Consider the following 144,179-nt stretch of genomic DNA (forward strand, 5'->3'; position numbering starts at 1 on the left):
TGCTCGGCACATTTTCTACTTTTTTTTTTTACGATTTTTTTTCATTTATTTGACAAAGAGATCACAAGTAGGCAGAGAGAGGGAAGCAGGCTCCCTGCTGAGCAGAGAGCCTGATGCAGGGCTGGATCCCAGGACCCTGAGATCATGACCTGAGCCAAAGGCAGAGGCTTAACCCACTGAGTCACCCAGGCGCCCCCATTTTCTACTTTTTAATACGTGAAATTAATACAGATACTTGGGAGAGGTTGTGCAAGACTATTGTGTTTGCAAGAAAGGCACCAAAGCGAATTCAATGACGCATACACACACTTCCCTCACATCTTCAACAAGGAAAGGTATTCTAACACTACAGAACTGAGTAAGACTACTAGCTTCAGTGGCAGCTGTTAAGTCCTAGAAGCACAAAACTACACCAGAATGGGCAAATACGACCAAGTAAAATTCAATTGTTAAAGCCGCAACCATGACAAGGCAGCCATGTCTGCCTTCCAAGGCTGTGTCCACTGGCCACCGCTGACTGGATTGGGAGGGGGCACTGGACCCAAGGACAGTCATTTGTTAGCCTGATTAATGGTTATGCCCTCTGATGGCCTATCGGGAATACTGGAAGTTCCCTTTCCCAGTCCGCTCTCTGGGTGAGCTGGAACTTTTGACGGACGTGGAGAGCCCCTTAGCAGGAGTAGCAGATGTAGCTGAGTCCCTGAAGGGGCTATAGTTTTTTCTGCCCAGCTTCCTTTCTTCTGGAAACAGCTCGTACAACCTTCTGGCTGTAGCAACCCAAGCCAGGTCAGAGGCCTTCCTCAGCTTCTTCTAATTGGATTCCCTTTCTTCTCTGGAAAAGAGATTCTATGAATCCTGGTGCCACCAGCCTATGCCCACAGGGGTCTGACAGGTAACTTCCGTGAGGAGCTGCCAGATATAGGGGGGAAAAATGGGGCTGGGGAGGGCCTGTGACCAAGGAGAAGGCTTGTCTGCCCAAGGCAACCATATCAGAGAATTGACGTCTATCATGACCAGTAAAATAAACAGGGTCTGATGTGGCCTTCATGCTAGGTTTGCCCCCTGAGATCGTATCAACTTACAAGCTTGAGCTGCATTCACTTACCCAGAGATAACTTTCTTCAAGAAAAGGGATCGTGGCCAGAGGCATTTTATACAGAGGGTGTTGTAGGATCAATGTTTGTGTCCCCCTCAGATTCATGTGTTGAAATCCTAACCCCCAAGGTGATAGTATTTGGAGGTGGGGACCTTAGGGAGGTGATTAAGTTATAAGGGTGGACCCTCACGAATGGGATTAGTACCATGAAACCAGGGCGTCTTGGTGGCTCAATCGGTCAGATCTTGATCTGTGTTGTGAGTTCAAGCCTGTGTTAGACTCCGTGCTATGTGTGGAGCCTACTTAAAAAAAAGGAAGGAAGGAAGGAAGGGAAGGAGGAAAGAAAGGGAGAAAGGAAAGGAAGGAAGAAACAAACAAACCCAGGAGAGCTCCCTCACGCCTTCCACTGTGTGCAATCACAGTGAAAAGGCATTATCAGTGAACCAGGAAGCGGGTCCTCATCAGACACCAAACCTACCAGCATCTTGAGCTTGGACTTGCTAGTGTCCAGGACCATGAGAAATAAATTTCTGCTGCTTATAAGCCGCTCAGTTTATGATACTTCATTATAGCAGCCAAAGACAGAGGGGTTACTCTGTGCTTAACGACTGACTTTTTAAGTTGTATCAAAGATGGAAACCCTAGAGGAAAAGATTGAAATATTTGATTGAATAGCGAAAGCAAAAATAAGTTAAAAAGTAAATTATAAGGCAAATGATAAATTGTAACATGTACTTACAGTAGACCTTTTTGATGCTGCCAACTATAGCTGAGTGTTAATGCTATGCGCCATTTTTCTTTCTTTTTCAGCTGTGTATCTGATCCAGGTTGGCAGATCTGGACAGCTTTCTCTGTGAGGTGACAGCCTATCCGTTAACCCGTGGGTCTTGTGTTCTATTCCATCAGAGCAACTGATCCTACAAATTAGTCTGGTCTTAAGACTGAGGGTGGAGAGAGAGTAAAGTATTTGATTTTTGAAATTTTATTGTCATTTCTATATGTTATCCCCACCCGGACTCTCAGATAATGTTTATGGAAGAGAACTTTGAAAATGTAAATTTGTTTGATATGATCTGCTCTTCTTGGATTACAACAACAAAATGCCACTGGCCAATGGGGAATGATGACTTCATTGCCACTGCGTCCCTGGGTCCAAGTCATATAGGATTGGAAAGACAATTATACCTCTTTGCAAAAACAAATGATTCTCTGCAAGTATGTAGTTTAAATGAGCTCAGTTTGGAGAAGGCTCTCAAGTTCTCTGCTCTTCTTGGTGGTATCCTTAACCTAGGAGAATAACGAAAACACCCGGGTCTTAAACTGGCAACATCATTTTCTAGCTGTGGTCTCTTTTGTTTCCCAGGAAAGCCCCTATCTTAGAGATTTACCTCATAGAACTAAACATCCTAATTATTAGTACCAAGTAATACAAACCCATTCTTTTACTTTGGAATGTGCTAGATCTTGTAACATCATCTATAATATCACAGAAATCGAACAGCTTTGGTAAATGAACTATGAATTGAACAACAGGAACACTGTTTTAAGGAAACGTGGGTGCAGAATATATATTCACAGGGGAATTCTCGATGATGGGGATTACCTACTGTGGTGTTCTTGAAAAAAGATTATTTAAGAGACATAAAGCAAGAAAACTGGAGGGCAAGCAGAGGAAATCATCACTTCTTGGTGATAGGTAAGGTAGGGCTAATTCATGTCATGGAGCCCTTCAGATGATCACCTTGGGTTGTGGGGTCCTTAGTGCCAGCAACCAGGAAGATGGGGGGAGAGGGGAGCAAATCCCAAAGATTAAAAAAAAAAAAACCTCTTTGTTCTGGTCATGTTGTTGTATAGTAAGTCACCCCAAAATGTAATGGCGTAACACAATTCGTTATTATCTCTTGCAATGCTGTGGAATGGCCTGGTTGTCGAGCTGGGGGAAATACAGCATCACTATTTGTGTGACCTTGCCCCATGACAGCTTGGGCTTCCTTACAGCATGGTGATCTCAGGGCAGCCTGATTTATTTTTTTTCTCTATGGTGGCCAGTTTCTGCCAGAGCAAGTGATCTAGAAAGTCAGGATGGAAGTTGCCAGTCCTGTTGAAGGTTAGCCCCAAATTGGCGTAGCATACTTCTGCCATTCTGTTTTGACCACTGGCTGGTCACAGGCCCACCCAGATTTAAGAGGAGGGGAGATTAATCACACCTCAATGGGAAGAGTGGCAGAGAATTTGCCGCCATCTTTAATCCACCCCCATCACTAAGGTGATCTTGAAAGGTGAAGGAAGAACCCAGTTAAAGCCAAAGAAACTAAGTAGCAAAAGGATGGTTTTTCCTTTTTACTGTGTATCTTTGTTGCTTCAGTAATCGGAGAAGAATATGAGGAATTTGGAGATGTTTCAGAGAGGAGAGGACCCTACAGAGATGACTGAAAAGTTGGGAAGTGAGACCTGTAGAAAGGAATGAAAAGAAGTAGGATCAATTTGGCCTGAAGCAGGGAAAACAGAGGAGTAGCTGAATAATACAGGATGAAATAATAATATTCTGAAAATACAGGATGGATATTATGTAAAAGATGCCTGACCATTGAAAGGTGAGCTAAAGGGACCAGGCCGGAAACACTGAAGAATTTCCCACCAAGTAATGGGCATCTCTGGCACCGTTTTCTGAAGCTGTTTGAAAGAGAACCCATTTTATAACTCTGCAGAGGACTTAGGATTTGTTTTACTGAAAATAGAAATGTTAGACCCGATCATCTCCTTTTTCGGTAACAGAATCATTTTTTTGAATGAAACTTTATATAAAACAGATGAAGGGTGGGGTTGTTTGTGGTGAAGTGAGAGCCTGCCAAAGCCACACTTGGTCTTCTCCCGTCCCTTATCTCCCCAGGTGGCCCCCAGAGTCACTGAATGAGACACAGGAACCTGACTAAAGATAGTTTGAAAATAATTAAAACCGATAAAGAGTTCCCTAACTGTTCCATAAAAGCTGTGGGTTCCTGGGAATTTTTTTCAAGTCGAGGCGAGGCCCTGAGGGCTTTGTGAAATTGCTGAAATCTTTTCCTGGTTCAAATTTGTGAGATGTTACTCCTGAACTCAGGTTCCATTCTTTCCCGTGTTGTCAAATGGCACTTTTATGTTCACCTTTTAGTAGCACGTGTGTGACAAAGTGTACCAAAGTATAAGGAAAGTGATGGCTGACATTTTTTCACCTTTTGATAAGTTAACAGTTTGACTTCATGAATGGTTTTATTTCACTAACAGTCGATGACACTCAGAGTTTACTTTATTTTTATTTATTTATTTTTTATTTTTATTTTTTAAGATTTTATTTATTTATTTGACAGAGAGAGAGAGAAAGAGAGCACACACAAGCAGTGGGGGGAGGCAGGCAGAGGGAGAGGGAGAAGCAGGCTCTCCGCTGAGCAGGGAGCCTGATGTGGGACTCTTACATAAAATCTTTGCAAAAAAAGAGAAAAACTTAGCACAACCACCAAGGTTGTCATCTCACTATTACTCTCCAGATAGCTTCATGAATAATCCATGTGCTTTGGAACTCTTCCTACATAAAAGGATAAAATATATTCTAGCACCATTTTAAATACATGCACATATTGTTATAACTTTTGATACTTGATAAAGTCCACATTAAAAATGTAAATACATACCAATTTCACAGTTGATACAACTTCTAGTTTCCAGGTAAACTGAGCACCTGCTATTTTTATTCCTCTAACACCAAGGCCATATGTTTGTTGGTAGAATATATATTGGAAAAAAAAATACACAACTTCATTGAAAACCAGGCATAGTCAGATATTTAAAACTCCACAACCATGTTTTTGATAAGAAATATAAAGCAAGATGGCACAGAAAAGTTGAAATACGGGGATGGAAAAACACTTACTAAGCAAATGCTAACAAAAAGAGTCTATAGTATTCTTAATATCAGACAAAACAGAATTCAAGGGGAAAAGGACAATATCAGGCAAAAAAGAATTCAAGGATTAAAGAGCATAGTCCGTATTGACAAAAGTAACAAATCACTAAAAACTAGTGGCGTCGTGAGTTTTTGTGCACCTGAGAATGTAGCTAGGACAAACAGACACATATTGTAGCATTGTCTATGGTTACAAACATAAACTAAAACAAATCTAGAATTCTAAATTCAAATTCTAAAGAATTTGAAAATTCTAAAGAAATCTAGAAACCCATCAACTGGTGATTGGCGAATATTAACAATTTGAAATATTCTGTAACAGTTACAAAGAAAGGAGGTCAAACTATAGACTAACATAGTCCACTCTTTAAAATATACCATTGACTAAAAAAATCAACTTGCAGAAGATGTGTACAATATATAATTATTGATGTTAACAAACATAAACTAAAACAAATCTAGAATTCTAAATTCAAATTCTAGAGAATTTGAAAATTCTAAAGAAATCTAGAAGCCCATCAACTGGTGATTGGCGAATATTAACACTTTGAAATGTTCTGTAACAGTTACAAAGAAAGGAGGTCAAACTATAGACTAACATAGTTCACTCTTTAAAATATACCATTGACTAAAAAAATCAACTTGCAGACAGGTGTGTACAATATATAATCATTTATGTTAACACATGTATACACTACTATGTATTTTCTTTGGATACAGAAGTCTTTATATAAATAAATTTTAAAAATTAGGAGACAACACGTGCCAAAAGGATGATTGTGGTTACCTCTGGGGAGCTGGGGAGAAGGTGGGTTGGAGTCCAATGGTGCAGAATTAGAAAGGACTTTAAACTTTATCTGAAATGCTTGCATGTTTTAATAAGGAAAGTCAATTTTATTACTCATGTTATTAAATTTTAAAAAAAAAAGGATTCCATGATTTTGAAAAGTTCTGAAAGGCCTGTACTAGTTGATGGGTCAAGTTGGATGGATATAAATAAGGAAACATAATCTGAACAATAAGGCTTGAACAGTAAGGGAGTTTATTATTCCGTATAACAGTATGCTAGCAGAGTAGAGGGTTGATTAGTTACAAAATTCAACCATGTGGCTGAAGACCCAGGTTTTTTCCATTTCTTTGCTTCGGTGAATTTTGAAGAAATTTACTTGAAATTCTCTTTGCATTCCTGGAGTTAGTTGATTCCTCAGGCGCATAGCGAGATGGTTCCAGCAGTTTCAAGCAAAAAATATCCAGAACAAAATAATAGTAATAAAAGAAGAGTAAATATGGTGCTTACTATGTGCCAGCATTTTACATACATTATCTCATTTTTTTCTTCTCAAAACTGCTTTTGCAGATGAGAAAACAGAGGTACTGAAAAGCTCTGTAATTTGTTGACTATTACATAATTAGTAAGTGGTAGATTCAAACCCAGTTAGTGTGGTCTAAGAATATATGAACTTGATCTCAGGGCTGTACGCTGTATCTGCTTTTCCTTATGACTTTTTTTCCTTTCTTTTCTTCTCTTGTCCTTCTCTCTGAGGAGTAAGGAAACTTCTTCCAGAAGCTTCCCAGCAGACAGCTCTTCACATCTCATTGGCATATGCCCATTCCCGAACTGATTACATTACCCCTTGCCCAGACCACCCCCGGAGTTGAGAGTAGAGTCAGCTTTCCCCGGGGACATTACTGCGTGGGAAAGTGTAGACACATGAACCAAATTTGGGTTCTCTTTCAAAGGAAAATGGGTGGAAGGAAATTGATGCTGAGAAGATAACCAACAGTGTCCAGTAGAGGTAACTTTTATTGGTCTTTGCAGCTCAATGATTCATTCATTTGAACGCCTGCTGTGTTTGGCACCCAAGTGCTAACAATCCAGGAACCATATATGGTTCAAATCTTGAGGAGAAGAGTCGGGGCTGGAGAAACAAATCTGAGCATCATCAACACAGAGATTATAGGTGCTTTATATCATGGGATTGGAGAGAATTCCCACAGAAGAAAGGACAGAAGTTTGAGGGAAGATGGACTACAATAAGATTTAATGTTTCCATCTTCCATGTGATTAGATAAAAAGTTCCCTTGTGATATTTTAAAAATTATAACTGTAACTGGTATGTTTAACTGTTATTAATAAAATAGCTACACATTCACGCATTCAGTTTGTTTGTTTTGTTTATTAGTTTGTTAATTCATTTATCCTGAACACCATGGAGAATCTTGTTCTTCATAGTCTACAGTGTTGAAGAGTCCAATAACCAAAGCTTTGCAACAATCACTTAAAATTGTCCCCAACTAAACCCAATAGATGAAGTAATCTTGTCCCTGTGATGGTAACAGAAATGTGCCCTAGTATATATACATCGCCTATTGACTTTGCTTTTCGTGGATCTTGAACTCAGCAATCAGAAGAGATGACTCTTGTGAATGTTAGTGGGGCTGACCTAATAAGCCCCAGAGCTCAGTGCCTTAATCCATGGAGGTTTATTTCTTGTGTATGTGGTCATCTAACTTGGGTTGACAGGGATTGTTCCCTTTCATCCAGCAGCTCTGTCATACCCTTGAGCCTGAAAGACCCCATAGGGTCCTCAGCAATTGTCTAGCAGGTGAGGGAAGAGGCAAAGAGCATGGGGGATTGCGTAGGATGGGCCAAGACTTGGGGGGTGAACATCACTTTGGGCTCTCATTCCGCTGACCAGAGCTCAGTCACGTGGTCTCTGCTAACTGTAAGGTAGTTGGGGAAATGTCGTCTAGCTATGTGTTCAGGAATAAGAGGGTGGGTTTAGTGGGCAGCTGGCTAGTCTCCAACATACAATGGATGGCGTGAAACATTTCCACCATGTTAAAATTTAATGTCTTTATTTGGTATGTTTACCGTTTCTCTCTGATATTTTGTTTCCGTTTGGAAGAGATCTTTCTTACACTACCTTTGTCCTCACTGATGACAGCTTGGGCAGTAAATAGTAGTATTTCATGTTTCAAGTCCTTCAGAATCCTCCCACATTTGCTTTTGTTATTTCCAGTTATTCCATTCTCTCTTCAAAGTCCTCTGCCTTCCATTTTGCAGACTTGCTTTGCAGTCAGAATGCATTTGATGTCTCCTCTGAGGCTTCAGGAGAAATTTTTCTGTTTCTCAGACTTTTGACATATGGATCAGCTATTTTAGGCATCTCAAAACCTAAACTCTGCAGTAAATGAACACACCTTCAAAAATACACTGAAGTATTTGATTAATTAAAGCAAGTCTCAGAAAGGCACACACCTCTTAGAAACTCTCCCATGTACTACTATATTAAATTCAATGCCGGTAACTTGTATTTAACACGATGAGTAATAGAACTTACAAGCTTAATTCTAGAAAGGCCAAGTAAATAAATGCCCAGAAACACAATAATTCCCGAGAAACAATCATGTCCCCATCAACTATCATTGTTAACGTTTGAGAATTAACCAGCACGGTTTTCATGGGAACCCAGACTGATTAGGTAGAAACCACACCCAGCAGAACCTCAGAAGAAACATCCTTGACCTTTTAGATATATTGATATTATTATTTTTTTCCTTGATGTCATTGCCATCAAGATCAACAAAGGGCTTAGGGACACATTAAGCTGCAGCTGTTGCAATTAATTGTGCCCTTGGAGCCTCAAGGCAAGGCCCAGCGGCGGTGGCTAGCCTAGTCCTAGGGAGGGTGTAGTTCTAATAGGGACTCCTTGGCAGAGTGCTCTGTAGGTCCCTCCCTGGAAACAGTCAATGGCTGGCTTAGGTGGGGAAGGGGCCAGTCCTGGCCTGAGGCAGGGCTGGGGCTGGGCCTGGGTGGTGACAATCTCCTTGGCTTGGCCATCCAACCCGCACTCAATTACTCCGGCTGGGTGACTCAACTTTAAGCTGACTGGGAACTACAAACAGGGCACCTGACAACTAGCTGCCGTTTTATGAGAGTGGGGCTTGAGGTCATCAATTTGCATTTTCCAGAACGTGTTCTACTGGCTCCCTACCGGAGTGACGGCTGCAGCTCTACCATGGCAAACCAATGCTAAAACATTTGATTTTCCTGCAAATGGTGAGCCTTAGTCTGCTCAAAGTTTGACCAACATTTTGCTTCTCACATCATGCCACGCAAATTTGTGCAATATCTTAGTATTTTAAAAAAAAAAAAAAAAAGTAAGCACCTGGGTAGCTCAGATGGTTAAGCCTCTGCTTTCGGTTCAGGTCATGATCCCAGGATCCTGGAATTGAGTCCCACATTGGGATCCTTGCTCAGTGGGGAACCTACTTCTCCCTCTCCCTCTGCTGTTCCCCCTGCTTGTGCGCTCTCTCTCTCTCTCTCTCTCTCTGTGTGTCAAATAAATAAAATCTTAAAATAAAAAGTTTAAAAAACTTGTTTTATGGCTTTGCTCTAAAACCAGAATTAGACTCTTAATTGCTGTATGAAAAGAATTCTAGGCAGAATTAAATTAAATTTGGCTATTTGATTATCTGCTGAATCTAAGTACATCTTCCTTATATTGTTCTCACCTCAGTGGGATAATTAATTAGTTATTCCACTAGGTGTTTGTGGAAAAACAAGGTTTGGGTGATCTCATGCCAAGCAAATGCCCAAAACGAAAAAGAAGAGTTCATCATTTTATAACCTGTCTCTCGGTAAGTGTAAACCTTGGTTTAAGGGAGCCAAGGACCTGGGGCAAAGCAGGCTATCAGGGGAATCAGATGGAGATGTCAGCAAACACTTTAACGATGTGTGCCAAGCCCTGGGGGAGAGGAGAGCGGGAGGGGAGCACCCTTCCGTGCAGGGAGGTTGGTCTTAAAAGGGTTTTTGGTGCCTTTTATTTTTTTTTCCCTAGGTGGAGTCTGTCTGCCCTGCCTCTTGATTATACGACACATTCAGCTCCATTAAACAGGTCACTGGCAAAAATGAGCAAAACTAGAAGTTCTCTTGGTGGAAGAGAAATAGGAAAATTTGGGTTGTTCCGTGGAACTTCAGCCACTCCCCATGTTCTCCATGCCAGCTGAGAAAGCATCTTTAAGCAAAACACAAGTCAAAAATGGCCACAGCCTCACACACCGGGCTCGAAAGCTCCACCATCTATATGGTCCGGCCCTGTAGGACAACGTGCAGGGAAGGAGACGCACAGAAAGGTCAGGTGACCAGCTGGGATGCGGAGTGGCTAAGGTTGGCCGCTCAGGGAAATTCTGAGTCTTTCCTTCTGGGGTCTGTGGGGTGGGGTTGGGGGGTGGCATTGTGAATCAGGATTTGGCCAGGCAGGCTCTGACTCACTTATCTTCTACAGATAGTGCTCTGGGTGCCTGGGGACAGGGAAGCCACATCACCAAAATTTCCAGCTGTCAGCATCAGGGTGTTTCCTGGTTGTTTTCCTTTTCACCACTTAAATGTTCACTTGGGTGTTTTCAAGCGGGGAACCTTTGAAACCTCTCCTGGTTCAGTGTCCTCAAGGGAGTAGTTAGCAGTTGAGGTTCTATAACAAACCGGCTGCATTTATGTCTAAAAACTTTTACAGGGCCTTTTAAAATGTTCTCACCGAATCACTCAAGATTGTATCAGCATGAAGCATGTCATCCACACCAATATCCTCAGAGCCTCCTCATGAATAATGTGACTAACAAGCGTCCTGTGTGGCCGCCTGGCACTCTGGGAGCTTCATCAGCCTGACTCCTCAGGTAACTTCCTGGCAAACATCCTTCAAGATGGCCTCCGCCTTGCCTGGGGACAGCAAGTCCTACTATGAGGGAGAATCAAAGGACTTTAAATTTTATTTCGCCTGTTTTTTTGTGTGTGTTTGGTTGTAAAGGACAGAGGTAGATTTATCCTTTGACAGAAGACCTTGAGAGGGGATTAAATCAGTCTTCCCAGCTAGCTTATCCTTCTCTCTCCCCCCAGACACAGGGGAGGACACAGCAGTTGGGGGGCAGGGACGGGGGGTTGTGGAGTTGGAGAGTCACCATAACTGCCACCATGTTCTCTAACCTCTGGGCTCACTCTGACCTCCTAGCCATACTTGTCCAAGAGAAGGCAAATCCCCATCCCTGTAAAAATGTCTCCAAAGAGACTTTACAAAACAAATGTGGATAGACACTCCCCGGCTCTGTAGAACAGAAGGAAAATTTAAACTATAAAGACGGACATATTTACAGGGGCCGGGTCCCATATGCTAACACAAAGATGTCTAGACAGAACTCAGCTCACCCGCCCCTTCACAGAGCTTTCTCCCAATCCCATCTCTTCCCATACCCTTTGTCTATGAAACTCTGCCCACTTTAATGTAAGATCCAAAGTTCAGCCTCCTAGTTCTGCAAATTTACAGTAAAAGCAGCAACAGCAAATATTTAAACCAGCAGAAACAATATGAGGTAATAAGAGGACGGTCACTCCTCACACAGATCCTTCCCTGGAACAGAGAAGTCAAAGTCACCAGCTCTTGCTTTATAATCTGACACAGCTTTGCTGCTCTGCGGTATCAGTAGGCTAATGTATAACGTTGAGTATTTAAAGTCGATGTTCACCAAGCACTTGCCACACTCGGGGCACTCTGCTGGGCACTCTGTATTCATCTAATGGCTTGAGTTTTACATCTCTCTGGTGTTGTGGCAAAGAGCAGGTGATTAGTTGTGACATTTTGTAGATGAGCAGAGACCCTGGGAGGTTGGAGAATCTGTCCAGTCACCATGGTTGATCCATTGTAGGGTTAGGTTTCTTTTTTTTTAAGCTTTTATTTGTTTATTTTTAAAGGATTTTATTTTATTTTTTTTAAGATTTTATTTATTTATTTGACAGGGAGACACAGAGCAAGAGCGGGAACACAGGTGAGGGGAGCAGGAGGGGGAGAAGCAGGCTCCCAGCTAAGCAGAGAGCCTGATGCAGGGCTTGATCCCAGGACCCTGGGATCATGACCTGAGCCGAAGGCATAGGCTTAACCAACTGAGCCACCCAGGGGCCCCAAGATTTTATTTCTTTATTTGACACACACAGAGAGAGCACAAGCAGAAGGAGTGGCAGCCAGAGGGAGAGGGAGAAGCAGGCTCCCTGTGGAGCAGGGGGAGCCCAAGGTGGAACTCCATCCCAGGACCCCAGGACAATGACCTGAGTCAAAGGCAGTTGCTGGCAAACTGGGCAGGGAGGGTTGCAGAAGGTCTGATGAGACATGTGTGAAGGTGGACACCATACACTCTCAGGGTGGAGACCTCTAGGTGATCCAGAAGACCAGGGCAGCACTTGTGTAGTAGGGTCAAGGCCATACATGAAGATCTGTGGTCCAATCGCTAGTAGTAACATTTAACACCAATGAAGCAGTTAGTGTGTACTAAGTGCCGCTAAGCACTTACGCATTAACTAATCCAGTAGTTCTCAAACTTGAGCATATATCAGAATCATGGCTATTAGAATGTGGATTGCTGGCCCCACTCCTAGAGTTTCAGATTCAGGAGCGATCCCTCGCTCTCCTTTTCTTCCTAAAGCCTCTCCTTCGTCCTATGTCCTGTTTGGGTCCCTGTCTCCCCAGAACTTCTCTGCTCATGCTAACTATGTTATCTCCCCTCTGTACTCTTCTGAGTGTATTGTTTAGGGCACTTACTAGATCTGGGTTTGAATCCCACAGATTGATTTACTGGCTTCGTGAGTGTGGACAAATCATTTTACACTTCTGTGCCTTCATTTTTTTTCAAATGTAAAATGAGAACTGTAATACATTATTTACTTCATAGAGCTGTTGTGAGGATTAAATAAATAAATATATAGTGTAAGAAATGTTATAAACATATATACATACATATACAGTATATATTATGCATATAATTTTAGAAATCATAGTTTACTTATTTAGTTGTGATAAATGATTGCCTTTCTTTTGGTTAAAGTTATTACTGTAATTTAAAACAAAAATTGATGTGTCTTTATCATTAGGTCTCATGGTGGTAGGATCTGATGACACTCATTGGGAAGCCTTCAGGATAAGTGATAGCAGGAAACTAGAGAAGTGGATGGAGCTGTAGGAAGGCCTTGGCTGTGGGTTGAAGGAACATCATTTGTAGGAGGACATCAATCATCTCTGCTCATTAGAGGCTTCTCTCAGTAAAGACAGGGAAGGAAGGGAGTAGATCTTAGAGCGGAGACTTTGAAAATGAAGAGATTCAAAAGTCCTTTAGCAGACAAAGGAGATGATTTATTGAAATCAGATTCTCCAATATAGATGGCAACCAAAGCAAGACCTAGGTGGCCCCTTGAACGGCCAAACCAAGAGACCAACTTAGAATAATATGGGAAGAAGACACCTCCTCTGAGTTATGATTTCTGGCTAGGAACGTTGCTTCTGGCAAATCTGGTTGGCCATAGAAAACGAGTCAGGGGCGCCTGGGTGGCTCAGTGGGTTAAAACCTCTGCCTGGATCCTGGGATCCAGCCCCACATCAGGCTCTCTGCTTCACAGGGAGCGTGCTTCCTCCTCTCTCTCTGCCTGCCTCTCTGCCTACTTCTGATCTCTGTCAAATAAATAAATAAAAATCTTAAAAAAAATAAAATAAAGAAAGAAAGAAAAACCAAGTCAGGGCATAAAGTCAATGTCTAGGGCTAGTTAAGAGCCGTAGGGTCCAGAGGTCTGATGGCGTCATGGAGGCTACCGCTCGATCACTGAAGGCTCGCCTATAGGCCAGGAGGGAAGACTCTCGGGGAGCAAGATAGGGCAGTATCTTTTGCATCCCAAGGATCAAGCTAGGAAGGGGGTTTGCAAATGAGACTAGTTACATAATTTTCATGCCCCCGGGCAAAATGCAAGGGCACCCATGAAACCATCCTTGGTTGCAAGAGAGAGAATTTATCTATAGTTCAGAGCCAGGGAAGAGTCTGGGGTGAGCAAGGGGACCATGAAGCAGGTTCTGATAAAGATTAGGGCTCTCACCAGAGTGGGAAGAGCTGTCAACCCAAACCCACTTTGGAGTAAAACTGAGTTTTTTTTTTTTTTTTGTCTCCAGCCCCAGTAGGTGGGAAAAAAGCAACAAAGTTTGAGAGTTTACCTTGTACTCAGTTCAGGTACCTATAGTTTAGCAAATATGCTCAATTTTAATCTTCTGGGAAACTATTTTTATGTTTCCTTTCTTAGTTTCATGAGTAAAAATTTCTCAAGAAGATTGCTAATCCTGATTTGGCTGGACAAAGAGGACAGGGAGGTTTTCCACATGGGGCTGGCAGACAGGGCGTCAGTGTCTCTCTGGAGGCCAAGTGCAGGGGAAGGCTGGTACTGACTCCACCCTTGGGTGGGGGGTGGTCAGCATGGATGGACGCGTGGGCGGGGGGAGCCCCAGAGGCCGTGGATACTCTCAGCTACAGATGCTGCTACTTCTGCTGGACTGCTTGCTCCCACTGGCCCCTCTTTATACACCAGAGATGACGATCCTGGAACGAGAGGCATTTTCAATCTTCCAAAGCAGACTACACAAGGATGGGCGTTTTCCTTCCCAGGGTCATTTTGAGGACTGTGCACCCATTCTGCTGGTCCTGAAGCCCAGCGTGCAAGAGGAGAAAGAGTTTGGACATTTAAAGGAGTCTGTTCTGGAATAGCATTGTGGCTTTGCCATGGTTACAATTTTCTCCTTCCTTCCTGCTTGATGCTGGTCTGTGCTAAGTGCTGGGGATACAGTGGGAAACAAGGCAGAGGTACAGTCCCTTCTCTGTTGGCACCCACAGTGGACAGAGCACCGACCAATTATTACCCGTGCCGGTGGGAGGAAATAGCAAGAGAAATCAACCTGGATGAGGGGTCACTGACAAGGCAGGCACTTCTTCCTTGTCCTCCGTTCTAAACTGCAACAGTTGGAGGTCATGTGCGTCCAGCCTCTGGCACCATGCTTGGTCCATGGTGACACCATGACAACTCCAATCAGCTTTGGGATTCTTTGTGGGAAACAGACACAGAATCAGTTTCAAGCTCCACGGAGGGTCCTGCTTTCTTATCTTACCTCCCCTTCACCTGTAGTCATGATCTTTTCACATCGGTGAACCCTGCTGCCTCTCCCGAGACGGAGCTCCCAGGAAGGCGGAGCAGGTGTTACCTTTCTGACTCTCCAGAGCACCTACAACAAAGCCTCGCACACATTTACGGCTCAACAAATGTTGTTCAGTTAAAACGAGGTGAATAGGGGTGCCTGGGTGGCTCAGTGGGTTAAAGCCTCTGCCTATCGAGCCCCATATCGGGCCCTCTGCCTGGCAGGGAGCCTACTTCCTCCCCTCTCTCTGCCTGCCTCTCTGCCTACTTGTGATTCTGTCTGTCAAATAAATAAATAAAATTTTTAAAAAAATGAGTTGAATAATGAAAATGAAAAAGAGTCCCGGAACAAAAAAACCCTAAGCAATCCAAAGAACGAGAAAGCGTGATGGGAAGAAATTAGAAGCTCTTCTGCTATTCTGATAATATCTTCGTGACTTCTTGGGAGACCAAAACCCCACATAACGTTATACTCCTTGTCTGTCTTTTCCTCTGATAGAAGGCAGAGAGGATTAATGGCAGAAAGAGTATTTAGTTGGGGTTTTACTCCAAGGGCTCCTTCTTAATTAAGTAGTGAGGCATTAATTAAAAATCTAATTAATCATAATAAGCGGTTGCTGCTGTGCTCGGCAGTCACTTCAGACACAAAGCGACTGGAGCTCTGAGCTGCATGTCAGCGAAAGATCCTCCAGCCTCCAAGCAGGCGCTGAAGCCCTGAGCAGGGAATCCTCCTGGCTGGTCAGTTTAGGATTTCCTCTCCCAGCCTGATCTACAGAGATGGATTTACCATGGAGCTGGTGACCCTTAAGGTTTGGACCCCTCCCTTCATGGCAATCACAAGATGAAGGCCAGGCTGAGACATGGAGGGCAGGGGTGGGGGGGGCTCGTGAGGGCACTCCAGAGAGTTCGCCATTCATGGGGTCAGGGAGTGGTGGTTGGATCAGAACTAGCTCTGTTGCCAGAAACCAGGTGCCTATCTGTAGTTCTCACCTACACACCCACAGGGGCCAGGTGCAGCCACTTCCCTGTCTGCACCTGCAAGGTCTAGCAGCTGGCTGGGCCCCGAGACTGGTCCCACCCCGGCTGGAAGGATGTGAGCAGCTTCCTGCCTAGGGCACGCATTTGGCTCCAAATCACATCCTCCTCTCTACTTTTCCCTTCCCCTGGCCTGTCCAGCACGGCTTGTTCTTTGACCCCTCATTGCTCCCAATCCTTGGTCGTAGAGTTCCTCAACCCAACCTGAGCCCTAACGTTTCGGTCTTCTAGCCCCAGCCCCTTGCACTCTGCCTACGATCCTTCCATCCGGCCGTCTCACCCACACCAGGCAAAGAAGGCCAGCCCCCAGGGTAAGGGCTGGGGATACCCAAGGGAAAAAAAAATGGGGAAGAGCTGTGACTGAGGTGATGTTGGAAAGAGAAATCCAAAAAGCCAAAGAGGAGAAGGGCCTGCAAGGAGTATGCATTTTGTCCCTCTTGGACCCTGAGCCAAGAATAAGCAAGAGTCAGAAATTCTCTCTAATAATGTTCTAGAGCACAGAGCCTTTCCACCCAGATCACGTATGTTTCTGCGGAGAGCGTTGCACCTTAACAGAAGTCAAGTCCGCACTCTTCCTCCGGCAGGAGGGAAAGGTGCTAAATCTGGGCAAGGGTTAACCATTTCAGGAGATTATATCAAGCTTGGGTTTAACTTTTAAACTAGATGCTAGAGGGCATGTCTTAACTGTCATGCTGGATTGTGAATTTCGAGTTTGGGTGTGGAAGCTCTGCCTCCTTTCTTTATAATCTACCCAGGTGCGCAGAGGACTTCAAAGCTGGTTCTAGAAGGAGGCTGTGGTGAATTAGCTCTGGGGAAAAAAAGAAAGAGAGCAAAGAAAGAGAGAAGTCAACGAAATCCTCCTCAATCAATTATCTTCACATTAATGTTAAGATTCCAAAATCTTTGTCGTGTGAGGCTGCTCAACATTGAGGACTTTTCCCATTCCAGGGGATGATTGCGGATCTGAGAAGCCCTGTCCTTTTCTGCAAGTGATTCTAATAGGAAGTTTACCCAGGGCAAGTTTGGACATTACACTAAGTGACTGAGTGGGACCTGTAGGACCTTGGTCTGTCCCCCAGCCTAGTACACTATACGTTCTCAGACCTTGCTCCTTGCTATTGTACTAACCATCTACTATGATTTCCTAATGGAGAATATAAAATGTGGTCACTTTAACATTTGCTTCTCTCCTATAAAGCAATTAAATTAATGAGCATAGTGCCCTTTGTTTAAATGAGACAATGCCACTGCCTAATTGACTAATATTCAAAAGAGTATATACTTGGAGTTGTATTTTTTAACAGTGATAGTGGGGCTCGATTTCATTACCATATGGAGAAAGAAATTCCTCCTTTTAAATGTCAATATTCGAGTCCTACTAACAGTCAAAGGGGATTTATGCATTTAGCCTAAAGTATATTTCACCTCTTGGCATTTTCAATGACTTGTGGCCGATGAATCATGAAAAATGAAATCTTAAATCCCCAAGAAACCACCAGAAATCAAAGTTGGCATTTAGCATATTTCACGGTAATTATTCCCACCCCACTCCAAAATGAAAATGTTTGTTTTCCCCAATTTGTTTGCCTTTTTCATTTATTGACATTTTGGGAATTTCCAGATTCAATTGCCTGTTCTCCGGAGGGTAGAATAACTGAAATCGGAATTTGGAAAGTCCTGTGTATTTAGTCAGAGAACAGGAAAGATCCTCAGAGAACAGGAAAGATCAGACATTTTCTCATTTCATAGAGGCTCCTCATATTTTTTTTTTCTAGGAAAGATGATTTCTACTAGATTGTTTCATAACTACAATACATAAGACTACTACTGATTCTTGCGACTTATTTCCAATCTCTTTTAGTCTGCGGGGACTTTTAGTCTTGCCTAGTTTCTCATAGAGAAACTCATAGAGGAGATTCTTGGTTTCCCTTTGGTGTTCATTCTCCCCTCGTCCACTTAGAGCGTGTTAGCAAAGTACGGTGTTCTACCCTGTTCCCCTCACCCCCAAAGCAGAATTTGTATGTCCCAGTTTCCCTTGCAGATTGTTGTGACCACGTGACAGAGTTCTCACTGACAGAATGGAATGGAAGTGCTGAGCACAACTCCTGTTCGCTTCCGTAGAAGAACTTGGCTCACCCTCTGCTTCCTCTCCTTCTCTCTATGCTCTCAGTTGTATGGGGCATTGGTGAACCCGCGGTGGCTATTCAAGGGAGGGAAACATCCTATGAGACAGGAGGAGCATTACAATGAAAAAAATCCCTCAGCGTCTGGACAAGCCACACTCTTGCCCTGGACCACTTGCCCATCTCTAGACTGTTACCTGAGAGAAAAGTAGATTCCTTTCTTATTTGAACCGTCTTATCGTGAAGTCTTTTTTTGTTACAGCAGCATCACGGATACTTGGCCCTGAGTAACACATTTCCTTAGCAAAAGAGAGGACGCTTCAAGCACACTCCCCTCTAGTTAGGTCCTACATACGGTGGAATTTTGCTTTCTGTAAATCATGTGTTAAGAGACATAAAGACAAAGCAGAGGTTTTCAGATGAGAACAACAAGAGGGGTGAGGGGTTCCAAGTGGAAGAAACTGGAAAAGTGTTCTCAGAGTACGAGTGCTGTTTCCAAATGTCTGAAGATCTGGTATGTGGAAGAATGATTCACCTCATTCTGTGTGGTTTTCGTGGATGGAAGTAGGACCCAAGGTGAAAACAGATTTTGCTTAAGACAAGGAATTTTTCTGGGGGCACCTGGGCGGCTCAGTGGATTAAGTCTCTGCCTTCGGCTCAGGTCATGATCTCAGGGTCCTGGGATCGAGCCCCGCATTGGGCTCTATGCTCAGCAGGGAGCCTGCTTCCCCCTCTCCCTCTGCCTGCCTCTCTGCCTACTTGTGATCTCTGTCAAATAAATAAATAAAATATATATAAAAAAAAAGACAAGGAATATTTCTGGCTGTCAGCTCTGCATAGAAATGGAAAGGGCTACTCTGAGAATGTTGAGTTTCTTGCCCGTGGACAAGAGCCTAGATAACCATTTGACTGGATCTCATAATGACTATATGCCATGTGTATATTACATAAATTGTCTCCAATTCTTAGAACGACAATAAAAAGTACATATATATTTTTTAAATATTTATTTATTTATTTGACAGACAGAGATCACAAGTAGGCAGAGAGGCAGACAGAGAGAGAGGAGGAAGCAGGCTCCCTGCTGGGCAGAGAGCCCGATGTGGGGCTCGATCCCAGGACCCTGGGATCATGACCTGAGCTGAAAGCAGAGGCCTTAACCCACTGAGCCACCCAGGTGCCCCAAAAGTACATATTTTTTAATCTCCATTTGACAGAAAGAGAATCCAAGTCTCAACCACGTTAAACCTTGCCAAAGGCCACAGAGCTAGTTAGTAGCAGAATGCCTGTTCTTTCTACCAGCCACCCTTAAAGCTGATTTACAAAATGGCTTAAAAATTTCTTTTCAGATCAGAAATTCCACTGTCTTTCCTGAATCTTTGGTGGAAGTCCAAAGTATCAGAGCCAGAGACATCTCCAAAATGTTGGTGTGCCTTATCTTCTAAACTTTAACTCAGTGGCAAACTTACTTTGAGCCTTCCTTTCTATGTCAGAAATTGCCAGCAAATCACCAAACCATTTTCCTTTTTTACTTGGCATGCAACGAGAATACAACTTCCAGCTTCTGTTGCAGTGAAATGTGAGCAAAAATGATGTGGACCATTCCTAGATCTGGCCAGTAGAAACCTCCCATATACTTTCTTGGGCTGCTCCTGAATATTGGCCCATGGAGTGGCCTTGACAGTTGAGCATTGAAGATGGCAGAACTTTTCAACCTTGATCCCCAAACTCTATGTTGAGCCTAGCCTGGTAACCCAAAACTGCTCAGCACAATGTAAGCGAGGGAGGTATAACCTTTTACTGTGTTTGAGCCTCTTGATATTTTAGTATCTATGCTAACAGCATTGAGCCTGCTTCATCTAACACTTCTTATCCTTAGCCACTAAATAGCAAAGATTGTCTCACCCCCTCAGAGGACTCTGTACAGGGTCCATGTTTACTGACAACTCTACAGAGGACTCTGTACAGGGTCACCTTGTTTACTGTTTACTGACAACTCTACTGGGCTGCTTACTTTGTAAGCCTGCAGTATTCAACCCTTCTGGGTTAACAAAGCAGAACTTTATTGCAGTTCAACCTAAAATAATAGAAGACAACTGATTCTGTCCCCTCTCACACCTTTGACACCCATACAACTTTTCCCAAATGATAAAGAGGGATCACGGGGACGCCTGGGTGGCTCAGTTGGTTGGACGACTGCCTTCGGCTCAGGGCGTGATCCTGGAGTCCCGGGATCGAGTCCCACATCAGGCTCCCAGCTCCATGGGGAGTCTGCTTCGCTCTCTGACCTTCTCCTCGCTCATGCTCTCTCTCACTGTCTCTCTCTCTCAAATAAATAAATAAAATCTTTAAAAAAAAAAAAAGAGGGATCAGCTTCTCTTTACAACAACGTCAGAGATTTTCAAATACATAGAGATCTGCCAAAATTTGCCAAACGGGTGATGAATGGTACAGTCCTCCACTGGTTGGTGCTGTTAGAGTTTTCAGTATCTTTTTTTTCCCTCCCTTTCTTTTCTTTTTTTCTCTTTTACTTACAGAAGAAAAACTACATTACCCAATTATTTAAAAATTGGAAGATTTAGGGGCACCTGGGTGGCTCAGTCAGTTAAGTGTCTGCCTTCGGCTCAGATCTTGGTCCCAGAGTCCTGGGATCGAGCCCCGCATCAAGCTCCTTGCTCAGTGGGGAGCCTGCTTCACCTTCTCCCTCTGCCTACCACTCCCCCTGCTTGTGTTCACTCTGTCTCTCTCTGCCAAATAAATAAATGGACTCTTCAATTTGAAAAAATTTGGAATATTTAGCCACACTCGCACTGCAATCAGCTGGTATTGAGGGGATCGTCTTGAGACCAGTCATACCTTCCCCAGCCCTCCCTCCATCTAACACTCCTTTTATCTCAACACTGACATGTCAGATGCCATGTATCTTTGTGAATCACATCTTTAAATATCTGGCCCTACAGGCCATTTGTACTTCTCTCTCCATGTTAACACTGAAGTAGAGTGAATGATTAACAAAGAACTACCACTCTGAGAACTGCTTCTAAAGGAGATAGAACTCCTTTGGAAGACAGTGAACCCTTCGTGTGCCTTGGCAGGAAGGGTCAGGAAAAGTCTCTCCATTATTATTGGTACAGAGCCTCCTTGTGGGAGCAGAGACCTAGGATATCAAAATTACTCTTTTTGGTCCCCAACTTGCTTTCAGCAACACAAAGTGTGAGATATAAAGCAAAGCTTTGGGAGAGAGAATAGAATTTTGTAGTTCCACTTTTAACTGAAAGCCCAAAAAGTGAGTATTGATTGGTTTGACTCCATCTAGATAGTTAAGCAATTTTCTTCTACTGCTCACCCCCCCAATCCCCAAACTATAGCACTGAGCTACAGTTGTCACCATTAGCCTCTTGGATGTTGGGCAGGTTCAGGTAACACACCCACAAGATGAGAGAAGCCAGGAGCTGGAGAAGAACCCAGACAGAAGACCTTCACCTTTCCACTCAGAGGTGGTCTTCTGGGAGAGGATGAACATATGCGCAGCTGTTCCGGGGTTCCGATTCAGTCATGGAACAACACTCCTACAGGTGTAGTGTTTGTTTTCAAAGTTCTGGAATATGCCAAAGGTTAGATGTGTGCATAAGTTTCATATGCAATGGTTTCCTTTTTTAAAAGTCTGAAAAACAGTTAGTACAAAGTGGATCACTGACCTCCCAGAGAATTTTCTATGATTATGGTACACATGGGGGAGGGAGGTGGATGAGACAGGGCATTCAAGGCAAGTACCTGAAGCTGGTTTTGCCCAACCTGTTGTATGGGTAGTACTGAAATAAGCACAGCTATTTGAAGTGGTACATAAATGTACATTTTAAAAATGTTAATAATGTGACACTGACTTTAACATGAATTAGGATAAAAGTAACACAACGATGTTTCAGATCTGTGATTACATCAATATAAGTACGAAGGGTGAATAAAGAAAAATGTAGGCTATTTAAAGAGAAATATCAGGTTTAAATAAGAATATAGGGACTTCCACTTCCAGTCAAAATAGAATAACAGGGGTCAGATTTATTTTCCCACCTGTAACAACTGGAAACAAAAACAAGCACACGATGCGATACTACTCAAGAGAGTGGACATCAGGCTTTGATAGTGGTTGAACAAAGTAGATGAGCCCTATAACTCCCTGACCTCTTATTACCTGGAGAAAGTTTCCAGGTCATGGCACAGGAATGGGGGACCCAATCAAGGCTGGGGAGTAGTTTTCTTGACTCATAGAGATGACCCTGAGAGTGTAGAGGAGTCAGCTATCTGTGAGCAAAAATAAACGACTCTCTAAGCCCGACTGCATATTAGATACAAAAATTAACCCAAAATGTATCACAGACCTAGGGGCACCAGGGTATCCGAGTCAGTTAGGTGTCTGCCTTCAGTTCAGGTCATAATCCCAGGGTCCGGGGATCGAGGCCTACGTCGGGCTCCCTGCTCAGCTGGGCATCTGCTCTCTTCCCTGCTCGAGCCCTCTATGTCAAATAAATAAATAAAATCTTTTTTTAAAAAAAGGATCATCGACTTAAATGTAAAATACAGAACCACAAATTGTCTGGGGAAAAAAATAGGAGAAAGTCCTTATGATGTTGGGTTAAGCAAACTTCTTCTTTTCTTTTTTTTTAAAGATTTTTATTTATTCATTTGACAGACAGAGATCACAAGTAGGCAGAGAGGCAGGCAGAGAGAGAGGAAGGGAAGCAGGCTCCCTGCTGAGCAGAGAGCCCGATACGGGGCTCAATCCCAGGACCCTGGGATCATGACCTGAGCAGAAGGCAGAGGCTTTAACCCTCTGAGCCACCCAGCCGCCCCTAAGCAAACTTCTTTAGATGAAACACAAAAGGGGCGTCTGAGTGGCTCTGTCATTGAGCATCTGCCTTCGGCTCAGGTCATGATCCCAGAGTCCTGGGATAGAGCCCCACATTGGGCTCCCTGCTGGGTGGGGAGCCTGCTTCTCCCTCTCCCACTCCCCCTGTTTGTGCTCCCTCTCTCCCTGTATCTCTCTCCGTCAAATAAATAAATAAAATCTTTAAAAAAAAAAGATGAAACACAAAAAGCATAATCCATAGAAGAAAAACAATAAATTGAGCTTTATCAAAATGAAGACCTTCTACTGTTAGAAAAATACTATTAAGAGAATGAAAAGACAAGTCATGAAGTAGGAGAAAATATCTGAAGATCTCCAATCCAGTAAGGGATTTGCATTCAGAATGCATAAAGTATTCTCAAAATCTCAATAAGAAAACCCACAAGCCAATTAAAACTGGACAAAAGGTTTGAACAGACATTTCATCAAAAAAAGATATATAGATGATAGATAACCTCATGAAAAGATGTGAATATTGTTAGTCATTAAACAAATGCAAATTGGAGCCATCATGAGATACTACTGCTTGCCTATTTAAATGGCTAAAATTAAAAAGATGGAGGGGCACCCGGGTGGCTCAGTCAGTTAAACATCGGACTCTTGGTTTTGGCTCAGGTCATGATGGCAGTGTTGTGAGATCCAGCCCCGAGCTGGGCTCCATGCTGGGTGTGGAACCTGCTTAAGATTCTGTCTCCCTCTCCCCTACCCCTCCCCAACCCCACCCACACATACATGCGCCTTCTCTCTCTTTCTCTCTACTGGTGAGAAGGAATTATGGCATAACCAAGTCCAAAAACCATCTGGTAGTTTCTTAAAAAGTTAAATAAATACCTATCCTGTGATTCAACCATTTCACTGCTACATAAACAAAAAAGAAATGAGAGCATATGTCTATACAAACACTTGTACGAAGACATTCATAGTAGCTTTATGTATAACAGCCAAATATTGAAAAGAACTCCTATGTCCATCAACAGGGGAATAGACAAACCAAGTGGATATATCCACACAATGGCAAATGTCTCAGTCACAAAAAGAAGCACATTACTGATACACACAACAACGTGGATGGATTTTGAAACATTTATTTGAGTTAAATGAAGACAGACAAGAAGTGTATACATATGGAATGATTCCATCTGCATAAAGTTCTAGAAAGTGCTAACTAAGCCATCGTGATCGAAAGCACAGCAGGGGTTGCCTATGGGAAGAGGTCAGGGAGGAAAGGGAGGAGAGATTACAACATCATACAAAGAAGCTTTCTGGAAGGGATTAACATACTCAACTGTGTACCTCTGCTGTGGCGATGGTTGTGTCACATCAAAACTTGTCAAATTGTACCCTTTAAACATATGCACTTTACTATATGTCAATTAAACCTCAATGAAACTGTTAAGAAAATACAAATATAGTAAGACTGATGGATCAAAGACCTGTACTCCTGAAACTAATAATACATCGTATGTTAATTAAAAAAATATGAATATAGCTACTATAACAAAAAATTAAAGGCCGAATGACTAAACCTTGGCAATAAAGCTCGAATTTATCCCATTTTTCTCATCCCCACTCCTCCTCTCTTCCTCTCCCGGACTTTCCCCTCTTTCTTTTTCTTCTTCCCACGTGAGAATAGGTGATGAAAATTTGGGACCACCACATACAAGAGACCCTGGCCTCAAACTAAGAAAGGACTTTCTGATAATTTCTGCCCTTGAGAAGTGCCATCAAATAGGTTGTTTGCTAAAACAGGGAGCTCTCCATCTCCGGGGTCCTCCAGCACAGACAGAATGAACACTGAACAGGGAAACAGTAGCATCAGATGGAAGGTGAGGACAAATCAGTGGCTTTCAAGCTTTCTTCCCTTTTTCTTAAATCATAAAACTCTTTCTACAAATGCATGGGATCTTAGGTGGAAGTCAAATATTTAGAGAAGACAAAAGAGGCGTTTCTTTGAAAAAAGCTAGGGGCACAGAATCCTGCCAACTTGGTGTCATCTCTTAGCCATGGCGGTGGCCCTTCCCCATCTCCTTGGGGAAGTCACTTCTCTGTGTTCCAACTCTGAAGTTCTAGAAGCATTTAGTTGCAATGGGAGTAGATGAGGTTGGGGTGTTTTTGTTGTTGTTGTTTTTTGTTTGTTTTTTTCTCCCTCAAACCATCCCATTTAGAGCAGGAGTTTGAGGTGAAGGTCTGACCCACACGTCTTACTCATCTGAGAAAAAAGTGGGCCCTATTTGCAATAGAAGAGGCAGTTCTTTTCTTTGCAAACAAATCCAGTAATTATAACATTGATTGTCTTTTTCCCAGAGGGACTATAATACAGCTACTATTTATCCAGATGTACCAGCTCTTTGCTTTCTGAGAAAGAAAGGGTTTCAAATAATGGTTATTTAATAACAGTTTGGTCAGTTCTGTTTCTTTTCAGACCATGCATTTTTTTTTCTCCCTTTAACCCTGAAGATGCCAGCTGTATTTGACCACCCTTCAGCCAAGGAGAGAAAGGATGCTCTGTTTTTGTATTAGTCAGAAGGATGAAAGTAATTGTTGTAAGCAGTTACTGAGTGCACAAGGGTTCATTTTTATGTGTCAGCTTGCCCAAGTAGCCAGACATTTTGTCAAATGTTGTTCTGGATGTTTCCATGAGTATGTTTTTTGAATGAGGTTTACATTTAGATTGGTGTACTTTGAAGAAAGCAGATTGCTCTCTTTGACACGGTTGGGCCTTGTCCAATCAGCGGAGGGTTAAGTAGACCAAAAGGCAGATCCCACCAGCAAGGTGGGGGGGGGCGGTTCCCCCAGCTGACAGCCTGCAGAATCATGTACATCGTCAGCTCTATATTACACAGCTTTTGCCCTCAATTTGCAATTCTCCTGAGTTCTAGCTTGTCAGCCTCCCTGTTAGATTTTGAACTTACCAAACCTCCACAATCAAGTGAGCCAATTCCTTAAAACAAATCTCTTTCTGTATAACACACATCCTATCGGTTCTGTTTCTCTGGAGGACCCTGACTAAAACACAGTGCCGGAAGTATTTTAAATCTATTAATTCATCTGATTTTCAAAGCCGTCCTATGAAATTTGAACACAATACTTTAAGAGCAGTTACCCTTTCACAGGTAAGGGAATGAGGCCTAGTGAGATCAAGTGACTTGCCCAAGGTCTCCCAGCTGGTGGGTGGCAGAGCAATGGCTGTAACCTTAAGTTTGCGGCCTGAGCCTGTTTGCTTTCCCACACCAGCCAGCTCTTAGCAGACTTTGGCCTCAGGGATACGGAGCAGGCCTCAGCTTCCAGAACCTGACCTTGACCCACAGCATTTTTCCTGTCAGGGGGCTCCTGGGAGGCTGCCTGGCATCTTCCCTGGGACTTGACGCATCTGACCCTCTCTGGTAAACGCAGGCATGATTCCTCACTGGCTAATCCTCAGGCTTTCTCACCTACAAGATTGTAAATCACTTCATCAGCTTGTCACAAGGACCAGATGCAAGTGTCAAAGCATCCATCCCTCTGCCCGTACCCACAGGCACTCATGCCCTCCCAGGGACTGAAGTGACACCGGTTCACTAGACCCTGGTCTTGGGCACTCCTGGCTCCTTAGAGAGCAAGTCCTCCCCTGTGCTGTTTGCACTAGAGGTTGAGGGTTGCCACAGCAGAATTCCACAGGCTGGGAGGCTGCGGGGCCACAAATGTATTTCTCACGGCTCTGGAGGCTGGAAACCCAAGACCAAGAAGATAGCAAGGTTGGTTTCTGGGAAAACCTCTCTTTGACTCTCTGACGGCCACTTCCTCCCCATGTCTTCATACGGTCTTTCTTCAGTGTGTCTTCAAATTTTGTCTCCTTATAAAGACACTGGTCAGATTGGATTAGGGCCCACCCTGATGACCTCGTTTTGATTTAGTCATTTCTTTCAAAGGCCTTGTCTCCAGAAGTAGTCACCTCCTGAGAACTGGAGGTTAGAGCTTCAACATATGGATGTTGGGAGGGCACAATTCAGCCTGTAATACCATTTTCCTCACCAGAGGCCAAGGACCTGTGGCCCCAGGACCATTTTTCTTACCTCCCACTACTAAGATCATGCACTAGATTTTTTTCTGCCTGGGTGTTCCCTCAAACTTTCTCCTAGTTCGGTGCTCTCTCTTCACGATGATGCTAGGAGACCAACTAAGCGGATCAGAAATTAAACGCCAATAGCTCACTCAAGTTCTATAAACTTATCTTTGTCCAATGATTCTGGAAAGGCAACTAGAACAAGCATCACACACAGAGAAATTGCTTCATACTTTTATTTATTTATTTATTTTTGAGGATTTTATTTGTTTATTTGTGAGAGAGGGAGAGAGAGAACAAGTAGGGGGAGTGGCAGACAGAGGTAGAAGCAGGCTCCCTGCTGAGCAAGGAGCCCAATGTCGGACTCTATCCCAGAACCCTGGGATCATGACCTGAGCCAAAGGCAGAGGCTTAACCACTGAGCCACCCAGACATCCCTGCTTCATACTTTGAATCTGTAAACTACACCTCCCAGCCCTTCCACCACCACCACCACACACACACACACACACACACACACACACACTGCGCTCACCTTTTCACACCCAGCAGGAGCAGAAAGGCATTTTGAGGTATAATTCAAATAACAATTATATGTCTATGTCTATGTATGTACATATGGATATATGATACATACAGGAACTCTTGACTCCAGTGACTGTGGCATTCTTTAAATTGGCTCCTGCTGACAGGGACAGGGCTACAGGGCTACATGTGTTCACACCATGGGTCTTATAATTCTGTCCCTGTTTATTATGACTTAGGGTTTTTCTTTCCTCCTAACATTGTAAAACTCCAAGAGAGAGAGTCTCTGCTTGGGTTGGTCACCATCCAGTATGGTCTACTCCTACTGGTAATAAGGCCAGAGTATCTTCATAGATCAGCCTTTCTGATGTCAAGCCTACTTTTGGTCGCCTTTGGCTTAGGCACCAATACTGGGTCAAATCTTGGACACATAGGGAAGTAGAGTCTTATGGTATAAACAGAGTCACTTGCTTAGAAAGAACCTAAATGACCAGTTCCTAGGAAGAGGGTGTGAAAAGGTAGGTGCTGGTCTCTGTGGGTCTCTCTGGGGCTCTCAGGGGCCCACGGTGAGGATTCACATCCTGTCGGCAGAGTAGCCACCATCTTGGCAAAGTTCACTTCCTTTTGCTGATAGTCTGCTCCAAAATACAATCCATTTTAGTGAACAAATGGATTTCTCAAGTCTCAAAATTAAATTTTACAGAACTGGATGAAACACAGACCTCTTTTTATGTTATTTGAAATCATTTAATTAAGACATAAAACCAAATTACAAAAGAGTAAGGCATGTGCAAAGACTATAGTTTTATGTTCTGGAAGAAAGAGAAATAGCTATAGGGAAAAGAAAGTCAGTCTGGGAAGTTGTCCTCACCCTCTTTTTTTCCTTTTTTATCTTTTAAACAACATTTTAGGTAGAGCGTGATCTTCTATGCTTGAACTTAAATGAAGAGTATAGGGAACAGGAAATCAATGGGAATCATATCTTAATGAAAGCTCATCTAAAACAGTCCAAGAATCCATAAGAGATTCATTCCGATTGGGTTTCTGGAAGTCGGACGAAGGACCCGAGATCGTAACCCAGTGATTGATTCCTGCCATCAGCAGCACATTCATTGCTCTCCTCCCTGGAAGGCTTAGACAAACTTTGCCTCATTCAACAAGCTCTCAATCATACTCATGGAGTCAAGACTTCAAATGGGGCATGATTATAGCTTTAATAGCTATTCCAGGTAGAACTGATTCGCATGATGCGGGATCTTGGCAGCAGTTTAATTACTTTAGGGTAATGATGTGAATCTCAGGGGCCAATTTTGGCACTGCTGGTTATTATGTATAACAATTAATATGATTAAGTGTGTTGCTTTAGAAACTCTTTTATTCCCCCTCTCTGCTAATATTTGGAGCTTGTTTTCAGAAACCGTTGTACGGACAAGGTTTTCTTCCCCTCATTTTTCTCTTAGGGCAGGATATATTCTTGAGAGCACGGTATCTTTATTTACTGATTAAAAAATAAAAAGCATTTTCTGGAAAATTTTTGCAGAGATAAAGCAAAGGAGGGACTTCTTTGTTTTCTTCATTGTCCTTCTCTTGTCTCCTTCTTTCCTTGCTTATTTATTGCCTGTTTGGTCTCTTCTCCCACTTGATATAATTTTATGGTTCTTCCAAATGAATTCAAGTTTCCGAGCACCGATACGAAGACCTTAGCCAAGAGTAACAACTCCCGTTTGCTGATTGCTTACTGGGTGCCTGCAATCACTGCACGCACTTCCCTTGTCTTGTTTCATCTCATCACAAAGACTGCGTGACTCCCATTATACAGGCAAAAATATGAAAGCTTGGGGCCTCTGTGTGCCTCTGTCTGTTAAGTGTCTGCCTTCAGCATGGGTCATGATCCCAGAGCTCTGGGATCGAGTCCCGCATCAGTCGAGCCCCTTGCTCAGTGGGGAGCCTCCTTCTCCCTCTGTCTGCCACTCCCTCTGCTTGTGCTCTCTCTTTCTGGCAAATAAATAAATAAAATCTTAAAAAAAAAAGTATGAAAGCTTATATAGATTAGGCATCTCACCCATGATGGTATAGCTAGTAAGTGTTGGCATAGGGATTGAAATCTAGGGGCTCTATGACCCCTAGTATGAGCTTTCCCATACCAATTTTTACCAAAATCTTGTAATTGTGAAAACAGCTTGTCTCTCTCAAAATAACAGTCATTCCCATGACTGCTATCCTGCAACATACATTCGTTGGGGGGTTATTATATTTCAGGAGCATGTCGGAGACTCGGGGCGTGAGACACAGCCTCTGTCCTTGAGCAGTTATAGCCTTCTGGAGGTAATTACAGCAGCGTGAGATAATTGTTATGGTGGGAAATCACAGAAAATGTCTTTTAAAATAATGTCACTGTGGCCAGTCAGAAGGATATAATGCATCTCTGAAAAATCCCAGTTAATTTCAGCCAGAATTACTTCCTGCAAAAGTATGAAGAAAAGCCAAAAAGAGTATTACATAGATGATACTCTCGTCAAATGTTAGCCATCGCTGATTATCTCCTGTGGTCAAATGCAAAGGCGATGGGTTCTAGAATTACATTGCCCTGGCTTCAAGATTTTGCTTGTTTTCTTATTAATTGTATATCCTTAGCAATTTATGCAAACTCTCTGAACTTCTGTTTCCTCACCTGTAAAAAAAGGTGAGAACAAATCTTACCTCCTCTGGTTGTTTAGACTAGGGGTCAGCAAACTTTTCCTTAAAGACATAGAGAATAACTATTTTGGTTTTTGCTGGTCAGGCAATCTCTGTCACAAGCGCTCAGCTCTGCCATTTTGGTACAAAAGCAGCCAGAGATCATATGTAATTGAACAAGTGTGCCTCTGTCCTTCTAATAACACTTTATTTATAAAAACAGATGGGCTGGATTTGGAGCATATGCCATAGCTTGCCAACCCCTGATTTAAAGGAGAAAAGGGGGAAAGGGGGAAAAGCAAATTCAACATATGAATGTTTCCAGTATACCATAGGTGCTCAAAATCGTTCCTTTTCCTTGCTTCTTGCCATTCATTCCACTAGGCAGCACAAAGATGCATTCAGTCACTGTGTCTCTCTTTTGAGAACCTCACAGTCCAGTTAGGGTGATTAGACATGGGAAATACAGACAGCAATATAATTTTGCAAGTACCAGTTGTGAGGGGAACAGAGCAAATTGGAAGTTATAGGGGTTGAGTGAGGGGAAGAGCAGAAGAAAGAACTTCCAGGTAGGGAATCCAAAGAAGGAGGGATGCCCTAAGTGTTTTCAGAGGAAGCTGAGTGGACATTAAGTTTAGGTGGAGAAGTGGGGGCTGAATGTCAGGTTCAGGGGTTTATAGCTTTTCTTGTGGGTCTTTACCAATGGGCCATTGAGGGTGTTTGAAGAGAACACAGGAAGCTCTCAACAGATATTTGCTGAAGGAATCAGTTCCTTTGAAGTGATTTGTGTGATGAGTGGGCACAGAATGGCTGCCGAATGATCAGGTGGTGAGGACTCCATCCTGGGTAACAGCAGTTAGAACCGACCAAAAAGAACAAATCAAAATACACTGAGAAGGAGGAGAGGGCATGAGCTGGTGACTGACTGGGACTGGTCAGAGTTGTCACTGAGGTAGAAGTCTGGTGGCCCACAGAGCAGTGTTGCCAGAGACAGAATAAAGGATGTCAGGGAGGCTGCTTTTTGCAGGAAACATCACAAATTTAGAGTCCCTGAAGAACATCCCAGTGGAAATGTTTAGTACAATAAGATGGGCTCAAGAAAGAGGTTGACTCTAGAAGTAGAGATTCAAACTTGTGATTCAGACTCATGAGAATGGATGACATATTGATTCTAGATGATGCCTGAAGATCAAAATAAATACCTAGTGTCGGGACAAAGTCAGGTACCAAGCCTCTCCTCAGAAATCCAGAAGCACCTCTCTGTTTCATCCTGAATGTAATGGCAATGGAAGCTCTGAGAGACTGGTAAGATCTCACAGCACTTTTTTTTTTTTTTAATATAAAAACAAAGATCAGGAAAAGAATTAGATAAACCTTACAATTCTGATGTCAATAAACTTCTCCCAGGGCTCCTGGGTGGCTCAGTTAGTTAATCGACGGCCTTTGGCTCAGGCCATGATCCTGGAGTCCGGGGATCAAGTCCCACATCAGGCTCCCAGCTCCGTGGGTAGTCTGCTTCTCCCTCTGACTTTCTCCCCTCTCATGCTCTCTCTCCTCTCTCTCTCTCAAATAAATAAATAAATAAAATCTTTAAAAAAGGAAAGAAACTTCTCTCATACAATCCTGAGAAAAAGACACAGAGTGTGAGCTCCTGCACTATGTAAATTCTGATACGTAGACCTAATGCAGAGTAATCCCACTGAATTCAGTCAGTGGGAGTAGAAGAAGTGGAATTGTGTCAGCAATGATAATGACAAAACAACCCTGGGATGGGGTACCTGGGTGGCTCACTTGGTTAAGCATGTACCTTTGGCTCAGGTCATGATCTCAAGGTCCTGAGATTGAGTTCCAGGTCAGGGTCCCTGCTCAGTGGGGAGTCTGCTTCTCCCTCTCCTGCTGCCCCTCCCCACTGTTTGTTCTCTCTCTCTCTCAAATAAATAAGCAAAATCTTTAAAAAACCCAAATACCCTAAAACATTCCCAGCATCTTTTCAAATGTGTGTATTCAATCATGACTTAGCAAAACTACTTTCAGATATAGAGCCTAAATTGTTGCTCTGCTAAATAAATACAATTTTCTGCCAAATCTTATGCCAAATACTCAGATCTCAAGTTATCTGTTCCTTCCTCTCACCTGACAACTTTTCTTGCTACTACTGTGAGGAAGGGAATTCCCTTTGAGTGGCCAGAACAAGAAAAATGGGTCTTTCTAGAGTAGAGTTGTCTTATATTTTCCTTACGTAACATCAGAAAAGTGTTACTCAGAGATATTACATCTGGCCTCGTTAGACACCAACTCCCTATTAAATCGGTGACTTGTGGAGAGAGGTGTTACCATCTGAAACAGTTCTCGAAGGGGTTTTATTCTCCACTTTCCTTTTACTTATTCCTTGAGCCCAGCGAAACACATCGCACTTATGTCATTGCAGGGTCAAACAGAACAGCCTTTTTCAGAAATACAGAGCAGTGAAGGAATCATAGGATTTTACAGTCAAGCTCCAGACCTTGCCAAGACCTTGCCAACTTCTCACTGTTCAAAGAGAGAAAACTCAGACCTGGGAGGGCTGAATGACTGACTAAAAATGAGTCAGCGACTAAGCAGCAGACACAAGCTTGAACTCCAGAGGCCTCCTTTCCAGGCCACTACCTCAAGTGCATCTTTGTCAGAGATTCGTTTTGGCCATGGGTGGATTCTCATTTCCTTGTGGGAATCTGTGAAAGAAAATTGAAGCAATGATCACACTAAAAATGGAGGCTGATACTGCAGAGGCCCCTGCCGTGCTCTGTCCTCCACAACACTTCCTAAGGGTAGGGACAGCGTCAGAAAAGTCCTGTTAACAAGACCTGGTCCTTTCTGGGAAAAGCAGAAATCCTTAGAGGAGCAGGCATAATCCCTTTGACTGAGAACACCAAAGGGCCCAGAGAGCCAGCCCTGAAACCTTGATGTTTAAAGCAGTTGTCCACAGACATAATGCTTTTCGTTTGATCAAAGAGCCGGGCCACACAATCCCCAAGAACAGGAAGGCTGACAAGGAGGGGGGAAGGGCCCTTTGTCCTGGAGGCCTGGAGGCCTGGAATCCGGATGCCTTGGTGGGCTGGGCTTCTGGCCTTTCAGGGAAGGCTGAACGGAGGCCTGTCCCCTGGATCCCTCCCCCTGCCCTCCGAGGGTCCCCACACCAAGACACTGGCTAGATCCCCCCCTCGTCCACTCCCCACCCTCCGTCTCTGTCCATTTTCTTCAGCATGGCCATAAAAACAATTTCCTCAGCCCCACGGGCTTTGCTGGAACTTTCCTTGTGGGAGTCCGCCATCTGAAAAGGTAAGCGTCCCCATTTAACTCTTTGAGACTTTCTCCCAGTGTGTGGTTTCCTAAACAAATATTCCATGTATCCTTCAGGTCACATTCTTGACCTTGTTGTTTCAGGTGCCTGATGATTCTGGGCTGATGACAGCCCGGCGAGCACGCTGGTCACCCCCCATCCCCTCTGCTCCCTTTTCCTCCGGTCCCCTGGCAGCTTTCCCTGGCCCCGTTTTGTCCCAGCCTCTTCCCTATTAATTGCTTTCCCCTGCAGTCTTTCTCTGTCAAAGTGCTTGCTCCCGAAGGCTTACACTTCAGATGCCTGCCCCCGTGCCCTCGGCTCGTTCATTATTTAATTTTTCTTTCAGTCCCCTGCCTGTCAGGCAATGTCTGTACACTGGGGTTGTTTTCATTTTTGAAAGTCTCCAAACACAGATTGCAGCCTTGGAGATAAGCTTAAAAAAAAATTATAACACTCTTCGGCCCGTGTGCTCCTGTGCACACCCACACACACAAACAAGTGGAAAAAAAAAATGTGCTTTGGACCCACCCACATTCTTAGAAGCACAGAATTTTCGTGAGGAAAGGGTTTCATGCACTGCCCTTTGGTCCTGACAGCAACACGACCGGCTGCTGATGCCCGCTCTCCTGCTTAGTGAGTAGCTGGGAAGGGTGTTTCTCTTCCTCTAGTCAGTCAAACAGGTATATACAGAAAGTATCTTCTAGAGGTTTTCAGCCTTATACTAAGCTGGCTGAAGGCACTTTAGAGATCCAGTCTGGCTGAGGGGACAGCATTCCTGTAGAATGAGGAGATAGTAGTTGATGGAAGCCTTGTCATGGAAGCGTTCAGAATAGTCAGGGAGAGGAAAACAGATTGGACCTCTGGAGATGAGTGACATTTGGATTCAGGAAAGTTCTTTCTTGGACTATTTTTTCTTTACCCCTAAACTTTAGATATGTTCAACATTGCCATGAGCCAAGCTGTCTTCCCACAAGACTCCTATGTCAACGTCCTAACCCCCAGGATCTCAAAATGTGACTGTATTTGGAGGTAGGGTCTTTAAAGAGGTAATAAAGTTAAAAATGAGGTCGTTCATGTTGGCCTCAATCCACTATGACTGGTTTCCTTACTAGAAGAGGAAATTAAGGCACCTGGATGGCTCAGGACATTGAGCATCCGACCTTTGGTTTCAGCTCAGGTCATAATCTTGTTGTCATGAGATCAATCCCTGGGGCCGGCTTTGCACTCAGCAGGGAGTCTGCTTGAGGTTCTCTCTCCCTCTGCCGCTCCTTCCACTCATGTGCTCTCTCTTGTTCTCTCTCAAATAAATAAATAAAATCTTTAAAGAGAAGAGGAAGAGGAAATTTTGACAGAGCCATGTACGGAGGGAAGATCTTTTATTGAGGGAGAAGGCCATCAGCAAGCCAAGGAGAGAGGCTCAACCATGCCATGCCAGCACCTTGACCTAAGACTTCTGGCCTCTAGGATGGTGAGAAAATACATTTCCATTGTTTAAGTCACCCAGCCTGCCATACTTTGCTATGGCAGCCTGAGCAACCAATACAAACGTTGATGTTTCAAGATGGCATTAGTTCGAGGTGGACAATGAACTCAATCAGGAAGTAAGTTCTGGGCAGGAAGGGGCTCTTCTGTCCAATGTGGGCTTGCAGGTGCTGGTTTCTCGTTTGCTGATAAGCAGTAGATATCCAGCATGTGTTTACTGGGCACCTACTTCACATAGGAACTGTGCTAAGCCCATGAACAGACACTCAGAATCCAAAGACTAGATGACATTAGTGACTTCAACTGGGAGTGGATGGGTGTTGAGGAGGGCTCCCCAAGGCGGTCTCCTCCCTAGGACCCAAAACCTAGGTTCTGATAAGACTTCTCTTCTTTCTCGTTGCTTACTATACTGATTCCAAAGTATTAGGGGGAACCATATGAAATTGCCTTTTTATGTGGGTCAGAAAAGTTAAACTAAATGCATGTGTTATCCTGAACTGCATCCTAAAACAGAACAACATTGTGAAAAAACTGATGGAAGCTAAAGGAAGTGGTTCATTTGATAAGAATGTACCAATATTGATTATTTAGTTTGCCAAATGCATCATGGTTACATAGCATGTTAACAGTAAGGGGAACTGAGTGAAAAATATACAGAAATGCTTCATACAGTCTTTGCGATGTTTCTATAAGACTTAAAATTATTCCTGGGGCACCTGGGTGGCTCAGTCGGCTAAGCGTTCAGTTCTTGATTTCAGCTCAGGTCATGATCTCAGTGTCGTGAGACTGAGCCCGGCCTTGGGCTCTGCACTGAGCATGGAACCTTCTTAAGAGTCTCTCTCTCCCTCTGCTACTCCCTTCCTATTCTCTCTCTCAAGGCAAAACAAAATAAAAAACCTAAAATTACTCCAAAATAGTTTTTTTTCAAAAATATTTGAATATTGGCAATTGTATGTCGTTTAAACTAATACATAAAGCCCAGGGGCCTTGGATATAAAGACTGCTAATTCGACCTTTTCATTTTATAGTTGTAGGATTTGTGCTTGAAATTTAAGTGTGTTTTAGCTATAAACTGTAGATTTTTTTAAAAAATGATTGAATAGCTATTTGTACCTCAGTAGCTCACACCCTGGAAGCCTGGCCAGTCTAAGTAAGAGTGAGAAGTAACTGAGTAAACATTCAAAGAGGGCCGATGGCCATTACTGGGGGATAGTCTTGACCCAAGATGTGTGGATGGAGCTTCTCTTCTCTTTTGAATGGATGAGGATAAACCTAATTTCTTGAGGACTGTAGGCTGTTGCAATGGATTGACTACCTCAACCCTTTTTGACAGCCAGTGGGCACCCAACATGGCCTCATTCCAGGAGAAACAGTCACTTTCAACTCCCTTCTTCAGCTAGAGATTCTTCCTTTCTTCCCTACTGGGTCATGAGAAGACAGAAGGATTGCGCTACCTCAGTCTGGGGGGGAGTCCAGATTCTCATTTTAAAGAAAAAGAACCCGCTTCCAGTTCTACCTCTGAAACTAGAAAATTAATCCTTTTAAGACCAATACCATATGAGAGACTTGTTTTGTTTGGCTGACAAGCATTTGGCATTTTAAAAAATTATTTGTCAGACTTTAAAACTGGAAAGCTTCACAAAAATATCTGTGTATTTGGCTTCTCTTGAATGATTTAGAAGTTCTAGCAACAGAGACCTATGTTGCTGTGTGGAGGAGACTGGTTGGAGCTGAGTAGCCAGTAGGCTCTCTCAAGGGGCCCTCTCTTCTCCATTTCCCATAGTCCCACACAGCCTTCTTACACAGCCCCCCATATGCTTTTTTATTATTTTTTTTTATTTTTTTCTACCCATTTATGCTACCTGCTAGACCATTTCAAGCATCTGAATTTGCAACCCCTGGTGTAGATCAGTCTTTGTCATACTACAGGTCATGGTCCTTTTGTGAGTCATGAAATCAGTGATAACCTACACTGAAGGTGTAGGTTATCACTGATAATCAGGATAACCTACACTGAAGAAAGGAAAATGGTGGGGGGGGATAGGAAAAGTGAAGGAAATAGAAACTACCAGAATATATCATCTGTAGCAAAGGTGCGTACTAGTTTGTAAAAGTTTTGGGTCAATTGTGTTGGTGAGTGCTTGCACTAGGTTACGATGTAAAATATTTTTCTTCTCATGAGTTGTGATAAAAAATGTGTGAAAGCCAAGACTAGTGAAAATTGAAATAATCCAACCTTTTAGTTCAACATTTAGTTTGCCATATTTTGTTTCATGTTTTTGTTTTGTTTTCCTGCAGATAACCTGAGAGGTGGGAGGGGTATTTGTCGTATAAACACAATCACAGAATTCATACAAACATAATAACATGGATCCCTGGGAATACCAGTAGAAGATCTGTAATAAAAGAAGAGACCATCTAATTGAAATGAAAGAAGAGATAGTTCTCCCTGGCCTTTCTAAGACCTATGTTTCACCAGCTTGCACAGTTGTATGGTTTTAAGTTAGATCATATGAAATAATAATGGGATTATTTATATAATATAATTAGAACAACTAATAATCCAGATAAGCACTGTTCAATATAACCTTCTCTGATGAGAGAAAAATTCTGTATCTGCTCTGTTCAATATGGTAAGCACTAGCCACATGTGCCTCTTTCATATTTGTAATGTAGCCAGCATGACTGATGGTCTGGATTTTTTCATTTTCACTTTAATTAATTTAAACTTAAAAATGAAACTTATTAATTAATAATACATTTAAATTTAATTAATTTAAACATATGGATGGTGACTGCCATATTAGACAGCAGAGCTCTAGACTCTAGAACCAGTATCTTGGGAGAAGGCAGGCTCTGTTTCTTTCCTGTTTCTGCGCTCGAGTACCCATCAGTCTGGTGGAATCATTTTCAAGCACTGCACACCAAAGAGGGAGGAGGGCTCCTAGTCTGCTAGATGCACTTTATGTTCTCTAGTCCAGCTTATTGCTACAGACAAAGGATCCAACTTCCAAATATGGACTCTCAAAATTCTTATTCTCCCTGATTCTTTTATCAAATTAAAAATTACTTGGGGGCACCTGGGCGGCTCAATGGGTTAAGCCTCTGCCTTCAGCTCAGGTCATGATCTCAGGGTCCTGGGATCGAGCACTGCATTGGGCTCTCTGCTCAGCAGGGAGCCTGCTTCCCCTTCTCTCTCTGCCTACTTGTGATCTCTCTCTCTCTGTCAAATAAATAAAATCTTTAAAAAATATTGCTTAAGGTAGATTATGTGATTTTGAAGTATATGAATTAAACTGTAATAGCTGTTAACAATTGCAAATGTCATAATAAATGTAATAAAAATAGTAACACAACTAGAAGTCACATTGCAAGCGCTTACTATGTACTTGGTGCTGTGATACACACTTTGTACACCTTATGCTGCCTATTCATGCTCATCCTATGAGAGAGGAGGTATTATCCTATATGATGAAACTGATGTTTGGGGATGGTTAAGTAACTGGCAAGATCGCCCAGGCAGCGAGTGAATGAGCTGGAATGTGAATCCGGTTCTGTCTGGCTACAAACCCCTTCCTATAACCTCTACGATGTCCTAGAGGGTGCTAATTGGTGGTTTTTTCCATCAGCTCATTATGTCCTTGATAAAAACTTGGCCAAGATGAATTATTAATGGCAATACTAGGACTATGGCCTCATTCTTAGGATTCTGAGACAGGTCCTCTCTACAGCAACTCCCTTATCATAGACACCGCTTTGGCCACTTTTCAGGAATGTGCCCACGGTCTTCACTAAAGCATAGGCATTGTTTACTTTGGGGTTCCTTTCCTCCCTAACAGTAAAAGTTGTATCTTGTTCTCTTGGTATAAAGACAATGCTATTAATATTCTCTAGTAAACTATTTTCTTCTACCTAAACATTCTTTTTTCTCCCCACCCCTTTCTGGTTTTAAGAGAAATTGGAACATTATCCTAAGCCCCGTGCTAGGTTGGATAATGGCCCCCAAAGATGTCCAGATCCTAATCTCCAGAACCTTGACTATGTCCCTTTATATGGCCACATGAACCTTGCAGAAATGATTACACAAAGAACCTTGACATAGGAAAAGTGTCTTGGACTATTTGAGTGAGCCCAGTAGAATCCCAAGGGTCCTCACCAGAAAATCAGGGAAGGAGATGTGATGGCAGAAGCAGAATGCAGTGCAGAACGAACTATCCTCAAGTGGTTTTGAATAGCAGAAGGTCACGACTAAGGAACGCAGGCAGCACGGTGTGGAGTGCCCGGCACCCTCTGTGTGCGATGAAGGAAGGAGAGAAATCAGGAGAGCTCTTTCCACAGTTCCGAGGAATCATGGGATTAAAAGTGGTTATAAAGAAGATTGCAAGCCCAACTACTGAGTGATCCCTTCTCCTCCTAAATGGTCATCAATGTCTACCCATTTTTCCCCTAGAGTGCTCAGTGCCAAGGAAATTGTTGACCAGAATCGTTTGCTTTTGCCAGGGGTTGTGGTTTTGATGGTGCAGAATCTGCACCTGGAAGAGGATAGTAGCTCTGGGGGAGGGGTCTGAAGAAGAGAAACAGGGACTGGGAGGGGAGAGGAATGGAAAAGGGAAAAGTCATGGAAAGACCTAGAGATGCCAAGAAAAAGGGACTCAAAAAAAGGGAGACTGTAAAAATGAAACAAAGATGTTCATAAACACTGGCAACGACAGATGTTGGCGAGGAGGCAGCAAAAGGGGAACCCTCTTACACTCTTGGTGGGAAAGCAAGCTGGTACAGCCACTCTGGAAACAGTATGGAGTTTCCTCAAAAAGTTAAAAATAGAGCTACCCTACAACCCCACAATCACACTACTGGTATTGATCCAAAGGATACAAAAATACACATGGAAGGCACCTGCACCCCAATGTTTATAGCAGCGATGTCCACAATAACCAAACTATGGAAAGAGCCCAGATGTCCATTGACAGATGAATGGATAAAGGAGTTATGGTGTACATGTACACACACGCACACACACACACGAATATTACTCAGCCATCAAAAAGCATGAAATCTCTCCATTTATAATGACATGGATGGAGCTAGAGAGTATAATGTTAACTAAAATAAGCCAGTCAGAGAAATACAAATAGCATGATTTCACTCACGTGTGGAATTTTTTTTTAAGATTTATTTATTTATTTATTTATTTGACAGAGAGAGATCACAAGTAGGCAGAGAGGCAGGCATGGGGAGGGGGGAAGCAGGCTCCTCACTGAGCAGAGAGCCCAATGCGGGGCTTGATCCCAGGACCCTGAGATCATGACCTGAGCTGAAGGCAGAGGCTTAACCCACTGAGCCACCCAGGCACCACTCACTCATATGTGGAATTTAAGAAACAAAACAGACGAACATAGAAGAAGGGAAGGTAACATAAAAAAAAGGTGATAAGAGAGAGGGAGGGAAACCATAAGAGACTCTTGACTACAGAGAACTGAAGGTTGTTGGAGGAGAGGTTGGGGAGTGATGGGCTAGATGGGTGATAGGCATTAAGGAGGGCACTAGTGAGGAACACTGAGTGTTGTAGATAAGTCATGAATCATTAAATGCTATACCTGAAATGAATACTACACTATCTGTTAACTAACTTGAATTTAAATAAGATCTTGGAAGAAAAATAATAATAAAGATGAGAAATTTGAAAGAAAAAGAAAAAAAGTGTTCACAGAAAAGAAGGAAGGAAAAGGGAGGGAAAGAGGGAAGGGAAGGGAAGGGAGAAGGGAAGGGAGGGGAAGGGATGGGAAAGGAAGGGATGGGATTTGGGATTTGAAAGGACCCAGAAGGAAAGATAAGGAAAAAAGAGATAAAAAGCAAAACCAGACATGGGCCTGAGAGTAACCTTCCTTTGTTTCCCAACTGATGCTGAGGGCCAGAGGCCGTCTGCGGCCATCAATCTAAGCCCCATGCTGCGGCCATGGTCAGTGGGATTTGCACACGGGAGACAATGGCAGAATGCAGCCTAAGAAATGAAAAGGCTCCCATATGGTCAGAGGCTGCATTTTCTCTGCTCTCCTTACACAAAGCTGCTATTGACATCAGACTGGCTCCCTATGACCTGTGCTGTTCACTGCCCAAGCTCAGAGACGCCCATTGCTATCTTAGGCCATTTTTGCCATTGTCTGAACCAGTTACCTTTAAGGGAGCAGGCTCAAATTATATACATAATGTCCATGTATTCTGTGGGGCGGATCATCGTTCAGCGTAATGCCTACAACCACTTGGTTCCAGGGGCCTTTTCATCTCCTAGTGTGACTTCATAAAGCACCTGTTAAGAAAAGGGAGATTCTTCTAAAAAATGATATTCAATATGCATGTATATGTGGAGTATTGATATACTGACTATAGAAGCATTCTGCAGATACACAAACGCGCGCCCACGCCTGTACATGTGTACGCAACCACGTCATGCTTCCATTTCAATTTCTAGGAAACGGAGAACAAAGCACGATGAAGTGTTTTCCAGTGATCCAGAGTCTCTCTTTGGTTTCTATTTTTACCTTTCAAAAGAGCATGTCTCACAAGGGGATGGCATTCCTTAGCCCTGAGACCACACTCCAATGGGCCTTTCTTGTGGTTTCTCATTTTACCCATTTCAGTTGACTTTTGCCCATATAATCATTCATTTTTATGAGATTTACCCAGAGAATTTTTTTAAACAAATGTTGCCCACGCAGTTTTTAATTGTTCTCCTCAAATTGTGCCGGGTATATTGACACTCCCCAGAGTTTGGGGTTTTAAACTTACTAGTTCTTCCTTCCTCGCCTGCCCCTGGGAGGTCTCGCAGCCACGTCTGGCCTTTCGGAATCACTGACAGCTCTGTTTTCTGTTTTTCACACAGTCCTCTTCTCTGTCCTGGCTGAGGGACTGAGATCTTAGTGCTTGTTTTTCTTCTTCTTTCTTCTTCTTCTTCTTCCTCTTCCTCTTCTTCTTCTTCTTCTTCTTCTTCTTTCAAAATGGCTCCCACGTTTTCACATAGGATGGTATTTCAGCGTTGTAACCTTGGGTATCAAACCTGCACACCGCAGAGCAAACAGGACAGCAGCCCCACGACTTCTTCCACCTTATTTTCAAAATTTGTGTTTCCGTTTCTCCCGCCCCGAAGGGCTGATATGTTTTAGTCTTCTTTTCAACAAGGTGGTTAACGGCGCCTTATCGTACTTACCATACCCAAGGGATTAGTGCTCAGTGCTTCCCAAATAGGGAGTAATTCAACCCAAAGGACAACCTAAGGAAAATGGTGGGATTCTTTGTATTTTGTGGTTGAGGAAATGGTGGGCCAGAGAGGCAAGTCACTTGCGCCAAGTCACACCTCTGGTAAAAGGAGGGTCGAGATTCAAATCCAGACCATCGGGCCTGTCTTCAAGCTGCCAACCCCTGCACCAGATGAAAAGAGAGCATGGAGTTCTAGCTTTCAGACCTCTCCAACGAGCTGGTTCAGTGTTTCCAGGGCTAACAGCAATTTTGTCTCTGTTTACAGTCAACTCAAGTGCTTTTTAAAATTTTTTAAGTAATTTCTAAAAAGCATTACAACTCCTAGAAAATGCAGAGTCCTATGATCCTGCTCAGATTGGGGGTTTTTTTTTGTTTTTTTTTTTTACATCTTTCCCTCTTTTAGGCCAAGTCAGGTGGGCTGAGCTCCTCGCGCTAGAAAGTCTGATGGGACGTGGGCTTCTTCTCACCATTCATTCACTGCCTTCACCCTCCCTCTGGCAACTTTTCGTGAGTTTTTCCATCAACATGAGAAGCCTGATTTATGTTTTGAGAGCCACACCCTTTTCAACAACATGCATGCAGATGCCATACATAAATGAAAGGTGACCTTTACCCATGAAAAGAATTTTGATGAATCGCAGGAAATAATATACTGTGCAGGGAAAAGAGTCCTCTGGTCTTTTTTTGTTGTTGTCCAATATAAATCACTTCCCAGGAAGAACAATCTGAGTCTAACGAGGTTTATTAACTGTAGCCTACAAAGACCCCCAAGGATGAGAGAATAATTCCACTGGTGCTGGTCTGTGATTGACTCCTACTGGGGGCGGGGTGTGCACGCTGGGGAGACAGGAGGAGGCGGAAGGTTCTTGGAAGGAATAACTAAAGGTATTTAGATTAGCCAATGACTATTTCTCAGGTATAGAGCATGAACCATGTTTTCAAACTATGGGCTGGGACATCTTAGCGGGCTCTGAGATCAATCTGAAAGACATAAAAAATAAAAAGGTGAAGGAGAAGAGAAAACATCAGAGTGAAGATGCAGACACAGAGTGAAGACAGTGTGAAACCTCCCTAACCCTTATGTAAACACAGAATATGTATCCTAAGTCGCAGTGTAAAATGTTCTCTCTTACTACGTATTCCATTCAAAAAAAGTTTGTAAAACACTGATCTATAGAATAAAACCAGCCACAGGCATCTTCTGTACCTTCTGAGAGCTTAAACTGCAAGCCAAAAATGACAGCTCTTAAGGTTCTAAAAATATTAGGGGAATTCATACCAATGATTCTACAGGGTGTCTTTTTTTTTTTTTTTAGATTTTTAAAATTTATTTATTTACTTGACAGAGAGAAATCACAAGTAGATGGAGAGGCAGGCAGAGAGAGAGAGAGAGAGAGAGGGAAGCAGGCTCCCTGTTGAGCAGAGAGCCCAATGTGGGACTCGATCCCAGGACCCTGAGATCATGACCTGAGCTGAAGGCAGCGGCTTAACCCACTGAGCCACCCAGGCGCCCCTCTACAGGGTGTCTTAAGAAGGATCAATTGAAACAGGAATGAGTGACTCTGTTCTTGTTAGTGAGAATGCTTTTCTTTTCTTTTCTTTTCACTTCATTTCTTTTCTTTTCTTTTTTAAGATTTTATTTATCAGAGAGACACATAGAACGCAAGTAGGGGGAGTGGTGGGCTGAGGGAGGAGCAGACCCCCAGCTCAGCAGGCAGCCCAACGGAGGACCCTGGGATCATGACCCGCGCGGAAGACAGATGCTTCACAGACTGAGCCAGCCAGGAGTCCCAGGGAGAGTGCATTTCTGAGGTAAGGTCAAGAATTCTGAAGGATGGGATGCCTGGGTGGCTCAGTTGGTTAAGCAGCTGCCTTCGGCTCAGGTCATGATCCCAGCGTCCTGGGATCGAGTCCCACATCGGGCTCCTTGCTTGGCAGGGAGCCTGCTTCTCCCTCTGCCTCTGCCTGCCACTCTGTCTGCCTGTGCTCACTCTCGCTCCTCTCTCTCTTACAAATAAATAAATAAAATCTTAAAAAAAAAAATTAAAAAAAAAAAAAAGAATTCTGAAGGAGATGTGAAGCTATTTGGTTGTTCCAACATCACAGTCTGGGAGAAGAAGACTCATGAGGCCATGGGCTGATGAAAGTAACTCGTGAAAGGGTCTTCCTGAGGGAACAGATACACAGGAGAGAGCAGGGTGAGGAGAAGGAACTAAATGTGGCAAAGTAGATGCCTGTTGGCCAAAAGTGAACCATGGACATGTTTGTTTTGACTGGTCTGGCTTTTACAAAATTAAGACATTCCCATAAAAGATGGGATTTTCAGTTTCTCTAGAAAAATCAGAAGATCTGGCTCCTCTGAGTCTGTACTCATGCATGGCAATAATTGGCGGGATTCAGCAAGAACCGGCTCCCCCTGGGAATACCTACGAACACATTTGGCTCTTTAAATTAAAGTTAAATTGAGGGTTCAGTCCCTCAGTTACAGTGGCCACATTTCAAAGTTTCAATAGCTACATGTAGCCAGTGTCTACCATATTGGATGGTACAGGTAAAGACCATTTTCATCATCAGAAAGTTCCATTGGATGGCATTGCTTTCATACCCTCTGTCTCACTAGTCACTGTTCTCTCACCCAGGGCCAGCCCCAACCCCTTTTGTTACCTGTCTCACCCTTTGGGCATTTCTCTTTGCAACTCCCATAATGCAGTGCCTGTGTAAGGTTGACTGCGAAGCTCTGTGAATTAATCTTGGGAATCGAAACCTATTCAATTAACCACAGACTCACTGAAGTATCTTGAATTGAGTGTGTGCATGTGTGTGTTCTTTGCAAAGTAAAGAGTGACATGAGAATTACGGAGACCATATATGTGTAAATGGTGTCTTACAAAGTTATCAGACTAGAAGAAAAATGGGTTTCGGTTAGAGTCCTTCACTGCAGGGGAAAACCAGAAGAAAAGACATTTCATTTCCTGTTCTCAACAACTACAGATATCCACTGGGGCGAATGGGACAGAATCGAAAGAACCAAATCGGATGAGAGAAATGAACGGTAAAGCAAAGGATAACTTTCCAGATAAAAGTTAATATCCTGTTAGGTTACATCACTTCTGCCTCTGCCCATATATCACAGAACATGCAGAAGAACTAACCGCGATTCGGTTCATTTGATCAATGTGGGAAGCCATTTGAAGCAAATCAGATTTGAGAGAATCATTTGCCTTGAATTGTCTGACTCTTCTAAATTAATCAGATAAGCATAAATACCATCCATGCAGGCTCATTCATTAATATTCATCTTTGAGCTCAGTAAAACATCCCATGTGTGCGTGCGTGAGTCCGTGCACGCACACACCCCCTTTAATTTCCAGGAGCATTTTACGGTTCCTATGAACCTAAGAGGGAAGCAGAGTGCTCTTAGAGTTATTACATGTTAACAAACTTGGGATCCATATTGTATTTTAGTAAATTTTAAGGGTTGTCCTATCTTGGTTAACTTGCCTTGCCATTAACTCTCTTGCCGTAGAAATTCGTGGAAAATACGAGAGGATCCCGACAGATTTCTTTTGGCAGCAGGAAAATTCTGTTTTTCAACCTGAATTTGTTCATTGTTGTCACTACCTCTATGTTTTCAGGTTCACATATGAAAATAATTATTCCTCACTTCAGGAAGTCTGTTTTCAAAAAGTGAGACTGGCTTCAAAGGATCCAGCCCCTTTAGCAGGGTCAGCCTAGCCGAGGAGACAGCTGGATAGGAGCCCTGGCCTGAGGACAATCTGAACTTTCCTGGGCTATTACCTCTTGGGCTGGAGTCCTAGTAATAGGGGCTGGATTCCCCCTCCCCACCAACAGAAGACCTCTACCTGTCCCTAAGAGTTGAGAATAGGCTCACAAATGGGGAAGCAAAGTCCCTGGGGACAGCTCTCTCCCTCTTTCCCAGGGTCAAGGCCAAATGCTTGGACCCCAAGGCCGTTCCAGGAGCAGGAGAAATGGTCCAGCCCAGGGTCATGGCAGCTGCCCTCTGGTCCTTGATATATGATGTTAGGCAAGTCATTGACCATCTATGAGGGGCTTTTTACTCATGTGTATAAAGGATTTCAAATGGATCAGCTTCCCTTTTGGTAGTTATCAAAACCCCAAGTCCTCCTTCTTGGATCTACATCAGTCACTGCAAAATTGACCTCATCCTGAAGCATCAGTGGAACCGAGATCAATGTTATGCTTGCTGAAGAAAAGAGAAAACATTCATGTTTGTATGCTTATTAGGAGCTAGGCCTACTAAAGAGCCCCACAGCTGTGATTCTCAAATTGTGGAGTCAGTTGGCCAGTGAGGGAGGGAGAGGGACAAGCAGACTCCCCAATGAGCTTGGAGCCCGACATGGGGCTTGATCTCATGACCCTGAGATGATGACCTGAGCTGAAACCAAGAGTTGGGCACTCCACGGACTGAGCCACCAGTGCCCCAAGACTTATCTGTTATATGCTCTATCCAGAAACTTAAGGAAATGCTTGTAGGTGCTCAGTAAATGTTTCTTGAATAAATGAATGAATTAATGAAGAAAGAAAGAAAGAAAGAAAGAAAGAAAGAAAGAAAGAAAGGAAGGAAGGAAAGGAAACCTAATAACTTCCTTTGGCTATTCCTGTAGGCCCCATTCTAGGCAGAAAGTCTAGCTTATTCCAGTCCCCTCACCTCTACCCAGCTCTCCCAGCCAGAAGGGATGCCCAGACTGGGTCAGAGTGATGGGTTTGATTGGTTATTTTCTGGAAACACTTGCCAATTGGCAAAAATAAAATTATTAATGGCTGGCAAGGGTCTTAAGAAATGACACCGTACAGGCGCCTACGTGGCTCAGTCTAGGTTAGGCATCTGTCTTTGGCTCGGATTACGATCCCAGAGTCTGGGATCCAAGCCCCTATTGGGCTCCTTGCTCAGTGGGGAGCCTGCTTCTCCCTTGCCTGCCACTCTCCCTGCTTGTGTGCTCTCTCTCTCTCTCTCTGTCAAATAAATAAATAAAACCTTAAAAGAAAAAAAAAAAAAAAAAGAAATGACACTGTAGCCCTATATAGATGGAGATGATTTTATCTTGAAATTCATTTTTTGATCAATAAATCATATTAATGGGCCTCATTTTTGAGCATTTACTCAAAATGTATGTAAGTACATTTTATCTTAAGTATTAAAGTACAGACACTTTATACTGTTTTCCTCCCTTCCTCCTTCCTTCCCTTCCTCACCCACATTCTTCCTCCCTGCCTTCCTTTTTTTTTAAAGATAACATTAAAAGTTAAATGTCATTTGCAGACTATTTTAACTTGGAACTGTCTTGACCTACTGAAAGTAGCCATGAAATTATTGGTTCAACTTTTGCATTGATAGAAGTTTTGACAAGAGCTTCTGTTGAACACAATTCTGGATGTATTGATTTATTACCAGGTGATGGGCTCAGTGTCTTAGGTAGACTTCTGAATGTGTCCCAGAGCTGTTCCAGAAAGTTCTATCTTAGTTATTTGTGCTGCTGTAACTGAATACCACAGACTGAGTGACTTATAAACAATAAACATTTATTTCCCATGGCTCTGGAGGCTGGAAATCCAAGCTCAAGGACTTGGCCAATTCAGTATCCAGTGAGGGTTCACAGAAAGCTGCCTTTTTGTTGTGACCTCACCTGACAGAAGGGGCTGGAGAGCTCTCTGGGATTATTTCATAAGGGCACTAATCCCATTCTCAAGGGCTCTACTCACAGGAGCTCATCCCCTCCAAAAGGACCCCGCCTTCGAACACCATTGTATGGAAGATTCGGTTTCAACTTGTGAATTTTGGAAAGGCACAACCTTCAGTCTATAGCAAGTCCCTTCTCAATAAGGTAACTTTTCAGTTTCCTCAGAAAGTCCAATTTTCAGGTTGGGTATCTGATCCTCCTGTTCAAATATTTCTTTGGGAACTCAGAGGGAACTCAGAATGTGCCAGAGAAACAGCAGGAGAAGCAGACCGCCCAGCTCTGCTGTCCCTGCACTCCTCACCCCCAGCCCCACCCCCAAGCACAGTTCCTTCATGGCCGTGGCACCTCAAGGACACGGAATCCTTTGGTGAGTTCTCTGTTTTAGAGGCTTACGATGAGAGCAAGGGACCACCTGACTTTCATTAGCAGCCAGGAAGGAAGATAAAAAAGGAAATAAATATTAATAATGTCTCTTTTGCCAAACATTCACATCCAGTTCACACGAATACAAATCAAACCATGTAAAATATCATAGCACATCATGTCTGAGGAAAACATGTGCGAGAATAGACCTGATTTCCATAATTCTAACATACTTTGGTTTCCATCAGATGAAATACAGCTATGAAATTGAAAGTGCCACTTTATGTGTAAAAGTTCTAATACTGGCCTGAAGTTTTGAAAAGAGGGAAGAAGTATGGTGGAAATAAAATTCTCTTGAAATTTATTAGTAAGTTGGAAGATACAGTGAGACAAGCAATCAAAATCTGGCGTGACTGCTGAGAGAAAAAAGGCCTTTAAAGAAGGTACCATATCCCCAGCCCCTAGAACAGTGCCGACCACACAGGAGGGCCTGAATACATACTTACTGAATTTTTTTGTTTTTTAAGCCCAAATTGGGGGTGAAGGCAGGAGGGAACAGGCAGAGCAGTCTGAGAACCAGATTTCATGAAAACCAAGAAGGAAGGTCACTCAGATTGCTGAAGAGGATATAACTGCTGACCTCCAAGGTAAGGTGGCTATCACAGTTCCCTAGGGCTGTCATCACCAAGTCTCACAGACTGGGTGACTTAAAGAAACAGCAGTGTCTCACCTCATAGTCATGGAGATGAGAAGTCCAGAATCAAGATGGCAGCAGCGACTTGCTCCCTCAGAAACCTATAGTGGAATCCTTCCATGCTTCTTTCTAGCTTCTGGTGGTTTTGCTGGCAATCCCTGGCATCCCTCCATTTGCATCTCAGTAACTCCCACCTCTGCCTCTGTTGTCACACAGGGCTTTCCCTGTGTGTCTCTGTGTCTTCACGTGGCTAACTTATTCACAAGAGCCAAAGGGCAAAGCAACCCAAACATCTGTGTCCATCGATGGGTGAACCTCACAATAAAACGTGGGAAGAACACACAACATCATGTTATCCCGCGTTAAAAAGGGAGAACATTCTGAAACACTTCATGATACCAGTGAACTTTGAAGACATCTTGCTGAGGAAAATAAGTCATTCGCAAAAGCTCAAAGACAGGCATGATTCCACCTGCACAAGGTCTCCATAGCCGTCAGACTCACGGAGACTGAAAGCAGAATGGTGGGTGCCAGGGGCTGGCGGCAGAAGGAATGGAGGGTCAGTGTTCAAGGGGTGCAGTGCTTCAGGTGGGGAAGACGAGAATGTTCTCAAGATGGCTGGTGGTGATGGGGGCCCCACAGCGTGAAATATACTTACAGCACTGAACCTTACCCCAGGGATCACTGAGGGCAAAGAAGAGATTAGAAGAGACCCATGAAAGTGCTCTTGAGAGTAAGGAAAGGCACAGCCAAACGGGAGGGCTGCATGGAAGCACATGATCTCAACTGGGAGATAAAGCGGTCTCAGAGGCCTTTCTCACCCACTGACTCTCTGACTCGAGGGGTTTCCACACCAGGTCATTACTGCCAGAAAAGGGAAGAGTCTTCGGAGAGTATGCATTTTGTACCATATTATGCACGTATGTGGGTCCTAAACTCTCTCTCACTGGAAGTTGAATCACATGACTTCTAAGGTCCCTTGGATTCTGAGAGATGCTCTCAGTTTAGGTAATTTTTCCCAGGGAATAGATACTGGGCAAAAACTGGGTCAGTCGTGGTGACTGGAAAGATCCTAGGACTTACATCAAAGTCCTGGTTTGGGTCGGGACAGTGGTTTTCTCTGCCTTTAATAACCTCAAGTTTCTCTTCTGTAAAAGTGGGTTAATAATTCTCAACTTCCTGGTGATTACAGGGATGCAATGAAATATTATATATATAAAAGCAACACTTAACAGCTCAAGATGCAATTTATTAGAGCTTATTCAAGACTATTCATAATGCGCCTTAAAAAGTCAGAATATCTAGTAATAATTAGTAAGAACACTAACTTTACTGAGTGTAAGGGTAAAAAATATATACATAATCTATATTATATATATGTATATGTGTTATATATATTATGTAGTATGTTATATATACTATAATATGTATATATTATAATTATATATGTATATATTTATAATTATATATTTATGTATTTATATATAAATGTACAAATGCATATAAATATGAAATATATATGATTTATATAAATTATATTTTATATAATTATATAGTATATATGACCATAATATATAATAGTATATATAATATATAATATATGTATTATATGTATATTACATATGTATATTATATTATATATGTGGATATGTATTATATATATGGATATGGATATGGATATAGATATGGATATATACGCATACATATGGTATATAGGAATATAGGGAATGCTTAACTCTCCACGCAGAACCCAAATCTCACATTAGTGGTTTAGACAGTGTCACAATTTTCTGGCTTTATCCTTCTTGTATGCCATAGATCTACAATAGCTTTTTACACTCTATGGCCCAATAACTTGTTCCTGTTTTGCAAGAATAGCACAAAGAACTTTTTTCCAGAACCATTGGAGAGTGAACTGCCAACATAATGTCCCATCACCTTTGATATTTCAATGCAATTTTCCTCTGCAAAAAGGACGTGCTCCTACATAATCATAAGACAACCATAAATATCAACCTTGACATATCACTACTGTCTGATCTTCAGACCCACTCTGGTTTCACCAATTATCTCCATAATGTCTTTTATAGCAGAAGATCCAGGCCGTGATCACATGTAACATTGCATTGTCATGTCTCTGTGGTCATCTTCAATTTAAAACAAGTCCTTAGTCTCCTTCACTTTCACGACCTTAATATAATGGCTCATGCGCCAACCCCTGGCTGGTCACTCGTTTTTGGAAATAAAATTTTATCAGAACATAATCACATACATTGTCTATGGCTGCTTTTTGTATTATAACAGCAGAGTTGAGTAGTTGTGACAGAGACCATATGGCCTGCAAAATGAAAAATATTTATTACCAGACTCGTTTACAAAAAATCTTTGTCAAACTCTGTGCTCAACTGGAAGGCAAGGAAAAGAAATGAAAGGAATACATATTGAAAAAGAAAGGATTGGTTTTAATGTGTTTTCTTGTTTACATAGAAAGTCCTAAGGAATCTATAAAGCAACTACTAGAATTAATAAGATAATTTAGAAAAGTTGTAGAATATAAGACCAATATTATAAAATCAGTTTTGTTTCTATATATTAGCAACAGACAATAGGAAATGATACTTTAAAAATATCATTAAAGTAGTATCAGAAAACATAAAATACTGGGGGGTGCCTGAGTGACTCAGTTGGTTAGATGTCTGACTTCAGCTCAGGTCACGATCTCAGGGTCCTGGGATGGGGCCCCTTGTTGGGCTCCACACTGAGCAAGGAGTCTGCTTCTCCCTCTCCTTCTCCCTGCTCCCCCACTCATGCTCACTCTCTCTCTCTCATATAAGTAAATAAAGTCTTTATAATATATATATAAAATACTTAGAGGGCACCTGGGTGGCTCAGTCAGTTAGGCATCTGACTCTTGACTTTGGCTCAGGTCATGATCTCAGGGTCATGAGATCAAGCCTTGCATTGGGCTCCATGCTCATAGGATAGAAGATTCTCTCTCTCCTTCTTCCTCTGCCCTTACCCCTCCATCAAATGAATAAATAAATAAATAATCTCTTAAAAAATATTGCTGAGAGAAATTAAAGAAGATAAAATAAATAGAAAGAAATTTCCTATTGATGTTCACATATTGGAAGACTCAAAATTGATAAAATGTTAACACTTCCCAAATTGATTTTACACTTACTGCCACCCTAGTGAATATTCTAGAAAGATCCTTTTTAGAAATCATCAAGCTTATTTTAAAATTCATATGAAAGTGTGCAGGGTCTAAAGTAGCAAAGCTATCTTGAAAAAGAAAACCTAAAGTGAGATGACTTACACCACATGATTTCAAGATTGTAACTACCCTACAAGATGGCCCCCAATGATCCCCACTTCCTGGTATTTGTTCCTTGTGTAGTCCCTTCCCACAGGCTCTCAGGGTTGGTCTTTGTGGCCAAAAGAATATAAGAAAAGTGATGAAATTTAGATTAAAAAAACAATAAAAATAAAACATAAATATAAAAATAGAACAAAACATAAAAATAAAACAAAAAAAATAAAAATAAAACAATAAAATAAATTTATAAAAAATGTTGTAAAAACTCTCTCTCTCTCTCATTCTCTCTCTTTGGTCACTTGTTCTGAGGAAAGTGTGTCATTTTGTCATGAACAATCCTATGAAGAATCCTGTATAGTGAAGAACTGAAACCCATGGCCAATAGTCAGCAAGAAGGAGAGGCCTCTCGTTAACAGTCAATAGCTGCATTAGTGACCTTGCAGGCAAACCGTCTAGCTCTACCTAATGTTAGCCTTCCGTCGACTTTGAGCCTGGCCAGTAGCTTGACTACAAGCTTATGACAGGCCCTCAGGCAGAACTACCAGCTTAGCTGCTCTCAGATCCCCCATTCTCAGAAACCGTCTGAAATAAGAAGGTTTGTTGTTTTATGCTGCCTATTTGGGGGATATTTTGTTGTGCAGAAATATCTAATGAATACGGGCCCCTGGGTGGCTCAGTTGATTAAGCGTCCAACTCTTGATATCGGCTCAGGCCATGATCTCAGGATCATAAGATCAAGCCTCCTGTTGGGCCCCATGCTGGGCATAGAGCCTGCTTAAGATTCTCTCACTCCTTCTCCCTCTGCCCCTCTCTACTCCCCCATAAAAAAGCAAAATAGCTAATGAATAGAAAAACTTACATTTAGCTCATAGTACTCAAGACACTGTGGGGCTGATGCAAAGATGAACAAAGCAATCAATGAACAGAACAGAATCCAGAAATAGATTCATGCCTGTAGTCAACTGATATTTGATAAATGCACCCATATAATTCAAAGAAGATAGTCTTTCCAGAAAATGATAGAAGATCCCTTGCCATACCAACCTCCAAAAGTAATTTAAGATAAAACAGAGATAATGTCTTGTGATAGGCAAAGATTTCTTAGGATGATGAATGAAAGGATAAGGAGTATGTGGTGTATGTATCACAATGAAATATTATTCGGCTGTGAGACAGATGGACATTCTGTCATTTGAGACAACACGAATGGATCTTGAGGGCATTGCTGAAATTACTGAAATAAGACAAAGACATGAACCGTATGATCTTATTTACATGTGGGATTTTTAAAAGTCGAATTTATAGAAACAGAATAGAATGATGATTACTAGGCGCTGGGGCGTCTAGAAAAATAAAGAGCTGTTGGTCAAAGGGTACAAACTTCTAGCTATAAGATGAACAACTTCTGGGGCTCCAATGCATGGCATGGCAATCACAGGTAACGATACTGGGTTATATAGTTGAAAATTGCCAAGAGAGTAGATCTTAAATGTTCTCACCACACACAGACACACACAAAGGTAATTATGTGAGGTGAGGGAGGTGTTAATCCTGCAGTGGTAATTATTTTGAAATATACAAGTGTATCAAATCACCATAGTCTATGTTATAAACTCACCCATATTATGTAAAGTAAAGCTGGAAAAAAATTACATTTCAGTAAAGTTGGAAAAAAACTCTACATATATCCACCAAAAAATTTGCACAAGAAAAACAATAACTTCATCATAATGGAAAAAACCTGGTAACAAGCCAAAAGGCCCCACCCAAATGTCATGGATTACAATAAATTCGTACAAAGGAATACTGCTCGCCAATAAAAACAAACCCACTACTGAGATATCCGACAAAATGCATGAATCTGAAAAACTTTAGTTTCATCAGAGAAGCTAGACACAAAAGAGCTCCTACAGTAGAATTCCATTTATATGAATGAAGATCGGCAGGCCAACCAACTAAGCTACAGCGATGGAAATCCGAACAGCAATTGCCTCTAGATGAGGGGTTACTGATGGAAAGGGACTGCAGAAAAATTCCCAGGGGGGATAAAAATGTTCTATATATTCATAAGGGTGCTTACATTTGTCAAAAACTCATTTAACTGTACACTTAGAACCTGAGCATTTTATTGCATGTAAATAACCATATAAAAAATAAATGTGATGCTTTCGACAGAGCCTGCACCTTCTGGGTCCTGGCGATTTACAGTGTACCAAATATGGCAGTTGGTTTACACAGGTCCTGAGAGAGACCTAGAAATCTGGGAGTGGGTATGGAAGAGACTCCCAGAGTTTGGAAGGAGACTGTGGCCAAGGGAGGTCCTCACAGGTAAAAGAAACACAAATGAAAGAAGAAGTTGAGTATTCACTTGGCTTTGGGTCTTACCTTACCCTGGACCATTTCCCCTTTCCCACGTGTCTTCTCTTCAAGGGCATTGATGTGTTTTATAAGCCTTTGCCTTTTCCAAAGCTCCGAGCATTATTTTTTGCAGCCAGAGTTTGGTAACTATCATAGAAAGAGAGAGAGAGAGAGCCCTGTGATTTAGAATATTTTCCAGCAGATTTCGCATGACTTTCCTGGAACGGCTGCAGACGACATGAGAACCAAGACTGTTCTCGGTTTCCCGGAGTCTAGCACCGTGTCTGGCACATGGCAGAATCAATTCACTGACGTGTACCCTAGAGAGAAAAATAAATAGCCTCCTCTCAAAGCCTTGGTGTCCGTCCCCATCTCCCCCAATCTCCCAGCTGTGGAAATCTTTAAATACGCTTTTTGTTGTTTTACAGCCGTTTGCATTTAAATTGGGCGTGTCACTATCACATTTTATTAGCTATTCCTCATACCAGCCCTGTGAGGTTAGCGCTGTTATCTGTGCTTTCCAGGCGAGGGCACGGAGAGGTGAAAGAAGCAATTTGCCCGCTCGGATCGCACAGCGAGCCTGGGGAAGAAGAGGGATTTGTGCGCCCAGGCTCCGCCTTCCAGCCTGCTTGGGGTTTCCGCACAGCCCTTTGGCTTTGAACCTGATAATGAAATGTGGATTTTCAGTACTGCACTTTGAAAATCATGTTAAAGGCATTAATTCCTAAAGAAAGAGTTAGGATTGTAATTCTTCGGCCTGATTATTTTTCCGGAGGAGGTTTTTTTTTTTTTTTTTTTTTTTTTAGATACTTGACCGGGCTGCCTAAACCCAAGGTCTTAGAAATGACTCACTCTACCCAGAGATCCTCAGCATTATTTCCGGCTCAAGTCCTGCAGGGCTCAGATGTCCCTCTCCCTCCTGTGGAGCCCACCCATAGCGCATAACCTTTAAACAATAGTTTAATTGGAGTAAGATAATTTGATGAGGTTGGAAGGGGATTTAGGGCTTATCTAGCTAAGAAAAAATGAATGGAGTCCATGAACTTCCTTAAATGTAAAATATATATAAAGTTGTGCCTCTGGATGGATATGGCTTTTTAAAATTTTTTTCTTTCCTGAGAAGGTCAAGCTCTCACATAGTTCTCCTTAAAAGTGGGTATGTCCCTGGGAGCCTGATGGCTCAGTGGGTTAAGATCTCTGCCTTCAGCTCAGGTCAGGATCCCAGGGTTCTGGGATCGAGCCCCGCATCAGGCTCTCTGCTCAGTGGGGAGCCTGCTTCCTCCTCTCTCTCTGCCTGCCTCTCTGCCTACTTGTGATCTCTCTGTCAAATAAATAAATAAAGTCTTTTTTTAAAAAAAAGTGGGTATGTCCCTCACAGATTGGGAAATGGAACTCAGCGTGTTTTAGGAACTCACCTTACAGGACACACAGCCAGGCGACAACGGTGCTGCAGAATTTTAGTCCTCCATTAAGACAGAAGGACTATTATCTCAGGTTCCCAGAACATACCTTTAATTTGAGGAATTACATCCCCAGGCTCTTTAACGCATAGACTCTGTTCTAAAGAATTGGCTTTCCCAAAATGGTATCCCTCATCCAGATAAAACTTTTTGCTCGTCTGGCTTTTCCTTGGTCTGCATAGACTGGCCCCCCTGGAGGACACGGAGCTGAGGGAGCTCCCATTGCTCTGTCCTTTTCCCTTGATGGCAGGAGGGGACGTCCGCGTTCCCAAGTTCTCAGTTTTAACTCTGCCAGTGTGATTAACAAAATTCTTGTACCACCTCCTAACTCCCTGCTTGATACTGGGTGATTCAATTAAGACAAGTGGTTTTCAACCTTGGCTGAACGTTAGCTGCTCCCGGGGCGGGGGTGGGGGGGGGGAGCCTTTAAAAATCCCCATGCCCTTGTCCAGGCCACACCCCAGACCAATTAAATCTGAATCTCTGGAGGAAGGGCTCAGGCAAGAATTTTTTTAAAGCTCCTTGAGTGGTTGCTATGTACAGCCAGAGTTGAAAAACACTAATAGAATCAAGAGGAGGGGAAAAATATCACATCCATTAGACACTTATTATGTACAGGGTGTTTTATGTATGTTGGCCCCTTTATTCCTCCCAGGCTCAGATGGTTGTACAACTTTCCTAAAAATTACACAGCTGGAAAGTGGCGAAGTCCAGGCTCCATCCCAGGCACAGATGGTTTCCTGAAAGCTATTTGTACATCCTAGATTTGGTGATGAGTAAATGAGGGGATGTCCATTCAGCACCTGGCACATAGTATGTGGACCTGAATGTCTATCTCCATATCTCAGCCTCCTCGTCAATCTAGAATGTTCCTCCTGATGCATACCATGCCCTGACACCAAGACTTTAGGTCTGGGCACTTGGGGTGAACCCTTGCGGCTCTGCATTTACATGCCCTCTTTATGCACAAATGTTATGTCGTAATTTCATTGTATAGGGATGTTAGGTTGTAGGGAATGGAAACTGGTGGAATATATAACTGAAATAGGTTCTGCCTATTCCATGCATTTTGTGAGGCTTTTGGTTTTATATATGTTTGTGTTCTGTAGCCATGACTTCTCTCTCTTGTCACTACAGAATGGGATGGTTTCCTATTTAACTGATGCGAGATTGGTCCTGCCATGATGTGGAAACCCGATGTCACCAGGTCATCTCTCCCTCCAGCCCTATTTTCATCAGACTAGAGCAGTGGGCTGGGACCCAGTCATTCTAAAGTTTTCCCCTTTCTGCTAGTCTGTTTGAGAGGCTCACAAATCATTTAAATTTTTCTGAATTGATGACATTCAGTCAAATAGGGTAATGGGTGGGTATAGAGGCTTCAAGACAGGGTTCCTCCTTAGGGGAGGACCAGTGTTGGCATCTTCCAAGGAGGGGAGGTAATGGCCATGCCCAGAATACCTCTGTGTGTGGACAGGTACTGAACAGCTCATGTCGATAGCGGCCACTGTTGCCAGGCATCGTCCCAGGGGCTCCGTGGGAGTGAAATGGTCAGCCTTCGAACCCAGGTATTTGGAATCCAGAGTCTGGTTTCTAACTCCATGCTATACTTGGAGCTACCAGGGGGAAAGGGGAGACAGGGACACTCACGCAGGGAGTGCAGATGAGGGAGTTCAGTCTGTGTCATTCTCAGAAGAGGAGAGAAAGAGACATCTGACGGGCCATATACATTCCCTGTTCTTCCTTGTCTCCCTAATTCTTCCAAATCACTATGCACCAACCCCCTCCTGAGACAGAAGAAACCCCATCACTCAGAGACCCCTGGTTGTAGGGAGGAGAGGGGATGGATGGAATAGCTATCTCTTCTTCTCATTTTATTCTCTTATTCATCAAGCCGGCATTGAGTGTTTTCTGTGTTTCTGACACGGGTTTTCAGCCTTTTGTATGTTTTAATGGAGAGAGGTCAAGTCCCTTGCCAAGGTCCACTGCTCTAAAGAAGTGGGGAGGGGCACCTGGGTGGCTCAGTGGGTTAAGCCTCTGCCTTCAGCTCAGGTCATGATCTCAGGGTCCTGGGATGGAGCCCCGCTTCAGGGTCTTTGCTCAGCAGGGAGCCTGCTTCCCGCGCCCCCTTCCCCGCCTCCCGCCTGCCTCTCTGCCTATTGTAATCTCTCTCTGTCAAATAAATAAATAAAATATTGAAAAAAATTTAAAATAAAAAATAAAGGAGCAGGGACTGGATGTAAACCCAAACCCTATACAACTGATGACATGCAGTGCCAGTCTCTCACTTCTGGAACTTTCCACTCATTTTAAGGAATTTTTGACAGAAATCCCTGGTAGAGCATAATAATTCAAGTAAACCCAAATTAAGTTCTCATCAGGGAAAGGAAGACTGGGGGGTTATGGAACTGGAGGGCTGCTTCCTGACAAGACCCACTATGCATTCATTTGCTGCCGCTCCTGCTGGTCTGGGTCCTTGTCTGAATATTGCTCTAATAATAAGTTTGGTCTTTGTCTTCATGATGGAACCACTAGGCACTATGGTGAAGAGGCGCTAATATATCATTAGTTAAACACTGTCAGCTTTTCTTTTGCATTTCCATAGAGAGCTAAGGGACTTCCAAGTCAGGAGCAATGGGAGGGCATGAGGGTTCTGTTCAAACACAGACCGACAGGGGCTCTGTCTCTAGAAACAGCAACTCTGAGGAATTCCTGTTCATTGACACTGACCTGGCGAAGGAAGAGACAGCATGAAGATGGGCCAGGCCTGGATGTTGTGCTCATCACCTCTGCTCACATTCCATTAGCTGGAACTCAGTCATAGCCTCTCACCTTAGTGCAAAGGAGTTTGGGAAACATACCCAGCTGCGTACTCAAGAACAAACTGTTTTTCTCTTTTCCTTTTCTTTCTTCCACTTTGGTTTTTTTGTTTATTTTGTTTTGTTTTGTTTCATTTTTGTAGCTTCTCCTTGTTATTTTACGGCCAGTGGTTGGAGGACTGGGTTGCCAACGGAAAAAAAAAGTACAAAGACGAATCTTTTGGAGTGATCCATGTCCAGTGCCAATTCTAAGTGTGAAAACAAAAATAACTCATTTTTACTGACTATTTGCTGGGTACCAAACTGTACTACATGGTTGCCTTGAATCCCATAGCAGCCTCTCGCATGGGTTTTAAAGTGTATTAATAGCTAGTTGCGGAATGATGGAGCTCTGCTCTTCTAATGGTAATCAAGAACAAGAGGGTCCCTGTAAGGCCATTCTCCACCCTTTTTCTCCTTATTGTGTGTCCCAAAGCTTGTTTCCCATGGATGACCCATCCAGGATTCCTTACCTTCTGGCTTCCGGTTTGATTTGGCCAATGGGAGTCATCAGCCAAGGATCAGAGTTGGGTGTATAATTGTGTCCTATCTTTTCTTTGGCCATGGCCATGTTCCTCTGTGGATGGTCACAGCTTTGGCCAGGCAGCCACTCCCCTGAGGCTATTGATACCCTCAGGTTCCCATAAGAGGTCTCTCTTTCTGCCCCTCCAGGCTTGGAGTGACCAGGGTTTCCTGCCAATGATAGACTCTTGGTGCATTATTAACTCTTGACTGGTCCCTTGGACCTCCCCCACACTCCCATAGATAATTCCTTCTGTGAATTCTTTTCAGTTATCCCTTGGAGAGTGCCATCTCTTTCCTAGTGATTCCTGGCCGATTCAACTAGGACTTAAGAACTTACACAGTTCCCCATCCAACCTCCTTTCTTTAAAAAACTCTATTTATTATAAGGACCACTTTGGAGTCTGGAAGACCTAGGTATGAAGCCCAGTTTGATCACTTACTAGTTGTGTGATCTTGAGCAAGTTACGTAACCTCTCTGAGCTGTTGTTTATCTATTCATAAAACAAAAGATAACGCATTTGTGGGGATTAAAAGAAATAACAAAGGTAAATGACCTAGCTCCATGTTTGACACATAATAAATAATTAATAGAACTAGAAATGGCAAATGATGTCATGGGAATATGTCAAAGTCAGTAATTAAATGAGTAACCTATATATTGCCCATTAAACTGACATTTTTAAAAAGATGATCACTCTCACTGTGGACAATGATGTTGCCGGGGAAGGTACACACTTCAAATGAAAGTATAAAATTTGGTAAAACCTTTCAGAAAGGCATTTTATCTTAGGATAAAGCCTACAAAATGTGCATTTTCTCTGATCCAGCAACTCATAGCAATTTTCGGAATTTATCCTAAGGAAATAATCCGAAGGAATGAATCAGACCAAGACGCACCTACAGACACCTTCACACTATCGTTGTTTATAATGCTTGAAAATTGGCAATCACAAATGTTCAGCGATAGGGAATCAGTTAAACAAACTTTAGAACGTTGACACAGTGACAAGTAGATTACCATGATTAGTGTAGGAAGATGGCCCTAGCACACTGGTAAATAAAAGATTCCATTACAAGAATGCTTATAGAGTGTGATTCCATATTTTTGTGAATCTTTAAAAAGAGGAAACATTGAAGAGATATATATTGAGATAATATTTTAGCTATTTCCGGACAACAGGGTTATTGGTCATTTCCCCCTCCTTTTAATTTTTCTTTTCTGTATTTTCTCACTTTTCTACCATGAACATGGCACAGAACATCAAGCAGAGAGGATTGCCTTGGCCGCAAGTGTCAGGAATCTGAACAGAGGGGCTCAGCAGCTCAAGGAGGGCTTGTCTGAAATTGGGATGGCTTTTCCTTTGTGGACTTTAAGTGGCCACTGTCCCTCCAGTCATCCAAGAAGAAAGAGGGCCTGGAAGCCCCAGAGCCTGTCTTAGGAAAACAAGAGATCTCCCAGGAACTCCATAACGGACCTTGGCTGCAATGGTAGGATTTACATCCTATGATCTAGCTGGAAAACGGAAGGGAGAAAGGGCTGGAAAATAAGGTTGAATCATCCCCTTTACAATGTCTGCCACAAACTCATTTTGCTTTCGTAATTAAAAAAAAAAATTAAAAGTGGTTGAAATTTTAAAACAAGTTACAGTTGACCCTCGAACTACATGGGTTTGAATTGCATGAGTCCACTTATACATGAATATTTTTGGAGAGATATGATACAGCACAGTAAATGAATTTTCTCTTATGATTTTTCTTTCTCTGGCTTATACATCAAGCATACAAATCTGTGTTAGTCAACTATTTATATTCTCAATAAGGCTTCCAATCAACAGTTAGTAGTTAAGTTTTGGGGGAGTCAAGTTATATTTGATTTTTCATTCTGTGGAGGGTGGGCGCCCCAACCCCCGATTATTGAAGGATCAACAGGATTTCTTTCTTTCTTTTTTTTTTTTTGATGACTTTAATGGGTCCGGCCTTCTGCCGCCTTCCCATGCAGTCAGGCTGCGACAGCCAGCAAATTCATGTTCACAAACCCCAGGGACCAGGAAGAGCACCAACACCCGAGGCTATGCTTGGAGGCAGTGGGAGGGGAGCAGCAGGCCAAGCGCCTGCACCCGGGAAACCTACCTGTTGCTTTTTCAGCTCCCCTCATCTAGGTCTCTCTAGGTCTCCCTAGGTCTCCGTGGAGCTTACTCATGGAGACTTTTGCAACTTCAATACTTCTGGTCCTGCCGTTCTTTTCTAGAGTGTGCAGAAATGGCCCCTTATCCCATTCGCCTTGCCTTGGTCTCAGCAGGGCTTTCCCAGGCAAGAGCCTGCCCCTGATCGGCACACTGAGGGAATGGACCAGGTTACCTGCCCTTGGATCCTGGCGGTGCCGCTTACCTGTTAGGTGATCTTGAATCAGTTACTTCAGCTGTCTCTGTTTCTGCTTCTTTAAATGTAAAATGGAAATGGTAATAGTATACACTTCATAGGGCTGTTATGAAAGATGAGTCAGTATTTGTCAAGGGCTTGGAATGTGCCTATCGTACAGTAAGTGCTCTGTGGGTATTTAAAAATAAATAAATACGAGAAAGGCAGAAACAGCCATGGCTGTCTGGGCCGTATTGTTTTGAGCTCACATCTTACTTGACATATATCTGAGACATCTAGGGGCACCTGGGTGGCACAGTTGGTTAAGTGTCGCCTTTGGCTCAGGCTGTGATCCCAGCATCCTGGGATTGAGTCCTGCGTTGGGCTCTTTGCTCAGTGGGGAGCCTGCTTCTCCTTCTCCCTCTGCCACCCCCCCCCCCCCGCTCATGCTCTCCCACTCACTCACTCTCTCAAAAAAATAAAATAAATAAAATAAAATCTTAAAAAAAAAAACATCTGAGACATCTAAAAACTACAAAGAAGGGCCGAATATTTTTTTTGTTCTATGCCGGCTGCCCCCATGTGGTCTCAGTGCTAGGAAAGAAGGAGAGCCCATGGGAAGCTGAGAGCTAGGAATCGCCTTCTTGGTGGGAGGAGGGTCCCAAGCACTTCATGCATCCTAGCAGCTCTTTTAAACGCATGCCACCCTCCTCTTACAGATGGGGAAACTGAGGCTAGGAGGGCTGAAGTGACTTGGCCACAGTCCCAGTTCTGCGAGTGGTAGATCTGGGATTCGACCCAGAGTGTGTATAGCACCAAAGTTAGCCTGTTGCATCCTAGGAATGGTGTTGACAAGGGGAATGTCCCTGTACATGATTCTAAAAGGCTAACACTTCCGTCCATCCCTGCCTTAAAGAGACTGAAACAGTTTTTATTGACAAGGGCCTATAACAAATACACCTGCAAAATGCTTTATCTCCCAATATTCAGTTTGGCAAGTTTGAATCTTCACATATTGTGTTTTCTTACAATAGGTAGGCCACCGCTTTTGTTCAAAAAAATAAATTCCAGGCCTGAAACGCAGCTAAAATTCTTTTTGGAGGCTGGGGTGGAAAGAGGATGTTGGTTTTTGTTTTGGGGTTTTTTTTTCCCCTTTTTTTGGTGTGTATCTTTTTTTTTTTTTTTTTTTTGTAAGGCTGGAATACAGGATCTAAATACAGGATGTGTCTTTCTGAAATAGCTGGAGCCCAGTAGCCCTTCCTAGCAGTAAATGACCGTTGTGTTGCCAAGTCCAGGCATATTATCTTGAAGATCAAAGCCGTGCTCAGGCCAGCTGAAATCATCAATAATTAACATCATGAGTATCTCTCGGGTCCAAGTTCCTCTGCGAGCAGCCCCGAATTCCTCTCTGCTCTCTGATCTGTCGATGCCACCTTTGCAAAGGCCAGTTCCAAACAGATAATACCCAGAAGTCACTCAGTGGTTTTCTTCTGGACTGCAATGAAGTCCGAGTAGAACGTAAATGTTCAGACACTTCCCTGTTCTTTCCCTTTAAGAAAAAAAAAAATCACTAAGCCCCACCCAACCCCACCCTTTGCTTCTAAAGTTCTGGAGTCAGTGGTGCAGGAGATAGAGCCAAGATAAAGAGAATTAAAAACAAAAAGGCCTTTTTTTTTTTTTTCTTTCCTCTTTTTTTCTTTTTCTTTTTTTTTTTCTTTTTTAGAAACTTCAGTTCCCAGCTCTTCTACTGGCCTCACCCTGCCCCACCCCACCCCACCCAGGGGGCTCTCCCTGGCCCTGGGCCAATTCAGTGCTGGTGGAGGTCTATCTGGGGTCAGCCCTGGCCACGCTCAGAAGGGAATTAACCCTTTCAGAAAAAGGCGTGTGCTAACCTCCCTACCGCAGGTGCTAATCTTGTACCCTTCTTTTAGACGTTGGGCTTCAGAATGGTTGTCATTCTTCGGCCCGGGGCTCAGAGGGTACAAACAGCCCAGAAACAGCCACAGGAAGTTCTGAAGTGAGTGTCTGGCAGGTAGGGCCACTGGCCAGAGGGGCAGGAGAGGGGAAGACAGGGAGAGAGATTAGGTGAAACATTAGCTTCGGCCTTTTGGCCTCGGTCCAGTGTCTTACAATTATTTCTTTATGTGCTTTCCGTCCTGGGCTTATTTGGCATGGGACAGGCATCCATTAGAAGATTTCACAATGATTTGCCATGTTACAGTTCTAAACAGATGTGAACTCGTCACCAGAGGAAATTTATGTTTTACCATCTTTCCCCCCCACCTCTCCCTGGGGGGGCTGCAGGGAAAAGCACTCCAAGCGAATTAATCAAAATGACTAGGTAATGCTCTAAAAATAATAAGCGTTGTTGTAGTCTGGATCCCTTTCAAGTTTGAGCTCATTCTGTGAGCTTCAAGATCCATACATCAAATCACATGTATGTATATTTTATTCCAGTGAAATGGGTTTTCGCATAGGGACAGATAAGTTATGAAGACACGTAAACACAATTATTCTCTTAACACTAGGCTGCATTTCAACTAAGTTCATTCAGCAACTTGGTCAAAGAAGGGGAAAGGAGGGGTGCCTTAATGATTCCCTAGCTTGCTGGCCTAAGCGGACTATGCACATTAGGGCAGGCTGTGGCTTTGGGCTCTGAAATCAAGGCTGGATGGAACTTGAGGAGTGGAGTTCAAATTAGAACAAGAAAGGAAAATATATGTTGTGTCTCTCTGGGTTCCTCTCACATACCAACAGAAGATATATTGTTGCTAGACAAGGCAGAAGGACTGGAAGTCTTTGAAAAACTGCTTTAAAAGTTGGTGGATAATGATGAAAAACCGAAAAAAGCTAGCAATGAGGATCGTATTTTTAAAATACTTTCCCAGAGATCAGCTCTTTGAAAAGAAACTTGGAGCTGGGTTCTGGGTTCTCAAGGCCTTCTTCCAAGGTTAGAATGAGATTAGATAAACCTCAGGGTGAGGTAGCAAAGGGAAATCCCAGAAAAAAGGAAAGTGTTGATGGTCAGGGTGGATTCTTTTCTTATTTTAACTGATACAGTTCTCTGATTTTGGTTGTTCTCTTCCCCCAGTATGTGTCCCAAATATCCAAGAGCGAGGTGTTCTTTAGAGATCTGGAACCAAACCCTCCTCGGTCTTTGATGATAGTTTATCCACATCAGGCCAATGTAATTGTGGGGAAAACAGGAGCATGGACTGCCCTGGGTTTACTGCCTAGGTACCCCCTTTGTCTCCAAATCTGAGCCCTGCTGTCATTAGCCTCAATTACAAGGATATTTCCAACCTATGAAATCTCACCCAGCCTCAGAACGCTTCTTAGCTAATTCCCATGTCTTCATTCTCTCAGAAGGGTTGATCCCACTGTTCCTAATCCCAGCCCGCTTTCACCAGCCTCCATTAATCACGGCTGGCAGGAGAGACTAGAGGGTCATGGGTAATTGAATTCCAGCCAACCTTCAAACCTAATTTAAGTCAACCCTTTGACCTCTTTCCTAACCAAATCTGCGGCTATGGCTAGTAAATAAATACTGTTTTTAAATCAGAAGAAGCCATTTTGAAATGCCTACTACAAGGTAGCTGTGTGAGAGATGCCTACATTATTTCATTTCATTCATTCCTATCGGAACCCAGACACAAGGAATGAGCAGATAGTGGAGAGGAGCGGAAAGGTCACCTTGGGGTCAATCCAGTGGGGGGGGCGGGGGGGGGGGGGACGTGTGCTCTGCAGACACCCTGACTTCCTATCTCAGAAAGAAGATAAATCTTGGGCGCTGACGGGAAGTCTGAAGCCCCTTGCGCACAGAAACATGGAATGAGAAGCACTTCCCTTCTCTCAAAGAGAAGCCACGTAGGACCCTCAGAGCTTCAGTCCAAAGACTTTCATTCAAGTCCTTCCTGTGCCATATTTGACCTGCAGTATCAGGTATGCTGTTTAACTCTCTGGACCTCTGGGTTCTTATCTGAGATGAGGAGCAGGATGTGTGCATGGTGTGGGGAGGAAGGGAGGGGAAAAAAAAAATCGAGTGAGGACACTAACCTGGCAAGGCTATCTGGAGAATTTGGGGATTAAGTGATAGGTCTCGCAGGGACACGCCCTATGAACAGTAAGGCTCCTCCCACTTAGGGCGCTGCTGTTAATTAACCTCACGCCCTCTCCATGAAAACCACCAGCCGTCATGGGACATGTAAAACACAGGGCTTCAGATCAAAGGCTTAGGCAGACGGTACACGCTCTTATTTTAAATAGTGGAAGTTTAGGTAGACTTTATCACGACATTTGCTTCATTTCTTTTCTCTGGTAAATCTCTGGGTCACCATCACGTCTGCTAAGCGTTGGTAGGATCTGGATTTTGTTGCCAGAATGTTCTCCCAGCGTTTCAAAGTCTCCAAGCCCACCAGGCGCTGCCGCACCTGTCGAGATAATGGAACAGTTAAAAACCAGCTCGCCAGGGACTCGGAGTGTTTTCCTGTCAGCAACCTTTGAATCCACAATACAGCTAGCACGACATGCGACAGACAATATTCTTGGCGGCGATCCTTTTTTAGGAACGAGGAGTCAAGAGTGTGCCGAGGTTTGTTGAGGGAAAGAGGAAACAAACAAAGAAGCAAACAAACAAACCAACAATGTGCTTGAAAAATTCACTTTCTCTCTTTTAAGACCAAGATGATAGGAGGTCCCAAAGATTTCACAAGCACCAGGAGACTCTGAATAGCCAGGAGAGGTCGGGGGTTTAAGTGGAAATGTTAATGGAATTATGCGCTGATGCTGGATAACTGTCTGCCGTGGAGAGATAATTACCAGGGCAAAGAGGTGGTATCGGTAAAGATAAATAAACACTCTAGGAGAGACCTCAATGTTTATTTTCCATGCTGCAACATAATCTCCTCCACCATCAATTTCATCAGCATCACTGCTAACCCCGGGCTGAGCAATTTCACTTGAAAGAAAGAAATTAAATAACCTGAATGTACATGCAACTGTAAACAAAGTTGCAGGAGATGTGGGTTGGAAAGCTTCTGCCCCTGGAGTCAGTGGCGACCAGATTCTCTTTAACCTCATCCTTCTCCCTGGGGGTGTGATCAAAAGGACAGCGAGATCTGTCTGGTGCTTACCGTGGGCCTTAACTCTGGGTGAAGCATGTTATACATGAGGTTTAATTTCATCTGCACGCGCAATCCATGAGTGAAGTGCTAGTAGAGGAAATGGAGGTGTCGGAGAAGTTAAGTAACTTGTCCAAGGTCTCACCCCTAGTGAGCAGTGGAGAGGGTTTTGAGCCTGGCAGACCAGCTCCAGCCGTTCCCAGAAAATCCCCGGAACGTGCATTATCCCCCAACTCCCAACTCGAATCTGGACTTCTTGACTTTCCAGATGAGTTCAGGCAGTTTTATGACCTCTCCAGCAGCCCCTGGTATCTTTTTTGCAAAGGCTGCCAAATCTCCTGTCCTCTGGCCAGTTCAGCATTTGTTTTGAGAAGGTGCTTGCTTGCATTCAACCCCAGGAGGTCAAGCTTGAGCTTTGTAACTACAAATCCCCAAAGGCCTCGGTGTTGGCCAAGTTCCCTGCCTTCTTCCTCCAATCCGGAAGCAACCATTGCCCCTCCCTCTGGGTTCTTTCCCTTGAAACTCATTATTATGGAAATAAGATACAGAAGACCTGAAAGGGTATTTCAGTGCACAAGGGCCTCGCCTCCACCAAATTCCACAACTGTTCATATGTTGCCATCTTTGATTCACTAATCAACCTTTCTCGCTACTTTTCTTTCTAAACCATCGGAAAGTTAAGTTTCATGACCCTTCAGCCCTGGACGCTTCATTCAGCGTGCAGCTCTTAAAAACATGGAGCATTCCTGAATGACCACATCACCATGGTCAGACCTGAGAAAATGAACCATAATCTCTTACGGTCATCTAGGATCTAGTCCAATGATCCATTTCTTAACATCTTAAAATAGATTTTTTTTTTTAAAAATCAAGTTTCATGCACTGTATTGGTAGTGGTAAGTCTTTAGGCACTTGTAATCTACAACAGCTCCCCTCCCCAATTTTTCTCCCCCTCTACTACATTTAGTTTTTGAAGAATCTCTCTAATTTCTGCATAGTTGCCAATGCTTCCTAGTCTTAGTGGTCTTCATGGGTCTCTACCTTCAGTTCTTAGCCGGCTGTTAGTAAGATGGGAACTCTAGGATTTCCCCATGGGAGGGCTTGAGATCTAGGGTAATCTGGTTATAGGTGGGGGTTGGGGGTGATGGTGAGAGGACTTTTTGGGAACAGAAACACTTAGAAAAGAACCAACTTAAATTATTGATTTATACTGGAGCGCTCGGGTGACGAGTGGGGCACTGGGGTGGTTAAGCAGCGGACTCTCGATTTTGGCTCAGGTCATGATCTCAGGGTACTGGGATCGAGCCCCATGTTGGGCTCCGTGCTTAGTGGGGAGTGTGCTTGAGGTTCTCTCTCTCTCCCTCAACCCCAGCCCCCCCCACCGACTCACACATGCTCTCTCTCTCTCCCTCTCTCTAAGAAATAAATAAACCTTTTTTAAAAAAACTGTTCATTGGGGCGCCTGGGTGGCTCAGTGGGTTAAGCCGCTGCCTTCGGCTCAGGTCATGATCTCAGGGTCCTGGGATCGAGTCCCGCATCGGGCTCTCTGCTCAGCAGGGAGCCTGCTTCCCTCTCTCTCTCTCTGCCTGCCTCTCCGTCTACTTGTGATTTCTCTCTGTCAAATAAATAAATAAAATTTTAAAAAAAGAGGTCTTTACCTATTAAAAAAAAAAAAAAAAAAACCTGTTCATTTATTTGACATGGCAGCTCCCCTCACATAGCGGCAGTCCATACTACAGGTGAGGGGACAAATGGTAATGGTGACCGGTACCAACTCTGAGCACACTGTCTAGCGTCACACCTCGGTTTTGCTCCCTACAAGCGGCTTGACTTTGAAAACGTTACTTCACCTCCCCGTTACCCAGTTTTATTATTTATAGAGTGATGGTGGTAATAATAACAGAATCCAATTCACAGAGTTGTGCAGCAAAGAATCGATAAGCACAAAGCAGTAAGAATCCAGCCCAGAATAGAACATGATCCAGAAATGGTAGCTACTGTCCTCCTTGGTATTCTTCCCCACCTTCTCTCAACACCCTTCTCCAGGCACTTCCTGGAACGGGAACATCCACGCCATTCTGGCTGCCTGAGAATTTCGCCCCTGGCCTTCTACTCTATGTGCAATTTATTCCGATTGACCTGGGCAGCTGGGTCTGGTTTGCCTTCAACCTCATCCTCTTTCCTCCCTCTCGCTAATCTCCTACTGGGTTTATTTTCCCTGGTCACATTATTTTGAAAATATCCTTTTGATCCCTTTTTTCCTCTGCTATTTTGTGTGTCTGGAATAACTTCCTTTTTGCTCTAAGGCATAGCCCATCTTTTGAATGAAGATGCAATTCCATCTGTTGTTTCTATTCCAGGGACACTTTTTTGCTTAAGTGAACATCAGAGCTTCTTGGGTCTCAGTCATTCATTCATTCTTCCGTTCAGCCAGTCATTCAAAGCACTGGGCCCTGGCTAGACACGGAGGATATAGCAGTCAACTAGACAGGGTCCTGGCATGGAAAAGCAACCAGCCAATTACTCAATGGGAGTCTCATCTACAGTTAAAGATGGGTTGAACTAAATAGTTCTAGAACATCCCTATACCCTGACCACGAACGAGAATTCTGGGAGAATGATTGAAAGAATGCTAATGGATCCCTCTCTCCAATGGATCCTGGCATTCCTACCAAGAGAATATAGTTAGAATAGCTCTAGTTGCTTCCTGTTTTTCTTCAAGTCCTTGAAACATTTCTAGAATCATTTAAAGCTGTGGCTGTGCCTGCCTATTTCTGCAAAAGTGCATGTATTTTGTTAGAATAACTGTCATGGCACACATTCCTCACCTGGAGAATGGGGAGAGTAGTAACACCCACCTTATGCGACTGGGGGTAAACATTGTATGAGGTAATATTAGTAAAATAGTTATAATGCAGCATGAATTTCTGTGTTCAGTGAGTAAATAAAAACACTGTTGAGAAATCCTGGAGTCAAAAGAGAGAAGGACTCAGAGCAGTAACCCTTGAAGCAGGTAAGTAAGGAAAGGTAGAAAGGACTAGGCCTGACTCAAGCAGCAGGTAAGGCAGGGAACTGTGGGAGAAATTGTGGAGGGTCCCCAGAGTGGCTCAGTTGGTTAGGCATCCAACTCTTGATTTCAGCTCAGGTCACGATTTCAGGGTCGTGGGATTGAGCCCTGCATGGGACTCTGCACTAGGCATGGAGCCTACTGAAGATTCTCCCTCCCTGTTCTTCTGCTCTTCCCCCACCCCCAGCCCCCCACCCCCGCCCGTAGCATGCTGGATATGGGCTGATAATGTCCACAGTTACCGTCTTTGTTCTTTTATCTTTATGCCCTAATCCTTCTGTGTATTGTCTGGTCCTCTCTAAGGCTCCCATGCCCTCTTCATTAATGGAGAGAACTTCTCAGGACCTAATTCAGCAACTGGTACCTGGTAGGCACTCAGCAACTATACATTCCTGGACTCTTTTACTCTACCCTTCTCTTTTGATGGAATCCTAACCCTTCTCTCCCATACTCTCTGCCTCCCTGTTCACTTTTAAAGTGCATGTAAGAAGAATCTAGAAGAAGACAATAAAAGCAAGAGCTAAAATCCATTTAATACAGCATAATTTTATTTTCTATTTAATGAAAACTACATAATGTGTACTTTTTTGTAAATTATTACAATGCTACAGATGACAACAATAATCTAATAAGAATTTGTGGGATAAGTAATTGTATTCCACAGTCTTCTACTCAATGAACATTCAAACTCTTACAAAGCAATCTCTACCACCAACACTCAGCACAGAATTAGTTTTGGGTGATGAAGTTTGGCTCTGTTGTACAGCAACTGATATTGACCCTCACATTACTATAGTAAAATATTTCTTTTTCAGGTAGTATTTTTGAAGTATGAGTCAGTTGAGTGAGTTTGGGCAGATACTGGCTGACAGCTGGATACCCATGCATGTGGCATATTCTTTAAGGGATGGATGCAGACCTAGCCTGTAAAGACCATGTTCTCAATGTCTAGCAGCAAGGTCTTGGTCTCTGGACCAATCAACAAGACCCAGCCCATGGAGACATCAACAGTTAGAAACAAGCAGCATCACTTAAGAAACAAAATATAAACCAAAAAGCCGCAGTATAATTCTTTTTAAATTGCATATATTATGTGAGAACATTCTAGAAATATTAGAAAATATAGACAGGAAATTAATAAAGAAAAAAGTATGCATGAGTTCACTGCCCAGATCTGATCACTGTTAACATATTGATGTATATCTAGTTTCATTTTCAATGTGTATTTCAATGGATGGATGTACACAAATACATCCACACACAAATGGGAACATATTACAAATTCTCTTGTATATTCTTTTGAAATTTTGCTTACCTATTGAACAAAAATTATATACCCATGAAAAAATTTTAAATGGCTACATGGTATTCCATTAACTAACCTACTACCTATTTTATCAGTTAGGTTGTTTTCAGTTTTTCACTATTACAAATAATGCTGTAATAAACATCCTTATACATACATCTTTGAACATTTGTCTGATTTGAGATAACTTTCTAAAAAAGAAATTTCTAGATCAAGCAGCATGTATATATTTAGAGCTTAGATACATGTTCAACCATAGCCTCAAAAAGTTTTAATCAATTTATAGTCAACCAGCAGTCAGATTGGATTTTTTTTATTTAGTTAGTTTATTTTTAAGTAATCCCTATGCCCAATGTGGGGCTCAAATTCACAACCCTGAGACCAAGAGTCACATGCTCTACCAACTGAGCCAGCCAGGTGCCCCCCCCGATTGGACTTTTGAACAAAGTTTTCAGGCCAAGCTCAAGTCTAAGAAGAAGTTTGAGAATCACTTGCTGCTAAAAATCACAAGATGGCTTGATATATATGCAAAGTTGAAAATACTCCTGTTCCAACAAGGATCTTTGATGCTGTGACCTAGGTCAATTCTACCATAAAGGAAAAGAGTATCCTTGTATACTATAATATAATATATATTATATAATATATATTATGTGGACATAATATATATTGATGAAAAAAGCCAAGACTTGGTGGTTTTCAAACTCAAGAGACAAACACAGGATGAGTCTACCCAGCCAGAAAAATAAGTTATCAAAGGTAAGCATATTCACTTTTTTTCTTGTGGGAGTGTATTCGTTTTTTATTGTTGTCTAACAAATTACCACAGACTTAGTGAATTCCAACACCACCTACTTGCTATCTCAAGGTCTATGTAAGTCATGAATCTGGGCACAGCTTAACTGGGTTTTCTTAAAATGCCGAGATCAAGATGTCGGCCGAGGCTGGTTTCTTATTTGGAGGCTCAACTAAGGAAAGGTGCTCCCATGCTCACACCACTTGTTGGCATATTTTTCTTGTAGCTGTCAGACTCACGGAACTTGATTCTTCAAAGCTAGCAAGAAGGGCAAGACTCTGGAGTGTATCCGCTAGCAAGACAGGTCTTTCATAATGTGATGTAATTGTGGGAATGATACTCCTCTAACTTTGCCGTAGAACGTACTGCCATGATTAGAGTGGCATCCCACCACTTTTGTCATATTCTATTGGTGAGAGGCAAGTCGCAGATCCTTACCACCTCCTTGAAGACCTTGAAGTTCCTCCTTGCAGGGAAGATTACATAAGGGCCTGAACAGCAAGAGCCAGGATCGTGTGGACCACCTTAGAGTCTGTTCGTGATAGTGAACAACTTTGAAATCTCTCTCCTTGCACTGTTTTTCACTTGAATAATCAAGGGAGCCAGGGACTTGGGAAAATGTAAAATATGAAACTCATTCACCTAAAAATATTCCTCTCATTTCAGCTGGAGGTGAGTAACGCGGCGTGGTGCAAACAATGGTTGGCCTGAGATAAATGTGGCATCTTCAGAGGTGTACTCTGGAACATGTGTTTTACGTTTTCCTGGGAATTCGGTTCTACTTCCCTATGACTAAGTTATTTTCCTTCAATTTTGTCTTGTGGAATGAAGTGGCTTATTCCCAAACCCATGTCATGATGACCACAGTTGAGACATTTTCCATGTGAAATTCTGCTAGCTATTCTTACGTCTCTAATTACGATGTCTCCCCCACGACCTAGCCATGAGTCTCACGACACTTAAAAAAATGTTTTAAATACAAAAGGAGGGAGGCTGTTCAACACATTCTTTGAAATAGTAATATGAATTATGTTATTAAACATGAACGTGAAAGTAATTCCCTATATATGTCCATATTTTTATCTTCCTTTTTAAATTCCGAAGAGAGTTTAGGTTCTACATTTCATACCTTCTTTTTAGTCAAATGAATTATTGCCTTACTTGAAAAGCAGCCATAATACAACATTTTCTGGGGACAACATTGAGCATTTAATGTATCTTCTTATCACTACTCAAAATTAACATTCGTGAGTGCATCAAAACCTGGGACGGGAGAGAAGGAAGGGAAGAAGATTCTTCTTGAAGTCCTTCATTCTTAGGCCCTTGTCTTCCTGAGACTGGTTTCCTTGCTAGGTCTACCTTTAGGTAGGCCTGATGGTTTATGGGTAAGAACAATAAATGGCTGGAGAGGAGTGGGAGCTTCGGTCACTCAATGCATACCGGACAGATTTTCATGAGGCTTCATTAATCAAACTCTTCCTTCAAAGGGATCAAAGTGAAATACTGTGTGCTCAGCGAGGATGGTGATAATGCGCGAAGCCAATTCAATATGTAGAGCTCCGAGCCTGTCCCCCTCTTCGCTGCTTAGCTTCTTGCCCCGCCCCATCCTCCAAGGAAGGGAAAAACGTTGCAGTCTGATCTGCCAAAGGAAAGCTGATTTAAGAAAGTAGAACTACATTCCCAGGAGACTGAGGGCGGAAGAATGGCTCCATGGCTCCGGAACTGTGTTTGGGAAACTGATCTCTTCAGTGATTGGCAAGATGAGAAAGGAACTAAGGAGGGACACAGAGTGCCCTTGGATAAAGGCGCTTGGGAATCTAGGAATTGGGTGGGGGGAAGCTAGAGAATAGGGCAGGGCAGGAGGTTTTAGTAACAGTTGCTCTAGACCTTATATAGGACCCCCATGAATATTAGAAGGAATTGTTCATGAAGACTAGTGTTGCTGTTTAGGCTGGGCTACGTATGACATCCTTCTGATCCCTGCCCACCCCCACCCCAGGTCCGAAGCATGTGTTATGATGCGTAAGCGGGTATTACTGTGATCCATCCATCCTAGCCTATATTTCCTGGGGCTGCCGTAACAAAGTAGCACAACTGGGTGGCTTGAAACAGCAGAAATGTCTTCTCTCAGAGTTTCAGGGGAAAGTCCAACAGCAAAATGTCAGCAGGGCCATGTTCGCCCTGAAACCCAGAAGAGAATGCTTCCTTGCCTGTTTCTAGCTTCTGGTGGGTCCCAGAAATCCTTGGCATTCCTTGGCTTCCAGACATGTCATTCCACTCTCCACTTCCATCATCACATGTGTTCTTTGTGTGTTTGGTGTTCTGTGTGCCATCTCCTCTTATTATAAAAACACCAGTCATATTAGTTTAGGGAGTACTAACCCAGTATGACGTCATATTACCTAATTACATCTGTAAAGACCCTGTTGCCCAATCACCACCCATTCTGAGGTTCTGGGTGAATGTGAGTTTCGGAGGGCCACTATTCAACTCAGGACAAAACAGAATACAGAGAAATACACACCCATACAATTGAAACTATTAGCCAATTAAATTTGGTCTTTGTGCTCTATTAGGTTAGACTTAGAAATAAAGCCAATGAAATTCTGCTTGGGAAAGGAATCGATCTGGAAACTCAACTTCTCTAGTCCTTTCTTAGGCAGGAGACCTCACTTCAAGCAACATGCTGCACCTTCCTGCTGACCATGATCTCAAATCACCCCCTTCCTACACATCCTGCACACACACACACACACAACACACACACACACACCCATGCGTGCTCGCACACACCCCAGGGTACAGTGACATCAGAGCACTACCCCAGTAGATGACTCCTCATTTCCTTAGCTGAGGAGATCTTACAAGGACATTCTCTCACGGCTGGAAGATGTCTTGGGCCAAAGTTTGCCCAAGCAGGGGTTGTGTGGTTCAGCACAGGGAGAGTCCGATCTCAGATACTCACTCCAGGCTCAGATGTGCAGAGAGTACATAACTTCTTCACTTTCTATGACTGACCCCATTGTCCTTAAGTGTCCCCTGATCCTCACACCACTGACTAATGAGGGGTGTGGGTAGAACCAAATTTTAGTCCAATCTGCTAGACTTGGGCCATTCCAGGAAGCAATCTCTTTTGAGTGAGTCAGTTTTTCCAATTTACATCACTCTTAATGTTTCTCTTCAAGATGGTATCTGGGCATGTGGGAAGCTCAAGACTGGGCCACTGATGGAGAGGGAGGCCCCAGGAGTTGGGCGACTTCATAGCTACAAGCTAGCTGGGGTCTGCAGGAGTGTTTGGTCTAGGAGTCCAGACTGTTTGGAAGAAGTTCACTGCTGACATGTGCAGCTGGGGCCCTTGTAGTCTTGCTCTCCTGGCTTGGTCAGGGCTCCAGGTCCTCGCTGCTGACTCAGCCCCACTTCAGCCCTCCCTGGCACCTCCTCTCAGCTCCAGTTTGGTGGAGGGACCCACCCATGTCCCAGCAGGGCCACCATCCCCTCTGGAGGCAGGGCACAGGTACTGGAGACCCCTCAGGAAGACACAGCCTTCTGTCTCCACTTGTCCCATTCTGAGCAATTCCTCATGTCTTTAATTATTCTTAGTGGGGCTACCTGGGTGGTTCAGTCAGTTAAGCATCTGCCTTCAGCTCAGGTCATGATCCCAGGGTCCTGGGATGGAGCCCCGCATTGGCCTCCCTGCCCAGCAGGGAGTCTGCTTCTCCCTCTGCCTCCCCCCTCCACTTGTGCTCATGCAGTCTCTCGTTCTCTCTCAGATAAATAAATACAATATTTAAAAAATTAACTATTCTTAATTATATCATCTGCTCAGGACCTGGGCAGGAGCCTGGGGATGACATAAAGGAGGTACAGTCATCCCCTCGTCCACGGTTTTGCTTTTTGAGGTTTTGGTTACCCCCCCTTCCACCACGGTCTGGGAGCAGATGCTCCTCCTTCTGAGGGGGCACTGTCAGGAGGTCAACAGTAGCCTAATGCTGCACCCTTAACCAACCCCCTCATCTCTCAGGTAGGCATTTTATCCCACATTGCCACAGGAAGGAGGGTGAGTACAGTATACAAGAGGTATTTAGAGAAAGAAGCCCCATTCACATGACTCTAATTGCAACATATTGTTAGAACTGTTCTATTTTATTTTTAAGTACTGCTGTCAGTCTCTTACTGGGCCTAATTTATAAATCAAACTGGATCATAGGTATGCATGGTTAGGAAAAAACATGCAGTGTATTTAGGGCGCAGTAATCTCAACAGTTTCTGGCATCTGCTGGGAGTCTTGGGAAGTACTATATAACTTTAAATAAAATTAAGAAACAGTATAAATATGAAATTAATTAGTTTGTCTTATAATCCTACATATTTTATACATTAGTCTGCGAAGGAGTCCATGGGCTTACCCAGAGTACTTAAGGGGTTCGGGACACAGAAAATTTAAGGTATGGCACTGGACTGACCAGTATGGTGGTCACCTGCCGCGTGTGGCTGTGGAAGTTAATTTTAAGTTAGTTAAAATTAAATGAAACCAAATACTCAGATCCTTAGTAGCATTGCCTCTGCCCTGGCTAGCTCAAGTCTCTGAACCACAGGGAAGGACAGACAATGGTGATGGAGGAAAGGCTTAAATAGAAACAGGAAAACAAAAAGAATCAACCCAATCCCAATGTTCCTGTTTGAAAATATTGTCCACGATACTGGAGGTGGGGTGATGGCAAGTGTGGCAGAGCTGAGACAAACTCAGACTGAAGCAGACAGCTCTACACCAGGGCTATCCAGCAGAACTTTCTGCCGCGATGGCCATATTCTATACTGTCCGCTATGGTAGTCACTATTGGCATGTGGCTACTGACTACCTGAAATGTGGCTAATGCTACAAAGGTTCTGAGTATTTAATTTAATTTAATTTTAACTAACTTAAAATTAACTTCCATAGCCACACATGGCGGGTGGCCACCATATTGGACAGTCCAGCACCACACCTGAAACTTTCTGTGTCCCGAACCCCTTTAGGACTCTGGGGAAGCCCATGGACTCCTTCTCAGACTAATGTATAAAATATCTAGGATTATAAGAAAAAACCAATTAATTTCATATTTATACTGTTTCAGTGTTATTTAAATATATAAAATTATGTCATTATTTAAAAATTTGGTGATGTAATCTCTATGTATTTCTTTATTAATGCGTTAATACCCATCTAGCAGTGAGTATAATCATAATTTCAAAGTATTCATGAGCATAAATATTATTTGAGATATCTAATACAATGTAATGTGATACTATGATTTGTATGTGTGATAAGGTCACCCGTGCTGCTAATACATACTCTGACTTCGGTTCCCTTGGGATTTAGTGGAAATAACCATGTAAACTTCTTCCCACCCAAGTTCACCAATTCCCTAAATTCTCTTCAGAGATCTGTCAGGGAGACATGGACCCAAGCCTAAAATCCCTGCTGGATACTTCCGTAAACAAGACAAGTTGGTAAATAAGGTTAATGCAGTCAAAAAATATTTCCGGAATGCCTAGTATATGCCAGGCACTGTTCTAGACACTCAAGTTGCAGCTGGGAATGAGACAAAGTTGGAGTTTTCAAAAGGTTTCAATTTCAGTGGAGGAGACAGGCAATGAACTGATAACCAGAAAATATAGCAGAAGATCTGACAAGGTGACTCGGAAGGATGGTGGTTATTTTAGATTATTAGCAAAGTCTCTCGAGAAAGTGACATTTGAGCTGCGGCTTGAAGGAAAGGGTGCAGCCAGGCAAAATCTGGAGACAGCGTCTTCTGAGCTTCGGAATAATAAATATAAAGGTCCCAGAGCCAAAAAGGGTTGGTATGACAGGAAGAGTATAATCAGCAAGAGAGAGCCCCACGGAAATGAGATCAGAGAGGTGGGAGGTGGAGAGTCCAAGTCAGGGCTGGAATTGGTGACCTATTGTCATATATGGCAGGGAATTTAGATTTTATTCTAAGTCCACTTAGCATAAAAGGTGGGTTAGATGACCCTCTCAGTAAAGAATAGATTAATGGGGAAATGGAAGCAGAAGCTTTAATGAGATGGAAGAGTGGTAGGGAGGAGGGTTTGAGGCAGGACCAAGACTTCTGTTTTACTTTTATGAATGCCTTTTAGGGATTGAAGTACATAAGTATGGATACATGTACCAGAAGCTCCGTAAAGAAGTCAAGATTTGTGCTATCAATGTTGGATTCATGAGAATGAGAAACCATGAGAAAGAAGGCACGTAAGCCACGGGATTGAGGTCAACCAACAACAGGGTTTGTACAGAAAAGAAAGGGCCTAGGGAAATTGAGTCCTTAGGATACGTGGGGTTTTAAAAAATTATTATTATGTATTGTGTACCCTTTTTTGGCCTCTACTTTCAGGTTAGTTTATACTTCCCAAGGCAATAAAGTCCCTCTGACCAAGACAGCTCAGCTGCTGATCTGGCAATTTGGCTAGAGGTTAAAATGATGACCTCACCAAGGCTTCCGATAAAATACAAGTCCCCTGTTTTAAGGACCCCTGAGTGCCTGTTTCTATAACCTCACAAGGGCGCTTGCCATTCACTTTTGGAGTCGAGCAGCTGGGATCTCCTTCCTACATTGGAAGAAGTCCAGCTTTCTGGGTCCTCTCTTCCCCTATTGATTTCCCAGTGCCAACTGGTGATGCCAATCAGATACGCCCATAGAGAGGCCAGGGGCAGAGGCCAAACCCAATCCATTCTGGAGAAGGTCATTGTAGCCACATTCACACCAGAGTTAGGAAGCATGGAGGTCCTAACGGTGGTGACCAGTGCCCTGGTGGTGTCCGTGGTGCAAATGGGAGTGTCCTCACACAGCAGGGAGCAGGAGCGTTTCCACTGGAGCTGTCTATGGAGTCATGGAACATTCTTTCTTAGAACACATTCTCCATGCCTGGCTTGCTGGCTCTTCCTGGAGACTCTGGGAGCTACCTCATACTCTTTAATACATTCCTTTTTTGCTAAGCCAGTGTTGATGTTTGGGTTTCCTGGGAAACCGAGGGATTTATGTGCAGGAGGTTTTTGGGTGGAGTGGCCTCAGAGTCAACATCTGTAAAGGGTGAGGGCTGCAGGACAGAGCCGTGGAAGGACAGGACGAGTGCTGGTGTCACGGTAGACCCCTCATCTGATCCTGAGAGAGCTCTCAAGCTGGGGAGTCCTTCAGGGTTTGGCCTGAATTGAGACAAAAGGGCAGGAATTTTTTTTTAACCCCTTCTCTCCCATTGCCAGGTCCTGAGACACAGGCTGCCCCAGGGAGGGGAATGTCCTTTGGCAAGGTGACTCTCAGACGGACAGCCATTCCTGGCTAGCGATCCTGCAGAAACAATTCAGTGTCCCTTACTCCCAGTCTCCACAACCAATGTTAACAGTTCGCAAATCTTTTCTTGCTCTGAAGTCTCCTAATCATCTGCTTATTTTCTCCACAGTTCGAATGAGAAAATGAGGCCCAGAAATATCAAAGGCAGAAGAGAAATGGAGACTGTTTTCCTACAATGGGACAGTGCAAAAGCAAACAGTAGCAAAAGTAGACAGAGGTGGCCAATCTCCACGGCCCCTGGCAGGTCACCAGGGGCAGAGACAAAGGTGGCGGAAGCCCCAGCCGTTTCCTGACTTCCACCTTGTAGCTACAGTGGTTGGTCTTGAGACCAAAAGGTCCCCTGATTTCTACTCCTCCATCCCTTCCAAAAATTTTGTAAGCACTTAATTTCCAATTAAGTATGCAGCCAGTCTCTTTCTGCTTGAAGTGCTTCAACTGGTTTTCTTCTTTCTTTGCAGAACCTGATACAGCACCCCAAGAGGGAGGCCAGGCTCACTGACTCTGCCCTCCTCACCCATACATATGACGCAACTGGAGAAAAATGTTCTCTACCTGGAGAGAAACACAGAGAGCAGCATAGAATGAACCACATTGCTAAGTGGGAGGTGACGGCTCTCACCAGGGAAACCAGGGATACCGGGGGCCCATTGGAAGTTGCTTCTTGGAGCAGATGGGCTTTGAGCCTTGTCTTGCTGTGTGGATTGTAATATTTAACCTTTACCACCAGGATGCCAGGTGCCAGGCTGGAACTTTCCAACACCAAGGGGAAGGGAGGCCTGCAATCCCTCCTGGTGTGCAGGACGCTTCCTGGGGCACCATGTCGACAAACGCTTTTCTAATGGCACAGATGTGCGGCCGCTCGTGACCATTGGCCATTAGCCAAGTGGCAGCTCTAATCGAAGGCCCCAAAAGCCGAGGGAATGACAACAACCAAAAAAGAGCGCTTTATGGGCTCCAAGATTCCCATCCCCCCGCAAGGAACAGAGAGGAGCAGCGGACTCCTTAGGATCATTAAGAGTCATGCAGATTTGTCAAGTCTTCGACCCTACAAATGCAAGCGTGGAAGAGATATTCAAGGACAGCCCGCCCATAAGTGCAGAGCCTGGGGCACAGAAGATGCTATGAAACCGTAATGTAAGGGGGGGATTAAGATAACGTGCAGGTACCTTCAATTTTTAACAAGAATCACTAAAATATCCAGTTTCCACTTCATAAGGCTATTTCCATGTTTTGGGCAACAGCTGGTCCCACTTTACTGCTGTGGATACAGTGAGTTCTAGTAAATGCTGTGTAATAGATGTATTCATACGCTCCGTCCTTTTAACAATCCTCTTAATTAGGGTGCTGTCCTTTTAAGCAAAGCATTTACATGGTGCCTTTATTGCGTTCGAATATAGTGTTAGCTTCAATAGACAATATAACTTTATGAGTTTTCTTTTTTTTAATTGCTTTACAATGAAGGGGATTTATTTTATCATCAGCAAGGAGTTATTCCCGTGGGTATTTAAGAGTCATTGCTATGGAGGCTTATAAATCTCTCTTGGGAAGGAAAGATCCTAAAGAATGTAGGAGAGGGTGGTGGGTTGACCACTTACTCACATCTGGGAACCTCGAAGTTTTTATCTATAAAATGGGATCCATATCTCTCTTGCCTACATTATGAAATGATTGTGAACACCAAATAAAATATTATACATGAAAGGGTTTTATAACGCACCCAGAGTTAGGAGCGTTTTCAAGCACTACTATCCTTATGTTGGAAGCCCTTGACCTCACACTACATGGGGAGAAGGGGCTAGTGCTTGATGTAGAGGCATTAAGGGACACTTAGACTCTCTGGATACATGGGTCCTGGAGAGCAGGGAGAGCCTGGATTGTTTGGAAAAGATGATGGAGGATAAGCAGAGCTTAGAGCCCAAGAGCACCCACAGACGATCTGACACGTCAGTCTGTGCTTCCTCTCCTGTATGCCATGCTGTTTTCCAGCGCCCACATAGCCAGCGTCCCCCCAGATAGTCTTCCTCGCGTCTGAGTTCAAACAAACAACTCTTCATTTAAGCAAATGAATGTTCTGGAAAAATCCTCTCCGTACCCTAGAGCACGAGGATTCCATTTACTGGGATCAGACGTCCTAATCTGCCTTTCAACGTAGATAAAATGGAACCGGACTGACATTAGGTTTTCACTATTTCTGCCCCAAGAGATACATCTTCCACAGGGTAGTTTTCAAATATGAAAGACACAAGATTATGAAGTAGGCTCTACCATCTTTCAAATCCTTCTACGTTGCCGGTACTCCAGCGTCCACCTGCATCATTTTCTTGACCATTATGCAGTACAGAACCACAGGAATGTAAGCCACCTTTCAAATCGCAGAGTGAAACCCATTGTGTTGTCCAGGATACATTCAATGAGAAAATTTAATTCTTCCAAGCCCGGCTGTTTCATCGACATCTTTTGAACATGTCAAGGTTTCCATGTATCCTCAAGCATATAGACATGGAGGCAGGGGCAATAGAGGAAAAAGATCACTGGGCGTGGTGTCAGAAAAGATAAGTTTGAATCAGATCCTAGCATTTAATAGCTGGGCAAGTTTGAACAAGTTACTCTATCCCTCTGGGCCTCAGTTTGCCAAGTTCATAAAATCAACTCCACAGGGCAAGGATCAAATGAGATAATGTGGATGAAAGAGCTTTGAGAAAAATTGTATGTTGGCTGGTTATATGTCATGATCATGGACAAATATTCTCATTTATGGGCATCTCATTGACACTGGAAAATCTCAAGCATATTCTCACCTCAGACACTGATTTGTACATCTCTCAGCTGCACGTCAAGGTTGGGAGCAATTCTTTCCTTCTTGGCTTCCCTCTTCTTCTCTCTAGTTTTAATATTTTATTTAATTGTGGCCATGCCCTTCTTGACTGACATCTCAACTCACAATCAAAGCACAAGAGGCTTTGATCGCCAATTTCAAGTCCATCTAACTACTATCCAGAGATACAGGATTTTATACCTTCTGAATGATCCTGAGAATCTAAGTCACAGGAGGAGGAAAGGGAAATGTGGAACATTCTTAGAGCTCTAAGGTGAAAGGAAGGTGTCAGGGCTATAGCAAAATGTAAAGGCCAGATGATTTTCCATGTCCCAGTCTTACTGATTCTGGGGGTCTATTTGCCTATGTAAGTCTAAAATTGAATACCAAGCTATTTTGTTTAATCTGGTGGAGAGTGAAGGAAATGTTCATCTTTGGATAAATCTGGAAAGGTAAGTAGGAAACTATGTGAAAACATATTTGCCATCAGTTGAAACCTACCACTGGATAAGTATCCCTTGGGGTTTATAGGGAACCAATAATTAACACCAATTTTTCTTGCCCTTATTCTGAATCAACTAAGGAATAAAATAAGAGGTTAGGGCAGGTAGAGAACCAAAACATCACCTTTATTACTGACAATGTGAACATTAAGAATGTTCACTAAAGAATGTTTACTAAAAGAATGTTCACTAAAGAATTCTTCTAAAGAAGAATGTTCACTAAAAACCATACACAAGTGACCTTCCTAATACTTTCTAATATTTAAGAGCATGCCTTATATCTACAAACAAACGGGCTTCCTCCCCTGCAGGCTTGCTGCAGTCTGAGAGCAGCGGAGACTTGGGCTCTCAGCAAGTGGGCTCCCTCCCAAGAGAAAGAGAAAAGGAAGGAGAGGGGTGCTTGGGTGGCTCAGTTGGTTGGGCGACTGCCTTCGGCTCAGGTCATGATCCTGGAGTCCTGGGATCAAGTCCCACATCGGACTCCCTGCTCAGTGGGGAGTCTGCTTCTCCTGCTGATCTCTCTCCTCTCATGCTTGCTTGCTCTCTCTCTCAAATAAATAAATAAAATCATTTAAAAAAAAAAAAAAAGAAAGAAAAGGATGGAGTTGGGGAATGAATTTCCAGTACCTCCTTTCAAACTCAGCCTGACGAAGAGCAAGGAATGGGGAGCAGAGAAAACCCAAGAATGTTATGCCAGTGGCACTTCCCCCCGTATGGACAGAAATACCAACTCTCGTGGGGCGCCTGGGTGGCTCAGTGGGTTAAGCCACTGCCTTCGGCTCAGGTCATGATCTCAGGGTCCTGGGATCGAGTCCCGCATCGGGCTCTCTGCTCAGCAGGGAGCCTGCTTCCCCCTCTCTCTCTGCCTGCCTCTCCATCTACTTGTGATTTCTCTCTGTCAAATAAATAAATAAAATCTTTAAAAAAAAAAAAAAAAAGAAATACCAACTCTCGAAAAGAAGCATTCCTCTATAACGGAGCCACCACTCTTTCAGCCTGAAAGTAAATTTCTCTGAGAAGAGTTAACTCTGAAATCCACAGTATCACGTAATTGTGCTTCTTAAAGATGATGACGCGGCTGAAACATCCATATTTTAAGAATACTTATATGTTGCAAAATATTTGGCTGCCACATGTCTCATCTGCCTTCTTACAGTGCATTCTCCTCTAGGCTATCTACCCTGCTAATTATAAAATCATCCATCAACCCAAGTCTAGTAAGGCAATAGTTGAAGAGCAGTTGGAAATGGAGGGATTGAACAATGGCTGGTTTCCAGATCACAGAGTCAACGCTATGAAACACTTTGCAAGATGGCATATATATAATTTTTTTCCCCCTCCCTCTGCCTGGATTACTTCTTAGTGTTCCTGATTCTGCTGGCAGGAGTCCTGTCAAATTCAGGAAAACCATATGAAACCCATCCCGGGTGTTGCCAAAATAAATCGTTCATCGTATCAGATGTAGCACCAAAAAGTGTTCCATCATAGTCAATTTTCTGTTTTGTAACTGTTCCCCCTGGCTTCATTCAGGACCTGCCAAGAGGAAAGGAAGCCCATATCATACAGGCCACATCTTGCTATCTGCCGAAGAGAGGACAGTAGGGAGTGCTCATGGGGTGAGAGATGTTGATTACAGCCTGATTTCAAATATCCCTCTGGAAATGTAAGGAGTTTGCGATCTTCTGCTATATCCGTTAAAGCTTGAGAGTATGAGAATCTCAGGAAAGTTCAATTTTCACAGAATGGGGATAATCAATAGGATTTGTGCATGCATGTTTTAAACATGGCTTCCTAACATGCAAATTTGTATAAAGTAATTAAAATTGCTTCCCCCATCTGATTTAGTTTAATAGAACCAGGCCATCTAGACCTTTGTTATCTGGGCTGCTGTTCATTTCTCAGTTACAGGAGAAAGAAGGAAATGATAACCAGGAGAGTGAGATCCAGATTTTTTTTTTTTTTTTTTAACAGAGCAAAAATAGAATAGTTCAGCAACAACCAGAATCTGTCCTAGGGTAGATCACACTGACACATGTAGCCTAATCATGGTAGATCCTTAGAAAACAGAGTGAATTCCCTGGAACTCAATCTGCACCCACTCCACATTTATAGGATTCCACAGGTGTTAGCATTAATGTGCTAGAGGTCTATGCAGTTCTCGAACACTAATTATTGGCACAGAACCTTTATACAATGCTCCTGGAGCAACACGGGGTTAGGGATGCAGACTCCCCACACAGTCAAAAATGCATGTATAATTTTGACTCCCCCAAAACTTAATTAGTTATAGCCTGTTGACTGGAAGCTTTACCGATAACATAAACAGTTGATTAACACGTATTTAGTATGTTATATGTATTCTAGCCCATGTTTTTACAATGAAGACCTTTTTTTTTTTTTTAAAGATTTCATTTATTTATTTGACACAGAGAGATCACAAGTAGGCAGAGAGGCGGCAGAGAGAGAGGAAGGGAAGCAGGCTCCCTGCTGAGCAGAGAGCCCGATGCGGGACTCGATCCCAGGACCCTGAGATCATGACCTGAGCCGAAGGCAGCGGCTCAACCCACTGAGCCACCCAGGCGCCCTGAAGACCTTTTTTCTTTAAGATTTTATTTGTTTATGTGACAGAGAGAGAGAGAGATCGCACAGCAAGGGGAGCAGCAGGCAGAGGGAGAGGGAGAAGCAGACTCCCGGCTGAGCAGGAAGCCCAACGCCAGGGCAGGATCACAGGACCCTGGGATTTTAACCTGAACTGAAAGCAGAGGCTTAACCAACTGAGCCACCCAGATGCCCCTACAATACAGTAAGATCTAAGCTTATTGGAAGACCCCAAATTTGGAGATCGGACACCTGGAGATGGTTAACTGTTGCATGAGTAGAAATGTACTTAGGAAAATGCACCCCAGCAAAGCACTGTGGTCCCTACTTTGCCAAACTTTCGACACGATCCTTCCAAATCTGACATTTCAGTCCACCAGCTGGGGTTCTAACACCCGCTTTCCAGTGTATGTGTGGGGTGGGGGACGTTGACATGTTTTGTAGAGAAGTTAAAATAGGAAAGCCACCTAAGATGTGGGCTACTTCTTATTATCACTATGTGACCAATAGCTCTCAACAATCTGAGAGATACAATTTCTTTCCTCAAAAAAGTATTTTACTGGTCTAAATTCTAGACCAGCATGGCTGCCACCGTCAGGTTTAATTGTAGATAGGAAGCCTCGATTAGCACGTTTTGTTATTTATCCTTTAATAAACACTATACATAGAAATGAATTTGTAGAACTCACAGTGATGCAGTTACCTACACTGTGTCTTTTGAAATTAAGTTCCAGGGGCACCCGGGAGGCTCAGTCAGTTGAGCATCTACCTTTGGTTCAGGTCATGATGTCAGGGTCCCAGGATCGAGCCCTGCATCAGGCTCTCTGCTCAGTGGGGACTCTCTTCTCCCTCTCCCCCGGCCCCTCCCACTGTCCCTCTCCTCTGCTCATGGGCTCTCTCTCTCTTTCTTTCTATCTCAAATTGATTAAATCTTTAAAAAAAGTAAGTTTCTAGTGGTTCTGAGTTCCTGTAAGTCAATTCAGATATAGGTCTTTCTTCAGTCTTTATGATACAAAGTTTATTAAAAGAAAAATTGCACAGTTTGTGTTTCTCAACTGGCTGTTATTGTTATTCATTTCATTTCTTGATTTTCCCTAAAGATAATTTTATCATATGGGGGGAAGGAGTGCTACAAGATCACGCATTCCAGGTATCAAAGACGTGAGGTGCGCCACTGCATTCTAGGCAAACATTCACAGAGTTGTTTCTACCCTGACAAAGTACAAAAAGTGATCGAAGGGAAATAATTTATTTGTGGATGAATAAATGTGAAGGAAAAAAAATCCCACTTCTATTATTTGAAGATATGATATAGCTTTTAAAAAATGCCTATGATAAAAGAGCAAAATGCAAACAAAACCTCAGAATTGTGGGAAATCTAAGAGTCAAGAGGCAGACTAGGTTAAAGTGGAGGAGAATATATACACATGCTGTAAGCTTTTCTTTTTTTTATTTAAGGATTTTTATTTATTTGTCAGAAAGATGGGGGTGGGGGTGGCAGGCAGTGGGAGAACAGTCTTCCCACTGACCATGTGGAGCTCAATCCCACGGGCTGGGGATCGCAACCTGAGCCAAAGGCAGACACTTAACCAACTGAGTCTCCCAGGCACCCCGCTGTAAAGTCTCCTAAGATGGCTAACATTAAGCCTTTCCTTTGGTGCAGAGCTTCCCAGCAGCCAAAGCTAACGGGCAAGAGGAAGCAAATGCGGTACACCAGCCTATGACCAACATAATGCAAAGCGACAGAGGCAGAAGGAGCACTGGTGGGAAGCACTCAGGAAGCCAGTATGTTCCTTGAGGTCCTAGGAGTCATCATTTGTGATCATCGCTAAGGATAATTATATGTTAATTAATGAATAATTATGATACCATGGGATAAATGTTGCTGGTGGTTCATACAGAATGGGGAGTGAGCTAACTTGATGGTGGGAGTGAGAAGAAACAGAGAAGGACATACAAAAGAAGGGAATCGCATATTGGACTCCGCAGCAGTGCAGAGGAATAAAAGGCCATGTGAGTTTGAAAAGCGCAGGCACTCCAGCGTGACTGGGAGGAAGCACATGATTGAGTGAGCCACCCAGCTTTTGAATGGCAACAGCCTAGGCAAACTGTGGCCCTCAGGCCAAATCCGGCCCGTGGACTGTTTTTGCAAATAAAGTTTTATTGGAACACAGCCATGGGCATTCTTTTACACGTTGTTACAGACTGCTTTCTCATTCGCTACTACTACTGCAAGGTTGAGTAGTGGAGAGAGACCACACGGCCACCTTAAATATTTACCATCTGGCCCTTTACAGAAAAAGTCTGGCAATCTCTGATGTAGAAGGAGTTTGAGTTTTATCTTGTAGTTTAAAGGGAAATGGTGAAAGGTTTTTAAAAGTTAAGAGAACTTCAGGATCCTCGTGACAAGTTTACCTCTCAGCTCAGTTCCTTAAAGGGAAAGATGATTTGATGTGCCACTGAACCCGTACACCTCAGGGAAGACAATTCAGATCAGAGTATGTCCAAGAGTCTCAAGTGTTACCTGTGTACCGATCTGCTTTGGGCAATGAAATCCTGAACCCTTGACATCCCAAGCAGGACAGACTTTGGATGTTCCAAGATTCTAATCAAGAAAAAGTGGTCCAGCAGATTCAATAGAGACAGGCTCCAGGCCAGTGTGAATGGATGGGTCAGGAGTAAGGAGAGTACCTGAGACACATGATTTGCCTAAAGGAGTCATTTTGCGTGACACTCCCACATTCCTGAGGCATATGGCAGAGTGGTTAGAAGTCCTGGCTCTAGAGTCAGCTTCCAGGTCAAAGCCTGGCTACGGCCACCTATCAGCCATGAATCCTTGGAGGCAAGGCTCAGTCTCCTCGTCTGTCAGATGGAGATACAAAAGGACCAACCCTACAATAAAGTCGTGGTGAAGGTTAATGAATTACGCAGTTCCCATTACAGAGTAAGCAATCAACTAATGTTCATCATTCCCATTACTAGAACCATTGAGATGGATTTACTCCTGACTTTAAACGTGACACTATATATATATATGTTTATAATCTATTATATTATTTTACGTCATATCTTACCATCTCACCAAGACCCAGTTCCCAGCATCTGTTAGTTATTATATGAGTTTCTTATGGCTGCCACAAACTGGATGGCTTAAAATAGAAATTTATTATCTTGCCATTCAAGAGGCTCGAAGTGTAAACTCAGGGTGTTGGCTAAGGCTTACTTCCTCTGAAGGCTCCTGGGGAGGATCCTTCCTGATTCTTCCAGAGTCCAGTGTTTCCCAGCAATCGGTGATCTCCCTTGGCTCGTAGCTGCAGCTCGCCAGTCTCTGCCTTCATGATCCCGTGGCCTTCTTCCCTGTGCGTGCATCCCTGTTTTCCCATGACCTTCTTCTGAGAACACCAGCCCCTGGATTTAGGGCCCACTCTAATCCACTATGACCTCATTTTAACTTAATAAGGGACATATGCAAAGCTCCTGTTCCCAGATAGGGTCACATTCTAAGGTTCTGGGTGGACAGGAATTTTAGGAGATATGGTCTAACCCAGCAGGGCTATTTAAAGTCACAGTGTCCCAATGACATCTTTAGGTCAGCACTCTTTTTTAGGTACCAGTCCCTGCACGCTCTCTGTGCCTCTCACCCTAACCTCACGTTGAAGCATATTCACCTCTACAGAAGAAAGCTCCAGAAGCTCTCGCCCCTTCATTGTTTTACCTCTTCCTTGGCAAAGCGGAACACGAGTGGATCATTCTTTGCCTTGGGCCTATGCTTTGCCATTTGGAACACTTCTGATTGGAAAACAAAAGCTTTTCTCTTAGAAAATACATTTCAAGTTGCAAACAATCAATTTACAAACTATTTTTAGGAATGCCGCCAGCCAAATGTTGGGGAAAGCCTGCATCGTTAATGAGCCACCAGGCAGAGTTTTGGACTGTCATCACAGGCCCTCCAGGAGTCCAGCTTTAGTGCAATCCCTGCCAAGAACGATGCCTGTTTGATTTTTAAGAAATGAGTATCATTATCAAACATAGACATTTTATTTGGGGCACGCTCCTCTAAAATATAGTCCATTATTAGACAGGATGCTAGCCAACATGCAAGGAATTTAAATGTTAGATTTCTCAGGGTGGGTTCTTTTAAAATCAGAGCCAGGGACAAGGTCCTGGGTCCAGGTAGTTTGTTTGAGAGGTGATCCTGGAAAAGAGGCATGAGGGAGCAGAGACAGAGAAAGAGACAGAAGGAAAAGCCAAAATGAAATGCAGAGTCGAGGACATTGGGGCTGTGGGCTATGAAGCTTTGGTCCTCAAGGACTTTGGGGAATTGCAGAGAGCACTTACTGAATCATCCTCCTGAAAGAAGGGTGCTGGAATCATCCTCCTGAAGGAAGGGCGCTAGAGCATCGTCTAGTTTCTCACCATCAGATGATGATTGCCTCTGGGCATTAACTCTTTTCACACTTCTCCGTACCTACTTGGGCGAAGGTGCTGGGACAGAATGTGCTTAAAACAGGGCCCAGCAGAACATGATGGGACTTCACTCACCTGTAACTGTTCACTGTTTATGTCCTCAAAAACTGCCAGTAGACAAAGGCGACTGATTAGGAAATGGGTTCCTTCCAGCTACGGAAGCAGGAAGGGCCCCACTTGGAGCCGCTGACATACAGAAGGGTGTTCAGCATTCCAGAGGTGACCAGTAAGGCTGTGTTTCTTAACATCTCCCCCACCTCATACCATATCCCTTGGAACACTGATCTTTAAACTCTTTACCTATTTTCCCAGATGCTTTTCCTTTCACTCCACCCATATTCCCGTAAGCCGCCCAGCATTCATCCTAGTTAAAATCAGTGCAAAATTACACGGAGGAAAATCTGGAAGAGGCTCCTGGTCACCCAGGTTGATAGGGCCAGCATTTTTCTTAAGAAAGTGAGACCCATGAGAAGACATTATGATGTTCTGATGTCTCTTTGATGGCCTCCCCATCATGAAGAAGGGAACTAACATTAAAAACAAAACAAAACAAAACCCACAAAACCCTACTTAACATTCTGCAGTGGGTGGTCCTTTCCAGTGCAATTAGTTTCACAGGGTACTTAACCGTTCTTACATTTGCTAAAGGGCAAGGTAGCCTGTTAGCTCATTGTTGTCTTTCCTCAGCCTTTCAAACTACATAGAGTGTTTTAGCCGGAAAAGAGCTGAACCTCACGCCCTCCAATAAACTGTATAATTGGAAAGCAATAAATTTAAAGATCTAAAAGGAACAGAATAAAGAAAGTGTCAAACAATAACTTACTCTAATTAATAACCATTTATGTCTCCCATTTGGTAAAATGCTTTGCAAATGTAATCACCTTTGAGTTTAAAGTACTATATTCATTTTGTGAGTAGAATATGATTTCATCTGTGAGAAAGAGAATTAAATATGGCTTTTAATCAACCTAGAGCCCCTTTAATACTAAGAGCTATTTAGCAGGAGTTCTACAAATTATAGGAGTCTTATGAAGAAGTAATCTGTGCAGTAGTTTAAAAATCTAACATCACCACAGTAGCTAAATTTTTATTTATTTCCAATCAGTAGAAAATTAAACTTGAAATACAAAAGCATATATATACATACACAGTACTAAAACTGTTACAGTGTTTAAAGATCTCAAACTTTAGCACTATTTTTAAAAGTCGCGCCTTTAGTTGTGACTTGATTTTTCACAATTTATTGTTTTAAGTGATATGCTGCCCTAATTAGAACTAGCATTCAATTATTGAGTTCCAACTGTAAAAAATTTCTAAAGAGACTTCAAATACTAATAACTTCACATTAATTGCTCTAAAAGTTTAGTACCTGTCTTACGAGAGACAAATGTCATTTTCTGGAAAGCTCAGTGATTTCTTTCCCTAACTTCCAACTAGCTTGTAGAAATCCTTGAAATCTTTTTTTAAGAGAGGTGTGCTACGTAGGAGTCAGAGACATGACAGTCCATGTGCTGGAGTGAATAATAAATGGAAAGCCTTTGCAAGCTCTGATTAAATGTTCACTGCTTCTGGGGTCCAGATGGAAGGAAGGAGAATGGTGGCCTTTTGCCCTCGAACACTTTACTATGAAAATTTTCAAATAGAGAAAATTGAAAAGGTTTTTATTGTAAATACCTGTATGCCCATCCCTAGAGGCAAAAAATGGTATTTTGCTCTTTTTGGTTTATCACATAGTTGTGTTTTCCTCTATTTACTCATCAGTCCAATGTACTTTGTAATAAAAATCAAATTAAGTTGTAATATCAGTACATTCCCTTCTCAATATTTCAGCATGCATATAATTAGCTAGAGTTCTATATTTATTTACACTTCTTTATGAGGTTTTTACTTTGGTAGAAATTTATGTAAAAACACGTAATCTTGAGTGTCTCATGTGACAAGTTTTGGCAAGTGCCTGTACCTGGATAACTACCATAACATAGAACATTATCACAGCTCCAGAAGCTTCCTTCTTGTCCCATTCCAGTCAATTCCTACACCTACTCCCCCACTCCCAGGCAATCCCTGTTTGTATTTTCTCTTTTCTAGAGAAAATTTTGTGCTTCGTTTTCTCTTTTCTAGAACTTTATATAAATAGAATTACCTAGTACATACTTTTCTGCGTAAGGCTTCATTCACTTGCATAAAGTGTTTGAGATGTATTTGTATCATTGCCTATTGAGTGGTTTTCTTTTTATTATGTTGTGGTATTTCTTTGTATGAATTTAACAACGTCATTCGACCGTTCTCCCATTGATGGATGTTTAGGTTGTTTCTGGTTTGGGACTACCTTGAATAAAACTCCTTGTGCATGGTTTTTGTGTTGTTGTTGTTGTGGACACGTGCTTCCATTTCTCTTGGACCACTAGAGATTCCAAAAAGGAATATATTTTCGGTTTTTACTATCTTTAACTTTAGCCCATGAGACCTAGAGAACTGTAAAATAGTAAATCTGTTTTGCTTTAAGCCCCTACGTTTGAGGGGATCTGTTATAGCAGCCCTAAAACACTAATACAGATCTTGCTACTCCAAAGTGGGGTTTTTGCTATAATAAATACCTCAAAATATGGAAGTGGCTCAGAACTGGGCAATAGACAAAGACTGGAAGTATTTTTGATTGAAGAGCCTTAATTACTTTGAACAGATTCTTAGTAGAAATAGGGATTTTAAAGACTCTGCCAGCAAAGACTCAGAGGAAGTGAGGACTACAGCAGAAAAAACATAAATTTCCTTGAGAATACCTCAATTGTCAGGAATATACTGTTGGCAGAAATATGACTTCCAAGGCACTGCTGAGGAGGACTTTGGGGGAATTTGTCACTGAAAACTAGAGGAAAGGGGATCTTTATTTTACAGGGCAGAAATTATGTCCTACAGTTATGTGGAAAGTGGAACTTAAAATTGATGAAATTGTATTTCACTTGAGGAGCTTTCCAAGCAGAGTGTTGAAGGTGCCATTTGGTTTCTTCTTGATGTTAGTAAATAGCATAATATGAGAGGAAAGAGATAAATGGAGGGCAAAACTGGTAATACAAAAAATCAAAAGGAGCCAGGACATAGTGATTTGGGGAATTCTCAGCTTACCAGATCGCAAAAGACACTAAACATGAGATTCACTATCAGGAAAGCGTGCTGTAGAAACAAAATGGAGGATGTGGCAAGACAACTTTTGCTAATACCTCAGAAGAAGCAAAAGGTCTGAGGATTTACTCACAGAAATGCTTTTTGAAGAGAGTAAGTGTCTGTGACTCATATATCTCCTGAACCAGCAGAAGCAAAAAGCAGACATGGGTTACCTAGAAAAGATCTGTGGAAGAAGGTCATGTCTAATGGACTGAATCTCTGAGACACACATGGGAGATCCACAAAATTTTTGAGAACGTTATGCTAGCAGACACACTGTCAGTTTGGACTGAAAAAGACAGAGAAAATATGGAATAACACAGTTGTGAGAAGGACTCCATGTATCTATACTAGCTTGAAGAAGAAGGAATGGAACCACAAGACAAAGAATGCAGACAGATTTTAGAAGCTTCAATAGACAAGGAAATATATTTTCCCTTAGAGCCTCCAGAAAGAATTGTATCCCTAGTAACACTTATTTTAACTTACTTAGACCTATGTCAGACTTCTGATCTCCAACAGTGTGCCATAATGCATTTATGCTGATTTTTTTTAGCCTCTAAACTTGAGGGAATTTGCTATGGCAGCCCTAGAAACCTAATACACTTGGGCAAATACCTATGAATGGAATTGTTCATAGAGGAGGAATTTGTCTGCCTTCATAAGAAAATGCCACACTTTTCCCAAAGCGGTTGTAGAGTTTTATACTCCCACCGACAATGTGTAAGTTGCTACAAATCCCTGCCACTGCCTTTTGATATCAATCCTTTCAATTTAAGTCACTCTAGTCATTTGTAGTAGTGTCTCATTATGCTTTTCATTTGAATTTTCATTTTCCTGGTGACAAACTATAATGAGTATTTTCTCATGTATTTATTTATTTTCCTTTACTAAAGTTATGGTCAATTTTTTTGGTGCACTTTTAATTAGGTTGTTCAACTTATTTTTGAGTTGAATGAGTTCCTTATATATTTTAGATACAAGCCCCATTTCGGATATATATGTTATGAATATTTCTTGGGGTCTGTGCCATTTCTATTGATTTTTGAATGATGTCTTTGGTGAGCAGAAATTTAAAATTTTTCCCACATGGATATTCTTAATGTAGTTTACTGAACATATTTTTCATTCCTCATTGAGTTGTTTTGGCAATGTTTTCAAAAAATCAAATGACCGTGTATGTCGGTCCATTTCTGGGACCTCAATTTCTGAGAGCTTCATTATTCTCCATTAGTTTATTTGTCCCCATGTCACCCTGTCTTGATTTCTATATTTAAAGATTATCTTAAAATCAGATAATTAAACTCTCTAACTTTGCTCTTCTTTTTCAAAATGACTTTGAATAATTCTTTTTTGCATTTCTATACAAAGTTTAGAAACAGCTTGTCATTTTTGCAAAACTCCAAGTGGTTAATGATTGGGATTGAGTTGTATCTGTGGATCTATTTGGGGAAATTGGTTAACAATATTCAATTGTTTAGTCCATGAACATGGTGTATCTTTCCGTTTATTTAGATCTCCTTGAATTATCCTCAGCAGAGTTTTTAAGTTTTTCAATGCAGATCTTACACCTCTTTTGCCAAATTTATTCTTAAGAATACTTTTTGAAACTATTAGAAGTGGAATTTTTTTTTTTAATTTTCTGTTGTGTGCTTTTGAATATATAGTATCAAATTGGTTTTTCTATATTGGTACAAATCCCTGTAACTTCGCTAAACTCAATTGTTAGTTATAGTAACTACTAAAAAAGATTTGATTGTGAATAATCAGGTCATCTGCAAATATAAGCAGCTTTACGGCTTCCTTTCTGATCCTTATGCATCTTTTTTTTCTTTCCATTGCGTTACTACATTGGATTCAACCTCCAGTTGGTTAGAAATTTTAAGACCAGAAATTCTTGCCGATCTCAGGGGAAATTTTTATACTTAAACTGCAGGTACAAAACTACTTATAGGCTCTTTTGTAGATGCCCTTTATCTGACTGAAGAAGTCTCCTTCTATCCCTAATTTTCTGAGGCTTTTTATCATGAATCAGTGTGACTTTTGTCAAATGGTTTTTCTGCATCTGCTGATTTTTTTTCTCCTTCATTCTGTTAAAATGGTGAATTACATTGACTTAAACAAATCTAGCATTCTTGGGATAAACTCAACTTGATTTGTGATTGATTGTTAATTTTATGTATCAACTTGACTGGACTAAGGCTGCCCAGAGACCTGGTAAAACATTATTTTGTGTGTGTCTGTGAGGGTGTTTCTGGAAGGAATGAGCATTTGAACCGATGAGCTGATTAAGGCAGCTAGCCCTTCCCAATATGACTGAGTACATCTCATCCAATTCCTTGAGTCCCTGAGCAGAACAAAAAGGAATACATCAGTGCTCCTGATTCTCAAGCTTTGAGACTCAGATCAGGACTTACACCATCAGCGTCCCCAATTCTCAAGCCTTCACACTGAGATTATATCACAGCTCTCTTGGTTCTCCAGCTTCCAGAGGACAGAGTGTGGGACTTCTCAGCCTCAATAATCACGAGTTAATTCCTAGAGTAAATATCCTCTTGTATATACCCATATATATGCATATATGTGTGTGTGTGTATCTTCTATTAGATATATATCCCCTATTAGTTCTGTTCCTCTGGAGAACTTTGATTCTTAAACATGGTTATTATATTATATTATATTATATTATATCTAATATAATATATATTGCTGAATTAACTTTGTCAACATTCTGCTAGAAAAGTTCATGAAGGATGCTGGTCAGTAATTTTATTTCTAATTTTTTTTAAAGATTGTATTTATTCATTTGACAAAGACAGAGAGAAAGATCGCAAGTAGGCAGAGAGGCAGGCAGAGGTGGAGGGGGAAGCAGGCTCCCCACTGAGCAGAAAGCCCGATGCCATGCGAGGCTCCATCCCAGGATCCTGAGATCATGACCTGAGTTGAAGGCAGAGGCTTAACCCATGTAGCTACCCAGGCATCCCTATTTCTAATGTTTTTATCAGGTTTTGGTGTCATGGTTTGCTGGTCTCATTAAACGAGTTTTGGAAAGAGCTTATCTAAGATTGATTTTCCTCAATCCTATGTTAAGATTCCTTAACTATTTGATAGAACTCATAAGCATAATTATGTGGTTCTAGAGTTTTCATTGTATAAAGATTTTAGATAAAATTTCAGCTTCTCTAGTAGACATGGGGCTATTCAGATTTTCTATTTTATCTTACATCAGATTGGGAAAGATGTTTCTCAAGTTTTTTTAAATTGTCAAATTTATTGCAAATTTTTCTTTGAAATATTCATTTTATTCTTTTTATGTCTGTAGGCTCTGTACTGGTCATTCCCTCTTTAGTTCCTAATATTCATAATTTATGTTCCTTCTTTTTTTATTCCTGATCAAGTTACCTATGGTTTTACCAATGATAGGAGGGTGAGAAAATAGAGATGGTGCATAATTCAGAATGCCTGGGCTTACTGGTGGGCTGAGGACTGACATGGGATTGACATTTGGGATTGCTTCCCAAAACATTTTTACTGGTGGGTCATACAATGAAACATTTATCGTATGTAAAATTATACAACCATTTCACTATTTCACGGCACTTTTTCATTTACCTATCCATACATAATGATGCATGAGCACACAAGGTATGTGGGGAAAAAAGAATTTAACAAAAAATATCATCATAGCATCAAAGTTAGGCAGTATAACCTAGTGGTTAAGAGCCACACCTCTGGAAACCAGAGAGACCAGTGTCCATATTCTGGCTTCAGTGCTTGCTAGCTGGGGACTTATTTTTCCAAGCATCTAATGTTGTTGGGATTAAATAAGATAACATGTGTAAAGTATTACTTGCAATTTTTAGCTATCATTTCTATCACTACTACTAGTATTACTAATCTGGTCAGATTTAATCTTAGATAACAGAGTTTGGTTTATTTTTATATGTGTTTTTCAGCTGTTGCATTGTCTCAAGATTTTTACTTCCTGTCCTAAACTTTGTGAAATGCTGCTTAGCATTATTTTATGAGGACTGTGGTCCTAAGTTATCTCCAGAGAAAGTTCGGACATCAGATGGAGTTTTTTGTTCTTGATTGATTGATTTCTGTACCATTTTCCTTCGCATAGTTCTTTGGGAGATAAAGAGGTATTGGCCAAGACTTTTTCCCTGTGTTCTTCAAAATTATCTAACTAAGTCCAAAAAAGACATTAAAATATAACCCCAAGCAAACAGGAAACTGACTTTTTCTTTTGGGAACTTAGTCAAAAGCCAACTTTTTGTGGTTTATGTGAAGGTTCCTCCCACAAAGTTCAGAAATTCATCTTACATTTTCAGTCTCTTATTTTCCTCTTTTTCTAGGCTACCTGCAGAGATGCCTCTCCCTCTTGTACCTACAGAAGCTGACCACAGAGAAACCTGTGTGCAGATTTTTTTTTCTTTCTTTTTAGTGCTTTTTCCTTCTTACAAAACAAAGCTTTGTTTTTTTTTTTTTTTTCTTTTCCTTCTACGATGAAGACAACCCCATAGAAATACCAGACAGCCACACTGGCTTCAGGCAGCTATAAATAATCCCCCCGTCCACAACCAAATACAAGTACCTGGCACGCTGTTGATACAGCCTATTAATCATTACTTAGTCAAGGGAAACGTGAAGCAATGGGCAAGCCTGGACAGAAGATGTATCTTTTGTAGAGATACTCTTTTGGCTCATTATATAACTGCCTATATTTTATAGCCAACATGTTTTAGGGTAAGACTGTCGAGCTATCCTTTGAACTCCCGGCAATTTTTTTGCTTTATGAAAGTGACAAAGATGGGCAATTTTATTCGGAAGAAAAAGAGAATCCGATGAGTGGGTACGTCGACTTGCTCTCCTCGTTGCAAGTCCTCTTTCCATCTTTGAATACATATATTTGCACATTTTCAGGGAACAGCAACCTCGGTGTGTATATTGGTCTGTGTTCTGTTTTTCACTTGCTACTACTTTCTATTCACATTTCCACGTAATGATGCAAATTGTATATTTGCCATCAATGACCATGGGGGTCACTTTATCACGTTAAGATAATTTAGTGTTCTTAGCTATTCTGTGACTGAGAATTTGGATTGTTTCTAATTTTCTAGCTCCTCTAGTGTATATTGGGCACTAAGGATTTCACTGTCTTCCCTCCTTTTGGGGGTCATTTCCATGTATATTATGAACAGTTCTGTATATTATATTAAAGCTTTCTTTGGTGGGAGAGATGATCATTAAGGAAAGCTTTATTCTGAGTTAATTTTACTAGTCATTTTACTCTAAACATTCCAGCAACTGTACTTTTTTTAAGCACATTCTGTATTTTTTCTACCCATGAGGCATTTTAGAATCATAAAGTCAAAGTAAGAGAAAATTTATTCAACAAATATTTATTGTGTGCTACTTGAACACTAGATAATCTGTCAATCTAAGCCCCTCTCGTTTATAAATGAGGAAAGTGAGACCAGAAACTCTGGGATTGAAATACTTGTACTTTGGTCTTATATTTGAATATGATTTGTTGCCTTTTAAAAAAGTTTTACCTTTAATTATTACCCATAATTATCCCATTATATTGTACCCATGGTCCCATAAGGTGAAAGAGGGCATATTTACTGTCTCTTGTTTTATTTTGCTTTATATTACAAATGAGATCTGAAAAACGTACAGAACTGATCCAAAGTCACACAGTTAATTCTTGATCAAGCATGGATACATTTTAGTGACTTCTTTTCCATGAGTCTGTCCTCAACACTATGCATATCTTCCAAAATTAAAAAGGTAAGCCGATTCATATATGTAGGAATGTAACTTGCAAACTACTTTTTATAACTGGATTACGAAGACTTAGTCTTCCCAATATGGGATCCAATCATTCTCAAATATCAAATCATTAAACACATTATTTCCTAATAGCTAAATGGGCAAAGGATATAATTTAAAAATTCATTTTAAAAAGTATGTATTGGATGACTTTTATATGTGAGGCATTCATCCCAGTGTTAGGGATTCAGCAATGAGCAAAATAGACATAGTCCCTGTCTCATGGCCAGTATATATGGAATTAACATACTAACCTTATTAATGTTCAGAAGTCTACAAAAAGAAAAGCAGTAACTGTGTGGTTTTTATCACTCTAGTATCGAATCAATTCTTTAAAACTAAGAGAGAAAATGCTCAAGACCTGCGAATTTGTAAGAAACGGATGCTCTCATACAATTTCCTATAAGAGGAACTGTGATATTAGAATCACTTTCTGGGAAAGACATTTTGCAACATACAGAGAGCCTTTGAAATCATACTTTTTCACTTGATCTTAGCCAAAAGACTGAGAAGTGATGGAAATCATACTTTTTGATTCAAAAGTCTCACTTCTGGAAATCTTTCCATGCACAAAGATGTTCATTTCAGAGTTCTTTATAACAATTTTTTTAAAGGGAAGTGTAATAATAAAACAATTCAGAAAAATACATGCAATGATAGAAAACACAGGCTTGCCAATGTGGTATTTATAAATCGTGTGTGTAGGAAAAAAAGACAATATAAAGTGGTATATTTAGTATGATCTAAAAGGAAAATAACAAAGTGATCACAAAATTATGGATGGTTTACTTTTCTTCTGTTACATGTTTTGGTGCTTTCTAGATTTCTATAGCGAGGTTTTATTACTTCTATAATCAGAAGGAAACTTCAGCTCTCCTGCCCCCCAAATAATGTGTTGGCTATAGATCTATTTGTCTTTGTGGACACGAACACTGAAAATGCCCATGGGAAGGGATGAATACCAAGGGACAGATGGGGGATGTGTTTTTATTTTTCTCAGTCATCATCTTGTTTTATATTTAACCCTCCTTTTATCTTCTTTGTCCTGGACTTACATACCACTGGGTCTCCAAAAAAGAATTTTCAAAAATTAATACTAGATTAAAATTTCATCCTCGTGCTTTAGAGACTAGATTAGAGCCCACAGTCATTATGTTTTTGGGGTCTGAGATGCCAAGTGTCTTTGGGCAACTAGAATTATTCTCTAGTTCAGTAAGCTTTCTGGGTCTGTGATCCCAAGTGATCTCAGAACCACACCCATCTAGAAAGGATGGGAATGAATTCTGGCAAAAAGCTCAAGAAAACTTGCTGGTAGCATAGGAGGAAATTTTCTCCTTCAGCCTCATCTTGCCACAGCTTTTCCAGGAACTGTTTGTGGGTTTATCTGCCCAGAAGGCTCAGCGTGCAAAGGCGATGTCAGCTCAAGAGTTAAGTTTGGCTGGGCCAGGGGAGTGCTGGGGAGGAGTCTAAGAAGCTGGGGGAGGGGGGTAGGAAACAAGCCATGAGGGGACTGTGATGCTGACCAGCTGTTCTCAGGCCCCAAAGAGACTTCCGATGACCTGACCCTCCTCTCCTGTAGTCGCTTCTGCTTGTCCTGGTGCCAGCCGCCATGTGGCTGTGAGGCTCGCTCATTTAATAGAATGAAACCGTGGAACAAATCTTGGCTGCCCAAAGAACTCTGACCAAGCATCACTTGGTGACTGAGCCGTGCTACATCCTTAAAGAAAAATCCTCTGTTAGCCACTGTATGGTTAATATTGCCATTTAGTTGGAAATATTGCTGGGAAAGCCATATTTGGAAGGATTTAGATTATAGATGTTTATTCTTTTTATCATGAATACCTGCGTTTATATATGCATATGTGTGCATTGTGCAAAAATTATATTTACAACGAAATATTATACTTTACTAGATCCTGTTGCATTATGTTATACTAAATAAAACCTTAAAGGTGAAACTAATTCAGAATGCCCAAGTATTTTCCAAAAGAAAACTTATTTCATTTAATTCAACTTGGGACCCTGACGAGGTATAGAAGATCTGTGCCTTGCATCAAGTAAGTTCTACTAAAACATTTGCACTCAGCTGAAAATGTGCTGGAAAGAGGGGCAGGGAGCCATGTACGCGGTACTGTGCAAAAACCCTGCAAAAACTCTGGACCGGCTAACTCACTGCAGAGTTTGAGGAAGAAGGTTACTCTCCACCCCTGAGTCTTCAGTTTCTATATCTGTAAGATGAAGGCATGGAATGAGGAGCCCTCAAAGTCCCCTTTCAGCAACCTGACCCGAAGCTGATGTGCTGAGCTCCCAGGAATCCCGCCCCATCCCTCTCCAGGATCCAGACTCTGGTCCGCCTCCATTCCAGGCTTCTAAGCATGTCCTGTGATTACGGAAGTGTGTGTGTGTCCATGACTTCAGGCAAATGCACATATTCCCAGGGCTAAGAATAGCGAGACACAAGGAAGGGACAGGAACCAGGGAGAAGATAGTGCCGGTGTTGGAGGCAGGGCGGAACATTCTGGAAGAGAAACACAGCCCTGAGGAAACACTCCTGCACCTGGCTACTTCCTCCGGGAATCAGAGCTAGAAGAGCCTGCCGGGGACAGCCCCCAACTCTGTCATCCCTTAGCAAGGACCATGTAATCTGCTGTCACTTAAAGCAACCAATGCCTTTTATCCTCCACAGGATAAGACCAGCCTCTGGGGTTCAGAACTGGCCCCGGAAACTCCAGTGACACAATCCATGGACCTTACAAGGGTTCTCACAATAGCGTGTACTCCTTTGCTTAACCCACCCTTGCTGGGCATCCTTCTAGCGCCAGGAAGCTGTTGGGGATGGAAGCATGAAGAAGCCACAGTCCCCGCCCCCAGGACATCCACACCCAGCAGCAAGAGCCTTACCCGTAACCATCAACTGGCTTCTCAGTTCTATAAAATTCACAACATGTAGAGTCATCAGAGACATGACCGTGTAGAACCTACGATGATGTTTTCCTAGGTCCACATCTTGCCTCCTGGTAATGGCCTCTCAACTTGAAACCCAGCTTTCTCTTCTCTGTGTTGTGGTACTGCCCCTGGGTCCCCACAGACCATGTTTCTGCTCAGCCAGCCAGCCCCACGGGAGGTCCTGTCAACAGGAGGGCTGTGGGGGGCAGGGTGGGGAGGTTGCTGCAGGGTGAAGGAGGAGGAGAGGCACTCTTTCCTGTCTGCTCCCTGGCCCTGGGCGTGCCGCCCCAGCAGACACAGTTCCCTCCTATCACAGAAGCTGACTCCAGGTTGCACATTCCAAACACTCAGAACCCCCTTTCTGCTATTATCCTCAGAGACACCACCACCGGGTTTCTGAGAGTCTGGGTCCAAGGCTCCTTTGGGCTCAGGGACCACCAGTCCCAGCAAGTGGCCTCCCTCCTCCAGAGGCCCAGGCCTCAGTTCTAGGAGGCCCATTCTCTCCTTGTCTAAGATTTGCAAATCATGGCAACCTCTTTGTTTCCTGGGGTGGAACGGGGAGCTGTTCCCTTTAGCTACTACCTCCATGCTACCTGAAAACTTCCCTTTTACCCTTCTGGTGCCCTAGGGAACAGCTTCTAAGAATGGGTCTGGTGTCTGACGGAGAAGGCTCCCTGGCTGAACCGGAAGCTACTACAGACTGGAGGAAAATGGCGGCAGCTTTGGAAGCCTCCAGCCCCGGATTTGAAATCTGGCTCTTGTGGTCAGTAGCTTTTTGACCTGGAGCAGCTGCCTAATTTCTTCCAGTCTTGTTTGCTTGTAAGAAAGATGAGGCTTCTAGCTGTTGTGAAGGTAGTTTCAGTGCTTGGCATGAAGATAACTAGGGTTCAGTGGAGTCATTAACTTTTACCTTTTCCAACATGAAACCCATGGCGGCGGTCAGATCCAGTCTTGAAATTTGGGTTAAAACGTTTTTTTTTTTAATCTTCTGTTTTAAAACCAGCAGCAAGAAGTTTACCTAGAGGGTGAAATAAGAAAATCCACGGCATTCCTTCTTATGACAACCTGGCAAACGTTCTTAGAGACAGGATGACAGTGTGTGGGAACACACCGTGTCTTCAGAAAGAAGCCAGATTTGGTAGGTACGTAACATATGGGTGGCCCTTCCCAGCTACCCAACAGACACGAGTTTTATTTTTTGTTTTGTGGCATACTTCATAAAGAGAAAAGATTTCCCCTGCTCTCACCCGTTGCGTGACATCTCTTCTAAATGTTGAATTCAGGATTCTAATGGAAGCCCTGAGAGTGAGCATGGTCTCTCGTGTCCTGGACCTTCTCAAGTCCATGCGGATAAAAGTCATTCAACACAGAGGGGAGAACAAAGCACCTGTTCTTTTGAGCACAACAGAAAGATAGGCATCCAATCTGGGTAACGGCTGTGTACACAGGAGGAGGAAGTCAGCCGTGTTCTCTTGTTTCATATTTAGGGTTATGTGTAGGGCTGGGCCTGATAAAGTTATTTGTGTCTGAGTCTGGAAGGTGTACCGTCCAGCCCAATACTTTCCCAGTTCTAAAAGACCTGAATGGGGGACATGGAAGAAATCAGTCCATTTCAGAACATTCTTTCCCCACAGAAGCCTAAGCCTTCTGCAAAGAGAAAAACAGCCCCAGAGATCCTAAGCCATTCATTTCTTAAACGAACTATGGATTTTCCAGCTAACCAGGCTGGAGAGAGCTTGAGAGAGCTGTCATCTTGAGATGACTTTCTTGGCCTTGAAGGAGCTGCTTGTTTCTTTGTGGAGGGGCGGTGACTTCTAGACACAGGAAAGAGGCAAGCGATTTGCAGGCGGAACAGGAGAACGAATCATTCTGCTTTCAGAAGACTTTTCTTGTCTCCATACCTGCTTGTTTGGGGGCCACACCCTTCGTGGGGCCCTTTCCTGACCATGCTCGCTTCTTCTGGAGCAGGGAAGGGCTTCTGCTGGGCCTCACAGTGAACACTGAATCCCATTCTGGGCTGGGCACGGGCATTGTGTCTGCTCTCCTCCAGACACAAACAGACATACCTCATGGAGGGGGGCAGAAACAAAGACAAGAAAAAAGAAAGAAAAAGAGAAGGAGGGTGGGAAGTTGGAAAGGGAGGGGAGAGGAAAAAGAGAGAGGTGGGAGAGCTAAATCATTCCAAAATGAAAGTTCTGTGAGGCTTTGTGAGAGGTGGCCTTTTGTTGAATCAATGCGACCACATAAACTAAGATTATCTTTCCTTTGGTTAATCATCCCCCAGAGGGAAGGTGAAGTACCTACCTTGGGTGCAGAAAGCACCTGGGGGAAGAAACCTTGGTAAACTGAGAGGAAACCAGGCTTTGGGCTGGGGGTGGCAGTCCCCTCATTACCATGCTATGCTAATGAGTGCCAGCTAGAGGTCTGGCCCCTGTTCCACTCAGGGACTCAGGGCCGGTGGTAATTTGGTAGACCCCAGGTAGAGGTGGCTTTCTTCAGGGAGCCAGGCCAGGGGACAAGGTGGCAGTGAGGGAAGGTCAGACACCAGCCTAATCTAAGCCCGGTATCTGCAAGCGAGGGGAGCCAGAGGGAACATCTAGCACTGAACGTGCCTCAGGCAAGTTCAAGGACCACTGGTGGAAGGCTGGGCAAGGTGCAGACCCCTGAGCGCCCTTACACTGAGCGCGTCCTTGTCCTCTGGGCTGTCCCGGCGCAGGCAGCCCCGCGGCGGACCGTCAGTTACCTCCGGACACTAAGTCCGTGGTTCCAGGCCCGGCCACCTTTACCTTGTGGTTTCTTTGTCTCCTTGGTTTCTTAGCGGCACTTATTTTGAGAACATGTTAACCCTTCCTCATCTGAATTAAGGTATGAAGGATAGGCCTCCTCCATTTTTGCCAGGAAAAAGAAAAAGAAAAAAAAAAGCATTTATGATCTAGGCATGATGAATGTATAATCCAATTTCTTTATTCTCTGTCCAGGTTTTGGGGGTGGGGGTCCTGGTCCTACAGGCGTGGGAGCCGGCTAGCTGTTCAGTTCCAACGTCTGTATTCCTTAATAGCTGTGTGTCCGTAGACACGTGAAACTCTCAGAGCCTCAGTTTCCTCTTCTATAAAATGAGAATATCAATCACACCCGACTCACAGGATTGTACAAGATAGTAAGGATCCAGTACGTGAGGAGGATTGTAGCAGACACTGCTCCATATGTACCTAAACACTTATTTCCTCTTTCTTCTCTAGTAACGGATTTTTACCCAGGCACATGACAGCCTGAAATAAAGACTACATATCCGAGTATTGCGGGGACTAGTTGCTCCGTTGGAGTTCCGGACAATGAGTTACACATGGAAATGTGGTGGACGACTTCTAGGGAAGGTCCTTAAATTGGAAAAGAAATGGTTTCTTGCACTCTTCTTTTTCTTTCTGATTGGAATGTGGAAGTGATGGCTAGAGCTCAAGCAGCCCTCTTGGCACCAGGAGGCAGTGCGCTAAAGATGGTTGAAGAGCAAGAAGAACGACCAGGACTCCTGTGAAGTTTGAGGGAACCGCTATATGGCTCTTAAACTGCCTGCCTCTGGATTACAAGAGAGAGGAATGAACTGACTTTTGAACAAAATCCATTTTGAGGGAGTTTTCAGCACAGTGTAACATCTCCTTTTTCTGCTTTTTAAGGAAATACGTATCGAAGATCTCAGAGGTGCAGACATAAAGCACATGGACCAAGAGGACCAGAGAGGGAATATTGGCCCACCCCTTCCTGACCTTGGTGCCACTCTGGTGCTGAGTGGGACAAGAAATACAACCTTCTCCAGGCAAAGGTTATGGGCCCCCCGGGGCAAGAGAGATCACCTAGCTTCCTGGCCTCAATATATTCTGTCTGCTAAGCCTCTCCTGCCAGTGGTGATAGGATCTGAAAAAGTGGAAAAGGGACAAAAAAGCCCCCAAGAAATACACAGCCTTTGAAAGTCAGTAGACCTGGATTTTTCTCCTGGCTTCTCTGCTAGCTGGGTGACTCTGGACTAGTTATGGGCTCTCTGAGCCCCAACATCCTCTTGTTAAAATGGAACATGGGATAACCTGGTCCCACCGAGCGGTTGTAAGACACAGACAAGCAAATGTGACTCAAGGTCTGAACGCAGCGCCTAACACATTGTAAATATTTGGTAAATGCTTAGAAATGGCACCTGCACCTCCTCTTTTCCCCTTTCCAACTCTAGCTGCCCCCCTCTCACTCCCCGCTTCCTCCAGACACATTTACTGAACGTCCCCAGCAGGGACTGTCTTTCCCCAGTGCTGTGCCTTTGCTCACTGGGTCTCTACGTAGAGACTCACCACTTCGGCCTGCCTCTCCTTATCTTCTGCAACTTTTTAGGGCAGCTCTAGGCCCTCGGTGACTTCCAGCCTGGCGCGACCGCTCTGCCTCTCCTCTGAACTTGATGTCCAACCGCTTATTAACATTTACTGCCTCATATTGGCATTTAAGCTCGAGGCGCTTGTCTCATCTTGCTAGCCTGACGGCAGGCTCTCCGAGGGTGTGCTTCCTGACTTTTCCACCTTCGTATCCCCTCAGCCCTTAGGTCAACGCCATATGTCCAGACCTCTGTGGATACTTGTTGATCAAGGAAAACCATATCCAATTATCCAGAACCCTCTAACTAATTTGGTTTTCAGAACAGTTTTTGAACCTATGTGCCTATTGCTTTGCTATGTTCCTCGGAGTTCAAACATTATGATGGCAGTGCCTTCCTGGAATTTTATCCGGGGTTCAGTTAACTCTAGACAACATCCAACTTACGTCCAAGCGAACAGATGGCTTTGCGGACCTTGGTCAGTAATTGTGCAGAAGGAAGAGGTGAGAGAGGACTCCATTTAGGAGAAATCCATCACTCCAGCCAACATAAACAATCAAAAATGCTTTTTAAAAAGATTTTATTTATTTATTTGACACACAGAGAGAGAGATCACAAGTAGGCAGAGAGGCAGGCAAAGAGAGAGGGAGGAAGCAGGCTCCCTGCTGAGCAGAGAGCCAGACACGGGGTTCGATCCCAGGACCCTGAGATCATGACCTGAGCCAAAGGCAGAGGCTTAGCCCACTAAGCCACCCAGGTGCCCTAGTTAAAAATGTTTTCTGGGCCTTGAGTCAATACCACTATTCAGAATTTGGGAGCTCATTTCATTTGTCTTTTGAAAGAGGAATACTGTAATGTACTCCAACACTATTATTTTGAATATAAGAATGCATTTCTCTCTTTCTCTCTTATAAAGAATGAAGAAGCTGTCTTTGTTCCTTATTTTTAAGTAAACTCTATGCCCAACGTGCGGCTCGAACTCATGACCATGAGATCAAGTGTCACCTGCTCTACCGACTCAGCCAGCCAAGCACCCTGCATCTGTCTGTTTAAACAGGTATGTTCGACTTGTCTTCTGTGCTTGTGCTTAATTTGTATGCGGTCCCCCCACCCCCGTGCCTCAAGGAAATGAGCACAAGAGCAGTAGCACTGATTTCCTAGCTTCTAGAGTGGGTGTTCTCCCCAGGAGGGGAGGCAGTGCCTTCCTCCAAGCGAGCTAGACAAGCCCACAGGACTGAGATCATTCTCACTGCATCGCACATCGGAAATACCAGAAAAGAAAATTCGAGAGCCACCACTGTTGGTTTTCGGTAGGTAATTTGAGACTCACTCGGGGACGCTTATTAAAAATAGAAATTCTCCGGTTCCTAACCCCACTCCCCACTCCTAGCAATTCAGTGGGTGTATGGTAAGACCCAGGAATCTGCATTTTTACCAAATCTTCAAGTGATTTTGATGTAGAGAGTGGTACACTTGAGAAACATGGCTTTAAAGGAAAGATGTATCCACCATTACCTTCCCTCTTGCAATGTTTCTACTTTAGATGTGGCAGGAATAAAGCAGTAAGGGTTCGTAATCTGTTCAGAGAGAGAGAGCAATGATGTGAGTATAATTCTGGACTGGTGCCCCTTTGATCCCAGGGATGTGGGTGGCCGGCTCCTCTAAGAGAACTCGCCCTAAAGGGTAAGTCCCAGTGCTTTTTGGGGGGTGGGGAAGGTCCTGGAAGTGCTCCTAAACTGTGGAAGGGCAGTGGTCACCAGCTGTGCTGGGAGAGTGAGTCATCCGTGGATGTGGCAGGAACCACGTCTGGTGGAATGACTCCTTCGGCCAGCCATGGGGGGCAACGGGGGAGGTGATGTCTGTGGTTGGAGAGCGCCGTGCCTTCCAGAGGGGAGCCAGACCTCCTGCACAGATGCCACTCTGCGCTCTCAGTCACCTTGGCAGTGAGGAAGGAGGGAGAGGGAGGGGCGCGTGAACGGTGTCGGCGAGACCACAGAGGCACTATTTAGTCACTGAAATTAAAAGCCCTGTGTTCACAGTCCCTGGACTCGCCCCTGCCTCCCGCTTTTCCTCGCCCCAAAGTCCAATGACTAAATCTGGTCTGCTTCACATTTCTGTCCTCTAGCCGGCCCCCTTTCTGCTACCTCTGTGCTCCCACCTTCACACACCCTTTCTACGTGTTCCCACCACCGTGACCCGAGCTCTGGCTCCTCATCCCGTCTCCCTCAGACCCCTGGTCCTGCCTCCTGTCCCGTATCTCGGATCCATCCCACAGACAGCCACAACTGCGTTCTCTCCAAAAACAGAATTCCAACTATATCATCCCCTCAAAATCCACAGCTGGGTGGCACCTGGGTGGCTCAGTCAGTTAAGCGTCTGCCTTCAGCTCAAGTCAGGATCCCAGGGTTCTGGGATGGAGCCCCGTTGTGGTTGGGATCCTGGGATCCGGCCCTGTGTTGGGCTCCCTGCGCGGCAGGGGAGTCTGCTTCTCTCTCTGCCTCTCCCCTCACTTGTTTTCTCGCTCACTCGCTTGCTTACTCTCTCTCTCTCTCAAATAAATAAAATCTTAAAACACAAAAATTCCACAGCTTACCACACAGCTCAGCGGTTCTTAGACTCCACTGCAAATCAGAACCACCTGGAGGGCTTATGGGAGCCCCAGGGGGGCTTCTTCCAGAATGCTCTTCACTGGCCACATTCTGCTGCTTTCCCTGCTGACATCCCTGATCTGCAGTTCTCCTAGGAGCCACCTCCCTCTCCCCTCCCTCCTCCTCACCCCACCTCCACCACGAGCAACCCCACTGAGTGCTCACTGGGGGGCGGTTCATCGAATCCTCACAGGAAAATGACAACAACAAACCCATGATGTGGGTACCGTTATTCTTCCCATACTAAAGATATTGAAACTGAGGCTCAGATCGGTTCAGAAACTTGCCCTAGTCCCAAGGCCAGCAAATGGCAGATTTCCAGGCCTCGTCGGAATCCTCTTCCAGGCACTTCCAGGTGGGAACAGACACAGGGGGACACGAGGCCTCGCACAGGACTGCGAATGACTCAAGGAAGGATCTTCGCCCTTGTTTCCTATGCCTAGCACAGTGGGTTCTCAATAAGGGTGATTACATGAGTTACTTAGGATGTTTGCAAATGTAAATTTTCTGACTGGCCCCAAGAAGGGAGAAACATTCCAGAAGATAACTTAAATTCCTTATAATACACCAACTCAACACGTAGGTATCATTTTATATTAGAACGTACATAGGTGTCACTATGATGAGAAGCATACGTGAGGCGTGGGTATTACTTTATAGTAGGGGAAACCAGGACGGGAGTAGAGATCCAAAGCCCATTGATACCATCTACTCACAGTGGGTCACCATTTTGTCCATTTTCATTTTGGTCACCCTGATTACATCTTTTTTAACTTATTCACAGTTTTGAACCTCAGCAGGGCACGAAGGCAGAGACGCCTACACAGGAGTTTTACAGGAAATTTTGGTTAACACCTTTTCTACTGCTCCTGGAAAATACCCTAGGAAGTCAACATTTGAAACCCCCTCCCCCCACCAAAAAGGGAAAGAATAAGAAAAAATATAGGAGCAAGTGCATTAGAGTACACATTTCATGTGTATTTGGAACCAAGACCAAAACAATGTTTTCTGTACATAACCCCCATTCACCACAGAAGATCAATTATCTTCTACATACCGGTCCCAAGTGTAGGCCAACATCAACTTTTGCTGCTTCTCTTTTGCTGGAAAGGAAACTGTTGCCAGCCAGCCCTCAGGGTATCTCCCCCTCTTGCAACTTCTCTTTCCCAGGTTTAGAAATTACCGTTTGGGTCCAGAAAGGAAAAAAAGAGAGAACGCTACACCCTAGATTCCAAGTGGCCTGTCAGCACTCCAAGCTATTCCAGAACTAGCGAACACCTCAGAAACTTCTCCCCAGCCTCACTCCAGGCACTCCTGCGATGCCAGACATATTTGTTTCTTTTCCATCTGACTTCAAGGCCCTTGTCAAAATGTAGCCTAAGTTAATAGGCTCTGTCAAAGTGAGTGCCCGGGAAAGGCACCTGGGAACCTAGCCAGCCACCTGTACTGTTCTGGAAAGCAGAAATACAGTACTTAAAAAACAACAAAAACAAAAACACACAGCTCTCCCTTCCTCCAGTGTACGTTCTAATTCTCTTGCTACCAACTGTACAAATTCTTCTCCTTTCAGGACCCAGGACAACCCATTATCTGGGCCTCCATGTCTTCTCCCGTGACACCCAGACAAAGATTCCAGAGCCTTCTCTGACTTGCAGAGGCCTGGGACGTGGTCTTCCTCCATGGTAATGTGGAGACTGAGATGTTGGACCCAGTAGGCCTAGAGGTGACTTCTTTCTACAAACCCCCTAGGCTGATTTTTCCCACCCTACACATCAGGGAGCACAAATCTTTGTGGAGAAGGCTGGTGTACTAAGCATTCAGTCAGGGATAGAGAAAAAAGAAAAAAAAAAAAAAAAAAGAACAACTTTTCCAACCAGGCCTGTTAAGGACACATGATCTCAGACATTTCCTGCCTGGGCCTGAGTGGTTTCCCTCCTCTTACACACATGCTCCCCCTAATGCCTGCCATGGACAACGCAGCCCCGGAGTACGGGGGGGGGGGGGGGGGGGGGGGGGGAGCAGGAACCCCCCAGCCTGGTCCTGGAAATAGCCCTCTTGTTAAGATTGCAGAGGTGGGGGCGGGGGGAAGGGGGCTGCTGCCCAAACAACGAAATAGCTGAGCCTTGAGAACTGTTCCATTGCTCCCGGGCAGGGCCCCAGCTAAGTCTTTTCTTTACATTTCAGAAATAAAAACTCTGTAGTTAAAATTGAACAAATAAACTTTCCGAATAGAATTAGGCCAATGAGTGAAATCTTGGGCCCCCACCCCTACCCCCAAGAGTGAAAGGAAAGGAACTTTGAGTTTGAATTTGGAAGCAGGGAGTCAGATAGATTCAGGTGTTGCTCCTTTCTTTGATGAGTGACCTTGAACACGAAACTTTTTTTAAGATTCCGTTTCTTTATCTCCAGTCGGGGCTTAATGATCTTGCTTATCCCCTCGTGCTGCTGTGGAAAGTAAAGAATGTGAACATATGAGAAACGGTGTTTTATAACAGAAATGTTAGTCATTACTTCTTTCCCTTCCATTCTAACGCAAGAGCGCGCGCACACACACACACACACGCACCCATCTTCCATACAACTAAGTGGAAATGGCAGTACAGGCAACAAACCCCCAAAAAAGGAAGTAGGGCAAGGAAGGCTCAGTCACAAACAGGAAGTAACAGAAACGCCACCAGAAAAATTGGCTCAGGCGAAATAAAACAAAACAAAACACAACACAGCAGTCCTAGGTTAAGTTTTAAAGACCAAGTTTGATATAGTTCACGACTTGGGGTGTCGCCAGCCTGGCTCAACCCCTTCAAATAGGGGGTTTTCAGAGATGATTAGGTAATGCTTTTGACCTCGATTTGACCTCACACGTGGGAATAGGCACAAGGCATTTTAGGATTCCTGCAGTTGGTAGGTTCCTGCCTTTTTAAATGTAGGGCTCTCCTCCTTTTCCCCTGTGGCCGTAGGAGGGGCGCCGCGTGAGGCCGGGAGGGCTCCGCCTAGGGGAGCCGCCCTGCTGCTCCGCTCAGATTGCCGCCTCCCTTCCTGGCTTCCAGAACTTGCCACATTGGAGGTTGGCTTCTTGAGGGAATGTAAGAAAAGCATTCCAGTGATGGCCGCACAAAGAGGTTTTACAGTTCTGGGGATTATGTCAAACTTTCCTTCCAAAGTTTTGTTAAGAGAAGACAAAATCCTGGATATCTTTCTAGGGGGAAGAAAAATCTAAAGGGAAACACACCGACGTGTCAGGACACATTGGGCTCTTTATTTTCTTGTTTTTCCTGTCTCCTTCTGGAAACTTCTTCCAGGAATCTTACTACCTTTCTTGCCCTCTTCCTTAGTTTTGTGTGTGTTTAGGGGAGGGAAGGGAGAGGATTAGAAGCCTAAGCAGTTGAAGCCCTCAACCCCACCCCCAAAGCAAGCATTCCTACGACTTGTCAGTTGTTTCTAGGACCAGAGCTCCTCTCCTGGCCCAGATGGAGAGCCGACTTTATGCTTCCCTTCGCTTCCACCCCTTTCTAATAAACAACTCCTCCAACTCTTAACAGATTGTTTGGTGCAAATGAGAGTTGGGAAAAAAAAAAAAAGCATCTCCAACCTTTGAGTGACTCCAGTCTCCGGGCAGTGCCATAGAGACAACACACAAATATTCTAAAGATTAGACCGGGTCTCATTTCAGGTTTTGTATGTTTTTGCAGTGGCCCTCAGCTACACACCTTTGACTGGAAACTGTACCGTCAAGATGATTCGTATGGTGCTTTCAAAGTATTTTCATGTGGGAGCCACGTAACAAACCTGAGAGCACAGCCAAGGGGTGGAGTTGAGCCGGAGTTGCAGATGGAGAGGTGAGGAACAGAGAGGTCAAGTGACGAGCCCAAGGCCTCTCAGCTAGTTTCCTGTGAAGCCCCAGCTATGAGGTCAAAGTTTTCCAAAATCCTACTCTAGCCCCTAATGCCCATTTGGGCATCACCACGAACGCGTTCTACAGGTTCTCGTTTATGCCAAACAAACAGGCTGTCACCATTTTTAAATAGAGAGTATTGTAAGCATTTAAAAGAAGATCGTTTTTTAACAAATGACGTAGGGTGTGTTTCATAAATGAAAATGGGAGTCTGAGGCCCTTTACAATAGATGGTGCATTTTTTTAAATTAAAAATTGATTTTTTTAATAACTTTTTTTAAAAGATTTTTTATTTATTTCTTTGACAGAGACAGATCACAAGTAGGCAGAGAGGTAGGCAGAGAGAGAGGGGGAAGCAGGCTCCCTGCCGAACAGAGAGCCCGATGCGGGGCTCGATCCCAGGACCCTGAGATCATGACCTGAGCCAAAGGCAGAGGCTTTAACCCACTGAGCCACCCAGGCGCCCCTAAAATTTGATTTTTAATGGGCAATGCATGACTCAAAAGTCAGAATTCTTCTTGAATCATTATATTGTACACCTGAAACTAATATAACATTGTATGTTAATTATATTTCAATTTAAAAACTTTTTTTAAAAAAAGAACAAATCAGAACTCTAAAGCTCAGTATACCTGGGAATTCTCACCACCTCCTGCCCTCATCTCAGTTCTCCATTTCCTTCTCTCCTTTGTTGGTAATCATTCTTATTTTGTCTTCTTACCTATATTTCCTTACGAAAATACAAATGAATTCAAATGTGTGTTCACGTTACCTATTTGTAGGTTTATCGTGCATTTTGAATTGGCTTTCTGGAAGTGGTGGTGGACCTTGTGGAACCATCTGATTCTTGTCTGGGAAGCTCAGAGATCACAGGGATTGATCTGCAAATGGTGAGTGTGTGACTGAGGATCCAAAAGAGTTAAAGCCATAGAGGCTTCAGTGGGCTAGGCTTGCTCATCAACCTGGGTCCCTCACGAAATCAGAACCAGCCATGGTGGCTGAGAGTCAAGCGTGGGATTCCATGCCTGTCATGGATGGGGGCAACTAGCGGTTCCATCTCAATTTCTGGTAAAAACCAAATGATATGGTAGGGCAAATGTTTAAGCAGTAATTGTCTGTTACGGTTGCTCAGAGGACAGTTAGTGACCATTCCCGGGAAATGTCACAGTGTTACAGACAGACAGGTCACCTTCGATGCAACCCTCAAGTAGGATTCTTCCCGCAAAGGAACTTTCACATCTTTCCCATGGTCACCATGCCCTGAAAGAATGAAAAAAATCAAGGGGGATCAAGCACAGGTCACTCCAAGAAGAGGAAGACCAGGGGCTCTCTGTGAGTAGAAACTCTAGGTAATGGAAGGTCCCGTGTAGGTCAGACCACCTGGGGTCTGCTCTAGACTGAGGGAGGGACTCTGGCCAGACCAACAGATATAGACTGTCTTCCCAGGCCCTTGACTCATGGGTTTACAATGGTTCCTCATGAGGAGGGACTGGAGATCGAGTGGGGACCCCAGAATTCTCCACACTTGATCAGGCAAGCCCTGAGGAGACAGCCAAGGGGCACAACACAGAATCACCTATTGTCCCTTGTATTGGTTTGCTAGGGCTGCCATGACAAAGTACCACAGCCTGGGGAACTGAAACAATGGAAATGTGTTATCGTCTTACAGTCTTAGAGGCCAGAAGTCTGGGACCACGGTGTCTGCAGCATTGATTCCTTCTGTAGGCTGTGAGGGAAGAATCTGTTCTAGGCCCCTCTCTTCTTGGCTGGTAGGTGGCCATCTTCTCCCTGTGTCTCTTTATGTTATCTTTCCTCTATGTCCATCTGTGCCCAGATTTCATTGTCTGTCCATTCTGAGCAACTGGGGATTAGGACACCAACTTGTCTTTTTTTTTTTTTTTTAATGTTTAAAGAATTTATTTAAATTAGAACTTGCCCCTTATAGTCAGTGTCAATAGTAACACACAGTACTTTTACCTTTATAAATAAAAATTTTGAAAGCCAAGATTTTATTTATTTATTTATTTTGTATGTACCCCTTACTATTTGTTAAAAAAGCTTTCTGATGTTGAATAGGAACAACTTGAAAAGGCCTAGTCTACATATTTTATTCTCATGATATTTACCCAGGACCACAAAATTTTAGAGAAGATTTTTCTCTTCTTTTTCTCCCAATTATTTTGAGTGAAGTAAAATACACATACTGTAAAAGTTACCATTTTTTTTTTTTTAAGGATTTTATTTCTTTGACAGAGAGAAACAGTGAGAGAGGGAACACAAGCAGGGGGAGTGGGAGAGTGAGAAGCAGGCTTCCTGCTGAGCAGAGAGCCCTATGCGGGGCTCGATTCCAGGACCCTGGAATCATGCCCTGAGCCAAAGGCGGACACTTAATCGACTGAGCCACCCAGGCTCCCCTAGAAGTTACCATCATAACCATTTTTAAGTATCGGTTCAGTGGTATTAAATGCCTTCCTCTTATCACACAACCATCACTGCTCTGCCTTTCCAGAGCTCTTTGCGTTCTGTTAAACTGAGACTCTGCACCCAGTAAACCCCCATTCTACTCTTCCCCCAGCCCTAGCAACCACCATTCTACTAATACTCTAAGGTTCTCATATAATTGGAATCATCCATAATTTATCTTTTTGTGACTGGCTTGTTTCACTTAGCATAATGTCCTAAAATGTATTGTAGCATGTTGCTGAATATGTTGAAAAATATTTTTAAGCCTGAATAATATTCTACTGTGTGTGTGTGTGTGTGTGTGTGTGTGTGTGTGTGTACACTACATTTTGTTTATCCTTCTCTCTGCCGATGCACCCTTGGGTTGCTTCCATGTTTTAAACACTGTAAATAAGGTGGCAATGAACACAGGTGGACAAATATCTCTTTAATACTCTGCTTTATTAAAGAGTGCCTGGGTAGCTCAGTTGGTTAAGCATCTGCCTTTGGCTCAGGTCATGATCCCAGGGTCCTGGATTGAGCCCAGCATCGGGCTCCCTGCTCAGGGGAGAGCCCACTTCTTCCTCTCCCTCTGTCTGCTATTCTGCCTACTTGTGTTCTCTCTCCATCTATCTAATAAATAAATAAAATCTTAAAAAAAAAAAAAAAAGACCCTGCTTTCAGTTCTTTTGGATCTATCCCAGTAGTGAGATTGCTGGATCATATTGAAAATAATTTAAGTGATAGTTTAGTAATAATTAAAATTATTAAATAAATAAAATATGTAAAATAATAATTTAAGTTGCATTTAAAAATGCTATTTTTAATTTTTTGAAGCAGCTGTACCAGTTTGCACCCCCACCAACAGCACAAGAGCTCTACTTTTCCATATTCACACCAACACTAGCTATTTTCTGTTTTTTGACAGCAGCCATCTTGACAGGTGGGTGGTGGTATCTCACTGAGTTTTGACTTGAATTTCCTAATGATTAGTGACAAGAATCTTTTCATATACTTACTGTCCAATTGTATATCTTCTTTGGAGAGGTGTCTGTTCAAGTATTTTGCCCATTTTTGAATCAGGTTGTTTTTGTTGTTGACATTGACTTGTAGGAGTTGGCTCTGTATTCAGGATATAAATCCCTTGTCAGATTCTAACTTCTCTTTTTTGCAGGGACACCACTCAATGCGGAGCATTCCTTTTCAGAAGGACCAGTGTCCTCTCCATTTCCAGAAGTACTGGGGCCTCACATTCCCATTTCACTATCAAGAGCAAAGCCACACGCAGGAAGTGTTGTATTGATTAGACATATTATGGAAAGTGGGAAGCAGTTTGAAACCCCCTGCTTTGTAGTTTGTTGCATATATATTTGAAGTACACCAAGTCTAACATGGCTCTCATTACGGAGAGTGGGCCCTGTCATTTTCAACAAATCCTATCTTTGTCATTATGAAGTCCAAAGCAGGAAAAACCATTTCCTTCAACTACTTCGCCTCGCCACCCTCTCACCCTCTCTCCATTCATACACACACCTGACCGCTGATATTGAGATTCTGACACCCAAATTATTACAAAACCCCATTCTCTTTTGACTAAGAAGTAAGCTTTTTCTTTACCTGCCCTTCGGAAGATACACTAATGTAAAAGGCGCATCACTATCTCTGGGCTTTTGGTGTTGCGATTGTTAATCATTTCAACGTTGTTTCAGTTAAAGCTGGCCTGCCATATTTGCTGAGACACTGTGACAAACACTTTGGACCCAGGACTTGGCACGACCGGGTGCGGCTTGGCCCACTCCCTGGCAGGCAGGTGGAAACAGCCAAGCTCAGTTCAAACATGCTCGAGGGATTGAGCACCTGGAAATCCCCATGAATCTCATTCTATTCCAGGTCTTTCTCAAGATCTACCCCAGAGGAGGGAGCACAAGGGCTATTTGTCTTTACAAGTTTCCCAGCCTGCAGTATTAGAGTTGGGGAAGTTGGATTGGGGTACAGAGGAGGAAGGAAAGGGTTGGGTAGGAATGGATATTTATTAGCGTGGGGTCTCAAGTCAGGAAGTAGATCTGATGTTTTAGAGGAGCTCAGCGACCAAAGGTCCAGCTCTGTAGCTCTGAGAGATGATATTTAGAACTGGGCGACACCCTCCCCACCCCAGCCCGGGGATGCCGATATCAACCCCCTTCACCGAGCTCAGACCAAGGGCCTATTTTCCAGGGGGCTATTGCATTCATGATTCTGCTCTCTTGTTGCTTCTTCTCATCACTTTTATTTTCCACATTTCTTGAGTTCCATCCTTATTTTGCATGTTTATTGGGCTGCATCCAATGCTGAGTAACGATTCAGAGCCAAAAACTTTGAGGTGTTAAGCTGCCACTCCAAAAAGGAGAGTAACTAAGAGCTCCAGGCACCACATGATGGGCCCCTACTTGACCCACAGGCTCCCGGCTCAAGGCGCCTCTAATGAAGGCTTGGGCGTAGCCAGGGTGGGGCCATCGGTTTTCTTTGCCAAGACTAAGGAGGAGCTAGGATATTCCTATCTGAACCTCCGTCATGGGTGTCACTGGGCAAGTTCTTTTACTGCACACACAAAATAGGATCCTCCAATACTTTCCTTTTTCCTCCCCTGTCCCATCACCTCCCAGGTTCCCCCTTTGGAAGTATTTTAGCCCTGGATTGCCTTGGAGTGAAGAAAAGAGCTGAAATCAGGAGGGCATGACACAGGGTTTCCTCTCTCATGTGACCCAGGTCTGTGGCACAGACCCTGGACAGAGGGCTGGCCTGAACGCCTCAGGGAGGACCCCAGGGCTAGGGTAGGAATTGAGCAGGTCTGAAAGCAGGCCTGAGGTGAGGTGTCAGGCACATGAGTGAGCCCTCAAAGTGCCTTGTGCAGATTGATGGCAAAGACAAAGATAGCAATAACGCAGGCTGAGCATTGTCTGCGCGCCTGTGTCACTCAATTTAGTCCTGATGACAATCCTATGACATAGGTACCATTACTATTCCCATTTGACCAGCAAGGAAACCGTGCCACAGAGAGGTCCAAGATCACACAGATAATACAAAGCAGAGCCAGCTGGGACTCCGACCCCGAAAGTCCAGCTCCGAAGTCAGCACTTTGATTACCACACTGTATTAACAAACAAATGAGTACTATTGTCCTCATATTACAAATGAGGAGACTGGGGTGCCTTGTAGACAAGTGACTTGCCCATGCTTCAAGGGACACAGAGCCCAGAGGAGACAGCATCTCCCCTTTGGACCCCTCACCCTTCCCTTCCCCACCAGGGGTCTGGAGCTTGAGAAGAAGTCTGGGAGTGAAGATATGACTGCTTGCTCACTCACCTTCTCCACCCCCACTGCCCGAAGCTTCGAGTTCTCTTTTCAGGCAACAGGAAGCTACTAGAAAAAGAGCCAGGAAGTGAGTGAGCAGGTGAGGAAATGAGAAACCTGCACCTGCCAATCTAGGAATCCATCCAACATGCCTTATGGAACTGACACCTGGTCACCCAGGTCAAGGGTCCAGAAGCCCCAGGGCAAAGGGAGGTGCACACACAAGGAAGTTAGAGTTTCCCAAGAGGGGAATGTGGGCTAAGGTATGATAGGAACAGGCTGGAATCAGATATTCTTTCAACAGGAAAGAACCATAGTGACGAATTAGTGCCCACCTTTTATTTTCTTCATAATGAGAGTTAACATGAAAAAGGGCACTTACTACGGGCTAACCATATACAGAGTGCTTTCCTTGTGTCCTCAACCATCCTATGACATAGGTGCTATTTTTGTCTTCAAGGAGAAACTGAGGGGTGCCTGGGTGGCTCAGTGTGTTAATGCCTCTGCCTTCGGCTCAGGCCATGATCCCAGGGTTCTGGGATTGAGCCCCACATCAGGCTCTCTGCTCGGTGGGGAACCTGCTTCCTCCTCTCTCTCTGCCTACCTCTCTACCTACTTGTGATCTCTGTCTGACAGGTAAATAAATAAAATCTTTAAAAAAAAAAAAAAGGAGAAACTGAGTCTGAAGTTAACTGGCCCAGTAAGAGGCAGATCCAGGCAATGGTCCCTCCCCACAACCCATATTCTCTCATACCCTTTAACTTTGCATGGCGAACCATTCCAAACACATACAAGATCAGAGAGTATATTATCACAAACCCCATAAATCCATTGACCGTTTGCAGTAATTACCAACACAATATAGGTCTTGCTTTATCATCCTTCCCCCGTCCGCTCTTCCTCCAGTAGATTATTTTGAAGTAAATCCCATATTTATTGTTTCTGTGTCATACCATCCTTTCGATACCTGTGCATACTTTAATACTACCTGGAGGTAAAAAGGACTTTCTTATTAACACAATTATATTGATAGTGTTATGTTTAAAGAAAATAACAATATTTTCTTAATATCAAATATCGAAACACTAGTCACATGTATCTCCCATTGTCTCAAAAATGTATTCTTACAGCTGGTTTGTTTGCATTGGAACCAAAAATAGTCCACACGTTGCATCTGGTTAATAAATCTCTCAAATCACTAATACTTAAGGTCCCTTCTCACCCTGTCATTCTTTGGTTGAAGAAATCAAGTCATTTGCCCTGCAAAACTGCTCATGTGTTGGCTTTCAATGGAGTGTCACTTAACATGTTCCTCTATCCCCTATATTTCCTGAAAGGTGGTAGTTAGATCTAGTTGTTTGGCTCAATTCACATTTAATTGTTTGGCAAAGGTCCTTTGTAGGTGCTTCAGAGTAGAGAACCCTGTGCTTAAATCTACTTTTTCCCAGAAGACAGAGTCCAGCCCAGCTCACAAAGCTAAGGACAGAACTAGGGCAGGAACTCGGTCTCCTGACTCTCAGCCTCTGCCCTGTAACTCTACCCCAGGGCTTGAATCTGGACTTTTCTCCTTGGAATGGAAGGATGGCTTGGCTGTCACATCATCTTCCTCCTCTTCTACCTCCGTCTGTGACAGAAGCCCAGACGAGCAGTGGGGAAGCTCAAACCCTTCTTTGGCAGAAGGCAGTATTTTAATTTTAAACAGATGGTGGGAGGGAGGGGTCTCCCCAAGGCTGGGTGGGCTCTGCACCTTCTGCTTTTGCCAGAGGACTAGAAGCACTTAAGCCAGGACTCTGGCATGGAACATTCTTCTTATTCCCTCTCCCTCCTTCCAAATATTGAGAACCAATTTTTCAGAGTGAGCGCTGACAGAACAGTTCACCCAGTTGACTTATGTGAATTGAGGGAAAGAGCTGTGTGCGCTGGAACAGCCGTGGATGCCTGTGAGAGCCATGGGATTCCAGTGCGGGGGCTAGGAAAGAAATAGTTCGTGAGGGTGGCCCCTGTTCATGCATTTCAGAAGTGAGCAAGATCTCCCTCCCCCATTCCAGCTCCACTGGCGTGCAAATCCCAGAACCAAGACTGTAACACAGAAAAACAAAACTGTTCCCATCACAAAGGAAGAAACCCACCCCACCCCACAAGCTGGAGCAGAGCAGGCAGGGAGTGGGAGAGAAGGGACTCAAAAGGCACAGTAGCAGGGGAGTTCACCTTTATGGGACACTAGGAACATGCCAGGCACTTCGTATGCAGCATCTTATATAATCCTCCTACTCACCCCTGCAAGGCAGAAGGTCCAAGCTTTTATTGCCCAAATCTGAGATGAGAAGGAACGTGAGACCACAGAGATATTATTAGTGAAGGCGGAATTCCACTCCGCCTTTTTCTGACGTGTTTCTGGGGCTTAACCATTAGGCTACAAGGTGGGCTACAATTAAGATAGCCATTTGGGAGGGGGTAGCAGTTTAGAAGGGAGCGGGAGGAGGGTTTAGGAGTAGCTCAGGGGTCCCCAGCCTTTGGGGACATCTTCTGTTTTAGCTCAGACATTCAAACTCCATTAAGCATATTTCACAGAGGGAGGGATGGAAAGGTTGCCCAGGGAGCTGCGGACTGGAGAAGCAATGGTTAAGCGCTCTCCTGCTCCCTCTCTTGTCAAGGTTAAGGCTCCAGACTGGGAAGCATTATCAGGGTCACATCTGGCCCACACAAAGCCTTCCTGTGAATTCGAAAGTGACACCTCCTGTGGGTGGAGACACTGCATAACCTCGCCCCTCTGGGGAACACCCCCTCGGGTGATATCGGGTGACATCTGCGGAGGGGCTCCCCCGGCTCTGGCCAGAGGTGGGTCCCACTGCAGCCTGGGCATGCGGACCTGGCTGCCAATGCTGGAGAGCCGGCAGCAGCAGGGCCGTGCAAGGGTTAAACTCGGTTCCCCACCCAGCACGCTTTATACTTGTCAAGCCCAAGTCACACTTGCTGAGCTGTTAACCACCTTTTCGTGGTTGTGTCACGTGACTGTGGGTTCAAGTCAGCTCAGAAGAGGGCAGATCCCAATTACTAGATCGCTCAAAGTGCTGGGTGGGGTTTCTTTTCTTTTCTTTTTCTTCTTCTTTTTTTTTTCCCACACTCTAGGCCTTGACAGTCAGATTCACCCCAAACCTCACTGGTTTGACTCACAGGGCCAAAATGATACTTCTGAATGTTAGCAGCCCAGAGATGGCAACCACATTCTTCTGTCTCTTATCCTTAGAACCGATTGATAGAAATGGCTTAATCTTGTCACTGGATTTCGTAAGAGAACAGGAAAAATAATTGGCGGTCTATAAGCACTGTTTAACCCGTGCTCAAATCTCAAGGTGAATATGAATCAGTACAGACCGCTGGGAAATAAGTTGGGTCGTAACTTGGATACAGTCATTCCACTTTCAGAAATGTGTAGTAAAGAAGGCTAAACACAAAGGAAGACAGAAACGTCTCTTCCCAAAGATTTTTCACTGCTCTATTATTTATAATAGGCGGAAAATGGAAAACACTTGATCTTAATCAGAAAGCATGTAAGTTGGTAAATTACGGTACCTACCACAGGAGAGTTTTCTAGAACTCTAGTTCTAGAACACGATTTCTAGAACTTGGGTTTGTTAAATGATATGAAATGCCTATGTTGTATATGGGATCATATAAAGTATGATCACAAGTATGTCAGACATACTTAAAAAAAAACTCAGAGGATGATATAACAAAAGCAGTCTTACTAGACCTAATGATAATGACTGACATTTGTTGAGTTTTTCCTATGCGCCAGCGGCTGTTCTAAGGGATTTACATCTATTGACTCAGTTTCTCCTTGCAGCGACATGCGAGGTGAGTACCGTTATTATGACCCCCCCATCATACAGGAACTGAGGCGAAGCAAAGGTAATTAAGTAAGTTGCCCAAGTCAAGTAGCAAAACAAATGAGGTAAAAGCTGGAAGCTGAATCTGGGGGCCTTGACAATCCTGCCTTCTGTCTGTGGCTCAGCTCACTGAAAAAGACTAATCTGGAAAGACACCACTCAAGATATTCTATACAATAGAATGAGCCTGGAACATTCTGTCATCATGGAGGGCAAGGAAGCTAGCTAGCAAAGACTGGAAGGTCGTGTCAAAAGCCCCAGAGCCAAATGGAAGAGGTTTCCATCGACTACAGAAAAGTAAATCTGAGAAACAGTAACTGTGCTGGACAGAAACACATCAGTATCTTAAACCTTGAGATTTCAAATGACTAGGAAAAAGAACCTCCCTGGTTACTTTTCGAGGAGCTAGAAAGGAAGTCATTATTTTGAAAACTGCAAGGAAGATGGAGAGAAATCGAGGGTTTATCCTGCTTCTCCTGTACACACATAGGGCAACTAAAATGTTGATGAGGTCAAATGTGTTCTTGTGGAAACATTCCAGATAATAACTGAGGTGGGAGTAACAGAGTAACCCCTGATAAGTTAATGCATCAGACAATGGATGCCAGGGTTAGAGAAACAGACACAGTTGGAGAGGAAGGGCTTCCTGCCAGAATTAGCCCATTGCCATCTATGAAGCAGGCGTACCAAAACAGTAAATCCTGAATTAGACTACACTTCTAGATTCGACTCCTAATTTATAAGAAATATGGAAAACAGGGAAGTGTCTTCAGTGTCTTCAGTGGGGGTGGGGGAATCAGCAAAATCCTGACTATGGGAAACTATAGGACGTGGGATTTGGTTTCTTCAGGAGACAAGGGGGAGCTTACAATTAAAGAGAGACTAATTGCAATGATCTTACTTGGATCGGATTTGGAAGGAAAAAAATAAATCCTTCAAAACATTTTTGAGACAATCAGGGAAACTGAAATGCTGCCTGGATATTCGATTGAGTTAAGGGATTATTGTTCATTTCTCAGGTGTGATGATGGGATTCTAGTTACACTTTTTTTTAAAAAGTCCTTGTCTTTTAGGGATGCACTCTGAAATATTTACTGGTCAAAGTATGATTTCTAGGATTCAATTTAATATATTCCAAGAACAGGGGGGAAGTGACTGAGGGACGGGCATAGATCCACTACAGACGGGCCATGAATTGGTCAATGTTGAAACCCAGTGATGCGTGCATGGGACTCAGCATACCCTTCTGTCTACTTTTTATACAGGCTCTCATATTTCCATAATAAAAAAAATTTAACGATTCAAAAATATCTTGATTTTGTTCTTATTTAAAACATCGAAATCTCTTCCGTAGAATTGAAGACTAGTGGAAGACCATGGCTGCTGGCACGGACTAAGGACAGGATTACCTGCCTTTGAATGCTAGTGACTCTCTTACTGGATGGGTTAGCTAGAGTGAGGAACACCCTGTCACTCTAGCTCAGTAAAATGGGGATAACAATACCCCCCTCTTCCTCCTTCATTGAGTTATTATGACAATGAAATGAGTAAAATGTTTCCAGGGTCTAAACAATCCATGGCACATATCAAGCATTACATGGGTTTACTAAATTTTTTAAAGATTTTGTTTATGTGTTTATTTGAGAGAGAGAGAGAGGAGGGAGGGACAGAGGGGGAGGGGAGGGACAAGCAGACTCCAAGCTGAGTTTGGAGACCAACGTGGGGCTCAATCCCATAACCCGAAGGTCATGACGTGAGCCAAGACCAAGAAACAGTTTGTCAACCAAGCCACCCAGATGCCCCCAGATTTACTATTTTTACTGTCACTCATTGTCACTCATTGCAGGGACAACGTCTATGTTGACTGTCTCTATTACACAGCAGGTTTCCTAAATGCCACAGCAGCCAGGCTTCATGCTAAGAAGGTTCACACACTAATATTCACATCCTCGTTTCGCTTTGACTCTAAACTTACACAGAAACTGAGCTCCTTTCTTTTTTCCTTCATCCTCCCTCCCTTCCTTCCTTCCTTGTCTTTGGACATAAATTTCCTGACAAGAGTGTCTCTACCCATTTTGCATTTTACACCCACGATCCTGACTTTCACCCCACTTCAGATCATCAGCTCTAGTCCTCATACGAACTAACTATTCTGCTCCTGATTCTGACACGTGGGCTTTTCCCCACACACCCAAGCAATTCTCTCACACCAGCCAGGTGTCTTGTAATTCAGCTCAATTCTGACGCTATGTCCCCTATGGTGTCAGATTCCTACAAGACCGCCCCCCGCCCCCATCCCCTCGGATGCCAGTCACAAATGCAGGTTGGCACTAATGCTTCTGACCCCCTGGCTATATATCAGAGGTTCTCATGATCCCCTCCCTGGGTTCTGATAATTTGCTAGAGCGTCACACAGAACTGGAGAAACCAGTTTACTTACTAGCTTATTGGCTTATTATACAAGGATATGATCTAGGAAAGGCCAGATGGAATAGACAAACAGGACATGGTATGGGGTAAGGGTGTGGAGATTTTTCCCTGAATGTCCGTGTTTTCAGCGACCCATAAACTCTCGATCCCTTTCCTTTTGGGTTTTTATGGAGATTTCATTACTTAGGTAGGATTGATTGACTCATTGGCCATTGGTGACTGAACTCAATCTCCAGCTGCTCTCCCTTCCCAGGAGGCTGTGGGACTAATCACGTGGTTGGTTCCCCTAGCCAGCCCCCATCCTTAGGTGCTTTCCCCAAGTAACCCCATTAGCATAACAAAAGACACCTTCAATGCTCTCCTGTCTTAGAAAATTCTAAGGGTTCTAAGAGTGCTTTTCCAGAAACAAAGGCTAAATATATATTTCTTATTAAAAATTACAATATCACAACACCCACCTACTCAGTCTCTCACCCTTAATGTATCAGCTGCAATATTCCAGTTTCTTTAAGTGGAGCAAAACCTTAAAGACGTTTGCAAAGCAATACGTGGGCAATCCAGCTAGATGTTAGCGATTAACTTTCTGTCTTTTATAGTTGCTTGTCCACACCTAATCTGAGAGTTCTTTCCTCTTTGTTTTTTGGGTTTTTGTGTGTGTGTGTGCGTCTCACCTTTATCAGGTCTTTCCAAAGCAACCTGATTTTCTTAAGAATGTTCTTTCTGCATTCTTTTTCATCATTTACATAATTCCTAATCACACTCTAAATTTTCAACTGCAACCTTTTTAAATATGTCTGGGAGCAACCAAACTGACTCTTGGTGGGCAGACATGACAAGTGGTGGAAGAAGGGCCAAGACGCAGGCTGGGAATTCTAGTGGCGCATGTGTTCAGCCCCCTGAAGACAGGAGACCGATGTTTCACAGGTACGGCGGTGGCCGTGTCTGTTAATCTAGTGGGTAGCTCACATGGAGATTGGTTAGAGAAGCCTGGTGTCTTCGGGTCCGCTGGGGTGGCCTTTTTTGGATAGCACTTTGTTCTAACGATGAGCCCACCAAAGAAAAAAAGCCAACACTTCATATCGTTGAGACTACTTTTTTTTTTTTAATGAGTCTATTTATTTATTTGACAGGGAGAGAGAGAGAGAGAGAGAGCGCACAAGCAGGGGTAGCGGTAGAAGGAGAGGGAGAAGCAGGCTCCCCACTGAGCAGGGAGGCCCCATGTGGGGCTCGATCCCAAGACCCTGGGATCATGACCTGAGCCAAAGGCAGACGCTTACCAACTGAACCACTCAAGTGCCCTGAAACTCCTTTTTTAAATCTAATCCATTCACAGAGGACTAGAATGCAAACACGAAGAAAACGTGCCATGACTACCGTTAATTCGCACACACGTGTGCAAACAGTGGGGCGCTGGATTCCACAGGACACGAAGGTCTAAGCGTGAGCGGTCGCATTGTCACTCATTGCAGGGACAACGTCTATGTTGACTGTCTCTATTACACAGCAGGTTTCCTAAATGCCACAGCAGCCAGGCTTCATGCTAAGAAGGTTCACACACTAATATTCACATCCTCGTTTCGCTTTGACTCTAAACTTACACAGAAACTGAGCGAGCAAATCTGCATTTCCTTCTCAATCTATATGCAAATAGTGAGGCAGGGATTCCCCTTACCATTGGCATTCCTTAACAAAAAGGATTCTCTGTACAACCTCAAGCTCTGAAGATGGGTACTGCCTTAACACCCATCTAGCCTAGCTGGCTGGCGGGGTGTTGGCAGATTTCGGGGATCTCACTGCTAGTTGGCTCTTCTGTGACATCCCATTGTCACTCTGCTTTCTGGTCAACTGCAAATTCTCACAGTCCTCTTTGAACAGGAGAGAGGAAGTGAGAGCGGTGTGTAGCTACTGCCTTCGTTTTCATCACTCGACAGATGAGGAAGCCAGAGTTACAAGGCAGAGCTGTTTTTGTCACACTGGGGCATTCCACATCTCTCCAACTTGGAGAATTGATGGTAGGGGCACTCCATGGCGTGTCTTTGCAAGAAACGATCTGGAGTAAGCTCATCTCCTCACAGTGCCAAGTTCGAATACAAGCACAAAGTTGTAGCTGCGACCCTCCTTCTCTGCCTGTCCCTTGGCACTTTTCACATACTTAAAGAACTCTGGGCCTTGAGTTCTTTCAGAAGAGTCCCACCACTTACTAATTGTGCAGACTGAACTGAAAGAAACTTGTCCCCGGACTCCTCAAATGTCATGATGTCACTCACAGATAATACAATAAAAAACAATCACATTCACATTTAATCAGGGAATGTGTTTCTTAGTTGTGTCAGAGTCACGCACGACAGCAAGGTTGAACAAAATAAAATACACAGCAGCTCCCCTGAAGAGTCTTCCTCAACACGTTTCCCTCATCCTATCATGGCTCCTACCTCATTCTATTATTCTCTTGATTACTAGCAGGTTGCTCTTTCATAAACTAAAAACCTGCTGGAATTTTCCAAAATAACTCCAAACCACAAATATTTACCTAATCTTAGATTCATTTATTCACTTCACAGTTATTGAAAGATCACCAACAATGTAAGCAAGATGCATGAGAGCTAGACTTGGAAAAGAAAGATTACCATGGGGGTACCATTTCTGAAGTTAAAGAAAAATAGTATCTGATTATGCAATCAGATACTCTTGAAAGTAAATTATCGTTATTATCATAAAACTCTACACATATAATCATAGGGAGAGTGTGTATGTGTATGTGTGTGAATTTCTGCAATACAGAAATCTTATTAAAGGCAGTCTAAAGTTAGAAAAACTATCATTTGCTGCTTTGGAATCTAGAGGCAAGAAAGAATCCAACAGAATCCCAAATATGTGAGTTGCTTTAAGCCAAAGCCTTAAAAAGGTAATACATTTGTCACAAATATATCATTACCTATGGACTCACTTTTCTCTGATGTCCAGTAACATTCTCCCTTAAACTCACACAACAGCCTCCTCAAAGGTCATTGGGCTTCTGCTAACAGAGTCTCCAAAATCCTTTAGATCACTTAACATTGTCCTTGAAATCCTTGTGACTTCTACCCTCTATTCCATTCCAAATCTTCTCCCATGTTTTAGATTTTTGTTATAGTGACACCTTACTTCCAGGTACAAAAACCTGTATTGGTTACTACTTCTTCATAACAAATTATCCTGAGATAAAAGGCTTAAAGCAACAATAAATGTTTATTTAAAAAAAAACTCACATAAAAATATATAAAAAGTAAGAAATTTTAAAATCTCACATAGTCTGTGGGTCAGGAATTCAGAAAGAGCTTAGCTGAGTAGTTCGGCTTGGGAGTGCTGTGAGGTTGTAGTCAAGAGGTTGACCAGAGCCACAGGCATGTGAAGGCTCAACTGGAGCTAGAAAATCCACCTCCAAGATGACTCACCTCATGACTGGCAAAATGGTGTTGGTGGTCAGTTGGAGGTCTCAGTTATCTGCCACGTAACCCACTTCATAGGGCAGTTGACATTGTCCCCTGTTTCCCCTAGGGCCAATGATCCAAGACAGCAAGTTATAAACTGTGCTAGCTTTTATAATCTAGTCCCAGAAGCCCCACATCATCACATGTTCTACTGATGACCCAGACTAACCCTGATCCATGTGGGAGGAAGACTCTACAAGGACATGACTAGGAGGAGATAAGGATCATTGGAACTTGTCTTGGAGACTGGTTACCACAGTATGTATATTTAATTCATGTGCTTATGTATTTTAATCGTGACATTCTGCTACCTATTTCAACAAAGAGTTATTGAATATCTATTACTATGCTGTTCTTGGTGCTTAAAAAAAAAGCACTGATTTCCAAAGCCTGCAAAAACCCATACTCTCGTGGATCTTATGTCCTAATGTGAGGAGATAAACAACAATCAAATAAGTAAATGGTATGTCAGTGCTCTGATGATGAGAGCTCTGAAGGGAAATCCAAGCAAGGCAAGAGGATCGAGACTGGGAGGGGTGGAGTGGAAGACTGTGCTTTAAATAGAACAGTCAAGGAGGTAGTTTCATTGAGAAGGTGACATTTCATCAAAAATGGGAAGGCAGCAAGGAAGTGATATCTGGGGGAAGAGCTTTCCAGGACAAGGAGACAACGTGCAAAGACATTGGGGTGGCAGCCCCTTTGGGTTGTTAGAGGAAGAGCAGAGGAGCCTGTGGGCTTAGTGAGCAAGTGTGAGAGCAGCAAGTGATGAGCTTATAGATGATAGAGAAGGATAAGGCTTCATAAACAATTGAAAGGCTTTGGCTTTTATGCTGAGTGATCTGGGAAGCCATGAAAGAGTTTTGAGCAAAAAAGTCCATGATTGGAATCAAGCATTAACGGGATCACTCTGGTTGCTGTGCAGAGAAGAGACTGAAGAGGGACAGGAGATTAGGAGCTCAGTAATTAGGCCATGACTGTTATGATATAGAGAGATAATGGAGGCTTGGACCAGGAAGGTGATGGAGGTTCATGAGGTTGGCAGATTGTATTTCCAAGTCTTCGCCAATGACACTTGTTGTCAGATTCCAGATGGAACGTGAGAACAGAAGAGCGGTCAGTTAGGAGTCTGGGGTTTTAGCCTGAGCAAGAAGAATAATGGGATTGCAAGTTGGGGAAAACAATAGGAGGAGAAGATTGGAAGAGGGGTTGTAAATAACGAGTTCAGTTTAGACAAATTCAGTTTGAGATGTCTGTTAGACACTCAAGTGGAAAAGTTGACAAAGCAATGGGATATGCAAGTTCGGAACTGGTGGGAATAAGTGTAGCTAGAGGTAAGGTCCTGAGATGAAATCCTAAACACTACTTATGCTATGAGGTTGGGCAGAAGAGGAATAAGCAAAAGCAACTCACAGATACAACAAGGGAGGTAGAGGGGAGAACAACTCAATGTGATGTTCTGGAAAGAAAATGAAAAAAAAAAAAAAAAAGGAGTCTCTTTTGTCAAATTCTACACTGATAAGCCACATAAGATGAAGACTGAGAATTGACCACTCTTTTTACTCCCCAAATTGGAGTGTAAATAGACAAGTTTTAAAATGGTGTAAAGTGTTGCATTCCCATGCATATGAATATTTTCATATTCCATTTAAATTCTATGATAGTTAAAAATAAGTGTAACTGTATACAGACACACATACCCAGACATGCAATTATTTATAAATATTTCCTCAGCATGTTCAGTGAACCTACATCATATACTTCTCCCTATAAGCTCTAGTGGTCTTTCTCAACAGTAAACCCCAGCCCACGCCCTCAGTACCGAGCCCTAAGCAAGCTGTGCTGCTCCTGACATTCTTCGAAAGAATAAAACAATCGACCTGAGTGCACCATCAGGAAATGAATCAGCAGATTACCAACCTGTAGGAAACTAAGCGAAGGATGTGGCCAAGAAAGTTAAAGGTTTCTTTTTGCTGGAGCATTCGGGGTATTAAATCACCAAACTTCTTCATGGTTTGGAAGATAATACCTGTATCAATAGCCACAAGAACATGTACATTTTCATGCATCTGGCCCATCAAGAGTTAATGGCTAGAATAAATGTGATAAAACAAATATTAACCTGCTTTAGGGCAGCCCTTCACTTAGAATCTGTGCTAAGTGACTTGTATGGCTTACGGCATGTGGCTGTTAATTCACAAGACTGGATTTTTAAAAAACGCTCAGAATTGATATAGTCTCAGTTTTATCCTGCAAAAGAAAAAACCATACACTGATCCCACCAGTGCAGATACTGAACAACTGGCATCACAAAGGTACCAACCAATCAAGAGAGACACTCAACTAATAAAATTGGCCACCCAACCAATCAGAACCTCAGGAGGGTGGAAGCGGCCTGGGCATCCATTTGGAGGCTGCTTGGCTGTGATATCCACCATCCCTTCAGGGAATGTTTTGGAAACTCTCCATCTTGTGGCGTAGATGCATTTATGACTCAAGCCAGAATGTCAGTTGTGATATGTGTTCTAGTTAGGCATAGCTTTTGATTTGGGGCAGTAATTCCCCCACTTGATCAGAAACTCAGTTCACCAGAATTGGCCCCAAATGGTCTGGGATCTTTCCAAATCCCTTCGAAAGAACATTCTCAGGCAAAGCAAGTGAGCCCGGAAGAGAGGTTCCACTGGTGTGCAGATTCTGATGGGGGCGAAGGGTCTGCTCTTTCCCAGGCTCCCTTCTTTCTTCCTGCCAGAGGCAAGGAGAGGGGAGGCAAATCTTGGAAGTCAGGTTGGGTGAAGAGAGTCATCAATCAAGATTTTCCCCCAAGAGTGAATCATCTGAATGGAGAGATAAAGCCCATAATTCAGAGAGACAGGAAATGCATCCCTCCAAGGGACATAGTGAGGGAGATGAGGGCAGATCAGAGTTTCTCAGGAGCATTCCTAGGATGCTTGCAACAGAAATTACTGCACTGTGTCTTTAAAATGCAGATTCCTGGGCCCGGCCCCAGACCTCATGAATCTGAACCTCTAGGAGCAAGACTGGGTTCTGAGTTTTACAACTGTTGTCCATGCAAGCTTTATGTGGGCTGAAGCTTGAGAACCATGAGTTGGTGCGGTAAAACTTGGAAGAGAAACAGCACAAGGGGAAGGGCGCTGGCTGAGTCAGGTGGAGCTGGCCACTTAACCCCCGTAACAGGCTCCCCGTGGGGTCTTGGGGGTTTCCTTAAAAATAATAGACATCTTTCCTTTTAGTTTTTAAATGCTGCATAGAACCTGCTGTTTTCATCTGAAGGGTCGCACGATCCGGCATTGCTTTCCACATAGCTTCTGAAGGCAGAAGGCAGGAGCTAAAAGACATTTTACAGCAACTTCTCAAGGGAGGATGAAAGTGTATTTCACACCACCGTTTCTTTGCTCCTACTTTAATTTTTATTTTTTTTTAAACCTTCAATGTAACCTTTAAAAATGATGGCGCATGGGAATGAGCTGGAAGGCATGTCGCAGGGCTGTCTCAGTAGATCACTGTGGGTAATACAGAGAATGAAAACATAAACTTCCCTAAGGGTTTATCAAGCATAGCGTCCAGGTAGCCTGCATCTCCTAGGAGATGGATAGCGATATTCTGGGCTCCATACGCTAACCCTATAGATGTGTGCCACAGAACGCCCTGTGTGATCGATTTCATGCTGATGACGCCCCCCAAATTACATGTTAGGTACTAAGGCCCAAGGTGATGGTATTTGGAGGTGTGGCCTTGGAGATTTGATTGGGTCATAAGGATGGAGCCCTCGTGAATGGGATTAGCGCATTTAGAAGAGATTCCTGAGGCTCCTTGAATGTGCAAGGCAAAAAGAGCCATCTATGAAGCAGGAAGGGGGCTCATATCAGACACCAAATCTGACAGCACCTTGGTCTTCCCAGCCTCCAGACCCATGAGAAATAAATGTGTGTTGTTTATAAATTCTAACCCACCCTCATTTCCCTCATTTTCTCACACAGCAGCCCAAACAGACTGAGACACGCTGCTTTTCAGAAAAGTAGAACCCCTCTGTGTAAACCTAAATTCTTGATGAACGTGATAGCCTACCAAGAAAGGGTGTGGAGCAGTGAACAAGACCTCGAAGAGGTTTTTGGAGACCTGGGCCACTTCCATTTTTGGAGATTTCAGGATATTAAAAAAATAATTAAAAAAAACCCATAAGGCCGAAGCAAGGTTATAGAAACTTTAATGTTCTAATTAGATACATGTGACAAATTAACTTTCAGCAGCAAAACAAACAAAAAACCCCACAAAAAAACAAAAGCAAGTGACACAATATAATTGTGATAATCTGACACAATATCAGATTATCAGAATTTATTTTAAAACTACTCATTTATAATGCATCGAAAGTAGGATGCATCAAAAATACCGTGGTCTGGTTACACAGTAATGGAACACAGATTCAAAGTTGTTTGAAGACCAAGTCTAAAGCTGTCTGTGTGCTGCTCTATGTGTGTTATAACCTCCCCTGAGGGTATAGTACAAACACGGGGAATAGATGCCCCTCACGAATGGGGGATCCACGCCAAATGCCCCAACACTTGCCTTTCAGCACAGCATGGAAGTGATGACTTCTCTGGGCTGAACCTTAATCTTGGGACACCAGCTAGAAACATGACCTTGGGCCGTTCAATGATGCTCTGTCACACACATTCCCCAATCTGTAAAATGAGGGAAGATGATTTTCTTCCAGCTCTACGCACCCATTATAGCTCCGTCTATGCTGGTCTGTTCACTATGCGTCTCTACAGTCCTTCTCCTCTGGTACCAGAGGCTAAGTTGCTAGAATTTCCTTGGTGCCAGTCAACTGTGTAAAAAGCTCACTCGCTCCTTTCATGACGCTTCAATTCAGTCTCTTGCTCGGGAGTTCTTTTCTTTACCAGTGGGCCAGCTCTTTAATAAGCATTTCACGAGCTGTCTCCATAATTAACAACTAATTAACAAGAAGGCCTTGCTGCTAAGGGTTGGTGCTTTCAAAAAGAAAGGAGCAGGAAAGTTGCTCTGCTTTCTGTATTCACAAGGTCCTGCCATTGTCATTGTAATACGCGGGGTCTGGTGGTTCCTTGAGAGTGTGAACAATCTCATTAAAGATCTCTACAGGAACAATCAATTCACTGTCGGAGGGCCCGATCGATCCTCAGAACTGTCACAGAGTTCCAGGGTGCTTGTGAAAAATGGACAACTGGAAGTGTGCTTCAGTCTGGGCTATTTATTTCTTGGAGGAACACAGCAGAACTGTGTGGAATCTAAGTGGCTCTCTCTGTGGCTCTTGGCGGGCTGAAAACCCTGAACAAGGAGTTTTCTGACAAAAGTTTTAGCGGGATGTCCTCTCCCGACGCACCAGACAGGCATGCAGAGTGCCTGCCAGTCACTGTGCCCCTTTCTGAGGTGCCTCTGCCTGTCCACCATGTTCCCCTCTCTCGAAATGCCTTAATATGCAAGCCTTGTATCACATGGTCATGCTTCCCTGGCCACAGCTCACAGGACCAGGAGTGAGCGCCTGATCCAAAGGAGTTCGTCTGTCCAGGGACCGATGAGACAGCCTGGCCGGGAGATTTGCCTGGTCCAAGTACCGAGGACATGCTCTGTGGGAGGGTGGTTTGGACAAAAGAGAGCACAGGACTTGGCTGCGAGTGGTACAAGCAATGGAAGCAGAGAGAAAAAGCGTGGAGTCATCATGGCGGCCAATCTCTAGACTGAGAAGCAACAGATAGGGACAAGAGAACTGGCCACAGTTTCTGAACTAGAAGCCAGTGCTCTGTAGAAGCCCATTGTGCAGGGAATGGGAGCCAGCATTTCAAGTCTTCATCATGACCACAGCAGCCCAAGCAGGCTGCCACAGGGCACACCACCTCCACGGAGAGAACCCAGGGCCAGGACTGCGTCACCAAGTCCAACACCACTCTCCCACAGTCATTGAGATGAAGCACTGTGAATTTCAACTTCACCCTCTGAAGTACTGATGCTAAAAAATGCCCACCCCAATACATATTGACCAATACATTGGATTCGTCTTATTCTGCTGCTACTGTGGCACAATTTTTTTTTTTTTCAAAGAAGAGTTTTCTTTTTTTTGACAGACAGAGAGATCACAAGTAGGCAGAGAGAGAGGGGGAAGCAGGCTCCCTGGAGCCCAGTGTGGGGCTCGATCTGAAATCATGACCTGAGCTGAAGGCAGAAGTTTATTAACCCACTAGGCCACCCAGGCGCCCCATGGTACATTTTGGATAGAGAGGAGAACACGTGGAAGACTTTGCCATTTCAGAAGAGCTGGTGGACTGGTAAAAATGAAGAAAGGTTGGAAATAGAGAGTCCTGATAGTGTTGCTTTCCATGTCTCCAGTTGGTCAAAGAGTAGATAAGGAATGTCACCACTTTCCATAGTAGGTTCTTATAAAGCATACATGCTTTACAAGTTGGCAACATTTGAAATGCTGTACCACAAGAGGTAAAGAAGGATATCGTCTATGGTACTATATATAAAAGCAAAGAGTTATAAAACAATCTAACCATTTGTCATGAAAAGGGTTGAATAAACAGTAGTCCATCCGTATTATGGATTTCTACACATCAATTTTTTAGTCAGGTTGACCTATAGTTATGATTATGGAATTATTTACAACTATTATGTTAAGTAAAAGAAGACTATATCATAAAGTCGCTCTCAAAAATAAAATTTTTATGTTTGTACCTTCACATGTATATGCATATGAACAAATAGAAAATGGTCTGGAAGGATATACCCTAAACTCAATGATGAGTATATCTGGAGAAGAAAGTGGGATGGTAGTATGGGGCATAAGGCAAGATAGAATTTTTTTTAAATTTTTTTAATTGTTATTGAATATTTATAACAAGAATGTATTTCATGTTTCTTTATTTTTCTCCATTCTATTTTTTTATGATATTTATTTATTTGAGAGAGAGAGAGAGAGAGGGCATGAGCAGTGGCAAGGAAAGAGGGAGAAGCAGACTCCTTGCTGAGCAGGAAACCTGATATGGGGCTCGATTCCAGGACCCCGAGATCACCTGAGCCAAAGTCAAATGCTTAACGGACTGAGTCACCCAGGTGCCCCTATAGTTCCTTAATACAACAGTGTTTTATAATAGTTTTTAAATAAATTTTATTAATGTACTGATCTCTCTCCCTGTTCTGCCATAGGTACCCATTTGTCTCAAGAAGGTTTGGGATTACTCTAGTGTGTATTCAAGAAGGAAAGTGCCGCTTTTGACATTCAAAAGAAATGTAATGGCCAAGACAATACTCTTTAAAGCCAGTCTGAAATCTGTTAATTCCCAGTACTTATCAGGTTGAAGCTTGGAAGACTCTAATCTCTGTTTTTTTCCCATTGCAGAGGAAATGCTCCTTCCCCTTATGAACCAAGATGGGAAGAAACATGGGAGATGGTCAAAGAGCAAATGTGGGCTGCTTTAGAAACATTCAGACCATCTTGGGGATATTGCAGGAAAGGGTGGATGACAACTTCGCCAGGCCTGATGTCCGTTCATCAATAGGGTGGGCACATGTTTAACATGATCCAGGGACAGTGATATGGTGGTGACAGAAAGCAGTTCATCACCGTGAGTCCAAGACCGTGTTTCTCATTTTCCTTACAAGAGAGGAAGAACCCAAAGTCTCTGAGTAGATGAGCAGTCCAGCAAAGCCATGGGATTGGAGGAGAGTTTGCAGTGTTCAGTGACAAATGATCAAACTATAGCCTCCAGTAGAGGGTTCAGCATGGAAGGATCAAGAAGACAGACAGAATCCCACTTAACAGTCACCAGTCCAGGTAGCTGGTCTACCCAGAGAGAGCTAGGTCCCAACCATCCCCCATGCTGGGGAGGAAAAGCAAAGGGCACACTCTGAGAGGTGATTTATCCCAAAGGACAGGTGTATCATGAAAACTCCAGATGATACCCAACTAAAACTGGAATAGACTGTTTAAATGGAGAGGAGACTGTTTAAACCAGAAGTTGGAATATTGTTTATTGGCAAGTCTGAATTTTCCTAGATATTCTGAGGGGTGAGGTTTCTGAAGAACTATGAGCAGTGTTAAAGAAAAAAGAAGCACTTTTTTTTTTTTTTTTTTTTGCACATCTCAGTTGGGGTGAGAAAATTTTGTGATTTTGTGACTGCTCTATTTATATATTTTTTGACTTAAATTTAGAGTCTCTCTTTGAAGACTATTCTAATAAGTAGACTGACTTTTCTTCCTCCCCACCCTCCCTTCCTTCTTTCCTTCTTCCTTCCTTCTTTCCTTCCTTCCTTCTTTAACTTTTTTTTTAATTTTATGAATCTCTACCCCAACATTTTAGAGTAAGCCATTCTGTTTGTAACTCTTTTTCAATTGTCTGGAGTTTTTTCCTCCTCTCTGTTCATTTCTATTGCTCTTAGAAGAGGTCATTTATCTCTACTGGAAAACTCTTTCTGATCCAAGAAGTAATATGAGTCCCAAATAGGAGAGAAATTAAATTAAATTCCACCACAACAAACTCAAAAACATTGTCCAAGTTCATTTGGGATTTCAGGTTGAATGTATTTCCCTTTCCTATTAGATAGTTTCTAGAGGGGAAAAAAAATGTATACACACATACATATATACACACAGATTTGATAACCTTGTCACTACAGAATTTGATCTGTAAATATAAATGAATGATTGTGTTGAGAGAAGTACATCTTTGAGAGAAGTACATCTTCTATAAGGAAGTAAAAAGTTAAGGGCAGAATTAAATATGCATCAAATAATCAGAAATAAATTAGGATCATTATTTTGTGTCTGGAAACATTAACTGGTAAAAAGACTCATTCTAGAGTCATGAGATGTGTTCAAATCTTCTTCTGTCCACCAGTTGGAAGCGTGCATTTGGACTAGTCGTTTGACCTCCCTGAGTTTCAATGATATCACCAGAAAATGGAGAAAATACCATGTAATCCATTATCCCACACAGCTCCTATGACTGGGCATGCAGTGAGAAAACACACATGTCAGAACACTAAAAAATGATGGTCTGATGATGTTGGTGACTGCCATCGTCCTGAGCCATTCACTGAAGATAGTGCAAGACGTATGTTGGAGATGTTAGGGAGAACCTACGTCCTTGTGTTTTTATAGCAATTTCCCCCATTTTCTCTTCTTCAAAATTCTGTCACTATTCTGTAACAGCTATTCTGTCCGTAAACAATTTTGGAACGCTGGTAAGATGATGCCAATAGAGTTGGTGAATAAGGTACTTGGCTAAGTGGGGTCAGCTCACCAACTTCTCTTATTTTTTCACTGAGTTGACTCACCACCTTGTGTTAACAGACCAATGAGGAAGGGCCAGAAGAAAAGAATTAGCTTTTATCAAGTGCCTGCTGGGTGCCAGCCATCTTACGTACGTCATTTCATTTACTATTCACAAGGAGATGGACATTATTTCCACTTGACCGATGAGGAAACTGAGGCTCAGAGAGACTTGGTCAAGGTCACAGAGGTCATAGGGAGTAGAGGTTCCACCTTCCACATGTGGAACTGACCGTGACTCCTGGGCTTTTCTGCCACTGCAACCTTGTCTGCCCAAGTGCCCAGCAGCTGACGCAGGGACAAATCCTAATTGTCAACCACAAGAGAGGACTGAGACAACATGGAGGATTAAAACCCCCAATGTGTACTGGTTGGTATTTTTACCCTCTTCTTCCAAACTTAATTAATAACAAATAATAAATTTAACTGATCAGTTTTTCTCTTTCTATCCTCTGCTGTTCCAAATCCTCTTGAGTTTGGGTGAGAGGAGCCAACAAGATATGGAATGAGCCAATGGAAACAGGAGGAAGCTAAGAAATTTGCTGCATGTGAACTGTAGTCCCCAAGTAACCAAGGGTTGATTGTGTAACTGAGGTAAAAAGTCAATCAGCGCAGAATTTGTAAATACCCAAAACCTTCCGTGACTGACACTTAGGCTGGTTGTTTCCTTCCTGGGGTCCCAAGACAACTGGGTTTCTACAAAGGAATAAGGCAAGGAGCTGTCATCGTTTATTTTCAGTATTTTAACAAGTCTAATTCACAAATCTTAAGAGGATCAGGCCAACAGAAATGTCCGCAGATCTTGGCTTTGGGCTCGAGTTCAAGACAAACCCATGTGATGTATTACCATTACCTTCAGTTTAATAAGAACAAAAGCAACGGCAAATATTTCCTGAGCACTTTCTCTGGGCTCTTTGGACTCACTGTCTCTTCTGATACTCAAAACCACCCAGGAAGGGAGAGAACATTGTTCTGCTCTCACAGATGAGGAAACAGGCCCAGAGAGGTTAGCGGCCTTGCCTAGGGTGACACAGCTAGCAAGTGTAAGCGCTGAAGTTCACTGGTCATGACTAGTTATGGCCTGGTGATCAGAAGCAATGTTTGAGAGAGGAACATGTTCCCTTTGCTAACATGACAGGGAATGTTGGCTTTTCCATTGTCAAGGCCAAGGAATAGTGACAAGCAGTTCTTCACGGCAAAAGGTTTGGCAAGAGTTGAGTTATACCATTCTGGGAATGGGAGTGACTCTGTGGGGCACATAGAACCAGAATTTGCCCTGGGCACCTGGAAATATGGCATTGTTGGTTTTAGAGATCACTAGACAACTTAACCTTGAAATGGGTATGATGTCCAGAAAGGACACACACACACCCCTAAACTGGTTTCACTACAGAGATGAAAGCAAGGTTGTGTTGCCTCAGTCACAGGCTATTGTACTGCTGCTATAATTATTCAGAGTCTTCTTGCACATCTGTGGGAGAGACTTCTCAGATATCACCACTGTTCAGTGCAGCTTTCAGATCCTGTTTGATGAGGAACGATATACTGGGTTAGGCACTCAGTCTTTGGAGCCAGACTATTTGGTTTCCAATCCGGACTCCTTCCTAGCCGCGAAAACTTGGACACATTGCTCAACTTTCTTGGCTCAGTTTCCTCATCTGCACCACTGGGGTAACAATCACGAGACCTGTCTGCTGAGGTCATTGTAGGATTGAAAAGAGCTGGTATTTGTCAAGTGCTTCGAACAACACCCACCGCCCAGGGAGCACAATGTAGGTGGTGGACAGTATTAGCAGTGCGTGAAGAAGTCCGTGGAAACAATACGGAAATCGATGTCCAGCTTTTGAGTAAAGGAAAAGTCTTTTTTTTTTTTTTTTTAAAGTCAGGATAGTGGTTACCACTAGGGGGATGGATGGACAAGCTTGCTAAAAGAAAGGGCATCTGGGAAGTTTCTGGAGCTGATACCATTTTGTTTCTTGACCTTGGTGGTAATGACACAACTATTCATTTTACAAACATTTATTAAGTTTTTCTTGAAACCTGAGCATTTTTCTGCACTTTTTTGTAAATGTCACATTAGAAAAAGTTCATCAAGAGGAGGCAAAAGGAAGGAGGAGGAAGAGTGGGAGGGAGAGAGCGGAGGAAGGGAAAGAGGAGGAAAGACAAGGGGAAGCTCCACGCAGTGTGACTTCCCCATTACAAAGCACTTTGGCAGCCAATGGCCATTTCACAGAAAATCTAAGGCCAGGGTCTCACCAGTTTTCCAGGTGAGAAAACTCTGGCATGGAGAGTGGTTAAGTGACATCTCGTTCAAAGTAAATGAACAGCTGAGTTGAAATGCAATTCCTGAGGGACTAACGCCTAGTCGTCTGCTTGCTGGCAGACCTACCAGGAAGCAGGTAAAGTCCAGGCGGGGACAAGCCACGGGATGTCACAAGCCCAGCTTTAAAACCAGACAGTGGCAGGGCGCCTGGGTGGCTCAGTGGGTTGAGAGTCTGCCTTCAGCTCAAGTCATGGTCTCAGGGTCCTGGGATCAAGCCCTGCATCCGGCTCTCTGCTAGGCAGGGAGCCTGCTTCCTCCTCTCTCTCTGCCTGCCTCTCTGCCTACTTGTGATCTCTGTCAAATAAATCAGTCTTAAAAAAAAATAAAACCAGACAGTGGGTATGCACTGTCCATGAATTCCTGTGACCCCTCTAGAGGTGGCACGGTATAGAAGAGACCTAGACACATGGCCCTCAAGAGAAGGTGTTAGAGCGTCCTTCGTGAGGCATCAAGGAAGAGTCGTGCATCTGAGGAGGGCCGAATGGCTAACCTGTAGGTGAGGAGGACTTAACATCTCAGTAGGCCTGGAAAATTACCTCGACAGCATGTTCGTTAACAAAACTGGAAGTGACAAGACATCTGGGGTTGGCCGGACGTCCCCTGGCCAGGGCGAGCAGCTCAGGTAGGCAGAGGTGACCCTTTATGCCTATTATTCACCCCAGCTCTAGAAAAGAAACTCCTGGAAAACTCCCATGGTCTGTCACCACCTGGCAGAGACCCTGCAGAGGTGGTAGGTCTGACCAAAGAGCCATGGCATTTTAGAACTGGAGGAATCCTACAGGCCAACTCCTTTCACAAGGAGGATGGGTCAGAGGCTAGCGAAGCAAAGGCACTTACTCAAGATTACTTAATTCATTAGAGGCAAAGCCCAAAGCAGAACACAAATCCCCTGCTCTGGGGAACACTCTTTAAAAAGGCAGTGGCCGCTTTAAATGAAATAGACTGGCTCAAGAACTTGAAAGGAGAGTGTTCAAAATAGGGGGAAAGGCTACATTCGGCCATAAATCCCCAAAGTAAAACTCATTTGCCCTAAAATAAAAACATCAAACACACAAGTGTGGCAGGTCTAAGAATGAAACTCAGGATTCATCTTCCCACCCCCACCTCTACTACCCAACCCTGAACGTGAGGGAGCCATCGTGTGTCAGGCATAGAATAGGCTTCTGGAGATGAGCAGTGAGCTAGATGGAGGAACCCTTGCCCTTGATGAGCTCACTGATGGGCAAGGCACCAGAGGGAGGGAGGAATGGAAGGAAGGAGGGAGGGAAAGAGAGAGCGAGATGAAATTAATAATCATATAAAATTAAGTGTTTTGAAGAGATAGCCCAGGCTGCTAGGAGAGTTAGGAGCCAGGTGGATTCCACTAGAGGATGAGGAAGTTTGCTCTTGGCTTCCTTCCCATCCCCAGATCTCAAGCAAGAACATTCTCTTGTAACGCCACACCCTAGAAGCTAGAAACTGACCCAAATCTCAGGGAATTACAGCTTCGGGGACCCTAAGACAGATTCCTTGAGCCCTTAGGGAAAACTGACCATCTCTTAGAGACAGGGGCCACATCTCTCAGAAAACCCTAAGCCCATAGCTCCTTTTCCAGGAAGCACCATTTCTAATATCCTGCAAAATGTTGCTTCCTGGGAACATGTCACTGGGTTCATTTCACACCAATGCAAAGATATTCACTGGAATGGAAGATTCATGAGGCTGGGCTTCTCCGTGTCATTCACTGCTCTGTTCTCGGCATGGCACGTGGGAGACACCTGGCACACGGGAGCTCAGGCACTTCCTTGAAGAATGAATCAGCAAGCCATCAGGAAGAATTCCCCCATTCTGATCAGAAAATTCCAGAAAACCTAAAGTCAGGAATGAAAGCACTCACTATGTGCCAGGAAACCGAAAGAGATCAGGGGGAGTCAAATGGAAATCAGGGCATGAAGACTAATTTATCAAAGGGCCACTTGGAAACTACCCAGCAGCTTTTATTTTTAACCACCCAGACCAATGACAATCGTGACCAATGCCACAGGGGTGTAGGTCTCACAGGGGTCCTCACCTGTGTGTTTGTAGGGGAAGATGAAGGGAAGCTTGCATATAGAAGTGATATTTAAACTGAGAGCTGAAGGTGGGTAGATATTAGTGGGTTAGTAGGCAGGCAAAGTTTTGGGAGCAACTTGGCCTTGACTTGAACCAAGGAGGCATTGGGCATATTGAAAGGACAGTGAACAGGTGGGATGTCAGAGCATAGTAAGCCAGAGGGAGAGAGAGTCAGAAGCCAGATGCACAGGGACATTCATGTTACGGCAAGACGACATGGGAAGGCACTGACGGGTTCAAGGAGAGGGTATGGATGGAGCTCACCTACCAGATTTTTCCTTCAAAATGATCATCCTGCCTCTGTGCCTAGTTTGAGACTAAGGGTTAGAGATGCAGAGATGAATAGGGTACCCTATCAGCCCCCAGCACCTCACCGACCGCTGAAGAATGCAGATGAAAACACAATATAGGGGCGCCTGGGTGGCTCAGGTGGCTAGGCGTCTGCCTTTGGCTCAGGTCATGATCCCAGGGTCCTGGGATCGAGCCCTATGTTGGGCTCTTTGCTCGGTGGGGAACCTCCTCCTCCCTCTCCCTCTGTCCTCCCCCTCGCTCTTGCTCTTTCTCAAATAAAACTTTAAAAAAAAAGAAACAAAGAAAAAAGAAAGAGAGAAAACACAATATAGCACAATGCGTGAACAAATTCCTTCCTTCCCACACTTTAGCATGCATTAGTATCTCGAGGAGGGCTTGTTAAAAAATAAGCTGCTGGGCCCTGCCCCCAGAGTTCTGATTTCATACTTTGGGAGTAAGGCTTGAGAATCTGCATCATATAACAAGCTTCCGGGTTGACACTGATGCCTCCGGACTCGAGACCACACTCTGGAGCCATGGAATGAGCTGAATCATATGCATGAAAGTCGTGCTGACCCATAGGGAGGAAGACTTTTTGGAAGAACCCAAGTCTAAGCCGAGTTTTGAGGGATGTCCTTAGACAGACAAGGCAAAAGAAAGGCTACCCTAGGTATGGGGGAGAAAATCCAAATAAAGAGACCAGAAGTAGCTTCCCTGGGTCTGAGACAGCACAGGTCAAAGAGAGAAGGCAGGTGAGTCCCTGAGCCGACCCCGCAAACAGGCTGCCAGGGGAGGACGCTGTTGCTGTCCCCAATGGAAGTTTCGATGAGTATACCAACCCTACTTAAGAAGCGTCCCTTCGTGGAAAGGACAGGGCGTTCCCAGGACCCCAGGCCCCAGCAGAGACAGAGGCTGACTGTGGGAAGGCTGGGTCTCTCCTCCATCTCTTGAGCAAGAGGAGTAGAGCCCGGGGGGCTAATGGCCGCTGCCCGCCATGTTTTTTCTCTCTCAGAAAAAGGCACAGGTCTTTTTCTCTCAGGTGGCTTAGCTTAGGCCCCGCAGAATAGTTTCTCTATTGACTTTGGCTCTTGACTCTGCCTGCCTGGGAGAAATTAGGTCAGTTTAATCACCGCTGATGTCATAAAAGCAGCACTCTGAAGGGGAGCCCTGCTAGAGGGTGCGGTTGGGAGGGGAGCTGAGGTCACCCTAGGAGGCTCTCGAAGGCTCCAGCAGGCAGGTGGGCCCACGGGCAGTGCCCGCCCAGAGCCTTTGAAGTTTCATTGGCCCTGTTTTATGACCACATGTGGGGAGTAAACTGTACCCGCGGGCTGCTGCACTTTGCCCTCCCTGGCAAGGGCTGGTGGAATCCACACTGATAATATCCGTCAGGAGATAAGAGCACAGGATCAGAGAGCAAGGAGGAGATGAAGTTGGCCTGTCCCGGACTCCAGTGGGGCGCTCTGCGGCCCTCTGCTAAGGTTTCCAGAGCCCTCTGAAGCCTTGGTCCATGTCCCACCGCAGCTAAGACACCCTCTCAGGGCCGTCCAGTCAGGCCTTTGGAAGGCCTTAATCTTGACCAAGATGAGGAGAGCATTTTTAGGTTCCCAGCAATGGCACTGCGTCCATGCAAAATTGGGAGGTGGAGGTGATGAGTGGAGCGTTGCTTGCTTTGGTGGTTTCAAGCGGCCATTTCA

The 144,179-nt window shown here is 43.4% G+C and overlaps 4 long non-coding RNA genes across 7 annotated transcripts; 2 read left to right on the forward strand and 2 right to left on the reverse strand.

Moving 5' to 3' along the window:
* The first annotated feature begins 10,085 nt into the window (after nucleotides 1-10,085).
* LOC122889481 lies at nucleotides 10,086-14,443 on the forward strand. The gene is made up of 3 exons (XR_006380919.1): nucleotides 10,086-10,175; nucleotides 10,556-10,715; nucleotides 14,428-14,443. It is a non-coding gene; the product is annotated as an uncharacterized LOC122889481 (long non-coding RNA).
* Nucleotides 14,444-29,645: 15,202 nt separating this feature from the next.
* Nucleotides 29,646-62,137, reverse strand: LOC122889484. 4 transcript variants are annotated; one of them, XR_006380921.1, is made up of 5 exons: nucleotides 62,072-62,137; nucleotides 59,031-59,367; nucleotides 54,871-54,990; nucleotides 41,310-43,370; nucleotides 29,646-30,120 (listed from the first exon to the last, which is right to left on the reverse strand). It is a non-coding gene; the product is annotated as an uncharacterized LOC122889484 (long non-coding RNA). The 4 variants fall into 4 exon arrangements; XR_006380920.1 differs by having other exon boundaries at nucleotides 29,646-30,329; XR_006380922.1 differs by lacking the exon at nucleotides 29,646-30,120 and adding an exon at nucleotides 32,252-33,045.
* Nucleotides 33,395-37,481, forward strand: LOC122889485. Its single transcript, XR_006380924.1, has 3 exons — nucleotides 33,395-33,652; nucleotides 34,980-35,121; nucleotides 37,434-37,481. It is a non-coding gene; the product is annotated as an uncharacterized LOC122889485 (long non-coding RNA).
* A 54,276-nt stretch (nucleotides 62,138-116,413) lies between the features above and the next one.
* LOC122890112 lies at nucleotides 116,414-120,970 on the reverse strand. Its single transcript, XR_006381060.1, has 3 exons — nucleotides 120,941-120,970; nucleotides 118,678-118,734; nucleotides 116,414-116,598 (listed from the first exon to the last, which is right to left on the reverse strand). It is a non-coding gene; the product is annotated as an uncharacterized LOC122890112 (long non-coding RNA).
* Between the last annotated feature and the right edge of the window lie 23,209 nt (nucleotides 120,971-144,179).

Source organism: Neovison vison, chromosome 11, assembly GCF_020171115.1.
Source record: "Neovison vison isolate M4711 chromosome 11, ASM_NN_V1, whole genome shotgun sequence".
In the NCBI taxonomy this organism is placed as follows: Eukaryota; Metazoa; Chordata; class Mammalia; order Carnivora; family Mustelidae; genus Neogale; species Neogale vison.